Source organism: Pseudorasbora parva, chromosome 7 (assembly GCF_024679245.1).
Source record: "Pseudorasbora parva isolate DD20220531a chromosome 7, ASM2467924v1, whole genome shotgun sequence".
NCBI lineage: Eukaryota > Metazoa > Chordata > Actinopteri > Cypriniformes > Gobionidae > Pseudorasbora > Pseudorasbora parva.
This window is the reverse complement of record NC_090178.1, coordinates 49,161,579-49,300,130: the sequence shown is the minus strand read 5'-3', so window position 1 is coordinate 49,300,130 and position 138,552 is coordinate 49,161,579. Positions and strand designations below refer to the sequence as shown.

Here is a 138,552-nt window from a genome sequence, read left to right as displayed (position 1 = left end):
ATCCAAAATCCTAGTGGATTACTTTTGAAAAACTGGGCCCAGAAGGGTGGATTCGGCGTGGATTTCATGCCCAAAATTTAATGAAAACTTTAAAAATGTATCAAATAATGCTATATTTGGATCATGCAGTATCTTACAAGATATCCTATTTATTCACAAGGTTTTAATTTGATTTGTTCATCCATCAGGCTACATTGATTAGGTAGGCTTTAACGTATTCAGCCTTTCAGTATAATAATCCCCCAAACAGCTGTCAAAATTGACCAAAAACAATACATTTTATTCTGTCACTAATTGATATACCGTATATATATATTCATCACAATCAAAAATATTTTTGTTCTTAGAATATTTATTAGTGATGCATGCAATGATTACAGAATAGCCAAAAAAATGCAAAGAATGGCAATCACTGATTTTTGTTTTGTTTAGTTTTTAAAAAAAATGTGTTTATTCTCATTTCAAATAAAAATAAACGTATATTGACCCCACACTGGCTATTCTACTTGTTGCTCAATACATATCTATAGTTCTACATTGTGATTCTCTATCCTGTTTGAGCACTGGTTATCTAGATTTGGTCATCCTGAAAAGTTCCTATCCGGATCAGATTGATCCAATCCGATGTTGCTTTAAAAAACTGGCTCCAAAAGTAAGATGGATTACGTGATCACAGATTGCAAAAAAAGGATTACTAAATCCGGATCAATTTTATCCGCATTAAACTTTTTGAAAAACCGGGCCCTGGGGATCTTGTCATCTGTATGCAAAATGTAGCACAAATCGTCGTGTAAATGTACCCTGATGGCACACTCACACCAAGAACGATAACGATAATGAAAGATAACTGTATATTAGTGGATAAATCGAGCTAGGATCTCCAAGATATCCCTTTCCAAGTTTTGTGCAATAGGCTCCTGGGGTCTAGACTCTTTATCCATTGCTAACTCAGTTTTGGATCCTTGTTTGGATCATTGTTAACCTTGTTTGGATCTTCAATGCTTATCCTGGACTAGCAACAGGTCCGTGAACTCAAACCTGCTCATGATCAGTTTCTTTCATGTAAACAGGATTAGATTGCATCTTTTTAAGTGGAGGTGATGCTTAAAGTCTGTCCCAGCCACTGCTACTTTATTATAAGAGTTCATTACTGAACTAGACGGGCAATAATAATGATTTAAAAACAACTTTGAAATAATATTATATGTTTGTATAGTCTGTCATAATGTAGACACAGCCAGTTTTACTCGTTGACAGATTTATTCATGAGGGAATAATAACCTAACACACAATGTACAGTTAAGCCAGGTGCACACTGTGCGGTTTATAATAGTCCTTTATGATTGTTTCTTGTCAGACTGTATGAACATGATGTCCTCTGTAAGTATTGTCACACTGTGAGATCTCTGTCATTAATGTCAGACTGTACGATAGTTTAGGTAAGCTAAAACCGACGCATGCAAGAAAACTTTAACGGATCACTGAGAAAAGAAGCTGAGAGAGAATCCATTTGCACCCACACATTTAATTCCAAGACTCCTCAGAAAAGTACAGGGAGCCTAGAACCAGAAAACAATCACGATCCATACCAGAGAACAGTAAAAATCGGTCAGAACATCCAGACTTACAATTAACGACTTGCAAATCCTACATGAAAACCAAGACCTTAAATACACAAAACAATGAGTAGATAGACTGCAGCTGTGTACAATGAAGGTAACCATAACAACTGAAAAGATGAGGAGAGACAGAAACCAAATAGGAACCAATGGAGCAGCTACCAGTGATCCTAAAAGGTCCAGGAGGGAGGTGGAGCGGAGGCAGACCCAGGGGCGGGATGGCAGGATAGACCAGGGTGGGACGGGAGGGACAGACCAGGGAGGGACGCAGAATTCGGGAGGCCAGTGAGGGACAGACCAGGGAGGGACGCAGAATTCGGGAGGCCAGTGAGGGACACAGAATTCGGGAGGCCAGTGCGGCGTGGGCAGAGAACGGTGCCTGGGTAGCGAGTCTAGGATGGCAGCAACATCCGTGATCCCGCCAGACTCGGGACCCCTGGGATCAGAGACCGCCGGAACTCGGGACCACCGGAGCAGAGACCACCGGAGCAGGAACAACCAGACTCGGGACCCCCAGAGCAGAGATCACCGGAGCAGGAACAACCAGACTCGGGACCCCCGGAGCAGAGATCACCGGAGCAGGAACAACCAGACTCGGGACCCCCGGAGCAGAGATCACCGGAGCAGGAACAACCAGACTCGGGACCACCGGAGCAGAGACCACCGGAGCAGGAACAACCAGACTCGGGACCCCCGGAGCAGGGACCACCAGAACCAGACTTGGGACCCCTGGAGCAGGGATCACCAGACTCGGGACCGCCGGAGCAGGGACTGCCGGAGCAGAGACCACTGGACTCGGGGCCGCCGGAGCTGGTACCACCTGCTCAGGGACCGCTGGAGCAGGGACCACTGGACTCGGGACCACCAGACTCGGGACCACCGGAGCAGAGACCACTGGACTCTGGACCACCGGAGCAGGGAGCACTGGACTTGGGACCACCAGAGCAGGGACCACTGGACTTGGGACCACCAGAGCAGGGACCACTGGACTTGGGACCACCAGAGCAGGGACCACTGGGCTCGGGACCACCGTAGCAGGGACAAATGACCTCGGGACCACCAGAGCAGGGACCACTGGAATCGGGACCACCAGAGCAGGGACCACCGGAGCAGAGACCAACAGAGCAGAGACCACTGGACTCTGGACCCCCGGTGCAGAGACCAACGGAGCAGAGACCACCAGACTCGGGACCCCTAGAGCAGAGACCACTGGACTTGGTACCACCGGAGCAGAGACTGCCAGACTCGGGATCCCCAGAGCAGGGACCACTGGACTCTGGACCGCCAGAGCATGGACCACTGGATTCGGGACCACCAGAGCAGGGACCACTGGACTAGGGACCGCCAGAGCAGGGACCACCGGAGCAGAGACCACCGTAGCAGGGATCACTGGACTCGGGACCACCAGAGCAGGGACCACCGGAGCAGAGACCACCAGAGCAGGGACCACCGGAGCAGAGACCAACAGAGCAGAGACCACCAGACCAGGGACTAACGGAGCAGGGACCACCAGAGCAGGGACCACCGGAGCAGGGACCACCGGAGCAGAGACCACCAGAGCAGAGACCAACAGAGCAGAGACCACCAGACCAGGGACTAACGGAGCAGGGACCACCGGAGCAGGGACCACCGGAGCAGGGACCACCAGAGCAGGGACCATAGGAACTGGGATCTGGACAGAGGCTAGGACGGGACTAAACTCTGGACTGGCGGGTACTGTGGAAGTGCAGCACTCCTCCACAACCCCCACATATATGTAAAGACACTCAGCCACAATGCGATTCCCACATATTCCTCCAACGTCTAATTAGGTTGATGCCAGGGCATGAGCAACTTGAGTGGCTCAGATAGTCCTCCTCCTCAAAAAAAATACCATAAGGCGCTGTAAGTCCAATCCAGGTAACTGTGCCACGTCATACCACTCCCTAACGTGATCCTCTATCCTCAATTCTCCTTGACGGAGGGTGAGAACCAGTGCGACTGGATTCATGTTTGGCTAGTCGTTCTGTAACGGATCACTGAGAAAAGAAGCTGAGAGAGAATCCATTTGCACGCACAACATTTAATTACTAGACGCCTCAGAAAGGTACAGGGAGATCAGAACCAGAAAACAAACACGATCTATACCAGAGAACAGTAAACGCCGGTCAAAACATCCAGACTTACAATTAATGACTTGCAAATCCTACATGAAAACCAAAGACCTTAAATACACAAAACAATGAGTAGATAGACTGCAGCTGTGTACAATGAAGGTAACCATAACAACTGATAAGACGAGGAGAGACAGAAACCAAATAGGAAGAGAACAGAAACAACGAAAACAGAAAGCACTTCAACACAAAAGTCCATATTAAACAAAAGACCCAGAGGCAGGGATCGTGACAAAAATCCAGAGTTTTAAATCATAAATCAATGGCGTTCAGTGACAGTGAGCTGCATTACACGGGGGATTGAAATAGTGTCTACAAAGAAATTTCTAGCACTCATTTTGCTTATAGTTTATAAATTGTCATTTGTCTTGAACGGTCGTCGGAGGAGAAGTCACAATGCAGGATTGTGCGCCAAATCTTCTGTCATTAATCGGCTGTTGGTGAACATGTCAAACTAACGATCAAAGACGTCAGATTTGAGCCTAAGATCAGGGGAATCTTTTAGAATTTGAAAAATTAGCTTCAGACGGCCAAATCGTGGCCAAAATCACTGTGTGTATCCGGCTTTACTCTATGATGTGCATTAATTTGAACCGTGACAGATATCATGGGAGAGTCTTGATGCAGCGTAAGAGGTAACTTGATCTTAAAGGTGCATTATGTAGTATTTTTGCAGTAAAATATCCAAAAACCACTAGGCCAGTGTTATATATTTTGTTCAGTTGAGTACTTACAATATCCCAAATGTTTCCAACTATTTGTAAATTGTGAGAAAATTTCTATTTTAACTGAGGACCGGGACGTGTCAGCATAGCGTCTGAGCGAGTCGCCTGTCAATCGCGTCATATCTGCGCTACCCTCGGTTTTATTCTGCAGAAGCGCTTTACTCTTAGCAGTGTGAACAAGTCACAGCAGCGCCGAGCGAACGCACAGAGTAACGTCATAACATCATTTAACACACTTAAATGTATCGAATATGATAAACAGAGCTGCTTTACCTTATAATCATGACCGGTAAAAGCGGAAGTGTGCGTGCCCGGCGACTGTGTCCCGTCCCGTCATAATAAAAGTCCCGGTACTCGCGAGCCGTGTGTTTATATAACAAACGCTCCAGTGGCCGTGCTCAGCTCCACAACACTCGGTCCTGCTCTGCTTTACACTACAGTAACGCTAATAACTGCATCCATGAACGTGATTTCTGCCCGAGTCCTATTTTCCACCGGCTGTGAGGTGAAGACCACATGTCCCAAGATACTGCGCTCACACTTGGCGTCATCAAACTACGCCTTTGTTTAGAATAGGCGCCCTCCAGTGGACGGAAAGTTACATAATGGACCTTTAACCCTTAAGAAACTTTAATTAAAGGATTAGTTCACCCCAAAATGTAAATTTTGTCATTAATTACTCACCCTCATGTCGATCATCTTCAGACACAAATTAAGATATTTCTTATGAACTCCCAGAGCTCTCTGACCCCTCCATAGACAGCAATGTAATGAACACTTTCAAGGCCAGGAAAGGAAGTAAAGATATGATTAAAATAGTCCATGTGACTCCAGAGGTTCAGCTTTAATGTGATGCAGAGATGAGAATACTTTAGTGCGCCAAAAACAAACACAAATAAGCACTTTATTTAACAATTTCTTCTAGTCTGTGTCAGTCCTAGTCCTAGTTCTACGGCAGAACAACTCGGCCAAAGTGTTTTGCCTGGCAGTAACATACTGCGTTTTTAACAGCTTTTGCGGATCTGTGTAAATGGGGATGATTTTTGAGAATCATGTCGTCTGTCCGCGGAAAACACTAAGGAGTTTACGTACCCTAAGCCTTCAGTCTTCGTCAGCTCTGGGTCTTGTGTTAAACTCTATATTGTTCCTGGTGTTTATTAATATATAACAAACGGTGACAACAGACAATGAAAATAAAACACAAATACCTTTAAAACAAGTATCTGGTCCAATCAAGGCAAGGCAAGCCAATAAAAGTATGAAATAAATGTATATTTTAAGGTGTAATAAGTAAATCAAATGGATTGTGAACATCATCTGCAAATCTGAAAAACAACAAAATATCCAAACTTTTCACAATACTAAAAATAAAAATAAAAATAATAAATGGCCGTTACTTTCAGTGTCAGCAATGCTACTAATAAATTACAATTCACAGGTCATTTGAATCAAAGAAACCAAAATTCACATCCATCTCATCTATTCCAGCTCTTTGTTCCGCAGTAACATTAACTCCCGGATACATGACAGAGTCTGGAGATCTGTATTTGGGGCAGGCTTGGGAGGAGTGAAAACTGTGGCATGTCACAAAGATGCAAGATGGACTTTGAAGGTGATTTCAGCAGGTGAAATCAAGACTTTACCCGAACAATCACCTCTTTGTGGTGGCGTGTATCACAAAAATGCACAGCTCTAGCTCTGAGACACCGAAGGATTGTGGGCGCTCAGATGACAAACATGGATTTCTAGGATTTCCAAGTACTGTAACATCTTTCAGTTCAGTTTAGATGAAATCCTTTCTCTAATCCACTGGGTTTTCATGGAGATTTGGAATAGAAATGGAGGCTCGATTTAGTATACAATGTGTCTCACACAACTGATGGTGAACAGAGTCAAGTTTCGAGCTAAACACTGTGTGATTTAGGGCCTAGGAAAGCAAGATATCCATGTTGCTAAAATAAATTGTGCTGCTAGTCAAATTCTCTATGCAAAGCTGATGTTCAACTATTAAGTTACAACAACAAAAACTAGAAACTGAAAGTTTAACACAAATCTGAATGTTAGCTGCACAAAGATCAAAACCGTTTAAATTCTGACAAGTAATTAAGCCTTTGTTTATTATTTGATTAAATCAGGCACATCATTAGAACATCATTAGTTTCCTTAGAACTTTTAAAAATGATTTTTAAAAAATAGAAATCTTAGAACAGTTTTTACAATACAGATATCGGCTGTACAGTCGCTCTGGAGAAAACGGTGATGTCATCGTCCAGCTCAGTTTAATTCTCATACAATCGTGTCAATGCAGGCAGAGTTTGTTTACAAACCCAATTCAACAAAAGTTGGCACACTGTACAAAGTGTGAATGAAAAACATAATGCAATGTAGAACTTTTAAATTTCATTCACAATACAACATAAATGTAATGTTTAAACTGAGAAAATGTATCATTTTAAGGGGAAATAAGTTGATTTTAAATTTCATGGCATCAACACATCTCAAAAAAAGTTTAGCCAAGGCCATGTTTACCACTGTGTGTTATCTCCTCTTCTTTTTATATCAGTCTGCAAACGTCTGGGGACTGAGGAGACGAGTTGCTCAAGTTTAGGAATAGGAATATTTTCCCATTCTTGTCTAACACAGGCTTCTAGTTGCTCAACTGCCTTAGGTCTTCTTTGTCGCATCTTCCTCTTTATGATGCTCCAAATGTTTTCTACTATTGAAAGATCTGGACTGCAGGCTGGCCATTTCAGTGCCGGATCCTTCTTCTACGCAGCCATGATGTTGTAATTGATGCAGTGTGTGGTCTGGCATTGTCATGTTGGAAAATGCAAGGTCTTCCCTGAAAGAGACTATGTGGATGGGAGCATATGTTGTTCTAGAACTTGGATATACCTTTCAGCATTGATGGTGCCTTTCCAGATGTGTAAGCTGCCCATGCCACACACACTCATGAACCCCAGACCATCAGAGATCAGCTTCTGAACTGAGCGCTGAGAACAACTTGGGTTGTCCTTTAGTCCGAATGATATGGCGTCCCAGTTTTCCAAAAAGAACTTCACATTTTGATTTTTTTTGGACCACAGAAGAGTTTCCCACTTTGCCCCCTTCCTTTTTAAATGAGCCTTGGCCCAGAGAAAACGCCTGCGCTTCTGGATCATGTTTAGATATGGCTTCTTTTTTGACCTATAGAGGTTTAACCAGCAGTGGTGAATGGCACGGTGGATTGTGTTTACAGATAATGTTTCCTGGAAGTATTCCTGAGCCCATGTTGTGATGTCCATTACAGTATCATTCCTGTATGTGATGCAGTGCCGTCTAAGGGCCTGAAGATCACAGGCATCCAGTATGGTTTTCCAGCCTTGACCCTTACGCTCAGAGAATGTTCTAGATGATGATAACTTCAAACTCTTTCCAATATTTCTCTGAGAAACCACTTTCTGATATTGCTCCACAATTCTTTTGCCGCAGCATTGGGGGAATTGGTGATCCTCTTCCCATCTTGACATCTGAGAGACACTGCCACTCTGAGAGGCTCTTTTTATGCCCCATTCATGTTGCCAAATTACCTAATAATTTGCAATTTGGTCCTCCACCTGTTCCTTATATGTACATGTAACTTTTCCGGCCTCTTATTGCTACCTGTGCCAAATTATTTTAAATGTGTGCAGCTATCATGAAATCCAAAATGAGCCAATATTTGTCATGACATTTCCAAATGTCTCACTTTCAACATTTGATATGTTATCTACATTCTATTGTGAATAATATATAATTTTATGAGATGTGTAAATATTGCATTCCTTTTTTATTTGCAATTTGTACAGTGTCCCAACTTTTTTTGGAATTGGGTTTGTATTAACCGTGCAGGGCAACCACCCAGTAGAGCATAACACCTTGAGCTCATGAACGCATTAATTAACTGTTCTGCATTTGTCATTGAAAGCATGTGCCATGATATATTTTTAAGATGGAAGAATGTGGTTTTACAGATGCTAGAAACGTGGCTTTTAAATTAGAGCTTGGTATCTAAAAGCACACCCATGTTTCTAACTGATGACGAGGACTTGACAGAGCAGCCATCAAATGTTTGACAGTATTCTAGGTTAATACTTGTGGAGTTTTTTTCTGAATTAAGTTGCAGGAAATTACTAGTCTTCCATTTTTTTATATCAGCTATGCATTCCATTAATCTTGTGAATTGGTAAGTTTCATCAGGGTGTGAAGAAATATACAGCTGAGTATCATCAGCATAACAATGAAAACATCTCAGTTACGTATGTTAACTCTCGTTCCCTGAAGGAGGGAATGGAGACGTACGCCGGAGTGACCGACGAATGGGGGATCACTTCTGGGAGCCCCTATCAGCTTCGAGAAATAGAAAATAGGCCAATGAACATTAGCGTGCTTGCTTTGCATATAGCACCCCGCCCCGCTGCGTGGGCATAAAGCGGAATCGACCGCCACGCACTGTTCTTTTTCACTGACGAGCTGAACTAGTGGCTCGGCCTGCAGTGATAGTACAGCAACTGTGGCGACGGGACGTACGTCTCCGTTCCCTCCTTCGGGGAACGAGGGTTATCATACGTAACCGAGGCGTTCCCTTTTAGTCGGTTACTTTGACGTACGTCGGATGACCGACGAATTGGGATCCCTATGGAAAACGCCACAGTTACTACCACTTCCAGCGCCCTACCGGAGTCCCTCGGACCCCGTCTAAACGTGCGGAGAAATTCCTGCAGGGAGAGTCACACTGCCGCCCCACAAGATCCAAACAGTGGACTATTGGATAACGCTGGGAAAGCGTGCCCAGGGGGCCGCTGCGGAAGCCACACTACCCCAAAGGGGGATGCCATGTGGAGATTACACGTATGAACTGACCGTTGGCAGTACAACATACAGGAGTCCCAGGGGTGGCCTCTTGGGTGGGGGAACAACACTGCACTGAGACGGCAGGGAAAGACACGGGCTCGCTGTAGACGCTCCGCCACGTCTGACTGCCGCGGGTTACGGAGGACTCAACAGGGTTCGCCATTCTGGGGAACTCGACTGGACCATATAAGCGCATGTATCCGTTCCATGAGGAAGGGAGTGATGATAAATGAAAAAAATTAAACTTTCATATATTGTAGGTTCATTGCACACCAACTTAAATATTTCAGGTCTTTTATTGTTTTAATACTGATGATTTTGGCATACAGCTCATGAAAACCCAAAATTTCTGTCTCAAAAAATTAGCATATCATGAAAAGGTTCTCTAAATGAGCTATTAACCTAATCATCTGAATCAACTAATTAACTCTAAACACCTGCAAAAGATTCCTGAGGCTTTTAAAAACTCCCAGCCTGGTTCATTACTCAAAACTGCAATCATGGGTAAAACTGCCGACCTGACTGCTGTCCAGAAGGCCATCATTGACACCCTCAAGCGAGAGGGGAAGACACAGAAAGACATTTCTGAACAAATAGGCTGTTCCCAGAGTGCTGTATCAAGGCACCTCAGTGGGAAGTCTGTGGGAAGGAAAAAGTGTGGCAAAAAACGCTGCACAACGAGAAGAGGTGAGCGGACCCTGAGGAAGATTGTGAAGAAGGACCGATTCCAGACCTTGGGGGATCTGCGGAAGCAGTGGACTGAGTCTGGAGTAGAAACATCCAGAGCCGCCGTGCACAGGCGTGAGCAGGAAATGGGCTACAGGTGCCGCATTCCCCAGGTCAAGACACTTTTGGGCTACAGAGAAGCAGCACTGGACTGTTGCTCAGTGGGGCAAAGTACTTTTTCGGATGAAAGCAAATTTTGCATGTCATTGGGAAATCAAGGTGCCAGAGTCTGGAGGAAGACTGGGGAGAAGGAAATGCCAAAATGCCTTAAGTCCAGTGTCAAGTCCCCATGGTCAGTGATGGTCTGGGGTGCCATGTCAGCTGCTAAACATTAAAATACCTGGAATATTTCAGTTGGTGTGCAATGAATCCAAAATATATGAAAGTTTAATTTTTATCATTACATTATGGAAAATAATGAACTTTTATCACAATATGCTAATTTTTTTGAGAAGGACCTGTATATATATATATATATATATATATATATATATATATATATATATATATATATATATATATATATATAGTAGCTCAGACAGATAAATGCGAATTTAAACATCGATTCCCAGAAAATGTTTGAACCTTGAATGCAATGTAGAGTAAGTCTCTTTGGAAGTGTATGACAATTAAATCCTCATTATACATTTATATTAGTTTTTTATTAATGTATTTAATGAGCAATGTAATGATTAAAGTTAAATGGAAAGTTATTTGCCTGTCTTAGACTACACCATGTAATTTGATTGTAGTTTTACTGCAGTTGAAGAACATGCGTTTGTCTGCATTGAAGTGCAGTAATTATGAAAATAAGAGCTGCGATGCAAACATGACTCCTGCCTGCCGAATGGAAATGCAAAGCCACATATTTGAGAGCAAAATTTTACAGATGACAGAAACATATTTTATTTCCTCCTGCTCACTACAAATGAAGGGCTTGTTTCTGGTCATTTCATTTTCTTTGAACAACGTTTCCTTCTACTGGTCTTTATTTATTTCTAATGACTCCTATTAGAAAGTTATGTTGATGTTTAATAGTCTTTGCTATTTTTCTCACTATTGGGTCTAAATAACAGGGTTGGGTAAGCTGTGCCGTAATTTACTCATGCTGTCCTCTAGTCAAGGGGAAAGGATGCTAAAATAAACTTACACATAATATGATGTATGATGCCTGTGAACTAAGCAATCCCCACATTTTCCAGGAAATCTTTACAAAAGAAATCTTGTAACAAATTAATATCAATAGTTCACTTTAGACATTCCACCGACTATAAGTCACTTTGATACTACATGTCACGTCCGTCCAATCATTAACACTGACACCGCAAATATGGACGTTAACCCAGGGTTCAGGAATGTTATGGCACTCTACAAAATTTTACCCAGATCCTGGATTGAGGCTTTTGGGTCGTTTTTGGTTTTTTTTTTCAATGTCTGGGTAGTTTTTGCGTTACCCTGATCCCGGGTCAAACGTAACAACCCAGTGTTTGGGTAGTTTTTGTGTAACCCAGATCCTGGTTCAGACGTAACAACCCAGTGTTTGGGTAGTTTTTGTTACCCTGATCCTGGGTCAAACTTAACAACCCAGTGTTTGGGTAGTTTTTGTGTTACCCTGATCCCGGGTCAAACGTAACAACCCAGTGTTTGGGTAGTTTTTGTGTAACCCAGATCCTGGGTCAGACGTAACAACCCAGCGTTTTGGGTAGTTTTTGTGTTACCCTGATCCCGGGTCAAACGTAACAACCCAGTGTTTGGGTAGTTTTTGTGTAACCCAGATCCTGGGTCAGATGTAACAACCCAGTGTTTTGGGTAGTTTTTGTGTAACCCAGATGGGTAGTTTTTTTGTAACCCAGATCCTGGGTCAGATGTAACAACCCAGTGTTTGGGTAGTTTTTGTGTAACCCAGATCCTGGGTCAGATGTAACAACCCACAACCCATCTAATCGACTCGGCTTGAGCCAAGGAATCAGAGGATTTTTTTGTTGTTGTTTGTATCCCTTATGGTTTGTATCCCCCCAAAAGTTATTAGCGTAAACATGAGCAAAATTTTGGACACTCTACCAGTGTACCAAATTTCATAACTTTCCCGCAAACGGTTCTTTGGTCTGCCATAGACTTCAATGGCAGAAGAAAAAAGTATGAGAACGGATATAATTGGATCCTCCGCACCTTCGCTGCTCGGCCCCTAAATATGCTATACTGTAAAATATGAAAGAAAATAAATTATGCTGGGTAAAATTAACCCAAAATGTGTCCTATATTTACTCAGCCCTTGGGTTAAAAACAACTGATATTGGGTTGTTTTTAACCAAGTGTTCTTAGAGTGCAGCTACAGGTTTGATTTTACTATGCAAAATAATGCACAGGAAAAACGAAAAGCTGACAGGATAAAGCACACATTGACTACAACACAATCAGTTATTAATATTTGGTTGGTTCTCGCTTGTTTTTGCATGCGTTTCTTTGTATGACAGCCTGGACAAAATGATGTCGCCACAATTTGTCATGTCTCATTACCACAAATAAAGCAATCGACTCCAAGCACAACTAGGCAATATGACTAGTCCACTTTGGGCCACCACTGTACATGAATATGGGAATTATCCAGTACGATGGTTGACTGGTTTATCATATCAGTCATATAATATGTGACATAATTGCCATGACGGGGAGAAAGCACTGTACAAACAGTATAAAGTGTTTTGAATGAAAGAAATGAAAGTGCTCAGTCATATATAACAATGCAGGTAATTCATAACTGAAGTGAATGAGAGGACATGACCCTCATTAAGACGCCTGCGTATGAATTCAAAAGCTTGTATGGCCTCTTGTGTCTCTGTGGACAGGTGCTCGGAGAGCGAAATAATGAAACCCCTGAGAGTCGACAGCAAACAGCACTTTAACCTGAGACACGTCATCGGCGCACCTCCACCAGCCCAGCTCCACAGGTGAATGTGAAAGGGGAAAGATGAGGAAATGATGCCTGAATGTTTGGTTATACTTTATTTCCATAGTCAACATCAGATATTCTACTAACTATTGCAACTACACATCAGCTAACGCTCATTAGAGTATTAGTAGCAGGGCATCAATTGGGTACGGTAGGGTGTGGCGTGCCATACTGTGGCTTTCTGGTCAGGTCAATAAAAAGTTATATTTTTATTGCAAGATTAACAGTTATATTAACAACTACAGATAACACATAATTTGTAATTGTTTAATAAAAGGGAAAAATAAGTAAATTCTGGTTGTTATTCGTGTCACATGAGGTCAACAGTTGCACAAATGTGTCTATTTCCAATGTGATATTGCAGCGTTGAGTACTGTCGCCGGTCACAGGCATTTCTGTTGATAATAACGAGCAATCAGAGGAGCAACGGCTTGTCACGTAACAACAAAGGAAAACTAGTGCGAGGACTCAAGTGAATGTGAATTTATTAAACATAAAATAAACATAACTCAAAACAAAAAGGAAACCGGGAGACATAACCTGCGTCCCAATTCGCATACTATCCATACTAAATAGTATTCGAAAATAGAATTAGTATGTCCCAAATCGTAGCATGTTTACTGTAGTATTCCCGGTCAGAATCCGAAGTGCGGATCGACTCTAACGGCTGATATTACCCACAACCCATTCCGAGCTGGATGAGGATTCGATTAGAACTACAAACGCGGATAAAAAGCGTTAAAAAAACTACAAACATGGCGGATGTGCGAGTCAGACGGTTAAGTTGAGAGGTTTAGATAAAGGTTTGAGTGATCATTTATCAGTATTTAACCTGATAAAAATATATTTATTCAGTGTTGTCCACATTATATTTCACCTCCAGAAGCATTGTGAACTTTTGTAATGACACGTTTGGCCATTAACTTTTAAATGCATCATTATATTTAAACTGCAAACACACGAGGAGAGTCTCTGCATTAAAGACACACACACGAATGCAGATCAACGAGCGGCTACATTTCTCTCCGATATGGCAGGAGATTAAACTGAATGTGGAGGATTTGAACTGTGACGAATCTGACAGTGATTGACAGGGCAGTTAAACGGTTATGGGATGCTTGTAACTAAGCAACAGAGTCCGTTAAAGATGACGAAGTAGTCCCAAAGCTTGCATAGTTTTCTGCTACACACTCAAAAGCAAATACTTTTTCTTCACAAAAATAGTACTTACTTTTAGGACGCAGTATAAGTAGCCGAATTGAGACGCATCAATAGACAATACAAAGATCCGACAAAGACTGATAAACACTAGGAGCGTATAAAGGGAAGAAATCAAGAGGGAACAGGTGGGATAATTCAAACTAATCAGATAACAAGGGGGAGGGATCAGACAATGACAAAGCATATGCTCAACATCACAAAACCCACATGTGGACACAAGACAGGACAGGCATGTGACACGGGTAGTGAAAATCCGGTCAGTATCGCTCAAAATGCTGAATGAGTTTGTTTACTATGTTTTACACACATACAAATCCTCTCATTATAACAAACAAAGTGGACACGGTTCATTTCATTGTGAAAAAACAGGTGTTTGGGTAGTTTTTGTGTTTTCAACAGCTCAAAAACTCACTGACTGTGTAATATATATATATATATTCTGAATAAAACTTACGCACAGAAAGCGTAACTAATGTGGCGATGACGTTGGACATAGCGTAAGCATTTTGAACCGCGAGAGGTGTTACACTTTCTCTGTAAGTTGAATACAGAAGGCGGTCCGCCGGAAGCTAGATACGGATATTTTTCTTACACAAACACATGGCTTCGCTTCAGAAGGCCTTTATTAACCCCCGGAGCCGTGTGGCGCACTTTTATAATGGATGGATGCATTTTTTTGGGCTGACATTATAAAGCTTGGAAGAGCCAGGGCATTTTTTATATAACTTTTTTACTATTTTTAATATAATATAATATAATAATAATGATTGTATTCGTCAGAAAGAAGAATGTCATACACACCTAGGATGGCTTCAGGGAGAATAAATCATAGTTTAATTTTAATTTTTGGGTGAACTATCCCTTAAAAGTCCTTAATTCTTGGACGTTTCAGTCTAATGTACTGGGTTATGATCAAAGCTATACATGTGTTGTTCATATAATTAGAAGATCATTAAAAAGCAGATTTATTTCACTAATTCCATTTAAAAAGTGAAACTTTTATATTATATTAATTTATTACACAGACTGATATAACTCAAATGTTTATTTCTTTTAATTTTGATAATTATAACTGACAACTAAGGAAAATCCCAAATTCAGAATCTCAGAAAATGAGAATATTGTGAAAAGGTTAAATATTGAAGACACCTGGCATCACACTAATCAGCTGATTAACCCAAAACACCTGCAAAGGCCTTTAAATGGTCTCTCAGTGTAGTTCTGTCGGATACACAATCATGGGGAAGACTGCTGACGACAGTTCTCCAAAAGACGACCATTGACACCTTACACAAGGAGGGCAAGACACAAAAGATCATTACAAAAGCGGCTGGCTGTTCACAGAGCTGTGTGTCCAAGCACATTAATAGAGAGGTGAAGAGAAGGAAAAGATGTGGTAGAAAAAAGTGTACAAGCAATAGGGATAACCGCACCCTGGAGAAGATAGTGAAACAAAACCCGTTCAAAAATATAGGGGAGATTCACAAAGAGTGGACTGCAGCTGGAGTCAGCGCTTCAAGAACCACTGCGCACAGACGTATGCAGGACATGGGTTTCAGCTTCGCAGTCCTCGACTCAAACCACTCTTGAACTACAGACAGCATCGGAAACACAGTCAGTGATGGTTTGGGGAGCCATGTCATCTGCCGGTGTTGGTCCACTGTGTTTTCACTCAGGTCAAAGGTCAACACAGCCGTATACCAGGAAGTTTTAGAGCACTTCATGCTTTCTGCTGCTGACCAACTTTGTGGAGATGCAGATTTCATTTTCCAACAGGACTTGGCATTTGCGCACAGTACCAAAGCAACCAGTACCAGGTTTAAGGACCATGGTATCCCTGTTCTTAATTGGCCAGCAAACTTGCCTAACCATAACCCCATATAAAATCCATGGGTGATTGTGAAGAGGAAGATGCGATATGTCAGACCCAACACTGCAGAAGAGCTGAAGGCCACTATCAGAGCAACCTGGACTCTCATAACACCTGAGCAGAGCCACAGACTGATCGCCTCCATGCCACGCCGCATTGCTGCAGTAATTCAGGCTAAAGGAGACACAACTTAGTATTGAGTGGACATGCTCATACTTTTCATATTCAGATTTTTCAGTTGGCCAAGATTTCTAAAAATCCTTTTATAATCATCAAAATTAAAAGAAATAAACATTTGAAATCAGTCTGTGTGTCATGAATGAATATAATATACAAGTTTCACTTTTTGAATGGAATCAGTGAAATGAATCAACTTTTTGATGATATTCTAATTATATGACCATCACCTGTATGTGATTCATTATCACACACACACACACACACACTTTTCGTCACGTTGAGGGAGTAAAATTAGATGACATCATCAGAATAAGCCATAATTTGGATTTTGGTGAATTGTCGCCACTGATTATTCAGCTGTTAGGGTTCAGGTTAGTAGAATAAGTTTACATGTATCAAAGTTACTTGTTGTCAGGAGAACACATCACAATAACGTGTTGGCGGATGTTAAGCAGACAGTCTACTAACACTCTAATGACTGCTGGCTGACATGGAGTTGCAAAATTACTTACAGTTAATGTCTAACGTGGAGTATCGAAATTGGAAAGTGTTAGCGAGTGTTGATTTTAAGGTGAAGTATGACTTTAAGACAGATAAACGCTCCCCAGAGTCAGTTTTAAAGAGGCCTGTTTTGATGGTAACATTACACTGTTGTTTACACCAGGCCACAATTTTCCACCCATCCCACTTCTGACAATCCAGGAATACACAGCAGACTACTATTTACACAGAACAATCAGCCGCAGTGATTTAAAGCTCCGGTTTCGTTTGAAAGCTCAGGATCAACATCAGAATTCAAATGAGCCTTTCATTGTGACATTAAACAAGGACATGTTCAAACAGATGTCGAATTATGCTTTATATATTATAATGGACAAACACAAGTGTCTGGGCCGATTGATGAACTGCTCATAAACAAACACGCCACACTGTGGAGAAAAAACATCTGTGACTGTGAAATGCTCATCGAGTCCCCCTACTGTATATAACTCAGCCCGTCCTAAAAAAAAGTCCTAAAAATAGCTCATAACTACGGAAGAGGATTAGGGCCAAGCAAAAAAAAAAAAAAAAAAAGCATCTCGAGATTAAAGTCATTATAATGCGAGATTAAACTCGTTAAATTTCGAGAAAAAAAGTCGAGATACAATCTCGAGAATAAACTCATTAAATATTGAGAATAAAGTCGTTGTGTTTTGAGAAAAATCTCGTTATATTTTGAGAAAAAAAGTCGAAATAAAATCTTGAGAATAGCGCATTCGATCAGTGTTCATTGCATAGCATACTAATAGAGGACATTAATATAATTTTGTCATAATTAGCTAAAGTTGATAGTATTTCTTTGATACTGAAAGAAAGTCTGAAATATAGCTTGACTAAGTGATCCAACTCTGCCATGTCCTCTATCAGTATGCTATGAACACTGATCGAATGCGCTATTCTCAAGATTTTATTTAGACTTTTTTCCTCGAAATATAACGAGTTTTTTCTCGAAACAGAACGACTTTATTCTCGATATTTAATGAGTTTATTCTGGAGATTGTATCTCGACTTTTTCTCTCGAAATTTAACGAGTTTAATCTCGCATTATAATGACTTTAATCTCGAGATGCTTTTTTTTTGCTTGGCCCTAATCCTCTTCCGTACATAACAGTTCTTTATTAGGTAATCTACTATTACTGAATGAGATTAGCCTCATTAAGAACTATGGAAAACTATACAGAATCACCAATTAATTACTAATCACAACATTAATGAAATCTGAGACAATACAGCACTAATTACTGAAATCTTCGATAACCACGAGTGTCTGGACCATTATTTTAAAGTGATCAAAAATGTTTTTCACATTAAGATAATGACAGCTATTCTCGGAGAGTGTAACTCTTGACTTCTTAGTGATTAAAATGTAATTCTTTATAATTTGCCATATAGTTAATAGTTCTTAAAGAGTTAATAGTTCACCCAAAAATATCTTTTTAATGTTTATCTGCTGACCCCCAGGGAATCATAGGTGTGTGTGTTTCTTCAGGAGAACACAAATGAAGATCTTTAACTCAGCCGTTGCTCGTATAATGCATGCCGTATTTCTATGAGAGTAAAAAACACACACACATACGAATCCATATTAAACCCTGCGGCTGGTGATGATGATACATAAAAGTAAATCTGATATTAACAGAATATGGTTATTTCCATTGACATCAAAGTTGGGTTACACTTTATTTTAGGTGTCATTGTTACAGTGTAATTATATATTTAAGTACTGAATAATATTGATTATCTACATGCACTTATAGAGTTATGAATTATGGTTTGGTTTAGGGTTAGTTGCATGTAATTGTGCATCATTTACTGTTATTAATATAGTAAGTACATGTAACATATGCAGCAAGGACAGTGTAAAATAGTGTTACCCAACGTTATTATAACAAGTAAAGTTAAACCGTATGCATATTTCTGAAAGTATGCTACAATAGAAATATTCACTTACATTTCTTCTTTTAGTTATCTCTTTAAGAATAACTTCACAAATTTGGGTTGATCAAATTAAACCTGACCTAAAACGATGGGACAGCCTTGCCCTTTCTCCTGTAGGGAGAGTGGAGGCCATTAAAATCAATGTTTTGCCGCAATTTTTATTTCTCTTTCAGTCTCTCCCTTCCTTTTTTACCCAAATCTTGTTTTTTTTTTCATCTCCTCATTTATTTGGGCAGATAAGCATCCTAAGGTGAACAGAACTATCCTTCAGCGAAACAAACGTGATGGAGGTTGTTAAGTCTGACGTCACGTGGCAGCGCTTCCGGGTCCAAACCGCCTATCTCATACCACAAGAAAAACTACAAACGGTGCTGATATACACACACAATGTGGTGCAATACTACAAAAAAGTTATAATCATAATCTTTTTATCTATACCAAAATTCCAGACAGTGATTCATCTTTTATAAATCGTTAAAATATTAATGTCTGTAACGCTGTGACTATAGAGACTGTTGTGTAGATGGTAAGTATTTGAAATGTTTAACTTTTTTAAATATTTGATGTTTAATATGAAAAAAACAGCGCTCATAAACGGGGTCGATGGCATTCTCAAGTGAAACCAGTTGAGGCTTGGACCCAGAAACGGCGTTCATTACGTCGTGACTTAACGAGCGGATAGCTCCGCAAGAGTTTCTTTTTTATAACTGGTCCGCTAATATTTCTAAGACTTTCTTGTGGTTCGATGTTAATTCTCCCCTTCTTCTTCCCTTCCTGCACTAGTCTCTGATTTCTCTGCTTTACTCTAGTAATACTAAAAATCCAATTTTTTTAAATTCCCAATGCTGTCAACATTAAACATTTAGAAACAATTTCGACAACATTTTCGGTTGGAGTCACCATCTGTCTTAAAGCCCTTTTTGCAATAATCACTTGTTTTTGCCACCAGTTATTAATGACACTTTTAAAAGATGGAAAGATAAGGCGATTGCCTGTTTTTCCAACCTCTATAGGTCGTTTTTCAAACACCTTATTATAACCTATATTTACATTTTAAAGTCATGCGCCCTCTAGCTGGTGTAAAAATGTCAGGTTACGTCTGACGTCATGAAATGGTCAGACGTAACACGTTACCCATAAATGTCGTTACCCATAAATATGTGTGTTCTTTTTGTGGACATTTAACCACCATTTGTCATATTTCCATTTAGCAAAAATATTTATTTTAATTTACAACCTCACCCACCCCATCCCTAAACCTACCCAGTGATTTATAGATCATACACACTTTATGAGCACGTGTTCCCTGGGATCGAACTCACGATCACATGATCATATGTTGATGGATATTGCAATGCTTTACCAACTGAGCTACGCAAAACCTGAAATATAATTCAGATAAAAGGGAAAAATGCTTTAAAATGAAAGTGTCCGGTTGTCGATAGGAGCAGAACTTTAGTAAACGCTCCTGTGCGTCGTATTTCAAGCAAGTGACAAACGACCTATAGGCATATTGGTTGGAGGACATGTTGTGTTTTTCAGATCTTTTTAGTGATAATTCTTTTGCTACATTTACCAACATTTTGTCCAAATTTAACTTGCATACTACATGCTTATTATTTAGGTATTTTCAACTTCACCAAAACTAATTTTCCCAGTTTCCCTCTATTACCAGCAAATCTCTGCTTGAGAATGTATTGTCAGCCCCTACAGATGGTAGTCGGAGATCCCTTTATCTACGCCTTGTTACTTTCGTCCGGTACATCTTCTCTCTCCTGCTTGAAGATAACTTAAGAGAACGAGTTTTCATCAGAAGAGCTCTGAGGCCTGTGCTAGAGCTACCTCTGTATGTGCTCGGCTAAGTGTCATTTAGCTTAAAGTCTTTCATTGAATTCATTTGACTTTCAAAGCTAGACTTTAAATTGTTCCCAGAATCTGAGGACTCCTGTACCAGATGCTCCTTCTCTCCCACTCTAGGGCGGTGCTCATTTCTCTATCTCCATGTCCTATAGTTGCCATCTTCAGTGTTTATCACTCGCGTCGCCACCCATCACGCGACAGCGAGCAGAGGTTATCGCTTTGCTTCTCTTACTGCTAAAGGTTGCATTGGAAGTCTCCAACCCTAACTAGCTCTTGGTTAAAGGATCTGATGTCAATCCTTTCACTCGAAAAAGTTAAATACTCTTAAATCTTATAAACTCTTATAAATCTGATAAGACTTGGAACCCTATTCTTAATCTTTACGATTCTGTATCCTCACTAGATTCGGAATAATTATATATATTATAAGAGTCCAAGCCTGGATTTTTTTAGGTGTATGTGTGCATAAGTTAGTGGTATATGTGCGTATGCTTATGTTCATATTATTTCCAGTGACCACTTTTTCATCTACACTTACTTCTCATAAAATTGAATATACTTGTTTTTTTCTCTCTCTCTTCAATTTATTATATGCTTTTTTTGTAGTATAATTGCTCAGAGAGTGCTGATATTTAGGAGAATATTGGACATCCTGTAGATAGTCTAACTCTATTCTTTCTAGTTTATCATCAGGAATGTGAAAGGAATACTTCTGCCATCTAGTGGCAGGATTAAAGCACTTAGTGTCCCCAAAAATGTCTGTCACTGCATCGGCTGCAAATAAAAACCCAAAAAAGTATTTTAGTTTTTAAGTGATAAACCAGTATATATTACACAAAAGCCCACTTTATCTTAAAATTAAAGAAATTCATCAAAATAAAAATACTTACAAAGTTACATCTAAAGGAAATCTGGACACTCAGGACATTCATTGCTTTTATTTTTAAATAATTTCTCAAGTATTATTTTAAATACAGGCTCTATGCTTGGAAAATTCACAACAAAAAACTGCCAAACAAAGTGTTTAAAGAGCAACACATGTACATTTAAATTGAAAGGCATAGATCTGTTATATATCAAACAATACAAAACATAAATTTTGAATTATATTTTCAATTAAAAAAGGCCGATTAAAGTTGTGTCCTAATTTTGCCTCAATTCTAAATAAATCAGGCAATGTTTTGGTCATCTTTAACTCTGAGGACCCCTTTCCTATATCCTGCTCATTGTGGATCTCACACAAAATCATGAAAGTTTTATCTTCTTTTAATATATATATATATATATATATGAACAGTGTTAAAGTGTTAAAGTCAGTGTTAAAGTTTAACATGTCATCCCTGTGTAATAGTTTCTGTGTTATATTTACTAGTGAAAGTGTCTTGTAGTTTGTTAATTTTGCGTGTTCTTTTAAAGGGGATGTACATATTCATGTATTGAAACAGATGATAATATTCAGGCCTGTGCCGCCGTTCTGTGGATGTTTTTCCCTCCATGACACTCGATACGTCAGGGTTTTAAAGCTTACTTCAATCCAGCTTCTGCTCCTCCAGTAGGTTCTCTAAGGGGTCCCCACACTGCAAAAAGAAAATTGTTGGTTTTTGTTGGTTTAACTTAAAAAAGTAAGTAATCTGGTTGCCTTAAAATGTTGAGTTTATTGAAATTAAAAACGTGAGTTGATACAATGAAGGAAATTTGTTTAATAAATAGAAACTCAAAATATTATTGTATCTGAACCACATAAAAAATTTGATAAATCATGAAAATAGCACAATTTGGCTGCGTCATCACAAATAAAACACACAATTACCCAATATGCTTATTAAATCTTTTAATAATCTTTTAAAGGTGAACTATGTAGTATTTTTGCAGTAAAATATCCAAAAACCACTAGGCCAGTGTTATATATTTTGTTCAGTTGAGTACCTACAATATCCCAGAAGTTTCCAACTATTTGTAAATTGTGAGAAAATTGCTATTTTAACTGAGGACAGGGACGTTTCAGCATAGTGTCTGAGGGAGTCGCCTGTCAATTGCGTCATATCTGCGCTACCCTCGGTTTCGGCTTTTATTTGGCAGGAGCGCTTTACTCTTAGCAGTGTGAACAACTGAACGCACGGAGTAACGTCATAACATCATTTTAAACACACTTAAATGTATCTAATATGATAAACAGAGCTGCATTACCTCATTATCATAACCGGAAGAGCGGATCAGTGCAGGCGCCCGGCAAATGAGTCCCGTCCCGTCATAATAAAAGTCCCTGTATTCGCGAGGCGGGTATTTGTTCAACAATCGCTCCAGCGGCCGTGCTCAGCTCCACAACACTCGGTCCTGCTCTGCTTTACACTACAGTAACGTTAATAACCGCATGCATGAACGTGATTTCTGCCCGAGTCCTATTTTTCACCGGCTGTGATGAGAAGACCACATCTCCCAAGATGCTGCGCTCACACTTTGCGTCATCAAACTACACATTTGTTTTGCATAGGCGCCCTCCAGTGGACAAAAGCTGCATAGTGCACCTTTAATAAAGGTTGTCGAATCTCAAAAAATGTTCATTGTATTAACTCAAAATTTTAAGGCAACCAGGGAACTTTTTTTCTAAATAATTTTTTACAGTGCAGAAAAAATTCTGATAATTAAAAGACAAAGCAAAAATGGATACCGAACAATTTAACTGTTTAATATCTGAACATTTTGCTCCTTGTTTGCCATATACATACTTTTCAGATTTTTGCTTGTAAAAACACCTTGCAAGTGAGTTTCGCTCACTATAGTCATCTTAAAAAAAAGTTAAAAAATGAGTTGCATCTTGTATAACAGAAAAAAAAGTTTAACATTTCTTAACTTATTTTGATGAGTTAAAACAATGTAAAAACACATGTTGACTTACTGAACTTATTGAACATATATTTTTTAAGGTGTGGTTTGTAGAGCAGTATTCTTAATGCGGTACATAGGCTGCGATTCAGGCCCTTCATAGATAAGACACATTTAAGTTATGCTTACTTTACTTAATCAAATTAAGTTGTGTCGAAATTAGATATGTTTGTGTTCAATCAGCCTAATATATTTAAAACTGAAGTTTACTTAATTAATTTGCATTAAAACTACATGAAATATTTGTGCTGACATAACGAACAGGGCAGTGGATCTGTAGTTCCCAGCATGCTTTGCAAGGGAACTGCGCTAGGAGAGATAATGTCTGGATTAAAGTGTCATTTTATGTGTTTTTCTGTAAAGGGAAAGATGTTATTAGTTTATGTTAGTGTTTAATGTTCAGTTATGTTGGACATTGAGGAGTTTCTGTAATTTTGTGGTTACCATTATGTAGAAGAGTGTGTGTGTGTGTGTGTGTGTGTGTGTGTGTGTGTGTGTGTGTGTGTGTGTGTGTGTGTGTGTGTGTGTGTGTGTGTGTGTGTGTGTACACTATATATACAAATTCATTGGATTTAATTCCTGCTCTCAATTAAATATTTTTAGTTTGTCCAATGAGTTAATTTTGCATTTTTTTTTTTTTTAAATATGCTTGTTGTTATTTAAACTTTTTAAAGGCAAATTCAATTGATAACAGTGTTCACCTTACATAATAAACTTTTATAAATGTAACATAACATCATTAAGTAAATGGCACATATAAATATTATGTAACTAATTATGTATTTACTCTAAGAAATTGTGCCAGTTTTACTTGATTTTGTTGTTGTTCATATAACTAAATTGTTATTTGTAAAAATTGCTTAATATAGTTGTGTGCAGCCACTTGACACACATTTTGTAAGTAAATACATTTACTTAGTGTACATACATTTATTGTAAAAGTTGCTTATACAAGTAATTTTTAATTGAACATGTTTTTCTTCAGTTTTATATGTCCAACATTAAGGGTAGCCAAAAGTTAATCTTATTTGGGGGTCCTTGGCATCATAAAGTTTGAAAACCCCTGCTTCCCTTACGAAAGGAAAATATATTTACCAATATATTTTCTTGAAATATATTTTAATATATGGAATAATATATTGATGGTATTATAAAATATATTATATATTCATGCAATATATTGCAAAATATACAAATGATTGCCGCTTTCAATATATTGCAATATATTGGAAAAATATAAATATTAAATCCCATGTATGTGAATATATTGCATGATATTTTCAAATATATTGCAATATATTTTTGTTTCGTAAGGGTTTACTCCACTGCATCCCACGCTCTGCATTGCTCTTGGTGATGTAAGGCTTGGATGAGCTGCTCGGCCGTGGAAACCCATTCCATGAAGCTCTCTCCGCTGTTCTTGAGCTCATCTGAAGGCCACAGAAGTCTGGAGGTCTGGAGCTGTTGACTCTGCAGAAAGTTGGTGACTTCTGCTCACTGTGACCCTCAGCATGCGCTGACCCCGCTCTGGGATTGAACACTTCGTGGCTGAGTTGCTGTTGTTCCCAATGGCTTCCACTTTGTTATAATCCCACTAACAGTTGAGCGTGGAATATTTAGTAGTGAGGAAATGTCAGGAATGGCCTTATTGCACAGGTGTCAGCCTATCACGGCCCCACGCTTGAGTTCACTGAGCTCCTGAGAGCGACCCATCCTCTCACTAATGTGTGTAGAAGCGTCTGCAGGCCGAGAGCTGGAGTTATACACCTGTGGCCATGAAGAGACTGAACACCTGAACTCAGAGATCTGGAGGAGCGGCACAATACTTTTGCCAATGTAGTGTATGTGGACTTAAAATAGGATCAGGTACCAAAATTAGTATGATGGGACGCAAGAGGAGCATGTAACCTCGTCACTAATCAGATTAGACAGGATTATGTCTCTAGGCTCGATGCGTCTCAGAAGTCTTGGTCTGTTAACATGCCATCGGACGACCAGCTGAAGAGAAACAAACCAACACACGCATTTATATCCACTGACGTTCGACAGGGATCTTCATACATTGTGTCAAGGTATTGACCTGCTTCAGTGTTTTTATAATAGTAGAAAGTCTTAAAGCCAGAATCAGAATTTAAGGACTTAATACACAGAATTATGCTTGAATGATATTTTCATGTGTGCTCCGCAGGCAATAGAGCACCATGTGAAATCTCCATAAAATGGCTGCTTATGTACTGTGGTCAGCAGTCGTCTGGACTCTCAAGGGCCTGTTGTGCACATGGAGGTTTTTCTGGGTGATTATGTGCTCTTCAGTTTAAGAGGACCTATTATGCCTTTCTCAGAGTCTTGCTGTTGTTTTCTGGCTCTACTAGAGCAGGTTTTCCTGCTTGAATGTTGATTATTCCTCATATTCTCCATTATTGCAGCTCCTCTCTTCCCAGTCTGTCAGTAACTCTGTTTAGTTCCTGTTTCTATGAAGCCCCGCCTTCTGTAAATCACACTGTGCTCTGATTGGTCGGCAATTCTAGTCAGAATATGAGTCTGATGCTCCATTGGGCTGTGATTATGAGGCGTGTTTCAACCCAACCAGGAAAGATTTTGAATGGACAGACCTACAACCAATCAGAGCAATGGAGCGACGCATTGTCAAATGTCAACAGAGCTCAACTGCACTGTGTTGCCAAGTCCGCGCTTTTTTCCGCGGGTTGTTTTTTATGTCCGCGGGTTGAAGCGACTATTATGTGATATATAGACCCATGAGTGCAAATTTTAGCAGCACCCTTGCCAAAATAACACACATTTTACCCCCGAAATGTCATTTTTTTCCCGGAGAACCCCCCGAGAAGCTATTGTTTAGGGCTAGTAGTTGGCGGGTTTGGTTGTAAAAACTTGGCAACCCTGTCTGCACCCGAGCTGGAATAAACGATCTTTGCCGGTGTTGTAAAAAAGAAAATAATTTAATGATACACAGAGTACTTACCCAACATGATCATCATTTCTGAGAGAAATAGTGAAGGTGAAGCAGATACGAACAAGCTCTCCGTTTAGAATTTGAACAAATATAACCCAAGCCCCTTTGATGAAGTGATGATTACGTTACTGTTGATCATCTGTCCGTCATCGGCTAAAGCCCGCCCTGATGATCTCATTGGTCAGTTTCTGCTCGGAGATAATTACTCCTCTATGGAGCAAGGCCAGACCGAACCGCCCGACCAAAAATTTTTGTGGGTAGGGCTAAGTTCGGCTGGCATCCAGGCTAATAACCGCCAGTTTTAACACTAACTCAACCAAACTTCGCCCCTTTATTCTGCATATGAATTATTATAATGAGGAATATTGTGATGTGTTTGTTCCTGAAAGAAAACTCAAACTCAAGACGACAATGGAGGCGTTTCAGGAGTTCAGGACCACTGGCACTGATATAAAGAAGAACTGGAGCTTTGCAGAGCAGAGGCAAACGAAAGCATGAAAAAAATGCATTATAGGTCCTCTTTAATGTCAATGTTAATATATTGTATAAATATAGCCTATTCCAGTTATTACTGTAATAAATTGTAATTTGTTTGTGCTGTAGGTCAGCCCATACTGTGCTCTAAAATCTGCACCACGGGCCGAGCTTGCATCTGATACAGACCATAAACTGACCACAGGTAAATCCAAACATCACAAGGACAATTGCTTCATGATCAGGATTTTATTATGCAAAATCTGCTGATTGTTTTACAATTGTGAGGTATTTTTTTCTCTCATTAACTCTAATGAGACATCATAATTTCCTCCAGGGATTTGTGGTATCTGTAAAATGTAATATACTGTTAAATTATTTATATGCAAGACACATGTTATGTCCATACCTGTCCAATAGATGGCAGGCTAGTTTTGCATGAAAAATAGTCTGACAAAATCCCATTGCAGAACTCATTAATAACAGATAAAGAGGCCTTTTGTTCTAAAGCAGGATTTATATCTTATTGTTCAATTCTGTCATGGATTAACTTAACCCCTCATGTCCTCTTTGAGCGTCTTTCTTCTGTGGAACATTATATTGTAAACGTGAAGAATGTTTTTTTTCCACCCAGAACAACACTGACTTTCATTGTAGAGACATTAAAAAAAAAAAAAAAAAAAAAAAAAAAAAAAAAAATATATATATATATATATATATATATATATATATATATATATATATATATATATATATATATATATTTGCTTTTGTGTTCCACAAGATATCCAAAGAGGTTCTATTACAACATTTTCTTAGGCAAACAATCCTATGCGTTTGTCAAAATATTAAGACTTTCATAAATCTGTAGTTGTCCAAGAGGTCAAGCATCTGGCAGGGACAGCTGTGAACGAAGACTCGGAGAAGAAGGCCAGAGCAGAAAACCGTGTTCAGCGTGAACGCCTATTCAAGAGACTGCTAAGGGCTGAAGGGGAGATTCAGGAACTGAAGATTGAGATCGCAAATCAGAGAGCATCATGGGAGATGCGGTTTGTGGAGCTGCAAAAGAGACAGCATGATCTTAGAGACCAGGTATGTGGTTCAAATAGTACTTTAGGAATTAATCTATGGTAACTCACAAATGTGTCGCGTTTGCTTCGTCTGCATTGCTGTTTGATCACCTGGCCCTTCGTTTAAAAGCTAAATGTAATATGCATACTTTTGATTTGGTAACTGATGGGGTTGGCAACTGGAAATAGGTTGCAGTAAATACTCTCCTGACATAAACTTCTACAAATGCACAGTTCCCACGTTTTATTATTTAACGTCTTAACATTTCAATGAATAATTCCATACAATGCACTTTTTGTGTATGCATGTTTTAAAATATATAAATGCATGTTTAAAAAAAATACATAAAAAAAATGCATGCATGCAATTGCATCTATAATTACACTGTTAACCCCTTAACCACCAAACCCGTCCCTAAGCTTAGAACACAATAACTACATTGTACTTATTTTTTGATGCAACTACATAGTATTTAAAGACACCTCTATATAAAGTGTGAGCCATACACATGCAAAAAAGTCTCATCAATAACTACAGCCAAGCCTTCTCTCTGCGTGTCTTTAGTAAATCCTGACTGTAGTTGTTAATCGCAAAAGAGAGTTTGTGCTGGAGTAAGCAGTTGGTAAATCTGGCCATTAATATCTGAAGTAATTTAGCAAATGTATCCTGATTTAAAATGTTTAGATATTTGTTCTGGAAAACAAATTTATTTAATTCTTTATTCCATGATAACGATGCAGTTGATGTACACATTTATGTTATTAAAAATAAGGAAAAGAAGCAAAGTATAGATATACAATATAACAAAAACATGAATTAAACAAATTAAATTTTTCAGGTACAAAAGGTTTATTTTACATCTTACAAACCTGATTCCAAAAAAGTTGGGACACTGTACAAATTGTGAATAAAAAGGGAGGCACTAATTTACAAATATCATACATTTATATTTTATTCACAATAGAATGTAGATAAAATATCAAATGCTGAAAATGAGACATTGTGAAATGTCATGACAAATATCGGCTCATTTTGGATTTCATGAGAGCTACACATTTAAAAAAAGTTGGGACAGGTAGCCGGAAATAAGAGGCCGGAAAAGTTCAAATTTACACATAAGGAACAGCTGGAGGACCAATTTACATCTTATTAGGTCATTTGGCAACATGATTGGGTATAAAAAGAGCCGCTCAGAGTGGCAATGTCTCTCAGATGCCAAGATGGGCAGAGGATCACCAATTCCCCCAATGCTGCGGCGGACAATAGTGGCACGATATCAGAAAGTAGTTTCTCAGAGAAATATTGGAAAGAGTTTGAAGTTATCATCATCTGGAACATTCTCTGTGCGTAAGGGTCAAGGCTGGAAAACCATACTGGATGCCCGTGATCTTCAGGCCCTTAGACGGCACTGCATCACATACAGGAATGATACTGTAATGGAAATCACAACATGGGCTCAGGAATACTTCCAGGAAACATTATCTGTGAACACAATCCACCGTGCCATTCGCTGTTGCCGGCTAAAACTCTATAGATAAAAAAAGAAGCCATATCTAAACATGATCCAAAAGCGCAGGCGTTTTCTCTGGGCCAAGGCTCATTTAAAATGGACTGTGGCAAAGTGGGAAACTTTTCTGTAGTCAGACAAATCAATATATGAAGTTATTTTTGGAAAAATGGGACGCCACATCATTCGGACTAAAGGACAACCCAAGTTGTTCTCAGCGCTCAGTTCAGAAGCTGCATCTCTGATGGTATGGGGTTGCATGAGTGTGTGTGGCATGGGCAGTTTACACATCTGGCAAGGCACCATCAATGCTGAAAGGTATATCCAAGATCTAGAACAACATCTGCTCCATCCAGACGTCGTCTCTTTTAGGGAAGACCTTGCATTCTCCAACATGGCAATGCCAGACCACACACTGCATCAATTACAACATCATGGCTGTGTAGAAGAAGGATCCGGCACTGAAATGGCCAGCCTGCAGTCCAGATCTTTCAACAGTAGAAAACATTTGGCACATCATAAAGAGGAAGATGAGACAAAGAAGACCTAAGACTGTTCAGCAACTAGAAGCCTGTATTAGACAAGAATGGGAAAATATTCCTATTCCTAAACTTGAGCAACCAAATACTGTGTAGGTCCCCCTTTTGCTTCCAAAACACCTCTGATCCGTTGAGGACATGGACTCCACTAGGAATTAGCATTAACAGCATTAACTTCTTGAGCAATTTGAGCTACAGTAGCTTGTCAGTTTGACCAGACCACATGGGTCACCACTGTTCCTTCCTTGGAGCACTTTTGATAGATACTGACCACTGCAGACCGGGAACAGCCCACAAGAGCTGCAGTTTTGGAGATGCTCTGACCCAGTTGTCTAGCCGTCACAATCTAACTCGCTCAAATCCTTACATTTGCCCTTTTTACTGCTTCTAAAACAACGTTGAGGACAGAATGTTAACTTGCTGCCTAATATACAGTCTTGTTCAAAATAATAGCAGTACAATGTGACTAACCAGAATAATCAAGGTTTTTAGTATATTTTTTATTGCTACGTGGCAAACAAGTTACCAGTAGGTTCAGTAGATTGTCAGAAAACAAACAAGAGCCAGCATTCATGATATGCACGCTCTTAAGGATGTGCAATTGGGCAATTAGTTGAAAGGGGTGTGTTCAAAAAAATAGCAGTGTCTACCTTTGACTGTACAAACTCAAAACTATTTTGTACAAACATTTTTTTTTCTGGGATTTAGCAATCCTGTGAATCACTAAACTAATATTTAGTTGTATGACCACAGTTTTTTAAAACTGCTTGACATCTGTGTGGCATGGAGTCAACCAACTTGTGGCACCTCTCAGCTGTTATTCCACTCCATGATTCTTTAACAACATTCCACAATTCATTCACATTTCTTGGTTTTGCTTCAGAAACAGCATTTTTGATATCACCCCACAAGTTCTCAATTGGATTAAGGTCTGGAGATTGGGCTGGCCACTCCATAACATTAATTTTGTTGGTTTGGAACCAAGACTTTGCCCGTTTACTAGTGTGTTTTGGGTCATTGTCTTGTTGAAACAACTGTTTCAAGGGCATGTCCTCTTCAGCATAGGGCAACATGACCTCTTCAAGTATTTTAACATATGCAAACTGATCCATGATCCCTGGTATGCGATAAATAGGCCCAACACCATAGTAGGAGAAACATGCCCATATCATGATGCTTGCACCTCCATGCTTCACTGTCTTCACTGTGTACTGTGGCTTGAATTCAGAGTTTGGGGGTCGTCTCACAAACTGCCTGTGGCCCTTGGACCCAAAAAGAACAATTTTACTCTCACCAGTCCACAAAATGTTCCTCCATTTCTCTTTAGGCCAGTTGATGTGTTCTTTGGCAAATTGTAACCTCTTCTGCACATGCCTTTTTTTTAACAGAGGGACTTTGCGGGGGATTCTTGAAAATAGATTAGCTTCACACAGACGTCTTCTAACTGTCACAGTACTTACAGGTAACTCCAGACTGTCTTTGATCATCCTGGAGGTGATCATTGGCTGAGCCTTTGCCATTCTGGTTATTCTTCTATCCATTTTGATGGTTGTCTTCCGTTTTCTTCCACGTCTCTCTGGTTTTGCTCTCCATTTTAAGGCATTGGAGATCATTTTAGCTGAACAGCCTATCATTTTTTGCACCTCTTTATAGGTTTTCCCCTCTCTAATCAACTTTTTAATCAAAGTACGCTGTTCTTCTGAACAATGTCTTGAACGACCCATTTTCCTCAGCTTTCAAATGCATGTTCAACAAGTGTTGGCTTCATCCTTAAATAGGGGCCACCTGATTCACACCTGTTTCTTCACAAAATTGATGACCTCAGTGATTGAATGCCACACTGCTATTTTTTTGAACACACCCCTTTCAACTAATTCAACTAATTGCCCAATTGCACAGCCTTAAGAGCGTGCATATCATGAATGCTGGGTCTCATTTGTTTTCTGAGAATCTACTGAACCTACTGGTAACTTGTTTGCCACGTAGCAATAAAAAAATATACGAAAAACCTTGATTATTCTGGTTAGTCACATTGTACTGCTATTATTTTGAACAAGACTGTATATATCCGCCCACTAACAGGAGCCAAAAAGGTTCCATATAAGACATCCATAAAACTTTTCCATGATTGGAACCCCTAATAGGTTTGGCTGTATAAAGAACCTGACAGGACCCTAACCTTTTAAACTTTTAAGCATTTCAAACATGTTATTTGATCTTTTCAGTTGACCTCTGAGATCATGGTAAGGTCTGGACTGCTGTACAGAGACAATGATTCTGAAGAAACAAATGAGGTCTTTGCAGAGTCTGTGTTGGAGAATGGACTTGATTCTGAGGAGAAGGAACATGGATGTTCTAGTAAGAATTTCATATTCCTTTGGTGGACTAGATGTCAAAACGTCACTGGTAGGGATGGCAAAAACTAAATTTTCTTGACCGACCACAGAGCCTCATTAGCCGGTTGAAACTGGTTAACCGATTAGTTTAAAATATGCTGCGCTATTTGAAAAGAAATCTGTGAGCCGCGCCTGCAATTTGGCATCTCTCTATGATCTCTCTGCTGCTCGCTCTCACACAAACACAGTCCTGGCGCCGCCGCCTCCCTTCCACTTACGTCACTTTTTAAAAATCCACTACAGCGCGAAACATGAATCCCGCAAACGCGGCGCCGAGGAGCTTGTTTGTAATCGGAGGACAAATGGCTCCTTAGTTTCGAAAAGGTTTGGGTACAAGGTGATCGCGTTGAAAATAAAGCCGTTTGTCTAGCGTAAGAAGTTCATTTGAAACATTGTCGCGGGTCATTTAAGAAAATGACAGCTCCGAAGAGACGCCGCTTTAGTTCGAGGTAGAGCTAACAATAATAAAGAAAGATGATGTGCTACTACTGTATTTAAGCACTGTATCACACAAGTTGCAACTTACATCTGTGTCGTTCTTTTTGGTGAAATGGTCCCACACTACTTCTCTTTGCACGCTTCATACTGTCGTCTGCTCTGGCTCTAACCTCGAGTGTTAAAGCCGGTTTACTTTTTGCAAACCTTGTGAGCGCGCAAACCCAAACGCTGTAACCTCGCGCCAAATGTTTTTATTGGTTTATTAAGTAAAAACAGGCGAGTTATGAAAAATTGAGTGTGAGGGATTTGTTCACTTCACACAAAAAGATTTTGGAAAGAGATGGCTAACTGTAGTAGCGTTTAGTCCACTGTCTATAATAGCTTAATTTAGAGATCACTTTTTTTTTTTTTTTTTTACCGACAATTTTGATCGGTTAATGTTGATACGGTCAACCATCGGTCAAACGGTCATCGGTTAACATCCCTAGTCCCTGGTGTTACGGCGTGTCCTAACCAGACGCTATGGGATAAGATTCCAGCGAAAAGCAATTTAGTCTGTCCACACTAAACGTGACATGACAACCAATCAGAAGAACGTGTGAGCGGAGCTTCTCTAAAAGCACTCTGCATAATCAAATTCATTCATATTATACAAGTTTTACATTATTTAAAGTTAGGGCTGTCAAAATGAACGTGTTAATAACACATTAAAGGCTTACTACACTGATTAGCATATGGCTTTGTATCAGTAGAAACCCTGGAGTATATTTAAATGATTGTGCTTTAAATGATCGTGCTCTTGTGCTCACGAGAGCTCATTCATCACAGTGAATGTAATCTGACTCCTGCAGCGTTTGTGCTGTGAGACTCCCTCAGCGGCTAAATTACATTATATTGAACACACACTTTCAGTTTTTAAAGGGATCCCCTGGTGTTGAGACTTGTATGGCTTAATATAACATAAATGATGTCTCTTACTGAATTATGTAGTAGAAAACCCATGAAAGATCTACATTATTTAAAAAATCGATTTTATATTTCGACCATGGGCGGCGCCATTTTGTTTGCGTTCTAGGTTGATGACGTAGAGTGGTTGCACTCCTCAATCAGCTGGCGCTACCCATAGCTATTTTTACCACAACGCAACTCGAAAATTGTTTCAGAGTTAAACAAAACCAATGAATTGCTTTGTAATTGTACTTAAAACACACTCAAACATACATGTGCAAACAAACTCACCTACACAAGTCACAAACAGATCGGCGGGCGCGCACACACACCTGACAGACTGCGCTGTCTCAATCGAGATGTTGGGCTGCTCAGTCTCCACGACAGGGGCTGAATCCGAAATCGACCCCTATACCCTGAAATAGGGCATTATTTGAAGGGACGGCCATTTGTAGTGTTGTCCGACATCATAGTGGACATGTTCGAGTGCAGTCATTCAGTCTCACGTTCACCGCAATAACGAGTGTACAGCCGATTTACACACAACAGCTGTCCGACTTCACGCACCCAAACATACATGTGCACACAAACTCTCTCGCTCACACAGACTCACACACACCCCAACAGATCGGCGCGAACACACACACACACACCCCAACAGATCGGCGCGAACACACACGCACTGCGTGCGCGCATACATAACCCTCAATCACTATTCCCTGTGTTGATATCATAGATAGACTGTTGATATGCAGTAGATTAACTGTAATGCCTAATGTATCCAGCAGAGGGAAATATCTAGGTAGGATGATGGGATAGGGTAATGTGAGGAAGAGCGGCAGGATGTTTTGGTGATGATGCATGGGATTGTTTGTGCATTAAAGTTTGAGCACAAGCTCAGTGAATTAACCTCAATCTTTAAACTTTCACTTTTAAGACACAAATTACTTTCGCTACTTTTGTTCACTAATACAACTTGAAGGAGTTAATGAAGACGATCGAGTGCGTGAAGTCGGACAGCTGTTGTGTGTAAATCGGCTGTACACTCGTTATTGCGGTGAACGTGAGACTGAATGACTGCACTCGAACATGTCCACTATGGTGTCGGACAACACTACAAATGGCCGTCCCTTCAAATAATGCCCTATTTCAAGGTATAGGGGGTCGATTTCAGATTCAGCCCCTGTCGTGGAGACTGAGCAGCCCAACATCTCGATTGAGACAGAGCAGTCTCTCAGGTGTGTGTGCCCGCCCGCCGATCTGTTTGTGACTTGTGTAGGTGAGTTTGTGTGCACATGTATGTTTGAGTGTGTTTTAAGTACAATTACAAAGCAATTCATTGGTTTTGTTTAACTCTGAAACAATTTTCGAGTTGCGTTGTGGTAGAAATAGCTACGGGTAGCGCCAGCTGATTGAGGAGTTCAACCACTCTACGTCATCAACCTAGAACGCAAACAAAATGGCGCCGCCCATGGTCCAAATACAAAATCGATTTTTAAAATAACGTAGGTCTTTCATGGTTTTTCTACTACATAATTCAGTAAGAGACATCATTTATGTTATATTAAGCCATACAAGTCTCAACACCAGGGGATCCCTTTAAGAGACATGAACAAGTTCTTTAAAAACATCTATGACCTTTTATACATGTCTAGTCTTCATGCTCTGAGTATGGTTTCACTAATAATAAACGTACATTGCATAATGCATGCATATTTGTCCATACCCAGGGCCATGTTGATTAGAGTATTATAGAGTATTAACATATTATTTTAAGATATATTTACAACTGATACAATTGTGCGATTAAGTTAAGTAATTATTTTAAGCGATTGACAGCCCTATTAAAAATACTTATCAATTTTTGTCAAAGAATACACTTGTTAGCTCACACTGAGTTTCAACATTCTTGTTTCGTTTAATTAATTTTTAACACAAGTGTTGCTTTCCATATGGCTATAAGCCATGCAAAATGATATTCAAAATCACATTAGCGTCAAACAAAGCACATCATACTTTGAATGTTGTTGTTCCAGCCAGTTGTTTATAACAAAAACTCTTATTAACATGGAAAAGTCACCTTTTATCATGTGTCACTGCATCATGTCTGGTTAGGACATGGGGTTACGAAAAATTAGACCATCTCCTCCAACTTTCCATAGGTGGTCTCAGACCAATTCACCAGCACAAAGGACCAGAAATGGAATCACTTAGTTATGGTCAAAGCTCCTGCCCATCAGAATCCAGAGCCACTTCTGTCATGTCTAACATCAGGTAACGTTTACAGTGTCTTAATCTTGGCTTGTTCATTCTTGCCTGTCATTGTCACAATAAAGTGTTCCAGAGAACCGTGTAATAAACAGAAATATTTGACTGTGGAATGCATTGATTGGCCAATCAGAATCAAGTATTCCAAACAGCTGTGTAACAATCAGTTTCACATTCATGTAAAGTCCATTGGATTAAAGTACATATTCACTTTCTTCAGTCTAAGGTCTTGGAGGAGTGAAGTGGGACCTCATCGAGTGTTTGTACCCCACTCTCCCCTGGATCTGAAGATCGGGCACAGGGTCCGAATCATGTTACCCTCCGGACGGATTAGCAGCGGTACCTTACGCTACCTGGGCAACATGCAAAACTCTCCCGACTACTATCTTGGCGTAGAACTGGAGTTGGCTGATAATGGACACCATGATGGCACGTATGGAGGGCAGAGCTACTTTGACTGGTATGAAACTGTTTCTGGCATTCAGCCATTCAGATAATGGGGAACTGAAAAGACTAGCTAATTCTGTGATCACGGCATAATGTGATTAACAAGAGCGTTCTACTGAGAGCTGTTCATGTCCTCGAAATTATGCGTTTATATGCAACAATATAAACGGCAAAATGAATCTTCTCAGGAAATTCAGAGTTTACAAGTTGTAATTATGAGTTCTCAAAATAACGGTAATTACAACATGGCGACAACATTATTCTTATATTATCCTTTAAATATTGTCATTGAGGAGACTCAAATTAATGAGGGAATTTTACCATATTGAAGATTTCTGATAATATATTTACCTTTTAAACACCGTTATTTTAGTATTATATAGATACTATTATAGTTTTTTCATAATATTTATTTTTTATTTTTGAATTTACCATTTCTATGGAAGCTTTTTTCCACTTAAGAATACAAAAATGTAAAAGATAATTGCGACTTTTTATCTCACAATTTTGTTTACTTCTCTCAATTCAGAATTTTGTTTCGTAGAAATTCGAGATATAATGTCAGAATTGTGAGATATAAAGTGAGAATCGCATGATATGAAGTCAGAAATGTGAGATATAAAGTCAGGATTGCAAGATATAAAGTCAAAATTGCGAGACATATAGTCAAAATTGCATGATATAATGTCAGAAATTGCATGATATGAAATCAGAATTATGAGATATAAAGTCAAAACTGCGAGACGAAGTCAGACTCGTGAGAGGTCAAAAAGGGAGGAGGTTCTGGAGGTGGACGAGGGACTGGAAACCCACAGCAGGCTAAATGGGGGGGAACCAGGGCGTTGCAGATGGCGGGAGAAGCCATGGAGGAGGTGATGGTGGATGGATCCAGGGTGGTGCAGACAGCCAACGAGATTTCAGAGCAACCCAGGCGACAGCCATGATAGAGGTAATCTGGGCAGCAGTGATGAAGAGAGGAGCCCGACTGAGAAAGTAGAGAGATGGTGAGAATCAGGTGGCCTCCAATGGACAGAGATCCGGTGACACTGACCAACAGGGAGACCAAGGTGGAGTCCAGATGACGGTTTGGAACCATGGGGTCAAAGGACCAATGTAATGCCGGTGTGAGTGAGAACTGATGGAGGTGGAGGGATGGAGGATCCCAATGGAGCTGTAGGGGTGGAGGGATGGAGAAGTCTGATGGAGCTGTAGGGGTGGAGGGATGGAGCAGCCCGATGGAGCTGTAGGGGTGGAGGGATGGAGGAGCCCGATGGAGCTGTAGGGGTTGAGGGATGGAGAAGTCTGATGGAGCTGTAGGGGTGGAGGGATGGAGGAGCCCGATGGAGCTGTAGGGGTTGAGGGATGGAGGAGCCCGGTGGAGCTGTAGGGGTTGAGGGATGGAGGAGCCCGGTGGAGCTGTAGGGGTGGAGGGATGGAGGACCCCGATGGAGCTGTAGGGGTGGAGGAAGGCGGATCAGGGCAACATGGCAGGGATGGCACGGGAGCCACCGTACGCAGAGGAATGGATAAGACTGGGTGTGGATGAAGGCTCTGTGAAAGACTGGACTGGTGGTGATGACAAACTAGGGCTGGACGGGACCAGCGTTGACGATGAAGACAGAGGTGATGAACCTACAATGAGAATGGACCAGGAAAGTTCGTGGGTGGGCAGGATGGGAAGCACTACATCCAAATTGATCAGCATTTCCATCTCATCTATCACAACCTATATTCCTGACGGTACGGATTTAGCGGCAGGCTCATAAACCTGATCGAGCTTATGATTTACAAAACAAACTCAAATAATTCAGTATGAGAAGCAAGTGACGTGAAGCAACACACAAACTGGAAAGGAGCACAAAAGCAGCGATTCCACCGTGGGAACTTTCCCCAGGAAATAGGGACTCTGGTATGGTACTCGGCGTGTTTCGACCGCAGGATCCGGGGTCTAAATAAAGTTCTGGGGAAAAATACCCCCCTCAAAATGGCCCTGCTTGCGAGGTTCAGAAAGTTCAGAAACTTTCGGGGGTGGGACTTGGGTGCAGAACATGCTGATTGGTTGAGCTCACACAGCATTTTATTTCAATCAGTTGCGGTGCGTGGAGTAAGAGTCGCTTATCATTCGAATTAACAATGGAGTTTAATAATATGACTGATTATCTGATGACTTGGTTCAGGCTTTATTAGGCTTATATGTGAAAAACGGAATCCAGTGGGAACTGGAAAGTCGCGCACAGTCAGGCGCGCTGGAAACCGTTTCATTCCGGGGGGGTTGAAAGTTGGGTCAGAAAATGTGTGACGTCATTATGTTGTCGGTGGCGGCCAGACAGGTGTTGTAGTAGAACCACCCTTTACCGTCAAAGAGCACAGACGGACCCACCGCCCCAGATTATTGATGTTTAAAATAAATTACTTGTTAAAACTTGATCATACCATGGGCGTCGGAAGCAAAACTGTGGGTGGTCTCAGAATTTGTTTTTGCTGGAGTAACGTTAGATACAAATATACCGCCGTTTACTAAACGATTGATTGCGCCAGACAAACTTAAAGAAATCACTGAGTTATTTGCCCTGACTATAGAGTAGGGGTTAGAGACGCATGACCAGGGCCGTACCCACCATTGAGGTCCCCGAGGTCCGGACCTCGGTAATTCTCCGAGGTGTACATAATAGAAGTTGCAAAATAATAGCCTATTAAGGCGGCGTGTACAAACAGGTGTTCTCACCTTGTCCGGCGTATGTTTTCAATTGTTTCTAATGGATGCGCCGCACTTTTCAATAGCGCCAACATCTGGCAGGTTTTGTCCATTTTTACGCGTTGAGCGTCCACAGTTCAACTTTGGGTGAACATCAATGTCCAATCAGAGTGGAGGAGAGGCAGGACAAATGCCACAACCACCAACCGGCGCTTCGAACAACGACTGATGTTTGACATCACAACACCGCGAGAGCGCTTAATAATCAGGGATGCAAACTAATAACGGTTTCTTGACCTGGCTTTCTTGGAAGCCTTCAGTAAATTTACATTTACAACTTTGTTTTTACCGATTCAGACGAAAATGAAAAGACTGCTTCAAACAAAGCTCAGCTCTGAAAAGAGAAAAGATACAGGGCAAGAGAAGGAGACTGGGGAAAAAAGAAAGAGAGAAGATGATGGCGATGAGACAGAAAGAGCAGGTAGCCCACTGTGCTCAGAATAGAAAAAGCATTCACCTACAATATATTCCTGATTGCTACACATAATGTGACTCTTGTCTGTGAAATCCAGGATAAAGTCTCATAATCTAATATTGAGATTAGGAGCATCACATTTTGATTTCACTCATTGGTTATATTTTCACATTAATTTCTATCTTTGACATGATCTTACTCATTCAACATTAAATATATCAAGATTGTATGTTCAAATAATGTTCTTTACATAATGTAAATCACAAAAATTAACTTTAGCTAGGTTTTCAAAGACAGAATCACACATATGTCGTCTTTGGCTCAATTTAACAACCAAACTGATTTTCTGTTTTTCTAATTTGTTGTCTAATTTTTTTGCAACATTTAACCAGATTCTCATTTATAAAATCTGTTGTCTTCTTAAAATAATTTATCCTGCACACTGACATGGTTTTAAAGCTACAGTTAGCTGATTCTTTGATTTTCTTATGTCTTAAAATGCATATGTAAAGGAGGAAAATGTTTTTTTCTTTCAAACCCTCCAAAATTCATATTTGGACCTCGGCCCTGCGCATGACATCAAGTTTTGACGCAAATCGATCATAGGTTCGAATCCGCCTTTTGTCGAACTCGCTCTACTCCCTTTTCACATCACATATCAGATCGGAAAGGCATTTATTTTCAATAAAAATTGAGAAAATATTAGAAAAGTGGAAAAAAGAGTCAAACACCTAATAAGTTTTTCTCGGTTTGGGGTAGGTAAACAGTGTTGAATTAGAGACGATGTGAGTGGTCCAATATCATTGGTCCTAAAGGCATCCCTTGGTGTTGAGACTTGTATGGCTTAATATAACATAAACGATGTCTCTTACTGAATTATGTGGTAGAAAACCCATGAAAGATCTACGTTATTTCAAAAATCAATTTTTTATATTTGGACCATGGGCGGCGCCATTTTGTTTGCGTTCTAGGTTGATGACGTAGAATGGTTGCACTCCTCAATCAGCTGATATTACCCGTAGCTATTTCTACCACAACGCAACTCGACAATTGTTTCAGAGTTAAACAAAACCAAATAATTGCTTTGTAATTGTACTTAAAACACACTCAAACATACATGGGTTTTCTACTACATATTTTAGTAAGAGACATCATTTATGTTATATTAAGCCATACAAGTCTCAACACCAGGGGATCCCTTTAAAAAGTGGGTGGCTCTTGTCCTCACGACACTCAATGGTTCCGACGCCCATGGATCATACACAGACACATTCATCACTCATTAAGCATTCTTTTTATTTGTGTTCATAGGCTACACACAATATCCAGCATCTGGAGGGCTCTTAGTCCATCATGTGCACATATTTGTAGAAATAATGATTCATAATCACGTTTGTAAAATATCATGTGTCCCGACCTCAGCAGACTGGTGAGAGTACATGTTAACGCCCAGCTCACGAACCTCGCGGATGTCTGAACAGAGTTTGTGTCGGTGTCAAGGTCAGCGTCGTTGTTGTTTACATAATTTATTTGAGAAGATTTCCCAATTTTACTTTTCTTAACCGTGTTAGTAGTAGTAACGTTACTCAAAAAAGTCTAAAAATGTGTTTCTGCTTCTTATTGCTAGCCATGACCAAACGAGAGTGAGCGAGCTGACGTGACGGTGACGAAAGCACTTCCTGAGGAATTATTAAAATAAATAATCATTAGTTTATAACTTTTTTTAATCCCATTTCAAACACAGTATGTTGTGTCAGCCTGTTTTAATTAATTTTATTTCATTTAATGTTTTAAATACAATATAATTTTAGACCACAGCCCCCACCAGGGGGGCTGATGCTATAACGAGGGGGGCTACTGCTCACAGTCCTACATCTCCGGACTAATCTTCACGGTGCTTTAGACCGCAATGGAAACGCAGACAGCAGCAGCTCTGAGGGAAAAAGAGTTCCTGGGAGACTTTGTTCTGGGTAATTTTGGTGGAAACGGGGCTAAAGAATAACTTAAATACACAGCGATGATGACAATATAACGAACAGGTGTGAAGATTTGAGGAGTCCATGACAAATGATGACTGGTGGGAAACAGGTAACTGATACACAGAATGTGACAATAATAATCCATCTTTTAACACCACAGTTCTCATTTTTCAGGCCAACATTAATTATTTATATCCCTTACCGCTCACATCAAATAAAATGTAGGCCAATGTCTTCCCTGAATATTAATGTTGATTATTTTTCTGTTTGTCATTATTATTATATTACTAAAAAAGAATGCCACTGAATGCAAAACAGCAAATTTGCTTTGATGGACAGTTGGAATATCATTATGATTAGTTTCACAGTTCGTGAGAATATTTAACACTGAAACTGTACATCGGTAGCTTATCACGGACAGCAGTCAGTCAGCAAGCAGGAAACTCTCTTATTATTATTCCAACGGAAAACAAGAAAACAAAAGATGAAGGGATTTATCTGGCATGTCTGGTTTGTTTAGTGGTATCAGTTTGATATTGTGTCTGGGTGTCATGTTTTGTGAAGGCTCTCGTCTGCTGCACTGGTCGTGTTTTACACCGTCTACACCAGCGGAGTCGTCTCAAAAGCAAATATAACCCATTATCATTAGCGACGCTGTCTATTCAAGTTACTGACAGTAAATAGAAGTCTTTTTCTATTTATGATTTATGATCTGTGCAAAAAACTCCAAAAAATAAACCCACCATAAAGTCATTTTAACATTTCCTACTAACATAAAAATATAAATGCTATTTATACAGAAATATAAATAGTATAAATTGTTTTATTTATTAAAATGCTTATCATTAACATTAATGAAAGACATACATTATAATAGAAATGTACATTATAATTCCTGGTGCACATGGCAAATAATCAATAAATGTGAAACATTTTGACAGATCTCTTTTCCATACAGGGGAGTTTAATATCAGTAAAGTTTAATAACTACCATAAATCAGTAAATATAACACAATGCTCTAGTATGTTAGAAGACTTGAAGAATAGCCCTTTCTGTGCTTGTAGTGCTTGTAGTATTTTAACTTTTTTGGGGCTTGAAATATCCTGTCATTGTATGGAAGGGAGCTCCAGTTGTGGAAAAGACTTACAAATTCGTATGTTTATTGAAAATACAGCATATGAGAATGATTTGTGAAGGATCATGGGACACTGAAGACTGGATCACAGGAATAAATTACATTATACAGTTAGTAGGGTTGTACAGTTACAGTTAGTTAGTTAGTTAGTAAAAAAAATTGTTCTACTATATTTCTCATCAAATAAATTCAGCCTTCTTTTTTTTAAACATATAAAAAAGTAAATTATTTCACATTTGAACTAATTAGCAAATATATAGAAATATTTATTTTAGTAGCTATGGCACTTTCAAAACATGGGACATAGGCTACTTGAAAATGAAAGTTTGACCATGTTTTAGAGTCAGTTTGAGAAGGCCATTTTAAGTTTTATGAATCATTTTTAAATGATTGTAAAGATAGCCTGAAAACAGACACAAACATTCACTCTTATCTGATATGCTGAAGACGGCTATGTTAATGTTTCTTTATCCATCGTGTGACGAATAACATAAATGGCATTAAAATCTGAGGAATTCGAAAAGGTGAGTAGTAGTTTACATCACTGGAAATGAATGTCCGACTTTTAATTTTTTTCTCGTAAACAGTTGGCAAATATTGCTGTATTCGTCATGTTGCTTATCTCACCTTGGGTCTCATTCTTCAAGCATTAGCAAATGCTGCTGCTCAGTTTCTGTGGACAGTAAATTCTGCCTCCTTAAACTTGATTAGATATCTCAAACATTTTAAAATTGATGAGTGCTTTTAAACCGCTGAGACACTCAGACCATTAGTCTCGCGAGACAAAGGTGAGACACAGGCCATTCGTCTGGGCTGACAGAAGGATATAAGCAGTGTTGGTTAAAGTAACTTTGAAAAGTAATGCATTTCTATTGTGTTACTCCCTTAAAAAGTAACTAATTGCGTTACTTAGTTACTTTTCAAGAAAAGTAATGCGTTAAAGGGATACTTCACCGCTTTGTCATATTAAACTGTTATTCCCTTAACTAAAACGAGTTGATACACACCTCTCTCGTCTGAGTGTGTGCTCTTAATCTCGGTGACGATCTGATAGCATTTAGAAAAATCCTCCCTCATGTCTCCCCCTCCCTCTCTCTTTTCTGTCAATAGTGGCTTATTGATTCATTGTTTTCCTTGTCTTATCATCAGACGTCTGTGTATTTAGGCCCTCATATTTGCTATGTGTCTTTTTCTAGCTTTGTAAATGTAAAACAACACTTTTGTTGGTGTTGCAACAACTACTTGGTGTGTGTTCAATGTCATGTTCTAGTCATTGTTTGTTTTGTACTGGTTCATGTTTATCATTAAATTGCACTTGGGTTCATCTTTAAGCTTGCCTCCAGTGAATTTCCTTTTTACAGAAAGCTAGACCATAACATGAACCCAGCAGTTTGCTTACTTCGCCTCCATTAAAAGGATCGATGCATTGAGGATTATGAAAAAAACTCTCTCACCTGGTGGCCTTCAATGATGTGGCACTAAAGGATATTTATAGTTTACCAGGGAAAAACAAAATCACTTTTCCCTGCCCCAATATATTGACCATGCCTTTTTACTGAGTGGTTCCTCGTTTACTGAACGAAGGACTCCACAATCCCACAGTACCCACTCCAGTCCATGACCAGAGTCCAGAGAGGGCTCCAACTTGTGACCAGAGTCCAGAGAGGGCACCAGCTCATGACCAGAGTCCAGAGAGGGCTCCAGCTCGTGACCAGAGTCCAGAGAGGGCTTCAGCCCGTGACCAGAGTCCAGAGAGGGCTCTAGCTCATGACGAGAGTCCAGAGAGGGCTTAAGCCCTTGACCAGAGTCCAGAGAGGGCTCCAACTTGTGACCAGAGTCCAGAGAGGGCACCAGCTCATGACCAGAGTCCAGAGAGGGCTCCAACTCGTGACCAGAGTTCAGAGAGGGCTCCAACTCGTGACCAGAGCTCAGAGAGGGCTCCAGCCCGTGACCAGAGTCCAGAGAGGGCTCTAGCTCATGACCAGAGTCTAGAGAGGGCTCCAGTCCATGACCAGAGTCCAGAGAGGGCTCCAACTCATGACCAGAGTCCAAAGAGGGCACCAGCTCATGACCAGAGTCCAGAGAGGGCTCCAACTCTTGACCAGAGCTCAGAGAGGGCTCCAGCCCGTGACCAGAGTCCAGAGAGGGCTCTAGCTCATGACCAGAGTCCAGAGAGGGCTTCAGCCCTTGACCAGAGTCCAGAGAGGGCTCCAACTCGTGACCAGAGTCCAGAGAGGGCACCAGCTCATGACCAAAGTCCAGAGAGGGCTCCAGCTTGTGACCAGAGTCCAGAGAGGGCTTCAACCCTTGACCAGAGTCCAGAGAGAGCTCCAGCCCGTGACCAGAGTTCAGAGAGGTCTCCAGCCCGTGACCAGAGTCTAGAGAGGGCTCCACCCCATGACCTGAGTCCAGAGAGGGCTCCAGCTTGTGACCAGAGTCCAGAGAGGGCTCCAGCTTGTGACCAGAGTCCAGAGAGGGCAACAGCCCGTGACCAGAGTCCAGAGAGGGCACCAGTTCATGACCAGAGTCCAGAGAGGGCTTCAGCCCTTGACCAGAGTGGGCTCCAGCCCGTGACCAGAGTCCAGAGAGGGCTCCAGCCAGTGACCAGAGTCCAGAGAGGGCTCCAACCCGTGGCCAGAGTCCAGAGAGGGCTCCAACCCGTGGCCAGAGTGGGCTCCAGCCCGTGACCAGAGTCCAGAGAGGGCTTCAGCCCGTGACCAGAGTGGGCTCCAGTCAGTGACCAGAGTCCAGAGAGGGCTCCAGCTTGTGACCAGAGTCCAGAGAGGGCTTCAGCCCGTGACCAGAGTGTAGAGAGGGCTCCAGCCCATGACCTGAGTCCAAAGAGGGCTTCAGCCCATGACCAGAGTGGGCTCCAGCCCATGACCTGAGTCCAGAGAGGGCTTCAGCCCATGACCAGAGTGGGCTCCAGTCCGTGACCAGAGTCCAGAGAGGGCTCCAGCTTGTGACCAGACTCCAGAGTGGGCTCCAGCCCATGACCTGAGTCCAGAGAGGGCTTCAGCCCATGACCAGAGTGGGCTCCAGTCCGTGACCAGAGTCCAGAGAGGGCTCCAGCTTGTGACCAGAGTCCAGAGAGGGCTTCAGCCCGTGACCAGAGTGGGCTCCAGCTCGTGACCAGAGTCCAGAGAGGGCTCCAGCCTGTGACCAGAGTCCAGAGAGGGCTTCAGCCCGTGACCAGAGTGGGCTCCAGCCCGTGACCAGAGTCCAGAGAGGGCTCCAGCCTGTGACCAGAGTCCAGAGAGGGCACCAGCTCATGACCTGAGTCCAGAGAGGGCACCAGCTCATGACCAGAGTCCAGAGAGGGCTCCAGCCTGTGACCAGAGTCCAGAGAGGGCTCCAGCCTGTGATCAGAGTCCAGAGAGGGCACCAGCCTATGACCAGAGTCCAGAGAGGGCTCCAGCCTGTGACCAGAGTCCAGAGAGGGCACCAGCCTATGACCAGAGTCCAGAAAGGGCACCAGCCCATGACCAGTGTCCAGAGAGGGCTCCAGCCTGTGACCAGAGTCCAGAGAGGGCACCAGCCTATGACCAGAGTCCAGAAAGGGCACCAGCCCATGACCAGAGTCCAGAGAGGGCACCAGCCTATGACCAGAGTCCAGAAAGGGCACCAGCCCATGACCAGAGTCCAGAGAGGGCTCCAGCCTATGACCAGAGTCCAGAAAGGGCACCAGCCCATGACCAGAGTCCAGAGAGGGCTCCAGCCTGTGACCAGAGTCCAGAGAGGGCTCCGGCCTGGACTCTAATGAATTTGTTCATTAAGTGCTCTTCTACCGATCCCAATGTTCCAATTATACATCTAAAATTATCTGTATTTAATTTTTTTCCAGAGAGGAATACTTTTCCTTTGTCCATGAAATCGATTTCACTCACACTGACGGACAGATTTGACACGCACACAAAGACTCTTAGACAGCGCGATCCTGATTTACACACATACACAGAATGAAAGTTCTTCAAAATACCTGACTTGGCGAGTATTCACAGAAACATTATCTGTTTTTGTCTTATGTGAATGTTTGGTTAACTGTTGAGGAAAAACATCTGATGTTTAACATTTTATTAGATATAGTAGGCCCTAATATATAGGCTGCTGTTTCATTCAATATAATCAAACAATTTTGGTATCATGGGAAAAAAGTTGAATATATATATATTTTCTATAGATATTTGGTTTTGCCTTGGTGTGTGTGCCAAATTTGGTGTTATTACCTGGGATTTTAAGGTGTGGTTGCTGGTGATTTTTGTTTTGGAACCTTCAGAAAACTTTAGCTCGAGTTTTCTCAAAACTGACTTTGCTGATATTATCGACACTAACCAGTTCAGTTATTTTTTATCTGATACATAATTTTTTAAGTTTTTTAAAAAAAGACAATGTGAAAATAACAATAACAAATTTTTGCTCATTGCGACTCATTTTGCCAGCACGGGTCACTTATATATTTACGTAGCAAAGGGCCAGCCCTCATTGTCCAGCAGCCCATCAGGAAAACTTTCGGTCCTCCAGGTGGCCAGTTCGCCCTGCACATGTTGTCGGAATGTTCGCTTTGAAGCTTCCAGTATAGACAGCCGGCGTTACAATGTTGCAGAGCATTCTCCTCTGCAAGTACTTACAAGTTTCTTCTAATCTCGCTGTGAATCTTCGGCGTAAACGTGACCCACAAGAACACCTCAATGCCCCCTTTCAAAATATTTCTTACAGCACCCCCTGATGTTCCCTGAATGCCTCCTGTTTTAAAAACAATACATGTCTTTATTGCTGTTCTGTTCTTCTGATACTTCTTTTAAATTTCCTCTTTCTCTTCAGTGACCCTGGACATGGTGCATTTGTAGCATTCAGTAAGTTGTTGATGGCTTGGGAGTAGATCCGAGAAACTGCAGCTGCCCAAGGGTGCAACGCTTCGCTGTACGGATCCACTGCAATGATGAGCTGTTTCTGTAGCATCACCCTGGACCCCTCGACAAAAACCCCAAAAGGATCTTTCCATTGGTTTTTGGATTATTGACAAAAATAATCTCTGTGACTAACAAAAGTTTGTGATACTTACATGTTTTGTTCATCATTAATAAAAACAAATGGTATGGACTTTTAAGCATAAATACAACTGGCAGAAGTCAAAAGCTAAAACTACCACAGTCACATGACTTCAATGTCCCCATCATTAACTCTTTCAGCCTTTGTTTAAATAATTTTCCATGGAAATTTGTTAGAATAGCTTGCAAGAGTGTGATTATAAACATAAAGCGGTGAAATTTTATGTCAGAGAAAAAACATACATCTTCAGCTTGTGTTTACCACATATCTTATGAACCAAAAACCCATTGACTTCAGAATGCGGGAACCAGAAGTGCTGAAATACAAACTCGTTTGTGGGTTTTACGAGAATACATAATCCCTTGCAGCACTGTATTCACTTGTGTAGTGTAACTAGTACATTAACTTCTTACTGGCAAACTAGTGACCTTTACCTTGAAGGTAAAGTGTGTGATTCTGTGCCTCTAGTGTCATCAAGTGAAATAGCAAACATTTACCCAAACCCTCTCAAAAACAGTCCCAGTCCAGAATTGTGCTGTTGGTTGCACGATTTTTCCAGGGTTTTATACAAAAGGTGCTTAAAATGCTTGAAATTGGCTCCATTTAGGGCTCCATTCCAAGTCCTGCATGGAAAACCCATGAAAACAGCCATATTTATGAACAGGTACGTGAAAAGGGCTTGAATTACTGAAAGGCAATATCCCAGACAGCAACATAGTGTCTGCCCAGATCCGGCCCACATCTGGTACGTGTTAAATCCACATCTACCAAATGGGGCCTGACACTATGTTGCTTCAGGGTATTCTCACAAAAATGCGTATATTTTACTCTGGCGGTTTTTCGCGTGCATATGAGACGCATTTTATGGCGTATTATACATACGAACCCCCCACCCCACCACCCTAAACTTACCCAAGCGCGTGTCATATATACGCCATAAAATGCGTGTCATATGGACGCGAAAAACAGCGTATCATATGCACGCCAAAATGAGTTTTGGCGTATACATTCCACGACATTGCACACTCGTACTATTTATACGCATTTATGTGTGATCGGGTTGGTTGCTTTCTGGGATTTGTGAAATTTCTGTTGAATTTTATTGATAAATCAACCTTTTCAAACAATGAACGCTGCAGCCCATTTGATAGACCCAGAGCCATTGAGCGTGATATTGCTCATGTAAATATCCAAGTACATGACATAGCTTTCCTTCTTCAGGTCAATTCATAAGAAAAAAATAGGTTTGAATAAGGAAAGCAATATCTTTGTCAGAGTAACCTTTCAATGGTTAAAGTCACCACAGTCAATCTATTTATCTTTTTTAGAATGATAATAAAGATATTGTTTGATATGTGAAATCTCCGGCTGTAGTCCTTGAACGCCAAAAATGTAGTGTTTGAAAAGTCCTCGAATTTCAGTATCTTTATGAACCCTGCGATTGTCACGGAAGTGAGAAATCACAGACGGCAGGCAGAGATGAGGGATCCATATGCAGGGAGAATTTAATAAAAAAAAATCGTAACATAAATCAGAAACAAAATAACATCGAGGAAACACAGGGAACAAGAGACACCTGCATGACACCAAACAACGAGCGACAGAGAAGCAGAGAACACAAGGGCTATTTAAACAGAGGGGTTAACAACTGACACACCTGGAGCAGACAAATGAAAATGGAGAAAACTACAACCTGGCCACAGAAAAGAGAACAGACCACATAAACTAGGCACAGATAAACTTCAACATAAAAGCCACACAGAGCCCAAGGCACAGATCTGACAGATATAAGTTAACCTGTCTTTGCCCATTAAAGGGATGGTTCATCCCAAAAATTAAAATTACTCCATGATTTACTCATCCTCAAGCTATATGACCTTCTTCTTTCATTATATATATTTAATATATATATAACTTATATATATAAAACAATAATATTTAAACAATTTAATTATATTAATATGACTTAATTATATTAAGTCCTGGGCCCAGTTGCATGAAACCTCTTGTATTCCTAAGGGGAAAAAAGTCCCTGAGGTAAGGGATTTCTTTAAGAGCGTGGCAACAAACGTCTTAACCGTCACCCTTACCTAAGCGTTGATAATAATGCCGCATTCCAGGCAACCCATAACCCGTGTTTTTCCAACCTTCCAATGCACTGGAATGGCCATCAAACCCGTGACTTCCCACCCGTGAACTCGTACGAGATCGATGTACTCCCAGTTACTTGTTCTGACATCCCATAGCCCGCGAAACAAACTTTGGTGATAGAAATGATTGTAAATAAGCATAAGCCCTGTAAGGTCCGCCATTCTTTGTTTACATCAAGATACCGTGATTCCTGGCGCTCAGGCAGTTTGGCGGGACTTTGCCTGGAACGCTACAAAGTCGTGATTCGTAGTGTGAAGTCGTAACTTATGTGCTGAAAAACCTGGCCGGAACGCAGCATAACCATTTTGCGATAGGTTCAGGCAAAACACGGCAATGGAGAAGCGGTTGCTTCAGTTACGAAATCTCACACAATAACTGTAACATAACCGACCACTGACATTTGAACAAGTAAGACATTTGTGACCCGTCACGGAAACCAGGGACACAAGTCGGCAGCTCTACTATTGAGAAAATGAGAAAGAAGCTTTTTTTTTTTTAATTATGTGATTTATTCTCCTGTTTGCAGAATCTGTTAGTTGAAATCACGAAGAAGATTCTCCGTGTTTGAGATGGCATTAATTGTATATTTAAAAGCGTATATTTTGAGGTTGAAATCGCCTTGTTTTGTCTGTGTGTATTTCCATACTGGCCTTTGTTATTGCCCCGCCCTCTAAGAGACGCGTGGCTCATTATTTATGCAGCGCTCTGGCCGGCTGTAGAGATGATCTAAGCGACGATGAAAGCGACATAATAAGACTGGATAGGCGTCAGACGAGTTGGACCGTAAGAAATCAGAGGTTATATCGATAGTAACATTTGACAGGGATAAACAGAGAAATGGGTTAGAGTGTGTGGCAAAAGGCGGATTTGAACCACTGATCGATATGCGTCAAAACTTAATGACATTGATAACGCCTTACCCCTACACTATATCCCCTTCGAACAGAAAGTGTGCCCGAACTACTCATTTCATTGGAGGCAACAAGATTTGCAAGAATACTTTTCTGTTTCTTATGGAGTGTGTTTCCATAAACACCAAAGTTTGTCGTTTTGTGTTCATTCTAAGAACACACACACACACGTTATCTCATGTTTAGACCTTCCCATACCTACCTATTGTTCTTAACTGTCGTTTTAATTGTAAGCTTTAGCATCGTATCACTTGCCAAAAAAAAAACATTACTATAATGGGCTTTTAGATGGTAATGTTAGCATTTAATATAATAATAAAGCTACCCTTTATTATTAATAGTATGCGGTCCGATTTTTCCCGTTGCGTCTGTCGTTACTAGCAACCATGCAGCTTTACAGGGGGTGTGGCTTATCTAAATGAGATGTAAATGAGCCCTATTGTCACTCCCAGCAGGTGAGAACAGGTGAGAACTGCAAAACTTAAGAGGTTGTTTTCTCTAAAGGCCTACATTCAGATGGCCACAACTTCTCCAAATATGATCAGATTTCCATGTGTTACACATTTTGGAAAGCTTGGAGACTACACTTTCAGAATCTGTGAATAACTCAAAATGCCCCAGAACCGACTTGTGTCCTTACTTTCTGTGACTGGTCACATTTACTAATCAACTGTACTGAGTTATAGAGAATATTGAATGCTGTCTGACGGAGGACACAGAGCATCCTCGAGCACATTGTTTTTATGATTCCAGCTAAATAATGAAAACAAAAATATCTAAACCAAACTGGACCAAGGGCAAACAGCATTTTTTTTAAAGCTGGGAAAAACACTCAAGCCTGCCACTATAATCAGTCACTCTTGCACACAAGATGAAAGCCAAAATGAATTCAAGTGCACAGCAAAAAGTAATGAAAAAAATATGAAACCTTTGGTGTTGATTGTTTATTTAATCAATATACACCATGCCACGTCATACTCCATCAGGCTTATTTTAATTGATTGGTAAAAATGCACATCGACACTTTCTTTCTCAATGAACATGAAATCATCCATTGTGTTGGAGTTCAGCAGATGACTTAAGGGACCTATTTTGATCCATTCCTTTTTTTTAAGGGCTAAATGGTTACTAAGGACTTTGTTGCAATGCATAACAGACCTGAAGGTAAACCTTAAGCATGTAAGGGAAATACTCAGTGACAGCCTTAAGATTCCTTAAGTGGACCCTTAGGGTTTTTTCTTGCAACCAATGTTTCACTGAGTGTACCCTTAATCTTATAACGAAGGGTTTTCTTAACTTAAGGGCTTTTCATGTAACTGCGCCCAGCCCAATAATGGCAGTGAGGCGCTTGTACATAGCCACCAGTTCTGCAGAATGTATTGTGTTGGTGACTGTGGAGGAAATTCCCTGAAATTCTGTATTTGAACAACACCACATTCACAACAGTAGCTCAGAGAATGATCAAGTCAGCCAAAATATTTACATACAAGAAGCAGGCATGTGTAAAACTGTGATGAGTGATGAAAGGCTTCATATTCTGTGGAATTACACACACATTACAGGCAGATCAACTTATTGCCAATATCCGCTAATGCAAAACAGCCCATTGAACAAGGAGAAAGTTGACTTTAAACAGAGACGAGGCAAATATCAACCACCTCTCATTTGCATTCTACTATTTCAGGTTCAGGTTCAAAATTCCCTATGGCCTATTTACTGTACACCACAAGAGGCCAACTGGGAACTGCAGGATCCGTATGCTGACTGACGTGTTCTGATGTTTCAGGACAGAGATCACTGCTTCATGGAAATTGAAAGGACTTTAACTCTTTCCCGGCCACTGACAAGTTCATACGGTAGGCATATGCAGAGGGTGAGCCAACTCTAGGGTAGGGCTAGATGTGATTCCTCCTTAAAAACACATTTAAATACAATGTCATGAAATAGTTACATGTCGCCTATCAACAACCAACACATCCCAGTGTAAACGCACTTGTTATTTAAGTGGTTCAAATTCTGAATTGAATATCGCCTAAAAAAGCGTGAATAAAAGCACTCCCTCATGGGTGTCGGAACCATTGTGTGTGTGTGGGACAAGACCCATCCACTTTTAACGACCAATGATATTAGACCCACTCACTTTTATCGTCTCTAATTCAGCACATAACTGATAAAACTTATTATTACACACGTTAGATGCATTATTTCCACTTTTTTTATTTAAAATACTTCTTAAATTTTATTTGAAAATAAATGCCTTTCCAATCTGATATGTGATGGGAAAAGGGAGTAGAGCGAGTGTGGCAAAAGGCGGATTCAAACCTCAGATCGATTTGCATCAAAACTTCATGACGTGTCTTACCCCTACACTATTGCCACATTAAATAACTCAGTGATTTCCGTAATCTTGTCTGGCCTAATCAATCATTTAGTAAACGGCGGAATATTTGTATTTAATGTAAATGGCAAATGAAAATACTCCAGTAAAAAAAAATTTGAGAGAAAGGACCCACCCACATTTTATTTGCTTACGATGCCCATGCACTTCCTTATAGTGCTGTGAAAAGTACAGACCACAATACCAAATCGGTATACTGAAATGTAAAAACGCTTTGAGCGCTGTTGAGCAAAATCGTAAACACCTCTGACTGGCCATTGTGCTTACATGCTCATCAAATATGTCTGTGATTGGCTACAATGTTTAGCTTCACAAACATGTTGTGACTATACATCAAGACACTTTTCATAGATCGCTTACACAGATAAACACGGCGCGTTTAAATGCAGCCGTCTATCAGCCTACCTGGTCGATGCCTGCTTGTCAAACGCTTCCGCTTTCAAAACACTTCCATGTGCTTTCAAACACTCCCGCTACCGCTAATGCTCTTCTGCATTGTTGGGTCTGGCCTATCACATCTTCTTCTTCACAATGCCCCATAGATTTTATATAGGGTTATGGTCAGGCGAGTTTGCTGGCCAATTAAGAACAGGGATACCATGGTCCTTAAACCAGTTACTGGTTGCTTTGGCACTGTGTGCAGCTGCCAAGTCCTGTTTGAAAATTAAATCTGCATCTCCATAAAGTTGGTCAGCAGCAGGAAGCATGAAGTTCTCTAAAACCTCCTGGTATACGTCTGTGTTGACCTTTGACCTCAGAAAACACAGTGGACCAACACCAGCAGATGACATGGCTCCCCAAACCATCACTGACTGTGGAAACTTTACACTCGACCTCAAGCATCGTGGATTGTGTGCCTCTCCTCTCTTCCTCCAGACTCTGATTTCCAAAAGAAATGCAAAATGTACTTTCATCAGAGAACATAACTTTGGACCACTCAGCAGTCCTTTTTTGTCTTTAGCCCAGGCGAGACGTTTCCGATGCTGTCTGTTGTTGAAGAGTGTCTTGACACGAGGAATGCGAATCTGAAACCCATGTCCTGCAGACGTCTGTGCGCAGTGGTTCTTGAAGCGCTGACTCCAGCTGCAGTCCACTCTTTGTGAATCTCCCCTATATTTTTGAACGGGTTTTGTTTCACAATCCTCTCCAGGGTGCGGTTATCCCTATTGCTTGTACACTTTTTTCTACCACATCTTTTCCTTCCCTTCGCCTCTCTATTAATGTGCTTGGACACAGAGCTCTGTGAACAGCCAGCCGCTTTTGTAATGATCTTTTGTGTCTTGCCCTCCTTGTGTAAGGTGTCAATGGTCGTCTTTTGGAGAACTGTCGTCAGCAGTCTTCCCCATGATTGTGTATCCGACAGAACTACACTGAGAGACCATTTAAAGGCCTTTGCAGGTGTTTTGAGTTAATCAGCTGATTAGTGTGGCCCCAGGTGTCTTCAATATTAAACCTTTTCACAATATTCTCATTTTCTGAGAAACTGAATTTGGAAATTTTCCTTAGTTGTCAGTTATAATGATTAAAATATAAATAAATAAACATTTTAAATATATCAGTCTGTGTGTAATGAACGAATATAACATACAAGTTACATTTTTTGAATGAAATCAGTGAAATAAATCCACTTTTTGATGATATTCTTATTAAATGACCAGCAACTGTAAATCAAAACCTAATGAAGGAAATGAAATGTGGACCCAGGACGAGCTCCAGGACTGTGAATCTTTGGGTGTTGATGGACTCGAGCTGGGTTTGGTCATCGTTCTGAATCTCATCTTAACGTTATTTCATTATCTTCTTGCTCAGAATGTATCTTTTTTATGAAACTTACCCACATTTAAGTAAAAAAAAAAGAATGCATAACGCTAGAATAAACCATTTTTTTTAAAGCAGAGGGTCTGCTCTTTCATTTGATATATCACATGTTCAGATGTTCATACAATATTGCGTGAGCCATAACATTTTTGTGAAAATGATCAAAAACACTGGCAGTTGCTGGCAACTCTCCCTTCCTCTTTTTTTTTACGCTGGCAGGAAAAGAGTTAAAGATTTAATCGTGTATCAAACATGTTTACCCTAGATAAACTCTAATACTCATGTTGTCAAATGTTTGTTAAAGATGCAATAATGTCACACACGTCTTGTGCAAAGGTGGTTGCTTTGGCGTCTGCCTTCTTTGGTTATTTTAGGCACCTAACTTCCTCTTACTAGAAAGGAAATCACATTCCTATGGAATGAGATAAAGAAATAAACGAGGATCACATGGTTTACAAGGAGCTGATTTGCATATTCATAATGCACGTTTTGTTGCTTGTGAATTTCCTTCTTCCTTGTAGAGGTAGGTTAATAAAGATATAGTCAGAAAGGGAGGACAGACAAACAAAAGCCACGTTTGTCAATGAATGATGACACACATAGACTCACCATTCAGATCAAACTAATTGTTTTGCTCAATATCTTTAATTATAAATAAGTCATTCTTTATAAGCTGCAGCCTTCAGCAGTAAAGGCAAATGATCGAAGGTTTTACACCAGCTATATGCAGATGTGTTGTTTAACATCAGACAGAAGCAAACAGCACAACAGGCGTGTCTAAGTAAAGGACTACATTTATCTCTCCAGTACATACTTTAGATGCCAGTCTAAACTTTGCCATCAGTCACAATTCAAATTAAAACAGAAACTATTTTGACTGAAACATTTGATTTCGTGACAGCAACAGTGTTTCCCAGCATGTAAATAAATAGCTAACATGAAATACTTGTGTCTGTGGTAATACTTGTTCATCTCCAACTACAACTGTTAAAACATATTTTGATAATTGTTTTTAAATTGTAGAGCAGCTTTTTTTAGAGCTAGCACCTGTTCATGGTATTTGTATTTAAATATTTTAAAACGTCATTTGTCATTGCATGATTATATAAACGCAAGTCATAGTGAAACCAAAAAAGTGAACGTCAACAAAACATCACAAGCATCCTGATTTCCATTGAGGTTTTTTGGTTTAAATTACACAGAATACTTTACATTAGACTATATATTAAAATGTCACACCTTTAGCTACTACATGTTTCAATACACCTTCGTACATTTTGTCATATTGCAAGAAAAAATAATAAAAACGTTACATGGAAACGGCAAGATGTGCATAAAAAAACTTTTTTATCCAATGAGAATACATAAACTTAAACAAACACATTTAATGATTAAATCCCTCAGAACCTCAGATGAAGCTGTGATTGGATAACTGGCATAACCACCATCGACCAATGGCATCGCAGCAACTCAAATGTTTGTTTGGTGGCTCAGAAACGCCTGAGTCAAAGTCTGCGTTCAGACTCGACAAAACGTTGCAAAATGTTTTTTTGTGTGTGTGTTGAACATCCTGTTAATAACGCAGGAGTTGCAACTATGGCAGCTGAGAAGGCCATTCTCTGTTCTTTTTGAATAATTTTCAGAGCCTGATTAAATCTGTATAAATGCATGTTTAATACTGGTAATTCAATTGTTGCGTATACCGAGCTGCAGCGGGACACATTTCTAAAGGACTTTACTTGGACCCATTGCTTTCTCTTTAACACTGGATGGTTTATATATGTTGCTGCTGATTGGGCTGAACATTTTTGACACAACCACCAAACAAGGAAATGCATCTCAAACCCAAGCGGCTTAGTAAGCTAGCCGCATAAAAGTAAGCTAGCATAAAATCCCACAGCTTTTTGTATTCTGAAAAACTGACTCAATGCATAACATTAGAATTTGAACATTTAAACAAAACAAAAAAAGTAATTTTAAATAATAAAATTATACGTTTTAAAGCAGCACTAGGTAACTTTTCAACCTTCATAATATATTTTTTAAGACTCTTGTGATGATAAATCGACTTACAATAGGTTGAATGACACGTCTGCCATAGCCTGATGGGGTCTGTATCTTTTTTAATCGTACTTTTAAACTTCGGGTTTCGGGTAGTAACCCGAGAACAAAAAGAACTACAAAAATCGACTGCTTTACGGCATATACGTCACTTCCACCAACACACACACTTCCTTACATTCAGACGTGCGAGCCCAACTTTGTTCTTCGGATAATATAGTCATGTCCGAAGCAGCACAGACAAATAAGAAAGAAAAGGTTTTGTTGGAGGAAAGCAATAAGAGGAAATGAAAAAGTGCTGTGATTAAAGGCAGGACGAGGATCAGCATGTGACCAGCGTTTGCTCGTCGGCGTGAGCTGAAGGAGGCGTGCCCGACCGATGCTGTCCTGCTTGTTACAGTGAGCTACCACTCAAACATTGAACTGAAGTATCAGATAGATTCTGTAAAACGGTAACCAATAGACTACTATAATGACGCTGGCTTGTAAACGTGAGCATCGCGATTATTTGGCGTTTGAAAAAAATAAAACCCATGAAATTATATTCATATGACATGCTGGAGCATCTGCCACTGACTGTAACGTTACCTGGGATGAAGACATTTCACACGCGACGCCAGAAGAACTCGAAATCCTCTTGCAGTGTTCAGGGGAACTGTTAGTGCTACACCGACCCGCGGGACGCTTTTATGAAGTTATTTGGCCCGCCCCGCACCACTGGATATATTTTTACAACCCGCCGCGCACCCGCGACCATTAAATAGACATACGGGGTCCGCGGGTTATGAGACGAGCCACGCATCACTAGTTCAGGGCTATCAGGGTTGTCATGTCAACAAATGCACGCGTGATGGCGTCCCCTGTTGTAGGATTACAGAGCTTACGACAGTAGTTGAGGACATTATTTTTTCCAAACTGTAGGGGGACCCCGAGAGCAAAAGTAGCCAAGTGGGGCTTTAACCACTTGGTGGAATTGGCAGACGTTCCCTTAGGCATCAAGCGCCGTGATCGCGAGTAAAAACGGTTTTGAGTATAAATATGCAGCTATAATGCATATGTAGGTAATTTTAAGTTGATATTTCATGTCGATATACAATTGTTACACACTTAAAACTGATCGTAGTGTTTATATCTTTGTAAGACTGGCCAATCTATAGAGAAATGGCAAGGGAAACTAACTTTATTGCACTCCGAGAGTCCCCTCGACGGGAGCATTTCCCTTGTGTTGTGGCGATGCCGTTGTGCTGTGGTGATTTTCGTTGTGTTGTGGTTTAATTTGCACTACTGGGCCACCGTAATTAAAAACATAAAAGATTAAAACTCACATGTGGATTCTTAGTTTTTCATTTTCTATTAGCAGACCTTGCTATATTTTCACGAAATTCATTAAAAGAAGGTACACCGCCATCTCCACTTGAACGCACATGATGTCCTACAATACAAGCATACAAGGAAGACTTGAATGCACCATATGCTCCCGTTTCCGTTTCCAGGAAACATTACGTTCAACCCGGAAACCATACCAAAATGATGCACCGGTTTAAGCTTGACACAAAGTCTGTGATGATCAGAATGATTCGGTTTAATTCCCTCCAGAAGCTTCATAAACGAATGCATTCCCAAACACCGGCATCCCAAAGCAAGAGAACAGGACGCCGTTTATTGGGTTTCTGACCAAACTCATTTATGATGGAAGGAAAAAGAGCCCGGTTGATTTTCAAAATACACTGTTTTTTTCACCGATAATATCCTAAGAAGTGATGATTTTGTCGAGTGACAAGTTAAATTTCGCAACTTTTTTCTTTCACAGATTATATTTTTCTCTACTTACTGCATTTCTGTGTTTTTAATTATTGGTCATCGTTATTATTGATAATTTCCCCTTTAAATATAGCATTTTAATTTGTGAGAGCAATGAGCACCAAAAAAAAAGAGCCACATACACATTTATCATTTTATTTTAATGAATGTTTCAGGGACAAGAAGCAGGAAGTACATCTTTTTTCATTGCATCTACAAATACAACTCTGAGAACTTATTTCCTGTTCACATTAATGATTATAAGGCACTGGCTGGTAATAAACATGTTGCTGCTTGGACACCTTGAACTACATGTGACAAGTAAAGTTTGACATTTTTAGAACTGAAACACACAACAACAAAATGAACACAAGCTCACGTTAATGGAACATCTTTGCAAACAGATGCTATAATTAAAGTCTCCTCTGAAGAGAAAACATGAAACTGGACTAACACACACGGACTGACAGTCAAAACAAATATTACTCAATCAAAGACACAAGTGTGATACAATTACACAAATAACCATATGCTCTTATGAAAACAGTGGCTAAAACATTAGTATAATTATTATAATAATAATAATGATGTCAACATTATGTTGAATTGACACATCTAAACCCTACATTTTTGTAATGACAATATAATATTAATTTCTATGTTAAGGATTTAACATCTTTCGACACACATAAGATTGTAAATCATGATTAATTAGAGCAGAGAATACACTATTGTCTTGCCTGGGAGTGGACGATTGAACATTAGGATGAGTAATGTCAATTTTGCATAGCAGGAAAGATGAAAGATGTCCTTTGTACATTCAAATTGCACAGTATAACAAAACAACATGTAACATTAAAGCACAATGAAATATAATGTCCAGTACCGTGGCAAGATTCAGAAATTGCAATGCGTCAGAGTCCAATTGTAGTGCTCGACATGAGTCCTATAGTAAAAACGTATCAGGGGATTCCCATCCCTAATAACTGAAACAGAAATACAATGAAAAGTCTGCAGAAAACACATCTATTCCTATTTAAAGTCATTCTGTTGTAGAGTACAACTGAATGAACAATTATCAGCAGACTTACTAACTACACAATTACTTTGAACATTGAAAACAGGGCTGGCCCTTAATGACTTAGTTTTACATAAAACTACATTCAGCTTCTGTCCAAACCAAATCTGGAGCCCTTGAGAAAAGGTACAGTTGGCTACACGTTACGAGCAACAATTGATGCAATGTGCATCAACCTCTTTAAAAAGACACACATTTGACTTTGTAGCCATACACAGTTACCACATGTACTATGTGATAAGTCCTTTAGGTTTCTGAGACTTTAAAGAGCCCCAATCCGAAACCTCCAAAACACAGAAAAGATGAAAACACTACAGTTATACTAGAAGAAAAAAATGGGCAAAAACAGTAAATTAGCTTTTCACTGGGGCAGTACCACCTGCACCTAAATGACGCATGTTAAGGTAGTAACATGTAGTCTTAAAATAACGCAGATAACTTTTTAGGGGTAACGCGGTACACACGGTAAAGCTTGGTACATACTCCACAAGATCAAAGAAATGTGTTTGTTTTCTCGAAGTGGCAAGAACAAAGTTAGTTCTGGCCAGGACATTCCATACTTTCCGAGAAAAGCAGGTGCCAAACATCTGCGTTTACCCGCATTAACCATGTCCACTTTAAATTTCTGACCAATCACACAATAGTTATCGGATGGCAACAAGAAAAATGTTCTGTGCAGATGATGTCGAGAACAAGCTGTAAGAACTCCCAGACCATGATGACATTTAGTTTTGTTTTTGAGTATGTAACGACCTGAACACTTCCAGTCCTGGATGGCTACGGTCATGCAGAGTTTAGCTCCAACCCTGATAAAATTCAACTGCGTGTAGTCTTCTACTAATCCTGAAGACATTGATGAGCTGGTTCCGGTGCGTTTGCTTTGGAGCTAAACTCTGCTGGACAGTGGCCCTCGAGGACCAGGGTTGAGGATGCCTACTTTAAGGCATTGGTTAGGTACCTCAGTCATTTCCTGCCAGTATCGAGAATCAAATCCACAGCCTTAGGGTTACCAGACACTCCAACCATTAGGTCACGACTGCCACCTAGACATCTGCTTTAAGGGTATTTTCCCCAGAGTTAAGCTGTTGAAACCCTAAAGGTACAATTTTTTTTATTTTATTTTCTGAGAGTGAGACCTTCTTATGGGTAAGGTGTTCATTAGATTTTTGAGAAGTTGTCCTTTTAAGGCAGAGGTCTTCAACCCTGCTCCTGGGGACCCGCTGTCCTGCAGAGTTTAGCTCGAACCCTAATTAAACTGGCTAATCACAGTCTTACTAGGCATACAAGAAACGTTCAGGAAGGCGTGTTTGGAGCCATTTGGAGCTAAACTCTGCAGGACAGTGCTAGGAACAGGGTTGAGAATGCCTACTTTAAGGCATAGGTTAGGTGGCTTACTCAAGAGCACCTCAGTCCTTACCCACCAATATTGAGAATCAAACCTGCAACCTCTGGGTTACCAGACTCTCTAACCACCTAGACATTTGCTTTAAGGGTATTTCCCCAGAGATGAGCTGTTGTAACCCTAAAGGTACAATTTTTGGAAATTTTCTTCTGAGGATTAGCTCCAACCCTAATTAAACAGACCTGAACTGGCTAATCACAGTCTTACTGGGCATACAAGAAACGTTCAGGTAGGTGTGTTTGAGCCATTTGGAGCTAAACTCTGCAGGAAAGTGGCCCTACAGGACCGAGTCTGGACACCCTTGGTATAGAGCAGTGGGAGACATGTAAATTGTCCACAGTTTGAGAATAACTGGTATAGAGAACTGACAGGAAGTAAAGTGGGAGAGAAAGGGAGGCAGGATTGGGAATGGTGAAAGACAGTCTGGTGTCAAATCTCATGTTTTAGCACTGCCCAAGAGGTTATCAGCTGAGAGACTATTCCTATCCCGATATGAGTCCTATTCATGGTCCAAACGTTTCTCTAACTACCTGCCGGACTTGAGTTTGAGAATCTCTGCAGCAAGCTGTTGTGGATCTTTCAGGTGTGGAAACCTTTCCATAACTTTGTTTACGTGATGCGGGTTAAAAATCGCATAAAGATTCTGCCTGACCACATCTCTTTCTTCCTGGAAAGGACTGGACTGTGGCATGGCTGTGCGCCTTTGGCTTCTGTAGGCATCGGGAGACCTGTGCGAGCTAGGGCAGGTTAAAGGTTCGGGTAAACTACTTGTCTGTTGTAAGTAGTGAGGGTAAGGCCAGACATCATTACCAGGAAGACTGTAACTCTGGACAGGGTTGGACAGAGGTAGGGAACTGTAGGCACTATGGATGGGCTGAAAGTTGGAGTAAGGGCTCATGTTGTCATAGTAGTGTTGGCCACCTGCATGTGCGGCAGGGATACCGGACAATGGCGGATGAGTTGATCTTATCATATGCAAGTCGTCAATGCTCTGGGATGGCTCTGAAAACTGGCTTTCATAGGATCCAAGCCCAGAGTCGGAACTGTAAATGGACGAAGGGTTTGTTGAGTATGGTGCTTGCAGACTGGTTCTGTCAACCAAAGCACTGTGCTGTCCCACTGTGGCTCTATTTGAGGGCTTTTTCATGGACAAAATGTCCTCCCAGTAATTGAGCATGACACCCCTGCTGTCAGAGCTCTCAGTCTCCAATTTGAGCTTCTGTTCAAGTTCTTGCTCCAAGGAGGGGGAGCTGGAACCAAACCCGGGGTCATTCCTTGGGTACATGCATCTCCCAGTTATTCTGCCGTCCTCTTTAGATCCAGACAGTTTGGCATTCTCTCGAAGCTCATCCGCTAGTGCGCGCTGTGACTGGTTAGTACGCTCTGGGTGGTAGAACTTACACTTGATCCCATATGTGCACTTTTTTCCTGAAGAGTAAAAAGAAAAATGTGTTTTAAGCAGAGGTGGACAAAGCACAAAGCTTCATTACTTGAGGAGAAGTAAAAGCACTGCTGGTCAAATATTACTCCGTTAAAAGTTAGTGAAAGTTGTTAAAAGCAGATTTTGACTTAAATAAAAGTAGAAGTATTATTTGTTGTCAAAAGTACTTAAAAAATTATATTTACTTTTGATACTTATGTCAACACATTATTTTATTGTTGTATAAATGCACATTATGCCATCATGGTTTAAGCCAGTCAGTGACGCTCCATCTGACACACTAGCATACGACTAACTTAAACTCATTTAAATACTTGTAGAAAAGTTACAAAGCTCTTTATAAAGCTGCTGTCACTTTAAGGCCGAACGCACGGATCCAATACACTGATACACATCTGATATTCTCACACTGTTCACCTTCACTGAAGACAGAATCAACTTTGTTTATGTGAATACTCCACAAAATGAGCATTTGGACATCCGTCTTCTTCCATTTTGCTCTAAACTATAAATCAGTGTTTAATAAATGCTGTGAAATCATTGAACTTCACGAGACTCTACAAGAGTGATTCCTGAAAGGCTTTCTGCAAAATCCCAAACACCTTTTAAAGAAGAAAAAAATCATCACTGACTTTCAAAGCTGCGACAGAAACGACTTTCCACTTCGAGGACCTTGATAGAAATGTAGTGGAGTAAAAAGTACGATATTTGTCTTTCAATTGTAGTGAAGAAAGTCGTAAGAATCCAGAAAAAATAATACTAAAGTAAAGTACAGATACTCAAAAAGTGTACTTAAGTACAGTACTCGAGTAAATGTACCAAGTTACTATCCACCTCTGGTTGTAAGGTCTATTTCAGAGCTGTTAAAATCCAACCCTGGATCAGATCAAACCCTGAAGGGCCACCGACCTATAGAGTTTAGCTTCAACCCTATTTAAAAATACTCAAGCAAGCTACTCAGGGTCTTCAGAGTTACTAGAACATTACAGGTAGGCGAGTTTGATCAGGGTTTGAGCTAAAACCTGCAGAGCGTTTGTCCTCTTCACTTTGTATGTTCACATAGAGGGCAGAGGTCTTCCATCTTGCTCCTGGAGATAAACTCTCCAGCAAAGCTAAGCTAACCTGGTCCAGCACACCTGCTTGTGGTTTTCAAGCAAGCTGGAAGACTTTGATTCAGGTGTGTTTGATTACAGTTGGAGCTAAACTCTGCAGGACAGTAGGTATCCAGGAGCTGGGCTGAAGACCTCTGATATAAGGTTAGGTCAAATAATTGGGCTGTAATTTGATTCAAAATGTAATAAATTACTACATTTTTTAGAGATTACAGAGTCTGTGATGGCAGTATAATCCTTTTATATGAAATGTATGAGATGAGTTATTGGGAATGATCAATATTTTTATTGGGCTATATTTTATAATTATTTGCACACAACTGTCAGCCCTAGAAATGTATTTCAATTGGTGGTTGTTGTTAAAAATGGGATTCTTAAGCCCTATTCAGACGGGAATTGCTTCTCGTGGGGTTGTAAAGTATTTTCATCATTTACAGCGGCTAGTCTGTGACTTTATTGCCGTGCGAATCCAGAATGTCAGTGTTTTTCTCCCACCACCCATGTAAAAATCCCCGGTCGAATTACAGACTGTTTTTAGACAAACACCAACGTCGGTGATTTAACTGCCGAATCCACATCTGAGTTTTAAGAAGAGATCGCTTCTAAATTAACTGTTTATATCCTTTTTGACCACTGCAGAGCACCGTATCGCTGCGCTTCGCTGTAATTTGAATGCATTTTAAAATTCTAGTCTACACTTTTATTAGTGAAATGCTGGAAAGTATTTACAAGAATAATCTTTCATCACCTCTCAGAAGAGAAAGAGAAGAAAAACACGTAAACATTTGAAATGAGCCATTACGACAGCAATTAACATTATATAGGTTCAATTTGCAGCATTGTATCAACTTATTTCCGCTCATTTTCACATTTGAGATTTGCATAAGTGATAATTCCCTTTTATTAAATTAAATATGATTTTATTCTTATTATCCAAGCATGACATTTTTACAGCAGACAATCATTCGGCTGACCATATGAGCAGTTCAAAACTCGCTCCTCCACCGTGAATAAATCACCATCTGAATGCATGAGTTTTATTACTAAGGTGGCATACAAATTTTTTTTTTTTACAGATGACCACATGAGAAACAATTACCGTCCGAATAGGGCTTTAGTGATAGATAGTGTTAAATATTTACCATATGGACAGAGTTGGCGCTTGTGGTCAGGCAACAGTGCTTTTTTCCGAAGAAAATTATCCAAGTTGGGTCCATTACGGCCGAGTGGATCATCAGGTAGCATAAACCTGTGCAAGATGGAGTGATGATGGTTAGACTGATGGATAGGAATGAGATGCGGTATTGCCAAAAGCTTGACGTAATAACATACTTGTCATTTACAAAGGAGTACATAAGCAATCTCTCCTCAATGCAACGCTTCCACTCCGGACGTTCACTCTGCAGGTCACGGTAGGTGTCGTTGGACACTATAATCCCATCCATGTCATGAGCCAACTTGACAATAAAGCGATCGTCATAGCAGACCACACGCTTCCCGTTAATCCTCCGTGAAGGCGTGAACACGAGAAACTTCTTCCTTTCCAGCGCTTCCAAAATATGCTGATCTGGAAATACAGACAAACACGTTTTTTATTGTCTTGTTAGACAATTTTAGGAATGTCTTTCTCAACACCCGTCATGTCAAAACAATCTTATGAAAGCTTCTGTCTAAAAATGCACAACTCAAACTCTTAAAAGTTAAATAACTTTGGTATTGCTTGTCTTGAAACCCATGTCCTGTTTCATTGTGTTATGTTGTGTACTTGGTCAACGTGAATTAACTGAATTGATGACATAAATGCTCAATTAAAGAAGTGGTTGATTAGAATTTGACTTGTTTAGCTTTAGTGAGTGTGTAGTGTCGCTGTTAGAGCATAAACAACATATGCAAAGTTACAATGCTCAAAGCTCAAAGCAAAGTGAGATATTTTCTCTTACAGAAATCTCTTTTTAAGGACTACAACAAATGGCTGGTAGGGACTACAACGAGCTAGTGACATCACTGACCCTTACATTTGCATAACCCCGCCCCCAGAAACATGCTGAGAAGAGGAAGAGTTGCTGTAGTCGAGCACATTTGGGAGTCACTCAAGCTGTTGCCTTGTTACAAGTTATAACCGTAATTAAACGAAACTATCCCTGTTCTCTCTTCATCAGCAGATATTTTCTGGCTCATCTCACAACAGTTCCCACACTAATGGTTTAGAGATTATATGACAGAATATGCTAATCAATGAATGAAGATCGTTGACTCAAACTCATCCTCTATCCCTTCAGAAACGTCCTGTCTCTTCTTCTGGAGTCTCTCCATCAATGGCCGCCTCCGGTTTGATCATTAAAGGCTCAACAGTTTCTGATATTTTCAGTGTGTTTGCGTGAGGTAATCGGAGCTGCTAACACAAGCTCTAGAAGCTCCGCCCTCTTCCTGAAAGGGGGTGGGGAGCAGCAGCTCATTTGCATTTAAAGGGAAACAAACATGCTTTTGCTCACCCTCACAAAGTGACAATTTTAACATGCGATACAAATGATCTGTGGGGTATTTTGAGCTGAAACTTCACATACACACTCTGGGGACATCAGAGACTTATTTTATATCATTTAAAAAGGGGCATTATAGGACTCATTTAAGCAAGGGATGCTGTGTTTTAATACTATAGTCCATTCAAGACCAGACACAGACTTAAGTCTGTCTCAATACCATATTATCAATAAGCTTGTTCAGGTCAAGGCCAAGTGGAAATGCTGAACATATATGTATTGTATTATATAGTCCCTATAGATAGACTTGAGTCAGAGTCCAGTCTTGGCTGTCTTAATGATTCTCTACATTACAGATGAAAAACAAATGGTTATTTCCTCATATCACCAATTAATATCCACCAAAAGTGACCATATCAAATGCTGCTATGGGGAAGTGGTAAATTATAGATCCCAAATAACCGGCCATCAGTTGTGAAACAGGAAAGAGGGACGCAGCACTAGACTCGATTAAAGATTCACAGTCAAACTGTGGGTAATAAGGAAAGCTCTTGAACTTCCTGGTGGGGAATTCCCAGTGAGACCTGCAGGAAACATAACTCTTCCTTATTATTCTACTTTTGTTATTATGGTTCCTGCACAAATTGACTTGAGGAATCTGAGCAGGGGCGTTCACAAGAAAAGGGAGACCGTCCTGGGACATAAACAAGTGAGATTATCATCGCTACATCAACACCTCAGGCCTGTTGTTTCTAAAGTCTTGAAACAAAGGTCATTATGTTATAGTAGCACCAGATGTATGGTTTTGCAACAAACCAATGAACAAACAACAGATAGTTTAAAATACAACCAGCTGAGAGGACTGTTGAGAGTCAATCAGTAATCATGTTTTGATGAACAGAAAGTTAAAAAAACAGAATTTATTAGAAATAAAAATCTTTTGTTACATTATAAAAGTCTTTACTGGTCCATTTAAAGCGTTCTTTATGAGTAGAAGTGTTAATTTCTTTAGAAAAACGCACTGACCGCTCTTAGTCTATAGTCAGATGGGTGTTCTCCCTTTTCTGAGAAACCAGTCTGTGATGACTCATTTTTACCATAAGCGCTGAGGGAGTGTCTCTACCTGAAATAGGTACAGCAGGCCTGGGCTGCTCTTTTCTCCAGGAAGGCACAAACACAGTGATATTTCTGTGTCCTCGGTCAAGGAAGTAGTTGACTGCCAGCTCAATCCCTCTGCATGAAAACATTTCCTTGTTCCCATGACTGAAAGAGAACAAGAGACAGTAAAAGAAAGACAGAGAGAGAGAGAGAGAGAGAGAGAGAGAGAGAGAGAGAGAGAGAGAGAGAGAGAGAGAGAGAGAGAGAGAGAGAGAGAGAGAGAGAGAGAATTAGTCTGGCAAATTAGAATTAAATTCAGTAAAAGGAATCAGTAACCAATACATATGCATGTCAAAACTGCTGGTCTGTGCACATGCTCGAGGCCCTCGTGGGGTTTGGTCACATACTGCTGCCTCTTCAGAATCTTGTACAATGAATGTCACGTTTCTCAGACGCCTTAAAGGATTTATTCACTTCAAAATGTCTTGATATTTTACTCATCCCCACATCATCCAAGATGTTCATGTCTTTCTTTCTTTAGTTGAAAAGAAGTTTTTGAGGAAAACATTCCAGGATTTTCCTCCTCATAATGGACTTCAATGAGAACCAATGGTTGAAGGTCCAAGTCAATAGCTAAGCCAGACCCACATCAAGATGTTTGGTCTGGAAACTCTCCATTGACGGCTCAATCCGAGGGGCGGATAAACGGCTGTCTTTCAAACTCCCTCTGCACACGATAGGATAGCGCTACAACCAACCAGAGCAACGAAGGTGAAGCAGAGCTCGCTGACTGATTAAACATTCACCGTATCCGGTCGGCTAAACTCTGAACACATCTTCCCTTTTTAAGAATGACTTCAGTGCCGTTCTTTGTTCTTTTCTCAGAGAAAAGCTTAACTCCAAGTCTTCCAGAGTCGCGGTCAAAGCTGATTCGAAAGACCGCCGCCGCTCGCCAGTTTCTGTATTTACTAGAAGCACGCAAACGCAACTCGGCCGTCGTCATTATGGCCCCGCCCACCGACTCTATACACGACGTGATTGGCCCGGCAAGAGTTTGGCGATTACAGCTCAGAAGGGTATTGAGAGTTGCTAGACGACACTTGCGGGCAGATTAAATTTGCTGCCGCTAGGGTGCGTCTAAATTTCTAGGCCAGATCAATGCAGTTTCAGAGAAAGAGCTTCAGAGGCGCTGACCGATCCCAGAGGAATAGAGTCTGATCCACAAAACCACAAACCAACCCTTTTTATATTACACATAGCCCGCAAGATGGGATGATATAAACGCGAACCGCGCACAAGTGACAACAGCACAGATCCAGAACAGAATATAATGAGATTGAGCCGCCTGCCGGGCTTTCCGAGCCCTGGCCCATACGGGTCTGAGTCCGGCGTGCTAAAGGTATGCTCTGTTAGACTCGCACACATAAGCAACACGATCTATAACAATGCAGTACTATTACATATAAAAACACATTTCTCACACAGACATGTGCTGCACCATTCCTGTCGGATCCAAATCCAGCATCGACCGGAGATTAGTTTACAAACAATCCTGCAGTGAAATGAAGTGAACACACGTATAATGTCTTCCCCACGTGAGCTGGAACTTCATTAAAAATAAAGTTCAGGGGACTTCCGGTTTGGGTAACATGTGAAAGCAGCGTTGTCTCAGGCTCCCGCAGCAGTAACTTTAAAACGTATATTTTTTCCTCAAAACCCCAAAAACTGAGAGTGGAAGTATTAACATTAGAATCTTGAACATCCTAGAGAATTGTCAAAAGCATCTAAAAAGACTGAAGCAGATGTCTGTCCTACGGAAAGCAGCACAACGCTAGCTACCATAGCTAATAAGCTAGAAGATCACAGAGCTAGTATTGCAGCCGACTTCAAAGCAACATTCACTGCTCGAATTGAGACTCGACAAAATGCAAACAACGATAACAGAACACGGTCAGCGAATGGACTCGTTGGAATCCCACGCTGAGCTACAAGCCCAACGAATTCAAGCACTGGAAGAGAGGTGTCTCGCATTAGCAGATAACAACGCTAAGCTAACAGCGAAGACTATCGATCTTGAGAGCCACAGCCGCAGAAATAATATTAGAGTAATCGGCCTCCCAGAATCAATCGAGGGACCCAGGCCCACAAGCTTTTTCGCCGAGCTCTTGACTGAAGTACTGGGTGACCAGATCCTTCAGTCTCCCCATGAACTGGACCGAGCACATAGAACGCTCAACCCGGCTCGCGGCCCAGACCGGTTATACTTCGCCTCCATCGCTATCAGACCAAGGATCTGATCATTCGGGAGGCTCGTAAGAGACGTGGGAAAAATAAAGTTCAGTGATCTCTACAGCAATTGTAGAGACTCTACAGTACTCTACTGCTCTACAGTAATTAGAAAGTGATTGCAGCACCAGTTTTGGCCACAATCTTGCATACACTTCCTCTAAAAAACAATTTTCACAAAAGTCTCCTGTGTGCTGGGAACCTGATGTTAATGGATTTGGTCTTGGCGGATTGGATCTGCTAAGTTATAAATCACCACGTACTAAACCTCATGTTGATTTGTTTAACGTTCAAGCTCAAATGAAGATATTCTTTATGAAAAGAGATTGTCCATCCATTTAAAATTCATTCCTCTCAAAGTTAAAATATACAATAAATCTCATGAAGGCATCGTAAAAATAACGAATCGAGTGGTCTAATCCAAATCCAAGTCTTCTGAAGAGACACGATATAGGCTTTATATGATGAGCAGATTTACTGTAGTAAACACGGATGTTCAAATGCTTGCGTGAATGCAGAATAAATTTTTTTGGATGAGCTAAACATTAAAGTTTAGTAATAGTCATTTTGATGCTTTCTTACGATTAGAACTGTGACGGATTGATCGTCTAAAGCGCACATACACTCCTCAAAGTCAAACTGCAAACATCATTTAAATCAGTAGCTCATTTCGTTTTAGCATTACGATTATTCAGAGCATTTGAGATTGTTTATTCTTATATGTAGAGTGCATTAATAGTGGGAGAGGTGTGAGCACCGGGAAAGTGTGTGTGTGTGTGTGTGTGTGTGCGCGTGGAAGAGATCCATATAATGCTGAATATAAAGTATAATGATGCAATGGGTGAATATTTGTGGTTAGTGATAACAATACAATATTATTTTAATAATAAAAAATAAAAAGTTTTTGGCCTACAATATCGTATCACGATTACAGTATCGCATTTGTATCGAATTGTGATAAGTGTACTGTTAATCCCCTAGTGCAGGGGTCTCAAACTCCCGGCCGTTGCTCTGAAAACCATTTTTGGCGGAGTCGTTGCGTGTGCCGTGCTTTATGCCTCACTTTGTGTGTGTTTGAGAGAGTTAGCTCGGCCCTCTCCCATGCAGTATAATTGGTTGACACCGCGTGATTGACATGTTCAGACAGTCGAAATGAATGTGGTTTAACGGCGCTCAAATGGCCAATCAAATCAAAATAGGCGGGATTTACATTCTCTTTTGGCTTGCGCACATGCTCCCGCAGTCTACACACACACACACACACACACACACACACACACACACACACACACACAAGCGTGTCAATCTATCGCGCAATGGCGTTGCGGAGAGAGGCTATTCTTTCCGGTAAAATCACAAAACTAAATTGCACACACACAAATGCACACAAAATGCAACGTTTCCATGCTCTTAATATACAACCATTGATGAACATTTAATGAAGAAAACTATATGAGCGGATTAAAACTCTGAACATTTGAGACGATTTACTAAAAGTCTACTATTAGACCACTGAGGAACTCAAATATAAGCAGCGGATGTACGTATTCATTCACTCATGCGAAAAACCTCGGGACTAATAATATATTTGAAGACAATTAATGCAAATATTGTTTGCAAATGGTCCCAAATTGATTATTTCCCAACTAGAAGTAGATCTAGAATTTCGTTCACTGTTCTGTTTGACCTGATTATGGCCTTGCTTTGAAATAGTCTATTATTTTAAATAAAAATAAACATTTATTATTTCAGTATTACATAATGATTCAGTTTCTATTGGCCATATTTATTAGTACACAATTACCATCACACACCTGTTGGGAAATAGATAGGTACGAAGGACGAAGGATAACCAGATCCAAAAATCTCAAAAATATATTGGCAATATAAAAAAAAACATGAGTAAGCAAGAGAAGCCATGTTCATGTTCAGAAGAAACACTAATGTTGAAGAACTGTTAATAATAAAGATTGAGAAGATTGGATCAGTTGTACTTTTTTTGGGGGGGGGATTTGATGCGGCCCAGCCTGACCCAGAGTCTACCTCCAGCGGCCCCCAGGTAATTTGAGTTTGAGACCCCTGCCCTAGTGAGCATGTAAGATCTGCTGCATAACTAGATATACATAACCCCTGTTTTGCATCTAGGCAGGTGGAGCTGGAGAGGTGGAGGAGTTCATTCAGAGAAACACTCATAGAGCTGCAGGGCCAGTTTACAGCAAACACTCATCCAGACTATTCCAAGCATTTAAAGCATCTCATTGGCCGCAGGGTCAGCAGAGGCCAATCAGATTGTGCCGTGTGATAATGTGATTCCATGCAAAGGACCGATCAGCCTTTGAATTCAGAAGGCAATAATAATTAATTTCACAACGTCATCTCTGGAAATTAGAATTGCTTATGGCGATAATGCAAGTAGAAGCAAGCCAAAACACCAGCTGATTTGCATAACCACAAAACTGAATACCACAAGACAACTGGAAGGTGCGCTGCAGTTGCTGAAAGACGCCTGTCAGAAATCTTTATGTTACAAGTGATAGAGACAACAAGATAACAGAACTGTTTGTTTTAACTGCAACCCAACATCTGACCATACACGATGCTCATACCATACACGATGCTATCTCAAAAACCAATGCATCCGTAACCTCTCACACAGTAATTGTAAAGGTGTTGCAATTGACTACGAAATCTCTTTCACTTCAGTGAAAAACTGTCTTTCACAGAATTCCCTACGGTGACCTGTGCAAAAAGCATGACCAAAAATATTGCCAGGAATGCTGAGCATACTGGAAGTGGAAAGGTTAAATATTATTTGCATAAAGGAGAACAGAGAGGCATGGACAAAGGGGAAGTACAAATCTTTTCTAAAGAAGCAGGTTTAAGGTTAATGCCCAAAGGCAATGTGAGCAATTCAGTATGGGAAGTGGTAACTAATATTATAATCAACAAACTACAGACTAACTTTGAACTGAATTATTAGACAATTACATATAAAGAGCTATCAATAAATCTGCATTTATGCCATTATTTGGATGTGATATTGTTAAACGCTTTTTAAACCATTTGAGATTATTTGACATAAAAAGTAGCAATGCAACTTAGGGAGAACACAAAATTGCATGAACTTTTTTCCATTGTGGGTGACAACGCTCTGAGGACACATTCGAAAAAATGTCAAATCCTTGCATAATTTGGAAAAAGATCTCACTACCGCACAGCAATCCCAAATTTCCCTTTGTGATGGCAACTTGTTGATGCATGTTAAACTGGCAAAGACAGGCTGAGCTCTCAGGCTCCATAAAGGGTTAGTTCACCTGAAAAAGAAAGTTCTGTCCTTTATTCCTCCTGTGGTTGGACAGCCGTCAGTCCTCCGTTCATCTTCACACACAGATGAAGATATTAGTGTTGAAATCCGATGGCTCAGAAAGGCCTTCATTGACACCAATGTCATTTCCTCTCTCAAGACCCATAAAGGCACTAAAGACGTCGTTACAAAGCCCATCTCACTACAGCGGCTCTACAATCATTTTATAAAGAGATGAGAATAGTTTTGTACACACACACACAAAAAACAAAAAACGACTTATATAGTGATGGCCGATTTCAAAACAAAGTTTTGCACCGTTATGAGTCAGTGAATCGATTCATGATTCGGATCGCGTGTCAAACTGCTGAAATCACGTGACTCTGGCGATCCGAATCATGAGTCGATTCACTGACTCATAACCATTATTTTGAAATGCCAATATTTTGACATTGGTGTCAATGAAGGCCTTTCTGAGCCATCGGATTTCAACACTAATATCTTCATCTGTGTGTGAAGATGAACGGAGGTCTGATGGCTGTCCAACGATATGAGGGTAAGTAATTAATGACAGTTTTCATTTTTGGGTGAACTAACCCTTTAAGAGAACTATTTCCATTGAAAGGCTATTGAAAGCAGTGACCTCACCTCATCGCCACATTGCTGCCATCAATGACAATATGTTTCAGGTCACTTTCGGGTTCACCGCTGTCCTCCAGCGTCGAGCCCTGTCCCCTAGATGAGCTTCCTCCCGAATGGGGCAAACTGAAGCTGCCTTCATCATTGTCTAAACAGGAAGAAGGCACAGCCTTCGCCCCGGACCGCACCAGCTCCCCCAGGACAGCGTTGGTGTCCGTCCCCAGGCCCAGCTTCCTCAGGGCGGCCTTCACCTCTTCTGGAGAGTAGCCCAATTTACGGAAAAAGTCGACCTTCATCTGCAGGTCGCGTCCGTCTCGACCCAGGCCCGGGGCTTGATGGTAACAGCTCGACTGCATCCTGCCTCGCTGGGGTTTTCAGTGAAAAAGCTCCTGCGCCGTCCACATGCTGCTCTGACATGTTTCTCTTGCATCTGAATGAGGCTGAAATATCCATAAATGGTATTTAAAACGCAAGCTATGATGATATAGATACATACATACATACACTGCAAAATGACATACTACAAGACAAAACTACTAAAAGTTCTTAAAACAAGAAGTATTTACTAGACAAGCAAAAGCTAATCTCTTGTTTTGGGGGAAAATAACTCAAAATGAAGAGTTTTTGCTTAAAATAAGATAAATAATCTGCCAATGAGGGTAGCAAACTAGTCTTCTGTTTGAATTAAGATTATTTTTCTCCCCCCATTGTAGGGCTGGGCGATAAATCGATTTTATGAATTAATTCGAGTTTTTAGTTTACGACGATTTTTGTGAATGAAAATCGGTTTTCTCTTTCAAATCCGCCGACGCTCCCCTCTGGGCTCCCGTAATGGCTCAGCCCTCCCCGCGCGCGTTTGCCACAGAGGTACACAAACAACAAGGATCGCGTCTAACAACATACCGTGTCATTCGTAATTGGTTCAGTTTTTCACAGAACAATTAACAATACCCCGCTGCAAAGTGTGTTTGAAGTCTGAACGGAACCGCGGTAGGCGCTATACTCATTTAAAGCTGCGCTGACACGAACGCAGCGCGAGCTCACACACGGGCCAATCTCGTGACAGACACGATACACAGCGCTGGTGATCCAGTGAGAGACCGTTTAACTCAACACACCATTGCTACTGTGATCTAGTGGAAGCGGTCGGCGCAGAATTCTGTTATAAACCACAGATATCAGATCAAACAGAGCTGAGCGAAGGTCAGGGGTTTCAGTCACAAAACACCAACATTTACCACGATTGTACTGTAGTAAAACCAGATGGATTTAATGTTGTTGTTGTCATTATTTATCTCAGGATTCGTACAACCTTTTGAGATTGAAATTCAAGCACTTTCCAATGGTTTTCAAGAGCTTCACACTTATTTCCAGCACTTCAAAGCTCTAGATATCCGATTGTAATGTTATTTTTAATGTGATGGTTTGTAAAACTAAAAGTTTAAAGGGGTCTTGTGAAAGAAATAGTCGAATGTTTTTTTTAGTTTATTTTTTTAAAATGTGTAATCCATTTTGTAGCATTTTTATTTTAAAAAAAGATATGAAATGCCCACCACTATAACCAGCAGAAGAGCACTTATTGATTTATTAGCGATTTTCACTCCCTAATGTATGGAAAGTACGAAGTCACAGTCTCAGGAAAAACTAAACTTTTCTTCAAATTGTGACTAAATTACAGTAAAGCAAAGAGCTCCTTTAATAATCACTGAAGCTGTCGATCAGTTCAGTGTGAGACTATTGAAGAACAATGCTAATCTATATTTAATAAGAGCATTAGGCTACATTTAAATTTTCCCTATACTTTTTTTGCACATTACTGTTGTTAATAAAAGTTAATTTTATCTGCATATCAATTCATAAACCTTTGATATGTATACTGTATATTGCAAAAGATATGGTACCCATTTATACTGTGGAATAGTCGGGGGTTATTCACATGCTGAAAGTTTTGCACCCCAGGTGGCACTTCTACCAAGCTGCAAATATTTAATTTTACCTAAACAAAATAAAGTTAAAACTTGTTTTGAACAATTTCTTTGTCATCTGCAGACTGATTTTAAGTAGGAGGGGAAAAAAATCGTTTTAAATCGTAAATCGAATTTTTGGTGAAAAAATCGGGGATTTTTTTTTTGGGCCATATCGCCCAGCCCTACCCCATTGGCAGATTATTTATCTTATTTTAAGCAAAAACTCTCTTCATTTTGAGTTATTTTTTCCCAAAACAAGACCATAATTTCTTAATGTAAATTTTTTTAAATATTTTTACTAGAAACAAGACAAAACTACTACGTAAGAAAAGCATTTTTTGCAGAGATAAATATGTATATATAGCCCTACACTAGATATGAGCCATAAACTCATTCATCCATTCTTTCAAGTCATCAATTTTCTAAGTAAAATAAAGATAGATCGATTGCTTTAAAATCACAATGGTCCAGAACATGCAAAACACCCACTAACAAATGATATAAATGATAAGTCATGACAACATCATAACATAACTACTTAGAATACGTTAATTTTAAATTACACAAGAATCAACTCAGTTTAATCTACTAGGTTGAGAGCAACATGGGATTGACTTGCTTTTGTGCACATTTTTTATATACTTTGCCAGTCAAAAGTTTGGACACTACTGTTTTGATTGTTTAAAGTTTGTTTCGGTTATATGCTTTATGTTATATATCTGTAATATTGTGAAATATTATTAAAATGTTAAATAACTGTTCTCTGTGTGAATATATAGTAAAGTATAATTTATTCCCGTGATCAAAGCTGAATTTATCATCATTACTCCAGTCTTCAGAGTCACATGAGCCTTCACTAATCACTCTGAGGATTTGATGATCGACATTTATGATTATTATCAGTGTTGAAAACTGTTGTGTATTTTTGTTTTGGATACTTTGATAAATAAAAAGTTCAAAAGAACAGTATTTACCTTAATGTATTAATTTCTTTAAGTCCTTAAGTTCTTTATGTGGATGCATGTAATGGATCATGTGACAGTAAATACACTTACCCTCAGATAAACGCTGTTCTTTTGAACTTCATATTCATTAAATAATCCTGAAAACAAACTGTTTTCAACATTGATAATCATAAATGTTTCTTGAGCATCAAATCATCATATTAGAATGATTTCTGAAGTGTGACACTGAATCAAAGTAGTACAGTTTCCAAACTTTTGGCTGGTAATGTACATTTATTGTTTTTATTATAATAACAATGTTCTAATAATTTGCATTTAATTTCAGTAGTTGGAGCAAAATTAAAATGTTAAGCATTTGATGCATTGATAATGAAGGAGTGAACTTATACACACAAGCAGTGAACATCAGGCCAGCTAGTTATATAGTGCTAAAATATAGTGCATTGAACAAAACCATACATTTATCAAACTGCTCAACTCTTCACTGATAGGCGGCCGTGAACAGCGAGGATTGAACTCTCGCGCACTCTCCGGTAAAAAGACCGGCTACATTTTAGTGTAGTGAAATACTAGAAGAAGCTATAAACCGTTTGTCGTTTTAAAATAAGAATAATTAATCGTCGCTGTCATGTAGAAAGATGACAGCGCTTACCTAAGCTGTCATTAAACACCATTAATATAGCAGAGTACATAAGCCAGACATACCATATTCTCCCAGCGATGAGTCCAGTGATCGATACCGCGCGCCTGTGAGGATTATTCAACTCTGGTTTAGTGTTTAATGACGTGTTTTAATGCAACACTTTAGTACACACCTCTACTTCCTGCTTTCAGGTGACCCGACCTGTTGTTCTGAGAGAGGGAGAGAGCGCCTCTGCTGGCCTCATTATACACCGACAAAGCGCATAAACCTAAAAACATTTAACTTTTATACTCTTATTTTCTAAACGTCATTTATTTTCTCTTAGATTTTTATTGTATTTTGTATTTATTTTCATTTCCTGTATTACTGTTTTAGCACCTTATTCACTTCCTATATTGCCCTATTTTGTGCTACTCAAGCTTTGGTAATACTGTAAATGTTGATAATCTTTATGTTGTCTCCAGGAGAGAGCAGACCGACATTTATATTATTTAAATTTATAATTTTATTTTAATGACAAGCACATTTCCTTCATTGCTGCAAACTGCTGTAATGTGGGCTAGTTAGCCTACTTGTATTATTATTATTATTATTATTATTATTATTATTATTATTATTATTAGGCCTGTTGTTGTTGTTGTATATAATTCACACTAATTTAAATGCAAATTCTTATATTCTTGTTACTTTATCATTGTATTTTAAGCATAATTTAAAGTGTGTGTGTGTGTGTGTGTGTGTGTGTGTGTGTGTCTGCAGTGGTCAGTATAGATCAAAAGTGCTCCAAGGAAGGACCAGTGGAGAACCGGCCACAGGGTCATGGGCGGCCAAGGCTCATTGATGCACGTGGGGAGCGAAGGCTGGGGCGGCATAGCCGCTGACCAGTCAGGGTGACCTCTGACCCCTGACCCCGCCGAAAGCACCAACAGTGGCACGTGAGCATCAGAACTGGACCACGGAGCAATGGAAGAAAGTGGCCTGGTCTGAGGAATCACATGTTCTTTTACATCACGTGGATGGCCGGGTGTGTGTGTGTGTGTGTGGCATTCCTGGGGAACACATGGCCCCAGGATGCACTATGGGAAGAAGGCGAGCCGGCGGAGGCAGTGTGATGCTTTGGCCAATGTTCTGCTGGGAAACCTTGGGTCCTCCATCCATGTGGATGTTACTTTGACACGCTCCACCTACCTAAGCATTGCTGAGACCATGTTCAGCCTTTGATGGAAACGGTATTCTGGTGGCTGTGGCTCTTCCAGCAGGATAATGCTCCTGACACAAAGAACAAATGCTTCAGGAACGGTTTGAGGAGCACAACAACCAGTTTGAGGCGTCGACTCGGCCTCCAGATTCCCCAGATCTCAATCCAATCGAGCATCTGTGGGATGAGCCGAACAAACAAGTCCGATCCGATCCCCACCTCGCAACTTACAGGGCTTAAATGATCTGCTGCTAACAACTTGGTGCCAGATACCACAGCACACCTTCAGGGGTCTAGTGGAGTCCATGCCTTGACAGGTCAGCAAAAGGGGGACCAACACAATATTAGGACACACTGTTATGCCTGATTGGTGTATATAGATATATCTGTACAAACTGCATATTCACATCAAAGATAAACATCTGGAAATACTGATAGCATTAAAGAAACAATACAATAGAGAAAAAAATAAAACAAAATCATCACCAATACATATCTAACCACAATACATAATTGCAAGAGTGGTAAAAAAACCTTTTTCAATAAATCATTCCTTTTAACTGAAGATCTTGAAATAAGCTTAGCTGAGAGGTGTTTTCCAGATTCAATTGTCAATTAATTTATGAAACTTAAACAAAAGAAATATGATCAGATAGGATTTGTTTTTATGTCATATTTTATGATCATGACATAATGCTTTTTTATGAAAGCACCTGTGTGTAATATTACACTTATGAGAAAGAGAGAGAGAGAGAGAGAGAGAGAGAGAGAGAGAGAGAGAGAGAAAGACAGAGAGAGAGAGAGAGAGACAGAGAGAGTGTGTGTATCAAAGTACATCGATGACAGGATTTTATAAAATGATTTATGTCTCCAGGAATAAAGACGAGGAAACCATATTACTGTCATCATCACTTTAGATTGTTTTATTTCCTCCTTTCCCTGTAAGAGAATATCGTAGTGTTTATTGGTATGCATGTTATATCACTGACACCGATAACAAACACTAATGTGTGCCAATGCCAATAAACATGTCAACTTTTTTAACACACGATTATAGGAGAATTTTAATAGTACACTTACTGGATATGATAGTACCTCATATTTACAAAAGCAATCATAACTTTCTGTTTTTTTTTCTTTTCCCAGGAGCATCAATTTCATAAAATGGCCATTTATTAACCTTGGACATCACTGCATATAAGAGTGGTAATAAAAACCAACAGTATAATTCATTTTGGGTGGTATGATCAAAAATCTGTCAGTATTTTAACGTTTTGGCGTTTTGTTAAATGGGACGGTCTGGCCTACAGAGGATTGTTCTAGTTGCCTAGCAACTGTGACAGCTGCCACTGATGAGTGACAGTAACGTTTGAACTATAGACTTTTTTGAAAGTTTTATTAAACTATCTGAAAACAAAACAGGGTTCACAAACAAAATATGTTCACCATGATCAATTTCTATTTATGATAAATTATATATAATCGCAGCTTAGTAAGATATGTCAACATTTAAAACCACTTTAAACTAAAAATATTTTTACATTTGAGTCATTAGATATGGTAATTGAGTAAACTGAAACCCATAACTTAGGTTTAAAAGTGTAATTCGGCAATTTCTCTCAAAACAATCCTGTCGTATCTGGTGCTCAGTGAAGTCTGGGAAGGCAAGGCCGTGAAGGATCAATCTGTTATATTATTAAGTTCATGAGAAACAAAGCTAGCCTTCGTTGTGCCACAGTGACACAATCGGCCTTCGAAGGACGCAGCCTCTGAATTGGGACGCACAAGTGTGCCACACACACGTACTAAAAAGTGCCATTCGATGTAATCAAATGGGACGTGAGGCAAACGAAACAATCCAAATACACTTCAAATAAAAAAAAAAAAAGTAATTTTAGGTAGTTTTCATCATGCTGATGTATGCTCAAGTGTTCGTTTTTCCACTTTACGTTTGGTATTAGTTCTTAGGTGCTATAAAATGGGGTGTGATGTCATGATTGACAGCTGTGCTGGCGAATGAGACTGCAGGAGTGAGGGCGGGACCTTGATGCCACGGCTCCACTACTGCGCAGGTCATCAACAACGACCGTTTATGGGATATTTTGGCTTAATTTTTCTTCAGGGGAAGGATGTGGAGACGCTGTCCAGTTGTGGCCTTTTGCTATGTTTTACCCGTTTCATTTTAAATGGATCTCACAACAGAAGGGGCCTCCAAAATGAATAAAAAATCCCCCAAAAGACATATGGGTCAAAATGTCCTTGTATGAGCTTTTGTTTTTAATATTTATAACAGGCCATATGTGTTGTTTCCACATATCATATATCAGCAGATATATATCAGCATAATACAGTTCATTAAAAAGAAAGTGTTATGTGACTTTCATTTTAGACTTAGAGCATCTAAGTCTATTTTGTATTATATTTCGCCTACGAAAATTTAAACAAATCGTCACAAATCGTTGTGCGTCACATGCAACATTTATTTAGTTTTGTGTTTTAAATGAATCACTCGCCTGAATGATGGGGGCTAATTATACCAGCATAAATAATGTTCAGATTAATTTAAAGCTACACTGTGTAACTTTTTTTATTTATTCTTAGCTATAAACACTTAGTTCTTTCAAAAATATATGCGCTCATTAATGTATATTTACTTCTTTCAAGTAATAAAGTATTCTCGTAAGTTTATAATATGCCGTTGAAAACACATACGGGTGAGGGGTTCGAATGCCGGTCACCATGTTGCTCCTCCATCTTGAAAGTACAGTAGCCAAAGAGGGACATACCCGTAAATTCGAGCTTCGCCTTTCGTGTTTTAACACTCGATGGCAACATGTCGAATGTGAAGAGGGGGATTGCCGTGTTAATCTTGGACTAAATTGGCCACCGTAGGAGTTAAAACGAAATCAGAATTAAGAGGAACAGAAACTAATATTCTCTGGATGGTCATATACCTTTACACCGCTAGATGGGGGAAAATATCACACAGTGTAGCGTTAATAATAATATAAATTTTTATAAAAAAATTTAACAAAGCCCATTTGTTTAAAGCAGCTGATTCCTTTAATAACGAAACACATTGCAAAAACGTAGTCACTTTATTTATGTGACGTGGCGTGTCAATTCTGGCCAAAGTATATTCATAATATTAAAAATAAATACATTTTGACATTACATTAAATGACTCAACCTCAACTTCCCCCTCTTAATTACTCATGTGAGTATTAATTATAAATTAATCTTTACCAAGTTCAAAAGTCCCAAAATGTAGTTCTGGGTTGAATCTGAATGCAAAAATATGACAAAAATGTATAATACTGAGCTTATATACATTTTAATGACAGAAAGACTTTTGTCTCCAAACTGTGGTTTCTCTAATGTCATTTCTGGAGAACAGACATCACTGACCATTTTGGACCATAATGCATTTTGGTGTTTCATGTGACATAATATTGTACCAAAAAGAAGACCCCGGAGGACCAAAGGTCATTAAGCATCTCTTAAAATGCTGATATTTGTACCTTTTCGGTCACTGGTGGACTTTAGCAATATCACATGTCCTTCTAAAAACACTAATAAAACATTTATAATGCATTAATATTAATAAATAATCAATTTGATCTAAAAGATGCACTTAAAATGCTAATATTTTGAGTTTTTCGATCACTGGTGCACTCTAGCAATATCGCATATCCTTCTGATAACACCAATTAAACATTTATATTGTATTAATATAACCATCTATTTAATCTAAAAGATGACATTGAATTGCTAATATTTTAAGCTTTTTAGTCACTGGTGCACTTTAGCAACATCACATGTCCTTCACTAGTTAAACATTTATTATATATTAATAATATTAATAGATAATCTATTTGATCTAAAAGATGACCTTAAAGTGCTGATGCTGAGTTTTTCAGTCACTGGTGCAATTTAGCAATATCATGATAACACCAATTAAACATTTAAATATTGTATTACTATTTAACAATCTATTTGATCTAAAAGATGACTTTAAAATGCTGATATTTTAAGTTTTTCAGTCACTGGTGCACTTAAGTAACTTAATCACGAGTCCTTCTGGCAACACTAATAAAACATTTGTTATATTAAAAACGATCTATTTGTTTATTAGCCATTGTTTATTCATAGAAAGGCTCATTTTGATTCGTGTAGTTATTTATTCCAACAAAGGAATAATCTACACAGAATAAACTATTGTTTAGTTACAGTAATACTGACGACTTTCATAAGAATAACAGGTTTTAATGGGGAAAGGTGTTGAAGTCATCATCAGATTTTGAACTAGGCCTCGAGAGAGTATCAAACGCATTACGGTCTCGAGAGCTGAGCTGTTGTTTCAGCGCGGGGGTTCGGAGAGCTCGCGTGACGGGCGCGCCTCGGCGCTTCCGCCGGTACTCACGGTAGCCCTACCGATCATCAACACCGAGCTCCGCGATTCACATCGAGACGATCCGTGAGGCTTTTAACCGGAGAAATGTTTGAAAATACACAAGTTTATGAAGATCGCGATCTGCGCTGTGTACTCTCACGAAAATAAACATTCGCAAATATCCATGGCAACGCAAATCACTGATTGTGACGTCACAGTGCGATATATAATCTCGAAGTGAAGTTCAGTCATTTCTTGCAGCTCAATCCGTGTTTGCTTTATCTCCGTGAATAACTGCTCAAAGTGCTTTATATCTCTCGACCTGCGTCACATCACCTGATTTGCAGAATTGAATTCGACCCGTGCTATTGAATTCAGTCAGATTGTGATTAAAGTTCGTAGCAGATCATCAGAGATCACCTGGAGCAATGGGCCAGAGCAGATCTAAGAGTCATGTGTCAGAGCATGACGTGTGTATGGCTGCAAGACCTGCCCAAAAGACCACGGAGAAGAAGAAGAAAGGCGGGTTCTTTAGATGGGCTCGGAAATCAAAGAAAACATCCGTTGATGCCCAAGAGAGTCAGTGCACCGTTGATAAAAACCAACAGCCTGAGACCATTGATGGCCAAGAGAGTCAATGCGGAGATGATGCCACCCCACAGCGTGAGACCGTCAATGTCCATCAGAGTCAGTGTGGAGAAGATGCCACCCCACAGCCTGAGAGATGCTCTGATCATGTTAGCGACACCGAGAGCACTTCAGAGTCCAGCTGTGGGTCGTTCCACACGGCTAATGAAGACTTCGACACACTCAGCATTGACCTCTCATTGGACGAGGCTGAGATGGACAGCTGCTCTGACAGCTGGGTCAGCTGTGTGTCCTCCTTCACACCTGAGCCGGAGATGGAGGAACACCATCTAGAGCACGAGCAAGCATCCACCAGCAGTGAGGAGAGCAGCTCCAGCTCGTCAGAACAGGACACTGCTTGGACCCATGAGGACGAACTTATCAATTTGAGTCTGAAGGGAAAGACAGGTCAGTTTACTATCACATTTTAGTACACGGCTCTGGGAAATACTTTATTCTGATTGGTCAATCACGCATTCCAGCGGTATGTTTCGGAATTATCATAAATACAAGTTTCCAAGTTAAAAATTGCACATGAACGCCCTCTGATGCGGTGTTTAACACTGGGAGTTTCGGGAAAAATTTTGATACCCAAGTTCCCGAGATGGGCGTGGCATAACCGTTAAAAATGGCGGATGGGAGACGCATTACTGCTGTGGCAGGTGTTTTATTCGTTTTTTTTCTGCAACAATTTTCTTGTCTTGTCGTTAAAGTAGTACATATTTACATACATTAATAATCATTTGAAGCATATTGTGTATTTTAAACACATCAAAAATCGCATGTAGTTGACCATCATTCTAGAATAGTGAGCAAGCTGACTATCTAGTGTGGTAAAACTAGTTATACAAGGATGTATGGCTGAAAACTATTGCCATTTTAGTCTGTAAGCAGCCTTTATTGTCTACATCAGGGATTCCCAAAGTGTGGTGCGCGCACCCCCAGGGGTACGCGAGCTGCCACCAGGGGGTGCGCGAGAGGAAAAATGTAATGGCGGTCTTTTAAAAAAAAAAAGGGATTTCCATACATTAAAAAAAAGACAAGATGATCGCGGAAGATTTGGTTTCAAAGTAAAATGTAAAAGGCCTATTTAAGTGAATTTGTCGTTGTGTGTTGTTGCGTTTTTCTTCAAGAATAATAGGCTAATGAACCCACAGTTCAAGCAACCCGCCCCCGAATCGGCGCTAATTCTAAACAGAAACTAACATCTGCTAGGCCTCACAGAGTGCGCATTAACTGACGAGCTGAAATTCAAGGTGTGCGCGCACTGGCATGGTTTCAGTTCATGCATATGGAAGCTTAACTTTCATAGGAATTAATTGAAAGTACTCGCTTTGCTCCGCTCCGTTATTAATACCGGAGCAGCCGTGTGCATCTGTTCCTTTCGGTTAGATAGAATTTGTGATTTAAAAGCCCAGTCGGTGATACCGGTGTTAACACACATTGATTAACCGGTGCATGGGAAAATTTCCATAAGTCACATATCTATGTGTGCCAACTCGTTTCATTCATTCCAAACGTATATATATATGCTTAACTGGCTGAAATCAGGGAAACTGTCAATTGGGACAGTTAGTGACGAAGGAGGAGAGGGACCAAGAGAAAGTGAGGATTTGGAGGCTAAAGAGACGGAGAGAATAGTGAAACATTTTATGTTTGATGTTGCACTTGAAAAGTTTCAGATTGATCCTCATGTTTATTTATTTTATCTATATCGGACCTTATTCTCTTTAATGTTGTGGATCGTTTTGGTTTGTAACTTCATTGCAATTTAATTCAATGTACTGTCGTTCTAATTTCCATAACCGTTGTGTTATGATGATGATGACGCTAGCTCCACAGTCATTGAACAGGCGGCCTATTGCTGCAATGTTTCTTTTATGCGGCTGAAAATAACCGTGCTTTCTGTTACTGAGCCTGTGTCTGTCACATCCTCTTAAAAGTGGAAGCTTGTGCGTAGCTTTGTTGCATTATATAGAAACTTTTCTATATATTCTCTATATGGCGATAAAACAAAGCGTTGTTTTTTTTTTTTTTGGAGTAGGTATTCGGGGTGCGCAAACCCGTTCGGCACATAGAAGGGGGTGCGCAGATAAAAAAGTTTGGGAACCGCTGGTCTACATTATGCCTTTATTGTGAATGTGATTATAAACGATATGCTTTCGTGTTGTGCTGCTAGTGTTTGCCAGTGATTCTTTGATTTTCTGGGACCGGAAAATTACTGAAATAGTGTTAAAATAACATTTTCCCAAGACGCACAAAAGTATGAACCTGGCGTCCTCCATTCTTTCCGACAACAAAGCACCTGAACACATCAAGCTCGTAATCACGACTTCTGAAGTGGGAAGTGGGAAACTTCCGATAGCACGTCAAGGCGGCATTATTCCCAGATAACAACCGGCAAAGTTGAATAACACACAGCTCATCCGGCTACCACGAGTTATCTTGACTGGCTCTTCTTATTATGCTTAGCACTGTCGTTGACTCTCTGCCGCCATCTCGCGGCTGTAATACACTTAACCGCCATGGGATACAATGGAAGACTTCAAGGGTTTACTTTATAACATTTTTAATATGGATATTTTTCTTACACAAACGCATCGATTCGAATCAGAAGGCCTCTATTAACCCATCGGAGCCGTGTGGAGCACTTTATTTGACGGACAGCTGCATTTTTTATGGACTTCAAAAACAAGCATGAATTATCATAATGCAGGACTTTTTAAATATAACTCTGATTGTATTCGTCTGAAAGAATAATGTCATACACTTATGATGACTTGAGGGTGAGTAAATCATGGCCTTAGTTTCATTTTTGGGTGAACTAACCCTTTCAGCATTCATTTCAACATAACTAACGTAATGGTAAAAACAAATCTTCAGCAGTAGGTAAAGGCTTAAAGCAGTTTGGAACTGTTTTTCTTCGCGGAAGCTAAAATATAAAATATTTAATCTCAAGACAATATTTCGTGTCTAATTTACATGAGACTAGTAGCTGTGTAATAAGCGGGATAATGTCCACCCAGCCGGTTATTATCGCAGAATAAACCCCTTCAGAGTGACACAAGACCGCTCCGCTGATCTCTGTCGGGTTTATTCTGCGATAATAACCGGCTGGGTGGACATTATCCCTTACCCAGCAATCTGTACTCAGCATCAGTGTGTGTGTGTAAATTGATCATGTCTTTGTTTTGTAACAGGTGACATCTTGCAGCATTATGAATGTTTGGGACTGCTGGGCCGCGGATCACACGGAAAAGTCTTTGCGGGAATCAGACGGTCCGATTCACAAAAGGTTTGATCTTGTACTCTCTTAAACTCATTAACAGCTCCATCATGGCTGATTTCTGGAGTCATGTGACCTCTGCAAAGATCATTCATTCATTTTAACCCATTCTAACCAAAACACTCTTTCTTTCCTCTCTTTTTCCTCGGAGAACAGGTGGCCCTCAAATATGTAGAGAAGAGTGAATTCCTGAGAGTCTTCCGTACTGTAAGTAGGCTGGTCCTCTCAGAGTATACGCTCACATTAGCTTTGGGATTTCTAAAGTATATTTTGCAGACAAAAAACAGGCCCATTGTTAACAGCTTTCTGTTGGATTTTCCCATAACCCTCATTCTTCCCTCGCCCTAAAAGTATACTTGTCCAGAAAGTTTATTTCATTTAGATAATGATTTTTTTCTTCCTAATTTTAATTAAATGTTCTGGGAGTTTTTTCTTTATTTTCTATTTTATTTACCTTTAAATTACTAGATTCTTTCAATCTAGCACATTCTTTCAAATTAAATTTGATATAAATGATAATCATAATATCTCACATTGGTTGTCTTTGCCAATGATATATTAATATTATCAGATGATATTTCATAACTCTAGATGGCCTTATCACTTTATATGGAGCGGGTGAGCTGTTCCGCTGGGTCCTAAAGTCATTTATCTTCAAAATGCATTCAGATATGTAATTTTTTGCTGAAGTCTTAGCGTTTTCAGTTTGAGTTTAGAGCATCTTTAGTTTTTTCTGTGTGTACTGACGCATCCATTCATTCATAACGGGGTCAGATTAAGCCGAGAGGGAAGGATTTGATCATTTTTTTAATTTCAACCACATAAACTTCTCAAATCCAGTCGATGTTTTGTGCATTTGTGGATCAAGTGCGACAAAAGTCCTAGGTCTGATGACCTGTCCATCTTTGCTTATTAACATGATGAAGTGGGATATAAATTAGAGTAGTGTTTCTGTATTATTTAAAATGGTTTGTTTGCTTTTTCTTGTTAATTGTGATTTGGTTTTTGGTTAATAATGGGGCAGGTCCTGATAAGCCTATGTCAGGGTTTGTTGAAGGGAAAAAAAGCAAGCACTCAATTGCAGGAGGACTGGGATTTATTTAGTAAAATAAAACAAGATAAACAAAAACTACCCCAAGGGGAAAAACAAGACTCTTGGCTTGACTCTTGGCTTGACTCTTGGCTTGACTCTTGGCTTGACTCTTGACTTGACTCTTGGCTTGACTCTTGGCTTGACTCTTGACTTGACTCTTGGCTTGACTCTTGGCTTGACTCTTGGCTTGACTCTTGGCTTGACTCTTGACTTGACTCTTGGCTTGACTCTTGGCTTGACTCTTGACTTGACTCTTGGCTTTACTCTTGGCTCGACTCTTGGCTCGACTCTTGGCTCGACTCTTGGCTTGACTCTTGACTTTACTCTTGGCTCGACTCTTGGCTTGACTCTTGACTTGACTCTTGACTTGACTCTTGGCTTGACTCTTGACTTGACTCTTGGCTTGACTCTTGGCTTGACTCTTGGCTTGACTCTTGGCTTGACTCTTGACTTGACTCTTGACTTGACTCTTGACTTTACTCTTGGCTTGACTCTTGACTTGACTCTTGACTTTACTCTTGGCTTGACTCTTGGCTCGACTCTTGGCTTGACTCTTGACTTTACTCTTGGCTTGACTCTTGACTTGACTCTTGACTTGACTCTTGACTTTACTCTTGGCTTGACTCTTGACTTGACTCTTGACTTGACTCTTGACTTTACTCTTGGCTTGACTCTTGACTTGACTCTTGACTTTACTCTTGGCTTGACTCTTGGCTCGACTCTTGGCTCGACTCTTGGCTCGACTCTTGGCTCGACTCTTGGCTCGACTCTTGGCTTGACTCTTGACTTGACTCTTGGCTTGACTCTTGGCTTGACTCTTGGCTTGACTCTTGACTTGACTCTTGACTTGACAGTGCAGACAGGCAGGGAAACATGAGGTAAGTTCGACGATCCAGCACAGGACTGCAAACACAAGGAGACTATGGCCCTGTCCCAAATGGCACACTTCATGTGCACTTTCGGTCTTGTGGACTTACAATGGCCATTGCGTGCGTGTGTCCGTTAAGTCCACAAGACTGTAGGGTGTCCCATTCATCATTTAAGCTTAAAGAAGGGTGCTCGTGAGGAAGACTGTGAGGGTTTAGGGTGCCATTTGGGACAGGGCCTAAATAGGGAGCAAACAAAAGAGGGTAACAATAGAAGACAGGTGGGCCAAATGAACCAATAATCAGGAAACAAGGTGGGCGGCGTTAGACAATCGACATGAGAGCACATGGGATAAAAAAAACACACGAACACATGCTTACACCAAACGTGACATGAACATGCAGCGAATGAAAACTCATAAGCTGAATGTTCACACAAAACATGACAAAGATAACACAGATGGACAGAAGAGCGCACACTTACATGACAGGACAGAGCGCACAAGAACGAGCGAATGCTCATACCCTGCACTCACAACAGAGAACAAAACACGAGGAGCATGAATGTCTGAATACCAGCACAAAACCGAAACCCAACTAGACCGAAGTGCTGGGATCCGAACACCACGCCCCACACAGAAAACTACAAGGACAGAAGAGCACACAGCTCGAGCGTCCTTAAAGCTGCGCGCTCACACAAGACGAGACGAACAATACAGGACTGCCAGGGCTCTGTCACAAAACCAAGAGAAAGCTAGACCGAAGGAGCAGAACCCTGACAGTCTAGGGCTTCTACCTTTTATAAATTTTTATTTTATTTCTCTTTACAACTAATTTAATTGTCCCTGTTTTTATTTTTTTTCTTACACATGGCACTCTTATTTCTGACGCATGTGTTATCACTATTCTAATTCATTTCTATATAAAGCACTTTGAATTGCCATTGTGTATGAAATGTGCTATACAAATAAATATATTCGTCTCTTCTTTGTATAGTTTAAAATAAATTTTCATTCATTCAACTCTCAGTTAAATAAAAAAAGAGTTTTGGGTCAAAATGACCCGAGGGAAGGATGAGACACTGGATTTTACCCTGAAAAAATGTGCAGCTCAACAGTAAATGTGTCCGTAACTTTAGTGTCCGTAACTTTAGTGTCCGTAACTTTAGTGTCTGTGACTTTAGTGTCCGTAACTTTAGTGTCCGTAACTTTAGTGTCTGTAACTTTAGTGTCTGTAACTTTAGTGTCTGTAACTTTAGTGTCTGTAACTTTAGTGTCTGTAACTTTAGTGTCCGTAACTTTAGTGTCTGTGACTTTAGTGTCCGTAACTTTAGTGTCTGTGACTTCAGTATTTCAATTGCAAGTCTTTGGCATAACTCTGTTGCAGTAATTTTAATTAAAGTTAAGCCACGTCCCCTAACGTTCTGACTTTGGTGTAACTTATCTCTCCTCTAGGGTCCGTTTGGAAAAACCTTACCAAATGAGGTCGCCATGATGGCTCTTTTGAGCAAAGGCCCTGGCGTTCCTCAAATTATCAAGCTCCTGGACTGGTACGAAACGCCTGATGAGTACATACTGGTCCTCGAGCGGCCCACGCCGTGTGTGAACATGCAGGTGTTCTTGCTCCAGCGCGGCGGAAGGATCGTTGAGTCGGTGGCACGAGCTGTAATGCGGCAGGTCGTCACTGCAGCAAGAATATGCTGCGAGCGGGGAATCTTCCACGGCGATATAAAGCTGGAGAACCTGCTCATCAACGAGAACACGCTGCAGGTCAAGCTCATAGACTTCCGCTCTAGTTTGCGCATGAGAAAGTCTGAATACTACACGTTTTGCGGCACAAGCGTGTACAGGCCCCCTGAGAGTCTCAACCATGGGAAGTTCCACTGCAAGCCTGCGACGGTCTATTCCCTCGGCGTGGTGTTGTTCAAGATCCTGTCTGGGAGATATCCTCGCTCGCCGAAGCAGCTCGAAGAGATCCTAACTGAACCCTGGTACACGGAGGAGATCTCCAAAGGTGAGAGCGGGTCACACAGCTTCAAATAATGGGTAACATTTTACAATACGGGTTCACTAATATACATTAATAAATGCTTAACTAATGCACAGATAATCATGAGTTAATGTATTACTAATGAAGAACTAACCCATTTATTAATGATTACTGCATCAGACACTAATGAACATCCATCATCATTAATAGATGAAGTTATCATTAAGTTGTTATTCGTTAAATGTGTCATATTGTATTAATTCCTTAATAACATATTATATTAACTAATAATGTTAATTAACGCGGTTATTACCCCAACGGTTGAGACACATGACTATTAACTAATTAAAATTAATTAAAAACCCATAGCCACGATTACATATTACTAAACAATTAGTCAATAGTCATGAGCCCCAACATAACATAAGTCATAACATAATGATACCTTTATAAATCATCAGCTAATGATTAATTAAAGCAGACGACTGGGAGTTGAAATGCACGGCTTTGACCCGTTGGGGAAATTAACTCATTAACTTACATTATTAGTTAATATCATATGTTATTAAGGAATTAATACAATATGACACATTTAACTAATAACCATTTAATGATCACTTCATCTATTAATCATGTATAATCTTCATTAGTTGCTGATGCAGTAATCATTAATCAATGGGTTAGTTCAGCATTAGTAATACATTAACTCATGATTATCTGTGCATTAGTTAAGCATGAATTAATGTATATTAGTGAACCCGTATTGTAAAGTGTTACCAAACAATGTGTTCAAGTGCACACAGTATAAAACTTACAGTGCTAATCCGACATCTCCGCTCTCTTTCTCCACAGAGTGCCAAGATCTGATCTCCGCTTGCCTGGAAAGCGATCCGGCCCAGAGGATCAGTCTGGAAAAGATCCTCCTGCACGACTGGTTTCAAGCACTGATCCTGGACTAAACGTGTTAAGAAGTTAGACAACGCCATGAGGCAGAGCGAGAGACGGAAGCAAACCTGAGGATAGATACACAAAAAACCTTCAAAAGTTCAACCGATGGATTCATACGTGATGAGAAGAGAAAGAAAAGATGCATCGATGCAATTACAGATCAAGCACACAGCACACGCATGCACAAGAAGAAGCATTTACATAATTATTTGTGTGAATGAGTGTGTGTGTGTGTGTGTGTGTGTTTGTGTGTGTGTGTGTGTGTGTGTGGCTGCGTTCCATTCGAAAGACTCCCTACGCAGTGAGGGACAGCTCAGGGTATCCGAAGGGAGCGAACACATCCAGTTCGAAGGGCGCAGGGGATAAGGGAACATCGATACATCACTTCACAGGAAGTGGAGCGCACAATACACACAACTTTCATTGTGCGTTGCGTCACCAGTGTAACCTAAATCAAATGTAGTGTATTTTATATAAAAAATATATTTTACAAAATAGTAAATTTTATAATAATTTTAGTTTTTAATCTAAAATGACTCTAAAATCAAAGCCATATGCATTTTTTTGTTTTACTAGCAGTCGTGCATCAAGAACACATTTATACATAGATACTCACATTATATTGAATGATAGTTACAGTACAGCGTCATATCTGTTAATCGTCCATTAAACTGCACGACCCCGGCGTCGCTCTTCTTTGATGATCGTGCTTAGGGGGAGAGAGCAGCGACACTGAGAGGGAGCCTGTCGAACGGAACACAGCTTGAGTGTGTGTGCGCGCATACGTGTGTGTGTGTAGATAGATAGACAGACAGACAGACAGACAGACAATAGATAGACAGACAGACAGACAGACAGACAGACAATAGACAGACTATAGATAGATAGACAGACAGACGATAGGTAGGTGTGTAGGTAGATAGATAGATAGACAGACAGACAGACAGACAGACAGACAGACAGACAGACAGACAGACAGACAGACAGAGACAGACAGACAGACTATAGATAAATAGACAGACAGACGATAGGTAGGTGTGTAGGTAGATAGATAGATAGATAGATAGATAGACAGACAGACAGACAGACAGACAGACTATAGATAGATAGACAGACAGACTATAGGTAGGTAGGCAGGCAGATAGATAGATAGATAGATAGATAGATAGATAGATAGATAGATAGATAAATAGACAGATAGATAGATTCATGCACACGTGTACGTGTGAGTGAGTGTGCGTGTGTGTTAATGTGACTGTGTGTGTGTGTGTGTGTGTGTGTGTGTGTGTGTGTGTGTGTGTGTGTGTGTGTGTGTGTGAATGTGACTGTGTGTGCGTGCGTGCGTGCATGCGCGTTGTGCTTGATAATTTACATAAAAAAAATGAAATTACTATAAAATGAAATATGTCATTTTTTCCCATTTGACTTCACCTCAGGAATGTTCACTGTGCGGCTGCGTGTGGGATAGAAAGCACACGAGTCGAGACTACAATTATTAAGAGCACCAACACCAAATCAAAATTACAAAACACTTATTTTGGTGGCACTGGCCCATTTACTGACACAATAACTGGTTTAGAAGCATGAGTAAATGTTTGGGGTGAGTAACTACACCGTGCAGAGCATTCAGCAGTTACAGTGGAACTACAGTTCAGAGAGTGTTAAGACTGTTTAGAAAAATGAATTGAGAAAAACTAATCATTACTCGTGTATTTATGCTTAATTCTGCATAATATGCATAATTCTGGATCCTTAATCTAAAGTGTTACCAAAAACACTAACAACAGGTAGAATTATAAGGTTTATATACAAAACCAGAACGACTATCCATCCGTCCAGTAGTAACCCAGAATACTGTCCAACAGTTAAGGCGGAGCAGCGATTCTTCCATCTTAAAAATATATCTTAATGATGACATATGCTCTCAATGCCAAATGCTGAGCAGTTAGTTCATGCGTTCAGGAGCTCAAGGCTAGATTATTGTAATGCTCTACTGGGTGGTTGCCCTGCTCGCTTAATAAACAAACTCCAGCTGGTCCAAAACGCAGCAGCTCGAGTTCTTACTAGAATTAGGAAGTATATACATTTTTTTTTACTAAAAATGACTTCAATGACTTCAGTTCAATGATTGTTAGGCTGCATTAACTAGGTCAGCTGGAATTGGGAATATCTCCTATAACACCCGATGGACTGATTTACATCATAATAAGAATGGCATCTACGCTAATGTTAGTCTCTCTGTTTATGCCGAGGTTTACTGTAGTCTGCCGGATCCGGGCCGTATCCAGATCAGATGGAGGACCTGCTCAAAAAAACGACCACAACAAGAGAACGTGTCAACTAGACTCTCCTCTGTGAATCATCGACACAACAGTCAGTGGCTCAGATCCTCAACAAGCCCGTCTCCGGAGTGATGACTGATCTTCAACCAGATGCAACTGGACAAATATTCTGAATTTTCCAAAAAGATATCAACCGTCACCTCTGTCGCCTTTGGCTTTTGGCTTGCACAGCTGGGGACACTAAATATTATAACGATGTTAATGATCGGACTGCATTGACACCATTGTATGAGAACTGAACTGAGCTGGATGATAACATCAGTGTTTTCTTCAGAGCGACTGCCCAGTTGAAACTAATTTTGTTGCATTATTTTTTGCGCTATTAAAAAGAACTATATAAATAAAGGACACTTGACTCGACTTTTGGTGATGAAACTGAAGGAATAAGACTTGTGTAGTTGTTCAGCTGCATCTGATTGTGCATTTCAGTTTTTAGAGTCAGAATATATTTCAAATACTTTAGAAATGTTGCAGATTTCTGATTTATTCAGAATTATATTGTGTTCAGTTTTGAACTGAAGTTTAACAATTTTAAGAAGAGAATGTAGATAGATAGATAGATAGATAGATAGATAGATAGATAGATAGATAGATAGATAGATAGATAGATAGATTGCAACAGACACTATTGCTTCTCTCTTTTCAGCACTTTAGACACAGTTAAAATAGTCCAATGCTGTGGTACAACGAGCCCACTTGGGCACATTTTCCGTACCACAGCCCGATCCACTAGCCTAGAAATCTAGACGCACCCTAGCGGCAGCAAATTTAAATTTGCCTGCAAGTGTCGTCTAGGCACTCTCAATACCATTCTGAGCTGTGTTCCTCAAAATCTGGACGGCCCAATCACATCATGTATAGAGTCGGCGGGCGGGGCAATAATGACGATGGCCAAGTTGCGTTTGCTGCTTCTAGTAAACACAGAAACTGGCGAACGGTGGCGGTCTTTCGAATCAGCTCTGGAAGACTTGGGAATACACTTAATAAGCCAAAGTCCCAAAAAGTTGGAGTGTTCCTTTAAGCTTTTCTCTGAGAAAAGAACAAAGAGCGGCACTGAAGTCATTCTTAAAAAGGGAAGATGTGTTCGGAGTTTAGCCGACCGGATACGGCGAATGTTTAATCTGTCAGCGAGCTCTGCTTCACCTTCGTTGCTCTGGTTGGTGTAGCGCTATCCTATCGCGTGCAGAGGGAGTTTGAAAGACAACCGTTTATCCGCCGCTCAGATTGAGCCCCGTCTATGGTGAGTTTCCAGACCAAACATCTTGATGTGGGTCTGGCTTGTCAGGCTACCGATCCACAGTAAGGCAAGGCAAGTTTATTTGAATAGCACATTTCATACCCAATGGCAATTCAAAGTGCTTTACATAGAAATTAATTAAAACAGTGGTAACAAATGCATGAGAAAAAAGAATACCATATGGACGAATAAAACATTTAAAACAAGCATAGTTAAAACAGTTGTAGTGATAATGATAATAAAATAAAAAATAATAATAATAATAAAAAATAAGATAAAATAAAATAAAATGGTCAGATCCACAATAATGGTCTGATATTAAAAAAACATTCTTCAGTTTACAGCCTACATACATGTACCATCTTTATTAGAGCACCTCTCATTCATTTCTTTCTCAAACACGTTCATAACATCCATTTTGATCACTATTCCCTGATTTTTACTCAGAAACCTTCTTGTTAAACCCATTCTCACTCATCATACCCTCCACAGATTTACACATACTCAAACCTTATTGTCAAACTTACTATTTCCATCAAACCCAGTTTTCACTCGTCATATTTAACTCAAAAGAACATATAAAATAAACAATAACCAGAGATAAGAACAAATGTAAACTAAAACAATTATGAAAAGAATAAAGAGATAAGATAGGGTGCAATCAGTCGGACATACAGTGCTCAGAGCTCATTCAGTAAATGCTCAGCTGAACAGATGTGTTTTGAGTCTGGATTTGAATGTGGCTACTGTTGGAGCACATTGCATATCTGCAATGTATTGAGGTCCTAGGTCATTGAGTGATTTATAAACAAGTAGGAGTACTTTAAAATCGATCCTAGATGTAACTGGAAGCCAGTGTAAAGACCTGAGGACTGGTGTGATATGGTCATATTTTCTGGTTCTGCTCACAATTCTGGCAGCAGCATTCTGTTTGAGCTGCAGCTGTCTAATGTCTAACTCTTCCTTTCTGCAACACATTTTTTTTCTGTATGAAAATATGAAAACGACAGGTTAGATCAGCGGCACTCTCCGTAGCGTGTACACTCAACTCATTACAAACTGAGCGGTCTTTCACTCTACTAACATCAGTTTCCTTAACCAAGTATCAAAGATAATGTCTCAAAGTGCAAGCATTTATGCATATTCATGACACTGACTGGACACACTATCCACGAGCCTTCAAAAGTTACCTTCTCTAAACCCATGAACACTGTAACACAAACCTAAACATGTTCAATGTTTACACTATGCAGAGGTAAGTATTGAGAATGAGGACATACGTCATGGTAGCTTGCTGTCACGTGACAAATTGGGCAGTGTTTGCGCCTGTCCACCATTTTGGGATCCGACTATCGGTTGCCAGGGGCAACACTGTAAGAGCGATACAGAGATTGGAGCAGGAAATAAGGCTCGAAGAATTATTACGTCGTTTAAACTGAGAAATTTTAAAATGGAAAATAAAAAGAAATGGAGGTTAACTACAGGGAGAATTTGCTACCAGCACCAGGCAGAGGTATTTAGAGGAGCTGGATGATGTCAAAAACGTCAATCCATACGAGCTGCCTGCAGCAGAATGGAACAGAGACCCAACGTTAGACGCTTTAAAGGGGGGGTGAAACACTCAGTTTCAGTCAATCTCATGTCAATCTTGAGTACCTATAGAGTAGTATTGCATCCTTCATATCTCCGAAAAGTCTTTCGTTTTATTATATTTGTAAAAGAAATATGGGCTGTACCGAGTCTTCCCGGAAAAAAACGAGCGCCTGGAGGCGTATCGTGTGGGCGGAGCTAAAGAATGACATATGCGCAAAGCAGTGACTTCCTCAAGCGTGGAGAAACTCATCGCTATCTCAGCTAATAGATATGATCCAGAATCTAATTCGGAGGCTGAAATAGAAACAGCAACAGCAGGACGTCCGTCTCTGTGGTATGTACTGTATTTAGAGGCCTGTCAACATGACATGATTCGGTTTATGGACTATTGTATGCGACCAAACCTTAGTAGCAAGCAAAACGGTTTTGCACGTCGAGTACGTTGTAAGTTACATAGAACAGCAATGAAGTCCGTTAGTGCATTTGACTGACGAAGCACGCGATCGTGTCGTTTACTGATGTTTACTCATGCGACGGTAACCGACAGCACAGACATCTGAAGCAGTTTAACTCACCGGCTGCTTCCAAAGCAGGACCGAACCTTTATCGCTGGGACGGCTCCGTCAAAAACACACTTCTTGGAGTGTGGAGATCCACTTTGCGATGCGACTGAAGCATTTCTGCGTTCAAATCGGTTCAAATGCAGCGCTGCCTTCCCGGAATGCTGTGCTGAAGCGTTGAAGTCGCTTAATGTCAAAGTGGAGGAATGAAGTGGAGCGCGGCGCGGACTATAACCGACAGAAGTGTTCACGGACGACTGGATCTGCAGCTGAGAGCAGTTTACTGTTTACGGCCGTGCATTTCCTCTCTCGCGCTAGTGACGCGCGGGCGCACCCTACCGGGAGAAGAGCCTGTACGGCCCATACAAGGACCTTCCGATCTATTAACGTCAAGCCGACCCATACTCGAAAAAAACTCTCCGAAACTTGTGAGAAACTGGAAGGAGTATTTTTGACACAGAAATACTCCATCAAACGTGCAACATTAGTTTTTGAAACTTTGACTATGTTTAGGATGGGAATCCAAGTCTTTAGCAGTGTAAAAAGCTCAGTATGCAGGAAACAGCATTTCACCGCCCCTTTAACTTACTACCTTGCACGTTCCTGAAATGTTTCTATATATTTTTTGTGCATTCTGAATAATAAATAAATATATCTCCCCACTATCCTGCAGCAGTCTAGTGCTCGTCCTCTCATTAACAGTGTTTTTCTCATACTGACCATATTTTATACCTGATGAGTTTACATTTCTGTAGCAAAGTTCGTATAGAAGGAAGGAAGAGGACACGGGGGTCGGCTGGACTGTTGATGCTCTCTTTATTATAGCACAGTAAATAACACACTCAGGCGTGTGCCTTCAGTCAAACTCATGAACAATAATCACTTCCGGTTCACAGCACTTCCGGCTTCCGGGTCAAACTCAGTCTCTTGTGTGTCGCATCAACAGTCCGACTCTCTCTCTCCCTGTTCTCTGGTTCCGCTGGCGTTTTATCCCCTCTCCGCGCTCATTACTGGAACAAGAGACAGGTTTTATTAATCTGCGTCCAACCCACTCACTTACCGCTCGTCCCGCGGCTCTCTCTCCCGCTGCAGACCTCGCTGAACCACGCCCCCCTTGCCACATACCCCCACTGCCCGACTCAGGCCGGGGAGCCGTCCGGCCTGCAGCCCCCCCCCCCCCCCCCCCCCCCCATTTCTGGAGAGGAAATCGGCCACAGCCATCTGAGCACCCGGCCTGTGGACCACCTTGAATTTAAACGGCTGAAGAGCTAGATACCAACGGGTGATCCGCGCGTTGGTATCCTTCATGCGGTGGAGCCATTGGAGAGGAGCGTGGTCCGAACAGAGGGTGAACTCCCGCCCCAGGAGGTAGTAGCGGAGGGTGAGAACGGCCCACCTGATGGCCAGACACTCCTTCTCTATGGTGCTGTACTTAGCTTCCCTCTTGGAGAGCTTACGGCTAATGTACAGCACCGGCCGCTCTCCCCCCTCCACCTCCTGGGCCAGGACTGCGCCCAGCCCCCTTTCCGACGCGTCAGTCTGCAACAAGAAAGGGAGAGAAAAGTCAGGGGAGTGTAAAAGCGGCCCGCCACATAGAGCAGCCTTAACTCGGGTAAAAGCCTGTTGACACGGCTCCGTCCACTGGACCGTATCTGGTAGCCCCTTTCTAGTAAGATCAGTCAAAGGGCTGGTGAGGTCCGAATAATTTGGTATAAACCGTCTGTAATATCCCGCCAGCCCCAAGAACTGTCTTACCTCCTTTTTGGTCTTGGGCCTCGGACAGGTTGCAATTGCGGCAGTCTTATCAATTTGGGGACGCACCTGTCCATGACCCAAGTGGAAGCCCAGATACCTTACTTCCACCCGCCCAATCGCACACTTCTTTGGGTTGGCCGTGAGCCCCGCTCCCCTCAGCGACCTCAGGACCGCCCTCACATGCTGCATATGCCGCTGCCAATCGTGACTACAAATCACTATGTCATCCAAAAACGCAGCAGCATATGCGGCATGGGGACGCAAAATCCTATCCATGAGTCGCTGGAAGGTCGCGGGCGCCCCGAACAAGCCGAAAGGAAGCGTGACAAATTGGTGTAATCCAAGCGGCGTGGTGAAAGCTGTCTTTTCTTTGGACAATGGAGACAAGGGGATCTGCCAATAGCCCTTTGTTAAGTCCAGTGTCGAATAAAATCGAGCCGTGGCCAACCGATCAAGCAACTCGTCAACCCGCGGCATTGGATACGCGTCGAATTTCGACACAGCGTTCACCTTGCGGTAGTCCACACAGAACCTGACCGAGGCGTCGGTTTTGGGGACCAAAACTATCGGGCTCGTCCAGTCACTGTTGGACTCCTCGATTACTCCCATGACGAGCATTGCCCCTAATTCTTCCTGAACTACCTTTTTCTTGTGTTCAGGCAAACGATACGGCCGGCTGCAAACTACCACGCCCGGCTCGGTCTCGATATGGTGCTGAATCAAGTCGGTACGTCCCGGTAGGGGCGAGAACACGTCAGCGAACTCCGCCTGCAATTTTGATAAATCATTGAGTTGGAACGGTGAGAGGTGATCTCCACCAAGGGCCAGCGCGACCGATTGTGCTTTAATGCTCGCCTCTGGCCCGAGATCATCCTCTCCCCCGATCACCGTTGCCAACAACACTGATTCCACCTCATTCCATTTCTTGAGCAGGTTGAGGTGGTATATTTGACGTGCCCCGTTCCTATCGGATCGTATCACTTCATAATCGAGCTCTCCTACCTGTCGTGCGACCTCAAACGGCCCCTGCCACTTTGACATTAATTTCGAGCTCGACGTAGGGAGTAGAACGAGCACTTTCTCTCCCGGTGTGAATTTGCGTAGCTTCGTACCCCTGTTATATGACCGGCTTTGGCGGTCCTGGGCTTGCAACAAATTCTCCCTCGATAGCCGCCCCAAGGTGTGGAGTTTTGTTCGTAAGTCCAGCACGTACTGAATTTCGTTCTTGGCCAAAGAAGGTCCCTCCTCCCAAGTTTCTCGTAGGACGTCCAGCACCCCCCGGGGCTGCCGTCCGTAGAGAAGCTCGAAGGGGGAAAACCCCGTGGAGGCTTGCGGAACCTCCCGCACGGCAAATAAGAGGGGTTCTAACCACCGATCCCAATTTTTGGCGTCTTCCTGTACGAATTTACGGATCATGTATTTAAGAGTGCGATTAAATCGTTCGACCTGTTTGTCTGTTTGTGGGTGATAAACGCTTGTTCGAATAGATTTAATGCCCAATAATCCGTAGAGTTCGCTTAACGTGCGTGACATAAACGCCGTGCCTTGATCAGTGAGGATTTCCTTCGGAATCCCCACTCGGGAGATTAAACGAAACAGTGCGTCCGCAACACTCTTCGCGGAGATGTTGCGGAGAGCCACTGCTTCCGGATATCGTGTTGCGTAGTCCACGATAACTAACGCAAAACGATGCCCGCATGCGGATCGCTCTAATGGCCCGATGAGGTCCATCGCAATTCTCTCGAAGGGGACCTGCATTAATGGAAGGGGGCGCAATGGCGCTTTTGGGGCGGCCAGTGGATTCACCAACTGAAATTCAGGACAAGACGCGCACCACCTGCGCACATTGTCATGAATGCCTGGCCAAAAAAATCGGGTCATGAGGCGATTCAGCGTGGCCGCCTGTCCCAGGTGGCCCGCCATTGGATTAGAGTGAGCCGCCTGGAAAAGCATTTCCCGGCGGCTCTTTGGTACTAACAACTGGGTTGTATCTACCTTTGTCTGAGTGTCTTGGGTCACTCGATACAACCGATCCTTTATTATGGCAAAATATGGATACGAGACAGGCAAGGCAGGTTGGAGAGACTGACCGTCAATCGATCGGACCTGCTGGAAGGCATTTTTGAGGGTCTCATCTTGTGACTGCTCCAGAGGAAAGTCATCGCGGTCCGAGAGAATCAGTCTCTCGATCCCGCTCGGTTCCTCTGAAGCTGTCCCCAAGGGTCCCATCTCAGTCTCCCCAAGCCGCACTCGCGCCGCCCCCCTCCTCGCCTTTTTCTCCCAAGCGGCATCCGCGCATAACGACCCCAATAAAGCCGGAAAGGCGGGCCAATTCGTCCCCAGAATTAGCGGATGCCGGAGGTGTGGACTAACCGCGACCTCTATACTATGCTTTTTCCCCCGAAACTGTATCGTGACTGGGACAACCGGATATTCCACCACATCCCCGTGCACACACCGCACCTTAACCATGCGGCTTGTATCCAATGCCCCAGGCTGCATCAGGCTTTGATGGATCGAGGTTTGGTTACATCCTGAATCCACCAAGGCCTGATATGTACCCCCCTTGATACTTACAGGAATTTGGTACTCTCCTGCTTGATCGGGGGTGGTCCGCTGGACGTTCGGGATCCGGATCATTGTTCCGATGTCCATCATCGGACATCGGTCCACAAAATGATCCGGATCACCGCACCGCCAGCAGGCCAGCCCAGGCCTACCCGCCGCCCCTGCGGCGGGGAGTGGGTTGGAGAATGAGCGCGGGGAGGGGGGGGAACCAGAGCCATTGTCACTACCAGCCCCCAGCGGCCCCGCCCCCCTGGGCGGAGCCCGCGAACTCCCGGACGGTCCTAGGCCCATCCCACCCCGGCCTCTGGGGGGGACGCGAGGAGGGCCTGGAGGGCGGGACCTGGGGAGAGGGACAGGGCGAGAGAGAGAGAGAGAGAGAGAGAGGGGCGAGAGAGAGGGGGAGAGGTTAACGGGGGCTCGCCGACCCCCGGGCACGCCACCAGGTGGTCCTCCGCCAAGTTGATGGCCGTCTCCAGCGACGTGGGCCGGTGGCACTGGACCCACTCGGCGGTCTTCCTTGGGAGCCGAGCGATAAACTGCTCCAGCACCACCAGATCGACAATATGGTCCACGTCACTTCCGCCGGCCAAGAGCCATCTGCGGCACGCGTCCCGGAGCTGTTGGGCCATTGCGAAGGGTCGGCCGGCCTCACCCCACTCCATGGAACGGAACCGCTGCCTGTGTTGTTCCGGGGTCCGGCCGACCCGCTGAAGGATGGCCCTCTTTAGATCGTCATACTTCAGGAGGTTCGCGACCGGTAGTTGTTGCGCGGCCGCCTGGGCTTCTCCTGATAGTAGCGGTATGAGGCGCACCGGCCACTGTGCCCGAGGCCACCCGCAGGCCTCCGCGGCCTTCTGAAATAGATCTATGAAGGCCTCCGGGTCGTCTTCCGGCCCCATTTTATGGAGGGGCACGTGAACCGGTGCGTTGGCCAGCCCGGCGGCCTCGGCGCGAACCTCCCGATCCATCCAGCTCCGGAACCGCTCGCGGTCCTCTTGCTGGCCTTGGACTATCGCCGCAAAGCGGCGCTCCTGGTCCGCCCGAAGGTCCAGCATTGCCTGATGTTGGTCTTGGTGGAGGACCGCGAGGGAGTTGATAATGTCCGCAAATGGCGTGGCGGAGGGTGTCTGCATGGCGGCGGCTCGGTCCTACTTCCTTCCCGGGTTTCGGCTCCAGTGTAGCAAAGTTCGTATAGAAGGAAGAAAGAGGACACGGGGGTCGGCTGGACTGTTGATGCTCTCTTTATTATAGCAAAGTAAATAACACACTCAGGCGTGTGCCTTCAGTCAAACTCATGAACAATAATCACTTCCGGTTCACAGCACTTCCGGCTTCCGGGTCAAACTCAGTCTCTTGTGTGTCGCATCAACAGTCCGACTCTCTCTCTCCCTGTTCTCTGGTTCCGCTGGCGTTTTATCCCCTCTCCGCGCTCATTACTGGAACAAGAGACAGGTTTTATTAATCTGCGTCCAACCCACTCACTTACCGCTCGTCCCGCGGCTCTCTCTCCCGCTGCAGACCTCGCTGAACCACGCCCCCCTTGCCACAATTTCTAAATGAATTTAACTAATAAAAAGGAACGCTTGTGTGCGCTGGTGCTTTAAGTCCAGCCTTAAGTAGACTAAATGCTCAGTACGTACATGTAACGTTAGAGGAAAATGACAGTCAACTAGCTATAGAGTCTGGGATCGTGACGTAAGCAACGCAATGCATTTTGGGACTTTAGGTCACGGAGGCCGCTGTCGATACTGTGTTGTATAGGAAATTGACGCTTTTAGTTCTAAAAGTAGAACTAGTTTAGCTAAAAAAAAGTTACAATGGTGAACGCGTGTTGTGTCATTAACTGCCATAATTGGGTCTCATTCGTGGACTTTAGGACACAGACACTACATAGCGAATGTGTAGTAGTGGAGGTAGACGTAAAAACTTGTGTTAGATAGTTAAAAACACATTCTAATGGTGTACGCTTGCTGTGTTATGGACTGCTATAGCCGCTCTCGTGAACTGCGTGGGGGGGGGGGGGGGGACCCTCAATGACGCGCATTTTTTCAGTTTACCAGCTTGGAAACAACAGGTGAAGGTGAAAATAAACCTCAATGAAAATAAACAGCTTACCCAAAATGTGTCTTTATAATTTGTGTTTATTTATTATTCATAACCGATATATTACAGATTTATGATTTCTGAACCGCATATGCGTAACGTTACGTCATAAATAATGTAAACACATCTGGAAATTCTTCATTGCTTCTCTCAGTAGAAGGACTCTTGTACTAGCACCTTTTAAAGGTGCACTATGTAGTATTTTTGCAGTAAAATATCCAAAAACCACTAGGCCGGTGTTATATATTTTGTTCAGTTGAGTACCTACAATATCCCAGAAGTTTCCAACTATTTGTAAATTGTGAGAAAATTGCTATTTTAACTGAGGACAGGGACGTTTCAGCATTGCGTTTGAGCGAGTCGCCTGTCAATTGCGTCATATCTGCGCTACCCTCGGTTTCGGCTTTTATTTGGCAGGAGCGCTTTACTCTTAGCAGTGTGAACAACTGAACGCACGGAGTAACGTCATAACCTCGTTTTGAACACACTTAAATGTATCTAATATGATAAACAGAGCTGCATTACCTCATAATCATAACCGGAAGAGCGGATCTGTGCAGGCGCCCGGCGAATGTGTCCCGTCCCTTCATAATAAAAGTCCCTGTATTCGCGAGGCGGGTATTTGTTCAACAATCGCTCCAGCAGCTGTGCTCAGGTCCATAACACTCGGTCCTGCTCTGCTTTAGTGGCCGAGTCCTATTTTCCACCGGCTGTGATGAGAAGACCACATCTCCCAAGATGCTGCGCTCACACTTTGCGTCATCAAACTACGATTTGTTTTGAATAGGCGCCCTCTAGTGGACGGAAAGCTCCATAGTGCACCTTTAAGTCCAGTAAAACTGTTTAGTACTGTAACTTAGGCTAAAGTTGCGTTCACAATTCAAATCATTTCAAAGCTGCATTACAGGCCATACTCTCATGTTATCCCTTATGATTACGTTACGCTATGGAATTGCGATATGATATATGTTAATTAAACAAATGACCCAATGGCTGAGATCAAGGGATATTATTTTAAATATCAGATACAGACCTTTTCGTAAGGCTATATAAAAAAAACTGCGAAAGAGAAATCAATGTGTAGTCCTGTGTGTGGTGCGATAGACGGCCATATGATTTCTGATTGTATGAAATGAGATGAATATGTGCAATGTCCTGGCATTATGACTGAGTGGAGATTCAAATATTAGTACATTCATACCAAGTGAGTGCAAGCAGTTCTTAAAAAACGCGAATACAGTCATTTTTCTCTAGTGATTCGTATTTGTTATCATTGTACGCTCCTGAGCGTGACCTAAATCATGGCGGCGACTGCCCAGAATGCAACGCGCAGTAACGTTGATTCCCAGACTCTTAGAGTCTTATATCTTTATTCTCTTTATTCTCTTTTATTAATTAAATCACGGTTTTAAGCCAATATCAGTTTCTATATTTTAACATTACATCATCAACAAATGGATAATACAATCATTTTAACACGAAGTCTGATTCCTGAGTCTGATTTCTTATTAATAGTGCACCATGATATGTTCTTTTTACCGTTAATGGCTGACGGGATGACACTAAATTAAGTAAACACGTGAGCGGGGTGAGGCCTGTTCACGCGTTTTAGCTTCACTTCTTTTAACACTGCACATGACCATTTCAGGCTCTTAAACATCAATCCATTACATAATCTCTCACTTGTCTCAGATTTTAGTGTGGATCATGGTATTTTTAAACTCTTACTACTCATTTTTACTCATGCTGAAAGTTACAAATACGAGTTGTAAATACGATCGTCCGCCATTATAGGTGCAAAAACTCATAACCACCATAACATTTCTCATCTCAATATTTCTTTCACGAACTACAGTTTTATAAGCACACAATACTGTTGTGTATTACTAGAAGGTTAATTTTCGGCAGCTTACCTGTATGAAAATATGAAAACGACAGGTTAGATCAGCAGCCCTCTCCGTAGCGTGCATGAGACGTGAAACGTGCATGAGAACATCATGAAAGCTTGCCTGTCACCAGCGCGTGCATGAGACGCTTCAAGCTTTCATGGCGTTCTCATGCATGTTTCATCTGAAACACGCGAGAACGCACATCTCTTGTATGTTATTCTTGTTTGTTTCTAATTGCTATTATTATACATCATGTTATTGTTTACACTGTTGTGAGCATTAGAAAAACGACAGCATCAGACATCCACATGACCAGAGTTTTTCGGTGCGCACACGTCACACAACTAGAGGATGGATACCCGACCCGAGCCCGACGGGTTCCGACGGGTCGGGCCGGGTTCGGACAGATATTTAGAAATGACGTTCGGGTTCGGGTTCGGGCTCGATCACGTCAGCTCGATAAGGCATTGAACCTTTTAAATTTAAAACTGCTTATTATGCAAGTAGCCAATGGGCCTGTTTAACTTGATGCAATGGTTTGTTTTTGTGATTAAAATAAAAGTAAAATATTACCCAACATCCGTCTTCCTGCATGCGGAAATTTGTTTATGTCGCCGTGACAACAACGCGCAACACGTGCATATTGAGAATGAGATGTCGTCAAGACACTGCGCCCCGCCCGCGATATTTTTTTCCCCAGGATGGTAGGGGAAGGTACCGCCTTTTTCGTCTATAGAGGGAATGCACGTGACGTCATCGTCAGCTGGAGTGACTGTGATTACGCCCCGCTGAGTGGCAGAAAGACTGAGAGGTAGCACTGGTTTACAGCGCGAATGCAGCGAAAAAACACACAAAACCAGGCCCGGGGCCAGAAGGGGGGTAGGGGGAGGCTTGTCCACGGACCGCATAGACATCGCTGTTCTGAGCTCGAGACGGACTTGATAATAGCGTAGGGTGACCACCTGCTAATAAGCTCAAGGGGGGACAAAGGGTATGTTTCTGAGGGACAATGTGGGACACTGCCACCCCACGGGCAGACGGGCAGATAGTGGTTTACCCATTTCTAGCACATAGCACATATATATTATAGGTATATTAATAATTCCCTATTCCCCTAAACATGTGTAGACTAATTGCTGATGTATGCTCATGAATAGGCCAACCAATGTGTATTTTTGACATAATATTTTGAACATTCAATGAATTGACAGATGCACTTCCACTTACGATTTACTTTAACTATTTTACTTTACTTATTTTTCATTACAATGTATTCACTTTAAATAAATTATACAGTTTTTCTCGATTGCTTAAACACATTTCTTGAAACTATGCCTCATATTCTCAAAACTATAAACACAAATCCATAACGTCTCACCCAGTTTCCCAAACAACCTATTTTCAGGTCAAAATGAAGCTCTACACTCAAAACCATTCACTCTTGCTGAAAAACCAAACTTTGCCCTCAGACAAGACACACAAGCCCTCAAAATCACACACACTACAACATAGTCTAACACACTGGTGCAATAAATTCAAAACAACATTTCCAAAACTGGTAAGTTATGTTACTTGTGGTTCCCCTCCTCACAAACCTTTTCACATGATGAACAAAAGACACAACCAATGGATACATTGGCACATTTTATTCATTCATTCATACTACACAGTACAAAAAAAAACAAAAACAAATAAAAACAAAAATTGGATTCCGCCTCAGCCTCCCGTCTTTGGTCTGGGTCAGGCCAGAGAATCTCATCCACATCACAGGCTATATTAGCCCTAGCCTGGCAGCGGGGGTAAAATCCTCTTGCATGCCTGATCCACCCCTGGCACGCATCTACTGACACATGGCTTGGACGAGGTGAACAAGCATATAAGGTTCTCGATCATACACTTTCCACTAGTGTTGTAGTCAAGACCACCTAAACCGAGACCAAGACAAGACCAAGACTTTGAAGGGCCGAGACCGAGTCAAGACCAAGACCAGTGCATGTCCCCACACTTATGATAAAATGTGGAATATGCATATGATTGGCACTTCTCTCGTATGATCAACTAAACTGGCTCTAATTTCATCCGAGACTGCTTGTCTTCCTCCTCCTCCTCCTCCTCCTCCTCCTCCTCCTCCTCCTCCTCCTCCTCCTCCTCCTCCTCCTCCTCCTCCTCCTCCACCACCACATCCTCTTCCTCTTCCTCCTCCTTCACCACGTCCTCTTCCTCTCCCTCCTCCTTCACCATGTCCTTTTCCTCCTCCTTCACCACCCACGTCCTCTTCCTCTCCCTCCTCGACCTCTTCCTTCATTTCTTTGTGGATCCATTGTTCCAAAGCTCAAATGAACTGACTCTGGCACTTTTATGTATCTTGAAAGTTCTGATTGATGTGTGTTAAATTTTGACTCTTAGTGTTTTCACCTGGGTAATTGTGTGCTAATTGAGCTGAAACTATGCTGACTTGAGTGAACAATATTGAATGCTAGTGCTTTCTAAATGACCACATGGTCTAGGCAATGAGAAATTAAGGGATTTGTGTGTAGAGTTTTGCAGTGACAGTTCAACAAATCTGACTCATGTGTCAAAACAGGGAATAGTGTTTATAGTTTAGTGAAATGGGTGTGCTTTTTGATAAATGACGTTATGGTTTTGAAATTTTAGTTCAAAAGCCTGGTTATAGTGTTTAAGCAATCGAGAAAAACTGTAATATCAAATTATAGGATTAGCACAATTTGTTGTTGCTCAACACCACAGGAACAGAAAAATAAATAAATAGTTAAGTTAAAGTTAAACTAAAAGTAAAGTGAACTCTAGAGGTTCACGGAATGAGAAGGAGGGGAAGGATGGTGAACTTCCATGTTAGTATAAAGTCTGCACTGCAAAAAAAAAAAAAAAAAATATATATATATATATATATATATTTCTTATTTAGTATTTTTGTCTTGTTTTAAGTCTAAATATCTAACAATTCTTAAATTAAGAAACATTTACTAGACATGTAAAAAATATTGTCTTGTTTTGGGGGGAAAAAATCACTCAAAATTAAGCAAAATAATCTGTCAATGGTGAGAAAAATAATCTTGTTTTCTGCTTGAATTAATATTATTTTTCTCACCCCATTGGCAGATTATTTGTCCTATTTTAAGCAAAAAATCTTTAAATAGAGGTATTTGTTCTCAAAACAAGACAATTACTTTTGTTTGATATTTTTTATTTATATTTTGGCTAGAAACAAGCGTAATACGAAAATACTAAGAAAAACATTTTTTTGCAGTTTGAGTCTGTGTCGTTTGACATCGTATTTTACTATGTCCGATTGAGAGAGACGTTTTGCGTCAAAGGTCAAAAAAAGCTCTCTCGTATACCAACGTCACTGCGGAACTTTGTGAGATTGCGTTTATTGAATGAGTGGCAGCTTTTAGTGATTATAAAGTATATTACCACCACTACACGCTTCAAAACACGGACCCATCCACATATACATGCGGGATTCACTTGAAAAATGTGATGAATGACAGTTATAAATGTTCTTGTCGCAAGGAGGCTCCTAAAAATGTCAGGAAAACACGATTCCTGGCTGCATATCATTATCCATGGATCACTGACTCTTTGGTAAGTTGTAAGGATGGTTTGCTCTACTCGTGTTGTCCTCCATTAACTCCAGTCACGCAGCAGCTCTTCTGCCTCTCAGCCCCGGCTGAGGGGGCGTGTTACGGCGGGAAAGTGACGTCGATGCATTCCCTCTATTGATTGGCTATACACAAATCCAGCGAAACACGGAAGTAAAGCATCGCCACCATTACTGCGTGCCTTGCTGCTAAGGACTTACAGCAGTGCGTACACTAAAACACTTCTCAAATGAGGTTAATAGCTTAACAATGACTGATTCTCCCCTCATGTCATGTTATAATAGCCTACCTTTTTTCCCTTATCAATTATTTTTATTTTTGTTACGAATGCATACTATTATTTTTTCCCGTTTGTATTAAGAGCTGCTCCCTCAGGCTATATCTTTTCTGTATCCTATTTCGAAGAAGTTGATTTTATGCAACGATATTTGTTTGTAAATCTTGATACTTTCAATAATAATAAAATTAATTAATTAATAAAGAAAGAAACAGCAGCGCGCGGCAGTACTGCACGGCGCGCTGTGATGAACGTAAAGAAAACCACTTAAAGACAGAGAATAATTAAAACATACCTGTCCATTACAAAGGGACTTAGTCAAAATTAGACAAATATGAAACGATCAGTTACAAAAAATATGGCCTTATTAAATCAGCACGTAAACTTGCGTGACCTACCGATGTGCTCGTGCATATATTAGCTGCAGTAAATAGCCACGACCAGTTGTAGCAATGTTCCTACAGGCATAAGATTATTTTATTAATCATCTGGCATGCGATGAGCGTCAGAACCTAAGGGCATGAGTTCGGGATGGATTGGCCAGATACTGCATCCTACATCACGGATCAGCCGCTGCGTATGAATCACAGTGTCGTGAGGTTTTCAGGCAGTGGACTCCTACCATAATATGTCAGTAACAATAGAGAAAACTACAAAGTTACATTTGTGTAATTGTGACTTAAAGTCCCTTTGTAACAGGCACGTATGTTTTATTTATTTTCTGTTTTTAAGTGGTTTTCTTTACGTTCATTTGATCCTTTATCATTTACAGCGCGTCGTGCATTACTGCCGCGCGCTGCTCTAAGTGCAGCATGAGTCCTCATGACTGTTCGTTATTTCATGTTCTTAAAACGTGTTTGTGTAAAACAATTCCGTGATCACGGAAAGCAGGGCCCTAATATTAGCAACACAGCTCACAATGACAGTGTTCAGTTTTATTGCTGTCTTAATTACATTACATTTGGCAGACACATTTATACATTAATACATCCTGTTGTCAATAAATTACCTTTCTGTAAGATTTGGCCAATGCCTGACATCATCTACCCAATGTTCCCTTTCACCAGACATTTTATTTAATGTGCAGGATCCGCTTTTATTGAAATGTCATTAGAGGACACCGGCAAGTGTCGCACCGTCACGCACTTCGCGGGCACGCAGTAATGGCGGCAGGCAAGATGGCGTCGCCCATAAAGTTTGCGGCGGATTTGTGTATAAGGGCTCTCCTCCGATTGGTTATATATCTCACGTTCATGGCAGAATGGTGAGTTTCACTATTTATGAGAATAGAGCTTGTCCATTACTCACCTGTATTTATGTTAACAGTGCAATGTGAGACTTTATAGTTATCTAATACTTACCTCTGCAAAGTGTAAAGTGAGTATTGAACATGTTTAGGTTTGTGTTACAGTGTTCATGGGTTTAGAGAAGGTAACTTTTGAAGGATCGTGGATAGTGTTTTCAGTCAGTGTCATGAATATGCATAAATGCTTGCACTTTGAGACATTATCTTTGATACTTGGTTAAGGAAACTGATGTTAGTAGAGTGAAAGACCGCTCAGTTTGTAATGAGTTGAGTGTACACGCTACGGAGAGTGCCGCTGATCTAACCTGTCGTTTTCATATTTTCATACAGAAAATAAATGTGTTGCAGAAAGGAAGAGCACCGCCTCATTCTTAAGAAGTGTAACATGTACAGACCTAGGTAAGTAGAATATAAAAAGTAGAAATTTAACCTATTTAGCTGGCGTCACAATGACAATCGTTCGCATTGGGCTTTACTTTAAACGTATTGAATGATATTGGAGATATCATGATTCTGATTCTGACAGAAATCTGACTCTTTCCATGTTTAAGAGTTATAATCAGGTCCTGGTGCTTCTATCAACCCAGAAAACATGAAAAGGATGACCCATTATTGTTTTGGTCCTTCTCTGGAGGCATGGGAAAAAACGAGCTGCTCAGATTTTTTTTCTCGACGTAGGAGCTAAAACTCTATAGGTCAAAAATAAGCCATATCTAAACATGATCCAGAAGCGCAGGTGTTTTCTCTGGGCCAGGGCTAATTTAAAATGGACTGTGGAAAAGTGGAAAACTGTTCTGTTGTTCAGAGAACTTCGGACCCCACGTCATCCGGACTAAAGAGGACAAGGACAACCCAAGATGTTATCAGCGCTCAGTTGCATCTCTGATGGTATGGGGTTCATGAGTGTGTGTGGCATGGCCAGCTTTTATACATCTGGAAAGGCGCCATCAGTGCTGAAAGGTATATCCAAGTTCTAGAACAACATATGCTCCATCCAGTCTCTTTCAGGGAAGACTTTTCATTTTCCAACATGATAATGCCAGACCACACACTGCATCAGTTACAACATCTGTGCTGCGTAGAAGAAGGATCCGGCACTGAAATGACCAGCCTGCAGTCCAGATCTTTCACCAGTAGAAAACATTTGGTGCATCATAAAGAGTAAGATGAGACAAAGAAGACCTAAGACTGTTCAGCAACTAGAAGCCTGTATTAGACAAGAATGGGACAACATTCCTCCAATATTTTGAAGTTGTACTGCAGTACCAAACCAATGACTGCCGTTTTGAATTTTCTGCATTACGAGCCGCCATCAAAATGAGAAGTTTAATGATTCCAGCTGCTGTAAGTAAAGGCCATAAAAGATCCCCAGACTCCTTTATGTATATGGACGTGACGTATATCCTTAAATCCTTAAAGCTAAACAAAGCTATAAGGAAAAATTAGAAAATAAGATGGCATCCAAAAATCCTGGCATGGGCAATATGAAAACAATAGTAGGCCTTCAGAACTCAACCTGCAGCAATCAGGTTACTTTAAATGGTTTTAATTCTGATTTTGAACTGGCAAATGCACTAAACTACTTTTACTGTCGTTTTGACAATTTGGACTTCAGTAAAGAAATCCAGGAGTGGAATTTTAAATTAATGGATGATCAGCATTTTAACATCGACCTTCAGGAGGTTGAAAAAGCCTTTAGACTTGTAAAGGCAAATAAAAGCCCAGGTCCTGATAGCATCTGTGGCAGACTATTAAATTAATGTGCAAAAGAACTGAGCCCTGTATTTCATGAGATTTATAATAAGTCTCTGAAGATACAACATGTACCGATCCTCTGGAAGGATGCGGTGGTCATCCCAGTCCCTAAATGCAGTGGTCCTAAGATGATTAATGATTTCAGGCCGGTTGCTTTGACTTCCGTTTGATTGAAAATCTTTGAGAAATTAGTGCGGTCTGAGATCCAAAGGGTGACCGAACATAAATTGGACCAGTTTGCATCTAGACCTCACAGAGGAGTACATGACGCTACAGTCACAATGCTAAATTTGCTATTAGGACATTTGGATGGCCAGAGGACACATGCTAGACTTTTATTTGTTGATTTTTCTTCAGCTTTTAATACAATTCAACCACAGATTTTAATCAAGAGGCTTTTAGATCAGTTTGTGTTAAGCAAAAATTTGATGGGTTGGATTTTGGATTTCTTAATTAACAGAACTCAGAGAGTCAGTGTCTTATCTGAACAGAGGAGTTCCTCTACAGGGTCTCCTCAAGGATGTGTGCTGTCTCCACTTATTTATCTTATATACAAATATGTGTCAAAGCATGTATGATAACAGAATTATCATAAAGGATGCGGATGACTCAGTTATTCTGAGTTCACTTAAGGAGAATGAGACCTCACATGGCCCAATTTTTGAGGACTTTGTCAACTGGTGTGAGGAATCTTACTTACAGCTTAATATATCAAAGACCAAGGATATGATCATTGATTTTAGGAAAAGTACTCATCCAACTGAACCTACCTCAATTAAAGGCCAAACAATAGAGTATGTACAATCATACAAATACCTTGGAACTATTATTGATGAGAAACTAAATTTTGAAAAGAACTCTGAGGCTCTTTGCAAAAAGGGGCACCAGCGTTTGTATTGCCTAAGGAAATTATCCGTGTTTAATCTTGACCGAACAATAATGAAAATGTTTTATCATGCTTTTATTGAATCTGTGTTGTCCTTCTCCACTGTAGTATGGTATGGTCATATATCTTTAAAGGCAAAAAATCAGTTAGACATGATAGTAAAATGGTCTGGCCATTTGATAGGTGAGTCTAAACCAGGAGTGGCATCCCTGTATACCAAACGGTTATAAAGGATGGCCTTCTCAGTCTTAGATGACGACTCTCACCCCCTGCACAGTGAGCTTCAGTTATTGCCGTCTGCGAGGAGGTATAAAGGTGTAGAACGAAAAGATATAAGAGCAGCTTCATACCAAATGCGATTAGCATGATTAACAAAGTGTAGAGGTGGTTCTTAGAAATGTTGTACTAGGGTTTTATGAATCTTATCCATTTTAGGGTTTTATTTACTTTTTTTTTTTTAAGTTGTTTGTTTTTGGGTTCTTCATCAGGCCCTTTTATGAAGATCACATGTAATGTTTTGAGAGCACTTACTTTCTTTCTTTTTTATTCTTTCTTTTTGATCTATCTATCTATCTATCTATCTATCTATCTATCTATCTATCTATCTATCTATCTATCTATCTATCTATCTATCTATCTATCTATCTATCTATCTATCTATCTACATTCTCTTCTTAAAATTGTTAAACTTCAGTTCAAAACTGAACACAATACAATCCTGAATAAATCAGAAATCTGCAACATTTCTAAAGTATTTGAAATATATTCTGATTCTAAAAACTGAAATGCACAATCAGATGCAGCTGAACAACTACACAAGTCTTATTCCTTCAGTTTCATCACCAAAAGTCGAGTCAAGTGTCCTTTATTTATATAGTTCTTTTTAATAGCGCAAAAAATAATGCAACAAAATTAGATTAAACTGGGCAGTCGCTCTGAAGAAAACACTGATGTTATCATCCAGCTCAGTTCAATTCTCATACAATGGTGTCAATGCAGTCCGATCAATAACATCGTTATAATATTTAGTGTCCCCAGCTGTGCAAGCCAAAAGCCAAAGGCGACAGAGGCGACGGTTGATATCTTTTTGGAAAATTCAGAATATTTGTCCAGTTGCATCTGGTTGAAGATCAGTCATCACTCCGGAGACGGGCTTGATGAGGATCTGAGCCACTGACTGTTGTGTCGATGATTCACAGAGGAGAGTCTAGTTGACACGTTCTCTTGTTGTGGTCGTTTTTTTGAGCAGGTCCTCCATCTGATCTGGATACGGCCCGGATCCGGCAGACTACAGTAAACCTCGGCATAAACAGAGAGACTAACATTAGCGTAGATGCCATTCTTATTATGATGTAAATCAGTCCATCGGGTGTTATAGGAGATATTCCCAATTCCGGCTGACCTAGTTAATGCAGCCTAACAATCATTGAACTGAAGTCATTGAAGTCATTTTTAGTAAAAAAAAATGTATATACTTCCTAATTCTAGTAAGAACTTGAGCTGCTGCGTTTTGGACCAGCTGGAGTTTGTTTATTAAGCGAGCAGGGCAACCACCCAGTAGAGCATTACAATAATCTAGCCTTGAGCTCATGAACGCATGAACTAACTGCTCAGCATTTGGCATTGCGAGCATATGTCATCATTAAGATATATTTTTAAGATGGAAGAATCACTGCTCCGCCTTAAGTGTTGGACAGTATTCTGGGTTACTACTGGACGGATGGATAGTCGTTCTGGTTTTGTATATAAACCTTATAATTCTACCTGTTGTTAGTGTTTTTGGTAACACTTTAGTTTAAGGGTCCAGAATAATGCATTAGTTAATCATAAATACACGAGTAATGATTAGTTTTTCTCAATTCATTTTTCTAAACAGTCTTAACACTCTCTGAACTGTAGTTCCACTGTAACTGCTGAATGCTCTGCACGGTGTAGTTACTCACCCCAAACATTTACTCATGCTTCTAAACCAGTTATTGTGTCAGTAAATGGGCCAGTGCCACCAAAATAAGTGTTTTGTAATTTTGATTTGGTGTTGGTGCTCTTAATAATTGTAGTCTCGACTCGTGTGCTTTCTATCCCACACGCAGCCGCACAGAAACATTCCTGAGGTGAAGTCAAATGGAAAAAAATGACATATTTCATTTTATAGTAATTTCCTTTTTTTATATAAATTATCAAGCACAACGCGCACGCACACACAGTCACATTTACACACACACACACACACACACACACACACACACACACACACACACACACACACACACACACACACACACACACACACACACACACACACACACACAAACACACACACAGTCACATTAACACACGCACACTCACTCACACGTACACGTGTGCATGAATCTATCTATCTGTCTATCTATCTATCTATCTATCTATCTATCTATCTATCTATCTATCTATCTATCTATCTATCTATCTATCTATCTATCTATCTATCTATCTATCTATCTATCTATCTGCCTACCTACCTACCTACCTACCTATCGTCTGTCTGTCTATCTATCTATTGTCTGTCTGTCTGTCTGTCTGTCTGTCTGTCTGTCTGTCTGTCTGTCTGTCTGTCTGTCTATCTATCTATCTATCTATCTACCTACACACCTACCTATCGTCTGTCTGTCTATCTATCTATAGTCTGTCTATTGTCTGTCTGTCTGTCTGTCTATCTATTGTCTGTCTGTCTATCTATCTATAGTCTGTCTGTCTGTCTGTCTGTCTGTCTGTCTATCTACACACACACACGTATGCGCGCACACACACTCAAGCTGTGTTCCGTTCGACAGGCTCCCTCTCAGTGTCGCTGCTCTCTCCCCCTAAGCACGATCATCAAAGAAGAGCGACGCGGGGTCGTGCAGTTTAATGGACGATTAACAGATATGACGCTGTGATGTAACTATCATTCAATATAATGTGAGTATCTATGTATAAATGTGTTCTTGATGCACGACTGCTAGTAAAACAAAAAAATGCATATGGCTTTGATTTTAGAGTCATTTTAGATTAAAAACTAAAATTATTATAAAATTTACTATTTTGTAAAATATATTTTTTATATAAAATACACTACATTTGATTTAGGTTACACTGGTGACGCAACGCACAATGAAAGTTGTGTGTATTGTGCGCTCCACTTCCTGTGAAGTGATGTATCGATGTTCCCTTATCCCCTGCACCCTTCGAACTGGATGTGTTCGCTCCCTTCAGATACCCTGAGCTGTCCCTCACTGCGTAGGGAGCCTGTCGAATGGAACGCAGCCACACACACACAAACACACACACACACACACACACACACACACACACACACACACACACACACACACACACACACACACACACACACACACACACACACACACACTCATTCACACAAATAATTATGTAAATGCTTCTTCTTGTGCATGCGTGTGCTGTGTGCTTGATCTGTAATTGCATCGATGCATCTTTTCTTTCTCTTCTCATCACGTATGAATCCATCGGTTGAACTTTTGAAGGTTTTTTGTGTATCTATCCTCAGGTTTGCTTCCGTCTCTCGCTCTGCCTCATGGTGTTGTCTAACTTCTTAACACGTTTAGTCCAGGATCAGTGCTTGAAACCAGTCGTGCAGGAGGATCTTTTCCAGACTGATCCTCTGGGCCGGATCGCTTTCCAGGCAAGCGGAGATCAGATCTTGGCACTCTGTGGAGAAAGAGAGCGGAGATGTCGGATTAGCACTGTAAGTTTTATACTGTGTGCACCTGAACATATTGTTTGATAACACTTTACAATACGGGTTCACTAATATACATTAATTCATGCTTAACTAATGCACAGATAATCATGAGTTAATGTATTACTAATGCTGAACTAACCCATTGATTAATGATTACTGCATCAGCAACTAATGAAGATTATACATGATTAATAGATGAAGTGATCATTAAATGGTTATTAGTTAAATATGTCCTAATGTATTAATTCCTTAATAACATATTATATTAACTAATAATGTAAGTTAATGAGTTAATTTCCCCAACGGGTCAAAGCCGTGCATTTCAACTCCCAGTCGTCTGCTTTAATTAATCATTAGCTGATGATTTATAAAGGTATCATTATGTTATGACTTATGTTATGTTGGGGCTCATGACTATTGACTAATTGTTTAGTAATATGTAATCGTGGCTATGGGTTTTTAATTAATTTTAATTAGTTAATAGTCATGTGTCTCAACCGTTGGGGTAATAACCGCGTTAATTAACATTATTAGTTAATATAATATGTTATTAAGGAATTAATACATTATGACACATTTAACGAATAACAACTTAATGATCACTTCATCTATTAATGATGATGGATGTTCATTAGTGTCTGATGCAGTAATCATTAATAAATGGGTTAGTTCTTCATGAGTCATACATTAACTCATGATTATCTGTGCATTAGTTAAGCATTTATTAATGTATATTAGTGAACCCGTATTGTAAAATGCTACCCATTATTTGAAGCTGTGTGACCCGCTCTCACCTTTGGAGATCTCCTCCGTGTACCAGGGTTCAGTTAGGATCTCTTCGAGCTGCTTCGGCGAGCGAGGATATCTCCCAGACAGGATCTTGAACAACACCACGCCGAGGGAATAGACCGTCGCAGGCTTGCAGTGGAACTTCCCATGGTTGAGACTCTCAGGGGGCCTGTACACGCTTGTGCCGCAAAACGTGTAGTATTCAGACTTTCTCAAGCGCAAACTAGAGCGGAAGTCTATGAGCTTGACCTGCAGCGTGTTCTCGTTGATGAGCAGGTTCTCCAGCTTTATATCGCCGTGGAAGATTCCCCGCTCGCAGCATATTCTTGCTGCAGTGACGACCTGCCTCATTACAGCTCGTGCCACCGACTCAACGATCCTTCCGCCGCGCTGGAGCAAGAACACCTGCATGTTCACACACGGCGTGGGCCGCTCGAGGACCAGTATGTACTCATCAGGCGTTTCGTACCAGTCCAGGAGCTTGATAATTTGAGGAACGCCAGGGCCTTTGGTCAAAAGAGCCATCATGGCGACCTCATTTGGTAAGGTTTTTCCAAACGGACCCTAGAGGAGAGATAAGTTACACAAAAGTCAGAACGTTAGGGGACGTGGCTTAACTTAAATGAATTACTGCAACAGAGTTATGCCAAAGACTTGCAATTGAAATACTGAAGTGACAGACACTAAAGTTACAGACACTAAAGTTACAGACACTAAAGTTACGGACACTAAAGTTACAGACACTAAAGTTACGGACACTAAAGTTACGGACACTAAAGTTACGGACACTAAAGTTACGGACACTAAAGTTACGGACACTAAAGTTACGGACACTAAAGTTACGGACACTAAAGTTACGGACACTAAAGTTACAGACACTAAAGTTACGGACACTAAAGTTACGGACACTAAAGTTACAGACACTAAAGTTACGGACACTAAAGTTACAGACACTAAAGTTACGGACACTAAAGTTACAGACACTAAAGTTACAGACACTAAAGTTACGGACACTAAAGTTACGGACACTAAAGTTACGGACACTAAAGTTACGGACACTAAAGTTACGGACACTAAAGTTACGGACACTAAAGTTACGGACACTAAAGTTACGGACACTAAAGTTACGGACACTAAAGTTACAGACACTAAAGTTACGGACACTAAAGTTACAGACACTAAAGTTACGGACACTAAAGTTACGGACACTAAAGTTACGGACACTAAAGTTACAGACACTAAAGTTACGGACACTAAAGTTACGGACACTAAAGTTACGGACACTAAAGTTACGGACACTAAAGTTACGGACACTAAAGTTACGGACACTAAAGTTACGGACACTAAAGTTACGGACACTAAAGTTACGGACACTAAAGTCACGGACACTAAAGTCACGGACACTAAAGTCACGGACACTAAAGTCACGGACACTAAAGTTACGGACACTAAAGTTACGGACACTAAAGTTACGGACACTAAAGTTACGGACACTAAAGTTACGGACACTAAAGTTACAGACACTAAAGTTACGGACACTAAAGTTACGGACACTAAAGTTACGGACACTAAAGTTACGGACACTAAAGTTACGGACACTAAAGTTACGGACACTAAAGTTACGGACACTAAAGTTACGGACACTAAAGTTACAGACACTAAAGTTACGGACACTAAAGTTACGGACACTAAAGTTACGGACACTAAAGTTACGGACACTAAAGTTACGGACACTAAAGTTACAGACACTAAAGTTACGGACACTAAAGTTACGGACACTAAAGTTACGGACACTAAAGTTACGGACACATTTACTGTTGAGCTGCACATTTTTTCAGGGTAAAATCCAGTGTCTCATCCTTCCCTCGGGTCATTTTTTACCCAAAACTCTTTTTTTATTTAACTGAGAGTTGAATGAATGACAATCTATTTTAAACTATACAAAGAAGAGACGAATATATTTATTTGTATAACACATTTCATACACAATGGCAATTCAAAGTGCTTTATATAGAAATGAATTAGAATAGTGATAACACATGCGTCAGAAATAAGAGTGCCATGTGTAAGAAATAAAATAAAAACAGGGACAATTAAATTAGATGTAAAGAGAAATAAAATAAAAATATATAAAAGGTAGAAGCCCTAGACTGTCAGGGTTCTGCTCCTTCGGTCTAGCTTTCTCTTGGTTTTGTGACAGAGCCCTGGCAGTCCTGTATTGTTCGTCTCGTCTTGTGTGAGCGCGCAGCTTTAAGGACGCTCGAGCTGTGTGCTCTTCTGTCCTTGTAGTTTTCTGTGTGGGGCGTGGTGTTCGGATCCCAGCACTTCGGTCTAGTTGGGTTTCGGTTTTGTGTTGGTATTCAGACATTCATGCTCCTCGTGTTTTGTTCTCTGTTGTGAGTGCAGGGTATGAGCATTCGCTCGTTCTTGTGCGCTCTGTCCTGTCATGTGAGTGTGCGCTCTTCTGTCCATCTGTGTTATCTTTGTCTTGTGTTGTGTGAACATGCAGCTTATGAGTTTTCATTCGCTGCAAGTTCATGTCACGTTTGGTGTAAGCATGTGTTTGTGTGGTTTTTTTTTTTAATCCCATGTGCTCTCATGTCGATTGTCTAACGCCGCCCACCTTGTTTCTTGATTATTGGTTCATTTGGCCCACCTGTCTTCTATTGTTACCCTCTTTTGTTTGCTCCCTATTTAGGCCCTGTCCCAAATGGCACCCTAAACCCTCACAGTCTTCCTCACGAGCACCCTTCTTTAAGCTTAAATGATGAATGGGACACCCTACAGTCTTGTGGACTTAACGGACACACGCACACAATGGCCATTGTAAGTCCACAAGACCGAAACTGCACATGAAGTGTGCCATTTGGGACAGGACCATAGTCTCCTTGTGTTTGCAATCCTGTGCTGGATCGTCGAACTTACCTCATGTTTCCCTGCCTGTCTGCACTGTCAAGTCAAGAGTCAAGCCAAGAGTCAAGTCAAGAGTCAAGTCAACAGTCAAGCTGTTTTTCCCCCTTGGGGTGGTTTTGGTTTATCTTGTTTTATTTTACTAAATAAATCCCAGTCCTCCTGCAATTGAGTGCTTGCTTTTTTCCCTTCAACAAACCCTGACATAGGCTTATCAGGACCTGCCCCATTATTAACCAAAAACCAAATCACAATTAACAAGAAAAAGCAAACAAATCATTTTAAATAATACAGAAACACTACTCTAATTTATATCCTACTTCATCATGTTAATAAGCAAAGATGGACAGGTCATCAGACCTAGGACTTTTGTCGCACTTGAACCACGAATGCACAAAACATCGACTGGATTTGAGAAGTTTATGTGGTTGAAATTAAAAAAATGATCAAATCCTTCCCTCTCGGCTTAATCTGACCCCGTTAGGAATGAATGGATGCGTCAGTACACACAGAAAAAACTAAAGATGCTCTAAACTCAAACTGAAAACGCTGAGACTTCAGCAAAAAATTACATATCTGAATGCATTTTGAAGATAAATGACTTTAGGACCCAGCGGAACAGCTCACCCGCTCCATATAAAGTGATAAGGCCATCTAGAGTTATGAAATATCATCTGATAATATTAATATATCATTGGCAAAGACACCCAATGTGAGATATTATGATTATCATTTATATCAAATTTAAGTTTAAAGAATGTGCTAGATTGAAAGAATCTAGTAATTTAAAGGTAAATAAAATAGAAAATAAAGAAAAAACTCCCAGAACATTTAATTAAAAATAGGAAGAAAAAAATCATTATCTAAATGAAATAAGCTTTCTGGACAAGTATAATTTTAGGGCGAGGGAAGAATGAGGATTATGGGAAAATCCAACAGAAAGCTGTTAACAATGGGCCTGTTTTTTGTCTGCAAAATATACTTTAGAAATCCCAAAGCTAATGTGAGCGTATACTCTGAGAGGACCAGCCTACTTACAGTACGGAAGACTCTCAGGAATTCACTCTTCTCTACATATTTGAGGGCCACCTGTTCTCCGAGGAAAAAGGAAAGAAAGAGTGTTTTGGTTAGAATGGGTTAAAATGAATGAATGATCTTTGCAGAGGTCACATGACTCCAGAAATCAGCCATGATGGAGCTGTTAATGAGTTTAAGAGAGTACAAGAACCAACCTGTTGTGAATCGGACCGTCTGATTCCCGCAAAGACATTTCCGTGTGATCCGCGGCCCAGCAGTCCCAAACATTCATAATGCTGCAAGATGTCACCTGTTACAAAACAAAGACATGATCAATTTACACACACACACACTGATGCTGAGTACAGATTGCTGGGTAAGGGATAATGTCCACCCAGCCGGTTGTTATCGCAGAATAAACCCCGACAGAGATCAGCGGAGCGGTCTTGTGTCACTCTGAAGGGGTTTATTCTGCGATAATAACCGGCTGGGTGGACATTATCCCGCTTATTACACGGCTACTAGTCTCAAGTAAATTAGACACGAAATATTGTCTTGAGATTAAATATTTTATATTTTAGCTTCCGCGAAGAAAAACAGTTCCAAACTGCTTTAAGCCTTTACCTATTGCTGAAGATTTGTTTTTACCATTACGTTAGTTATGTTGAAATGAATGCTGAAAGGGTTAGTTCACCCAAAAATGAAACTAAGGCCATGATTTACTCACCCTCAAGTCATCATAAGTGTATGACATTATTCTTTCAGACGAATACAAACGGAGTTATATTTAAAAAGTCCTGGCTAACGATAATTCATGCTTGTTTTTGAAGTCCATAAAAAATGCAGCTGTCCTTCAAATAAAGTGCTCCACACGGCTCTGATGGGTTAATAGAGGCCTTCTGATTCGAATCGATGCGTTTGTGTAAGAAAAATATACATATTAAAAACGTTATAAAGGAAACCCTTGAAGTCTTCCATTGTATCCCATGGCGGTTAAGTGTATTACAGCCGCGAGATGGCGGCAGAGAGTCAACGACAGTGCTAAGCATAATAAGTAGTGCCAGTCAAGATAACTCGTGGTAGCCGGATGAGCTGTGTGTTATTCAACTTTGCCGGTTGTTATCTGGGAATAATGCCGCCTTCACGTGCTATCGGAAGTTTCCCACTTCCCACTTCAGAAGTCGTGATTACGAGCTTGTTGTGTTCTGGTGCTTTGTTGTCGGAAAGAATGGAGGACGCCAGGTTCATACTTTTGTGCGTCTTGGGAAAATGTTATTTTAACACTATAACCATTTCAGTAATTTCTCGGTCCCAGAAAATCATAGAATCACTGGCACACACTAGCAGCACAACACGAAAGCATTTCGTTTATAATCACATTCACAATAAAGGCATAATGTCGACAATAAAGGCTGCTTACAGACTAAAAGGTTAATAGTTTTCAGCCATACATCCTTATATAACTAGTTTTACCACACTAGATAGTCAGCTTCTAGAATGATGGTCAACTACATGCGATTTTTGATGTGTTTAAAATACACAATATGCTTCAAAATGATTATTAATGTATGTAAATATGTACTACTTTAGCGACAAGACAATACAATTGTTGCAGAAAAAAACTGAATAAAACACCTGCCACAGCAGTAATGCGTCTCCCGTTCGCCATTTTTAACGGTTATGCCACGCCAGTGGCGTAACTTTGTTTTAGAAAGTGTGTGGGTGTGTGTGTGTGTGTGGGGGGGGGGGGGGGGGGGATGTGTATTAAGATGTCCGGAAATCAACTAAATAGTTAATTTACTGATATAGATATCGTTTAATTATTGAAATTATAATTATTTAAATATTAAACACAATATAGCGTTGTGCCAAGATTTTTCACGTGAATAAAGGCAAATAGATTTACACACTTTGCTTATAATCCCTGGTCTAGTCTGTTAATCTTGTCAGAAGGTCTCGTTTCTAATCTGCCCTCGTAGCCTATTTTTTCTCTCATCAAAGCCGAATATCATCAGTACATCAAGAGCAGGGACAGTTTTTGTGCATTTTGTCTCGTGATCTGACCGGAACAAATAGAAAGTCTCTGCAGCGGCGTTAAGCGTTAGATTAAAGCGCTCGTCTGTGTGAAGACTGCAGGAGCCGCGAGAGAAATCTGCTCCACTGATAACAGCGGCAACGAGCGCCAGATCGCCTCTTATTTAATAAACGAATGAAATGATACTCTTCTAGTTAACCAGAGGTGTTTTGTTTGTATTAGTTAGGTTCATCCGTGAAGGAAGATGTTTTTAAAAAGTGGTGGGGACATGTCCCACCCGTCCCACCCGCAAAATGTGCCACGCCCATCTCGGGAACTTGGGTATCAAAATTAATTCCGAAACTCCCAGTGGTGAACATCGCATCAGAGGGCGTTCATGTGCAATTTTTAGCTTGGAAACTCTTGGAAACTAAACTGACCAATCAGAATAAAGTATTTACTAAAATGTGATAGTAAACTGACCTGTCTTTCCCTTCAGACTCAAATTGATAAGTTCGTCCTCATGGGTCCAAGCCGTGTCCTGTTCTGACGAGCTGGAGCTGCTCTCCTCACTGCTGGTGGATGCTTGCTCGTGCTCTAGATGGTGTTCCTCCATCTCCGGCTCAGGTGTGAAGGAGGACACACAGCTGACCCAGCTGTCAGAGCAGCTGTCCATCTCAGCCTCGTCCAATGAGAGGTCAACGCTGAGCGTGTCGAAGTCTTCATTAGCCGTGTGGAACGACCCACAGCTGGACTCTGAAGTGCTCTCGGTGTCACTAACATGATCAGAGCATCTCTCAGGCTGTGGGGTGGCATCTTCTCCACACTGACTCTGATGGACATTGACGGTCTCACGCTGTGGGGTGGCATCATCTCCGCATTGACTCTCTTGGCCATCAATGGTCTCAGGCTGTTGGTTTTTATCAACGGTGCACTGACTCTCTTGGGCATCAACGGATGTTTTCTTTGATTTCCGAGCCCATCTAAAGAACCCGCCTTTCTTCTTCTTCTCCGTTGTCTTTTGGGCAGGTCTTGCAGCCATACACACGTCATGCTCTGACACATGACTCTTAGATCTGCTCTGGCCCATTGCTCCAGGTGATCTCTGATGATCTGCTACGAACTTTAATCACAATCTGACTGAATTCAATAGCACGGGTCGAATTCAATTCTGCAAATCAGGTGATGTGACGCAGGTCGAGAGATATAAAGCACTTTGAGCAGTTATTCACGGAGATAAAGCAAACACGGATTGAGCTGCAAGAAATGACTGAACTTCACTTCGAGATTATATATCGCACTGTGACGTCACAATCAGTGATTTGCGTTGCCATGGATATTAGCGAATGTTTATTTTCGTGAGAGTACACAGCGCAGATCGCGATCTTCATAAACTTGTGTAACCCTAACCCTAACCGCTGAAACAACAGCTCAGCTCTCGAGACCGTAATGCATTTGATACTCTCTCGAGGCCTAGTTCAAAATCTGATGATGACTTCAACACCTTTCCCCATTAAAACCTGTTATTCTTATGAAAGTCGTCAGTATTACTGTAACTAAACAATAGTTTATTCTGTGTAGATTATTCCTTTGTTGGAATAAATAACTACAAGAATCAAAATGAGCCTTTCTATGAATAAACAATGGTTAATAAACAAATAGATCGTTTTTAATATAACAAATGTTTTATAAGTGTTACCAGAAGGACTCGTGATATGTGCTCCAGTGACTGAAAAACTCAAAACATCAGCACTTTAAGGTCATCTTTTAGATCAATATTGTTTATTAATATTAATACCTTATGTTTAATGTTATCAGAAGGACATATTGCTAGAGTGCACCAGTGATCGAAAATCTCAAAATATCAGCATTTTAAGCGCATCTTTTAGATCAAATTGATTATTTATTAATATTAATACATTAAACATTTTTGATTAGTGTTATCAGAAGGACAAGTGATATTGCTGAAGTGCACCAGTGATCGAAAATCTCAAAATATCAGCATTTCAAGGTCATCTTTTAGGTCAAATTGATCATTTATTAATATTAAAACATTATAAATGTTTTATCAGTGTTATCAGAAGGACATGTGATATTGCTAAAGTCCAACAGTGACCGAAAATCTCAAAATATCAGCATTTTAAGAGATGCTTAATGACCTTTGTTCCTGTAGGGTCTTCTTTTTGGTACAATACATCCACTGAATTATCCCCCTCTCTCCTCACCTATTGCTGGTGTGTGGTGAGCGCACTGGCGCCGTTGTACTGTGGCTGCCGTCGCATCATCCAAGCGGATGCGGCACACTGGCGGTGGTTGAGGAGAGACCCCTGACATAAGTGTGGAGCGCTTTGGGTGTACAGTAGTACATATGAAAGCGCTATATAAATGCCTCATTCATTCATTCATTCATTCATTCATTCATTCAATATTATGTCACATGACACACCAAAATGCATTATGGTCCAAAATGGTCACCCAGCTAGAAATGTTTTATTAGAATGTTCTGAGAAGATTACCATGCATTGTTCTATAAATGTTCTCAGCGGTAGTTTTGTTTTTGTTCTTAGAATGTTCTTTTGAAAGTTAGGATAACATTCTATAAAAAAATGATAAATGTTTTTAATATTCCTTAAATGTTTAAACAACATTTTCAGAACATTATTGTCAGAATTTCTGAAATGGAGGCTTGATGTCCTCAGAATCAGCGCTAGTATTGGCTGTCAGGCAGTAGGAGACAGTGGCCAGGGAAACAGGGCAGGAACCAACACAAGACAAGACTCTAGACAAGACAACAAGAAATAGACAAACTACACCGTATTCCCCAACAGTGTTCTAAACACTGATGTTTTACACAGATTAAATAAACTTACATTGACATAACATAAACTTACACAAATCCTCGTTTCACCCGTGCTCATATTATCAGCATTAGTTGACCGAAACAGCTGTCCGAAACAACTTGGTTCAAGAAACAGTTATAATGCCGAAATAATTTGTCTGCGAGTTTCCCAAAACCTGTCGGCAACTCAAAATTGGGGCAGTGTGAACTAGGCTTAAAACTAATGTTAGACCTACATAAAGCATTGTTTATATTATTACTATCTTTGCTCAATAGTATTTATTAGTGCTGCTGCTTGTATTTAAGTTATTTTTCTTATTTTTTATTAATCCTTTTCCCCCTGAACATAGCAAATACTGAACTACTGAAACCGTGAACCTAAAACTGTGATACAAACCGAACCGTGAGCAGTCTGTACCGTGACACCCCTGGCGTAATGTATTTAGAAAATTTTCAAAGGGTGCCATGACTGAAAAAGGTTGGGAAACACTGCTTTAGTGGGATAACTGGACGTATGGCTTTAGCACTACCAAAGATCCTTTATCAACCGTTACTTGGGATAGGCCTACTTTGGCCGCACAGGTTAGTTTATAGCCAGACGCTGAAGATATGGGATGATTTTAGACTAAAAACGATTAATATGCCCAGGTCGAAAAGAAATATATTTAAATTGTGCTTTTTTGGACATATTTAGTATATTTAAATTACACTATACTAAATGCATATTAAATGTATTGTTTTGAAACAACTTTAAGTATATTAAGTGTATTTTAAGATATGCTTAAGTTCAATTTTAAGCTATTTGCAATATATTTTAATATATTAAATTGTGCTAAAATGGAACAACTTTAAGTACATTTAGTGCAATTTAAATGTATTTCTTTAAAAATGTATTTAAAATATTAATGGACTTCAAGAACATTAATAGCATTTCAGTATATTAGAAATACATTAATTTTACACTACTAGAATATTATAATGCTGTTTTTTTCAGTATTCAAAATGGTATAAAAAGTGCAAAATTATTAAATATAAATGTTAAGACACGGACACACTTTGAAATATAGAAAACTTTAATGTACTATATCAGTGGTTCCCAAACCTGTCCTGGAGGACCCCCAGCACTGCACATTTTGCATGTTTCCCTCATCAGACACACCTGATCCAACTCATCAGCTCAGTAGTAGAGATAGCAAGACCTGAAGTAGGTGTGTCTGAGTAGGGAGACATACAAAATGTGCAGTGCTGGGGGTCCTCCAGGACAGGTTTGGGAACCACTGGGCTATATCATATACATTATATCATATACATTACAAAATAAATTCCTTGAGTACATTAAAAAAGTACAGCAGCATACATAATCTCTTGACAAATACATTATAATAAATGAAAGATCAATGAAGTGCTATTGCAGAGCTATTTTCATACACCTTGTAGAACATTTCAGTTTACCTGTATTACTAAAAAGCACTAGCCTGGATGCCAGCCGAACTTAGCTCCGCCCACAACATTTTTAGGTCGGGCAGTTCGGTCTGGCCTCGCTCCATAGAGGAGTAATTATCTCCAAACAGTAACTGACCAATGAGATCATCAGGGCGGGCTTTAGACGATGACGGACAGATGATCAACAGTAACGTAATCATCACGCCTAAATGGAGAGCTTGTTTGTATCTGCATCACCTTCACTATTTCTCTCAGAAATGATGATCATGTTGGGTAAGTACTCTGTGTATCATTAAATTATTTTATTTTTTTACAACACCGGCAAGGATCGTTTATTCCAGCGCATGTGCAGACAGGGTTGCCAAGTTTTTACAACCAAACCCAACTACTAGCCCTAAACAAGCTTCTCGGGGGGTTCTCTGGTGAAAAAATGGCGTTTGGGGGGTAAAATGTGTGTTATTTTGGCAAGGTTGCTGCTAAAATTAGCACTCATGGGTCTATATATCACATAATAGTCGCTTCAACCCGTGAACATAGAAAACAACCCGCGGGGAAAAAAACGCGGACTTGGCAACACAGTGCAGTTGAGCTCTGTTGACGGCGCTTCGTTGCTTTGATTGGGTGTTGGTCTGTCCAATTGATGTCTTTCCTGGTTGGGTTGAAACGCGCCCCATAATCACAGCCCAATGGAGCATCAGACTCATATTCTGACTAGAGATGAGTATGACCACGTCAGGCTAAAAAAGCACACTCTCACAAAAATGCGTATAAATAATACGAGTGTGCAATGTTTTGGAATGTATACACCAAAATTAGTTTTTGCATGCATATGGTACCTAGCCTGACAAGCCAGACCCACATCAAGATGTTTGGTCTGGAAACTCACCATAGACAGCTCAGTCCGAGGGGCGGGATAAACGGTTGTCTTTCAAACTCCCTCTGCACGCGATAGGATAGCGCTACACCAACCAGAGCAACGAAGGTGAAACTGAACTAGTTGATAGATTAAACATTCGCCGTATCCGGTCGGCTAAACTCCGAACACATCTTCCCTTTTTAAGAATGACTTCAGTGCCGTTCTTTGTTCTTTTCTCAGAGGAAAGCTTAACTCCAAGTCTACCGGAGGCGCGGGCAGAGCTGATTCGAAAGACCGCCGCCGTTCGCTAGTTTCTGTGTTGACTAGAAGACTGTGTTACTAGAAGCACACAAACGCAACTCGGCCGTCGTCATTATGGCCCCGCCCGTCGACTCTATAGCCTACACGATGTGATTGGGTCGTCCAGATTCTGAGGAATACAGCTCAGATAGGAATTGAGAGTTGCTAGACGACACTTGCGGGCAAATTAAATTTGCTGCCGCTAGGGTGCGTCTAGATTTCTAGGCTATATGGTACCCAGTTTTCGTGTGAATATGATACGCACTTTATGGCGTATTATGCTCAAACCCCGCCCCCATCCTACCCAAGGGCATTATATACACGCCATTGTGTATGTATCATATGCACGCGAAAAACTGCATAGTGTATGCACACCAAAACTCATTTTGGCGTACATTCCACGATTGCACTCATACTATTGATACACAGTCTCATGTGATTGTGTTGGAATATGACATCATTGAATAAAAGTTACTGGAGAACAAAGCCCAGGTTGAAAAGGATGAACTTTTAAATGTGTTAAAAATTCACTTGAAATTCAAGTAGTATGTTTATATTATATTTGAATTGTACTAAAATAATACTTAAGTACACTTTTCATACATTTAATAGTATGTCTTTTTCACCTGGGAGTGCAGAAGTAAGAATGCATTTTTTCTTTACAATCAAGCCTGCAAATGTCTTAAGGGGGGGGGGGGGTGAAACACTCAGTTTCAGTCAATCTCATGTCAATCTTGAGTACCTATAGAGTAGTATTGCATCCTTCATATCTCCGAAAAGTCTTTAGTTTTCTTAAATTTATAAAAGAAATATGGGCGATACCGAGTCTTTCCGGAAAAAAACGAGCGCCTGGAGGCGTATCGAGTGGGCGGAGCTAAAGAATGACGAATGCGCAAAGCGGTGACGTCCTCAAGCGTGGAGAAACCCTTGCTATCAATCTCAGCTAATAGATATGATTCATTGATCCAGAATCTAATTCGGAGGCTGAAATAGAAACAGCAACAGCAGGATATCCGTCTCTGTGGTATGTAACGTTACTGTATGTAGTGGCCTTACAACATTTGTGTGTATTTACTCTGAGTTTATGAGGACATGATTCGGTTTATGGACTATTGTATGCGACCAAACCTTAGTAGCAAGCAAAACGGTTTTGCACGTCAGACTAGTGTAACGTTATAACGTTACATAGAACAGCAATGGAGTCCGTTAGCGCATTTGAATGACGAAGCACGCGATCGTGTCGTTTACTGATGTTTACTCACGCGACGATAGCCGACAGCACAGACATTTGAAGCAGTTTTACTCACCGGCTGCTTCCAAAGCAGGACCGAACCTTTATCGCTGGGACCGCTCCGTCAAAAACACACTTCTTTGGAGTGTGGAGATCCACTTTGCGATGCAACTGAAGCGATGTTGTGAAGCTTCTCGTCATTTCTGCGTTCTGCGTTCAAATCGGTTCAGATGCAGCGCTGCCTTCCCGGAATGCTGTGCTGAAGCGTTGAAGTCGCTCGACGTCACCCATAGGAATAAAGTGGAGCGCGGCGCGGACTATAACCGACATTAGTGTTCACGGACGACTGGATCTGCAGCTGATAGTGTTTATGGGCGTGCATTTCCTCTCTCGCTCTAGTCACGCGCGCGCACCCTACCGGGAGAAGAGCCGTACGGCCCATACAAGGACCTTCCGCTCTGTTCACGTCAAGCCGACCCATACTCGAAAAAAACTCTCCGAAACTTGTGAGAAACCGGAAGGAGTATTTTTGACACAGAAATACTCCATCAAACGTCCAACATTAGTTTTTGAAACTTTGTCTATGTTTAGGATGGGAATCCAAGTCTTTAACAGTGTAAAAAGCTCAGTGTGCATGAAACAGAATTTCACCCCCCCTTTAAACCAAACCGAGAAACAGAAGAGTTTAAATGCCACCCCACATCATCTTAAAGTGGACGATCACTTCTTTGAGCACGACTTGCATTTTCTGCAACTGAGGACTTGCGATTCAGACACTGTAATGTTTGAAGACTTCTTTATCACAGGATCTGTGAAAGTGAAAAAATAATTTAATAAATAAAACTAGCCAATAACTAAAGGGATAGCTCACCCAAAAATGAAAATGTGATGTTTATCTGCTTACCTCCAGGGCATCCAAGATGTAGGTGTGTTTGTTTCTTCAGGAGAACACAAATGAAGATTTTTAACTCAACCGTTGCTCGCATAATGCGTGTCAATGGGGTGTATTTCTATGAGAGTAAAAAACACGCACACATACGAATCCATATTAAACACAGCGGCTCGTGGAGACACACTGATGTCTTAAGACACAAACGATCGGTTTCTGTGAGAAACCCAACAGAATTTAAAGAATTTTTAACCTCAAAAATAACACTATGTACAAACGCCAGTTTCATTTATTTGACCTCACTTTGCAGCCAGTGATGGCGCGGTCGCTGTAATGAACATAAGATTAGAAGACCAACAACACCCCTTACCCCTTACAGTGAGCAGAGAGTCACCAGTCACTGATATTGGTATTTGAAGCAATAATGCAACCTGTGTATATCAGGGTATGTTGTACGGTAATAATAGAGTGGTGCAGGTGTGACATCACTTAAGACATCACTTACTGTAAGCCAAAACATGGAAACCAATTAGCATTTTGCACTTCCGGTTGTCTCGCAGCGAAGTCAATGTGTTTTTTGAATGCTATTGTTTAAATGGCTGAAATAAGGTCTGTGGTGAACACAAGCTCAAGACACTTTCTTGTTTCATTCTACAAAATAAAACATCAGTATTACCCCTGCGCCACTTTATGTAGCTAATGTAAGCTAAAAACAAAAAAGAAGGGCTGTTACAATTACATGTTGTGTCAGAAATACAACTGGCACAAAAAGTAACGTTAAGTAAATACAAATCTCCTGAAGTCGAAAAAATAATGAGAGATGTACGTTACTCTCCGATGAAAGACAACTTGCCTGAAGAAAACTTTCAAAAAGCTTGTTGCAAAAATCAACAACAACTAAAAAACATCCCCAAAGTAATCCGTATGAATCACATGGTGTCCTCCAAATCCTCTGAAGAGACTTCACCTTTAAATTTAGATTTTTTTTTATCGCATTCACGCAACACGCACAGCATCTGATAAACAGAATCTCTGAGGAGAGCTCATTATTATGAGAACCAATCAGAGTCATTCAACGGCTCTGGAACCAATCAGGTTTAATCATGTGTGGTTTGAATTTAAACACAAGTAAAAACAGGGATTTTTATTAAAGATATATAATTTATGATCTCTGTTCTCTGTATAGATGATCGGTGCTTATCGGTGGTTAAAATCCGTGTGGGAATTTCAGTAGTCTATTAAACGTATCATGTAATGGACAACAGCCTTTAAGTAAAAGTGAACAACATATTAATAAGTATGCATATTGCAATGCTTGATAATAGTTGACAAATGTTTGTTTATATATATATTTGTCAACTTTGAAAACATTAATGTTGAAAACATTAAAATTATAAATGCAATGCATACGCTACATATTTAATATATTACATGATAAGTATTATTAAGAAAAAATTAAGAGGAATCCATGTTAATGTATGCTTGTGTTTAGCATTTTTCTAAAAAAGTGTTGTTAAGCATATATTTATTACCAATGTATTTCTAGTATACTTTTTAGAATTATAATAAAAGTGCACTTGTGTTTAGCATATTTTCTTAAAAGTATAATTAAGCATATTTTAATTACCAGTGTACTTTTAATGTACTTTTTAAAAATATATTAAAATGCAATTCAGTATATTTTTAATGCATTTAAATAAGCATGTTGGAAATTCAAATGTATTATAAGCATACTATCTGCATTTCAAGTATTTTTTAATACATTAAATACCGCGCCTTTTCCACCTGGGAATGCATGGACTCCAAAGTAAGAAAGAAAATCAACTTAGTAATAAGTTATTGATTGTATTTGAAGCAGTAAGTTTTACATCAAATCACATTAAACACATAATCAATGCACCGGCAATTCAGTGTTCATTCAGTCCTGATATAAAATCCAGATTCCTCCAAGTCTGAGATCAAGACAACACAAGTGCGGTCGAGAACGAGACCGGTCTTGAGTACGACCATTTGTTGAAGGTCTTGAGCTTGTCTGGATCTCGGAGGACTCAAGATTTTACTTCAAGGCCGGTCTAGTGTCAGTAAACAGCTGTAGCGACTGTCTGTGTTGTGTGTGTGTGTGTCTTGAGGAAGTTCTCATGAGTGAGGTTACTAACATGAGCCACAGGTTAATGGTGTGTGCTGAGTGAAGGTCCGGCCGCTGGAGAAAGCAATCACTGGGGTTTGCCAGTCCACTGCTCTCTCTGAGGTCCTGTGTCAGCGGGCACAGGTGTCTCCTGTGCTGATATTACAGCGGGGCAATGAGCTACAGCAAACAGAGATGAGTTTCCACCGGCACACAGAGAGATCAGACCTCTAGCATTTGCCTCGAAGGATAAACTCAATGTCACCTTCAAGCAATTAGCCAATCTGGATGGCACTACTCTGAATGTCAAATCACTGCAAACCAAAGGATCTCACACACATCTAACTCTTCAGAGTAAATCACAGTCCATCTAATACCATTACAGTGATATAGTTTTAAATGTGGCATTGATTGCATATGATATACAAAAAGATTATTAAGACATTATGGAATTAAAATGTTATGTGAATCCACTAATATTTACTGCACTCAAAGATTATGAATTATAAACCGGATGATTATAAACATTAGTCATTTGTAATCTATCTTCATACAGAATAATTGTATAATGAACACAAGAGGGCAGTAAAAGCATATGATACTGAATCATAAACGGCTGATGTTAAAGTGAGCAGATTTCTGAAATGGAAACTGGAGACATTTTCTAGTGCACTGGTCAAAATATCACTGAAATCTCACTTGTTATTGTCTTTGAATGGAAAAATGGGTACAAAATGTTTTATATGCGTGTGTTTTAATTGTTGCAGGCATATATTATGTGTATTATAATTAATAATGATTATACTATTTTGTGGGTTTAACAGACCTTATATGGGTTTAATAAACTGAAATAACAAAAGAGGAACACTTTCCAAAAAATAAAGCAAAAGTAAAATACGATAAATAAAACAGTATTTAACAAGTATTGGTAACACTTTATTTTACAGTGTCCTTGTTACATGTTACATACTCACCATAGTAATAACAGTAAATAATGAATTATTACGTGCAACTAACCCTCAACCAAACCCTAATCCTATAGTACTGCAAGTACATGTAGTTACAAAATATTACTCAGTGCTTAAATATATAATTACACTGCAATAATGACACAGAGTTATGGTAGGATTAGGGTTGGTTTAGGGTTAGTTGCATATAATAATAAATAATTTACTGTTATTACTATGGAAATTATGTAACAAGGAAACTATACAATACAGTGTTACTGTATAAAGTGCAACCAAATATACAGTAATTACAGTAATACATTTGTGCTTTTGGAAATTGACCTTAACTGTGCCTAATACGCTTTTTATTTAGCATTTTTAGGCTCATTTTGATGAAAAATAATATTTTTCCTTTCTTAAAATGCAATTGTTGATTATTTATTTATTTATCCATATCGTTGTACATGTTCACACATGTGATATAGCTGGGATGTGTGAATTACTGCAGTGTATTGGTGGAAAAATTCGGGAATGTTTCAAAACTCTGTGCAAGAAACAGTTGCGCTAGTCTTCTCTATTGTTTTGTATATCCGAATGAAACTCTTCTGGAACAAGAACAAATGTACACTGTAAAAAATATCGCCTTGGTTTTACTCAAAAAATGTGAGGCAACTATGTGCATCAAACCTCTAAGTATTTTGAACTCATCTAATTTGTGTTTGACCAAATAGACTTGAAATGTCTTCAACATGCACCCTTAAGTAATTTCAACTCAATATTCCTCATTAACACAACTCAAATTCTTTGTGTAGCAGAAACATAATTCAACTAAGCGTCAATAAAATTAGCTGTAAAAATAACTCAAGTGAATAGACTTATATGACATGCATTAGTTCTATTTCACTATATACCATCACCTAAAGGATTATTAGGAGCACACACTAATACTGTATTTGACCCCCTTTCGCCTTCAGAACTGCCTTAATTCTCCGTGGCATTGATTCAACAAGCTGCTGAAAGCATTCTTTAGAAATGTTGGCCCATATTGATAGGAGAGCATCTTGCAGTTGATGGAGATTTGTGGGATGCACATCCAGGGCACGAAGCTCCCGTTCCACCACATCCCAAAGATGCTCTATTGGGTTGAGATCTGGGGACTGTGGCGGCCATTTTAGTACAGTCAACTCATTGTCATGTTCAAGAAACCAGTTTGAAATGATTCGAGCTTTGTGACATGGTGCATTATCCTGCTGGAAGTAGCCATCAGAGGATGGGGACATGGTGGTCATAAAGGGATGGACATGGTCAGAAACAATGCTCAGGTAGGCCGTGGCATTTAAACGATGCCCAATTGGCACTAAGGGGCCTAAAGTGTGCCAAGAAAACATCCCCCACACCATTACACCACCACCACCAGCCTGCACAGGGGGAACAAGGCATGATGGATCCATGTTCTCATTCTGTTTACGCCAAATTCTGACTCTACCATCTGAATGTCTCAGCAGAAATCGAGACTCATCAGACCAGGCAACATTTCTCCAGTCTTCAACGGTCCAATTTTGATGAGCTTGTGCAAATTGTAGCCTCTTTTTCCTATTTGTAGTGGAGATGAGTGGTACCCGGTGGGGTCTTCTGCTGTTGTAGCCCATCCGCCTCAAGGTTGTGTGTGTTGTGGCTTCACAAATGCTTTGCTGCATACCTCGGTTGTAACGAGTGGTTATTTCAGTCAAAGTTGCTCTTCTATCAGCTTGAATCAGTCGGCCCATTCTCCTCTGACCTCGAGCATCAACAAGGCATTTTCTCCCACAGGACTGCTGCATACTGGATGCTCTTCCCTTTTCACACCATTCTTTGTAAACCCTAGAACTGCTTAATTCGCCTTTCCCATTCTGACATTCAGTTTGGAGTTCAGGAGATTGTCTTGACCAGGACCACACCCCTAAATGCATTGAAGCAACTGCCAGGTGATTGCTTGATTAGATAATTGCATTAATGACAAATTGAATAGATGTCCCTTATAGTCCTTTAGGTGAGTGTATAACAAAGCATGTATACAGTAGAGATGAGCCACAATTCTGCTATAAACGGCTGCTCATTGAGCAAAGCATTTCTGATGCACTGCCTAACATCAGGCTCCTCGTCACCTCGGTAACCCCTCAAAACATTAATAGAACATTAAACAATAATAACAAGCCTTCTACTTCATTTCTCTTCTTAAAAACACATGACGATAAATAAATTCAACATGTTCTCTTCCAATTAAATCTCATGCAAAGCATTTTGGGAACTAGAAACTTTAAATATAATATTGATCAAGTAGCAAACATCCTCGAAACATCATCACACCTGATGAAATATGAGAAAAATACATCGTCACAATGTGAAAAGGGTTCATTGCATCAGCCAAACCCAGCAGTAAATGTTTTAAGTAAATGTAACTAGTATGTTGGAAATGCACGTCTACACAGCCTTGTCTAGAGTACTTAAGAATATACAGTATAATTATATAATTATACTGTATCTTATCTGTATCTGAACAGAAACTGTTCGGAACAATGAGATCATCAGGGCGGGCTTTAGCCGATGACGGACAGATGATCAACAGTAACGTAATCATCACGTCATCAAAGGGGCTTGGGTTATATTTGTTCAAATCCTAAACGGAGAGCTTGTTTGTATCTGCATCACCTTCACTATTTCTCTCAGAAATGATGATCATGTTTGGTAAGTACTCTGTGTATCATTAAATTATTTTTTTACAACACCGGCAAAGATCGTTTATTCCAGCCTGGTTTCAGCACGCGTGCTGACAGGGTTGCCAAGTTTTTACGACAAAACCCGCCAACTACTAGCCCTAAACAAGCTTCTCGGGGGGTTCTCCGGGGGAAAAATGGTGTTTGAGGGTAAAATGTGTGTTATTTTGGCAAGGTTGTTGCTAAAAATTGCACTCATGGGTCTATATATCCCATAATAGTCGCCTGCGGCTATTAAATAAAAAATAAAAAATGTATTAGCCACCCGCGGCTAATGGAGCATCAGACTAGATATTCTGACTAGAATTGAGTATGACCACGTCAGGTTAGGGTTATAGGGGAATAGTTTATAATGTTTATCGAGTAAAACGCTTCTCAAACAAGAGCAAATGTTGATCGTGTCTGTGAGGAATTAATTAGATGGCTGTGGTTTTCTATTGGCTGATCTCATGTCAGGCTCGTCATCAGAAAAGAGATGACGTTATTCTGATTCAAGATTATTAAAGCTGTGGTTCCGTGTTTTTTTTTCTCTAGGCTTGGTTGTGTTTATAGTCCGCAGTATAACATGTCTTAATATGTCGCCGTATTTTTCTTCTATTCTCCCTTTATTCCACACCGCTGTCTCCACTGTCCTTTGAGCGGCTCGTTTGCTTCCTGCTTCTATGAAGCCCATCCCTCTGGAAAAAAACAAACAATGGTCTTAGATTGGTTGGATGGCCAAATGTAGTTTCCTGTATTTTTATTGGCTGAAGTGCCAAACACAGGTTGTCCGGAAGCCACGCCCCTTCCCATTACGGGCCGAAGTCAGATCTGGAGACTAGCAAGGGTTTATGATGTCACCAACCCAGGAAGAAGCTCGTTGTAGTCCAAGCAGGCCATTTTTGTAGTCAATAAACTACCATAACTTTAAAAGACAATATCT

At 40.6% G+C, this 138,552-nt stretch overlaps 4 protein-coding genes across 4 annotated transcripts; 2 read left to right on the top strand and 2 right to left on the bottom strand.

Annotated features, from left to right (window-relative positions):
• Positions 1-25,483: 25,483 nt before the first annotated feature.
• LOC137083901 (uncharacterized) lies at positions 25,484-48,169 on the top strand. The gene is made up of 8 exons (XM_067449843.1): positions 25,484-25,609; positions 25,726-25,831; positions 27,112-27,187; positions 27,854-28,074; positions 32,325-32,457; positions 36,044-36,155; positions 36,370-36,609; positions 47,703-48,169. The coding sequence occupies exons 2-8, from the start codon at positions 25,757-25,759 to the stop codon at positions 47,758-47,760; spliced, it is 915 nt and encodes a 304-aa protein (XP_067305944.1). The 5' UTR covers positions 25,484-25,609; positions 25,726-25,756; the 3' UTR covers positions 47,761-48,169.
• An 11,054-nt stretch (positions 48,170-59,223) lies between these two features.
• Positions 59,224-77,680, bottom strand: LOC137083438 (endoribonuclease ZC3H12A). The gene is made up of 6 exons (XM_067449380.1): positions 77,547-77,680; positions 73,919-74,349; positions 67,706-67,845; positions 65,435-65,669; positions 65,245-65,351; positions 59,224-62,977 (listed from the first exon to the last, which is right to left on the bottom strand). The coding sequence occupies exons 2-6, from the start codon at positions 74,263-74,265 to the stop codon at positions 62,076-62,078; spliced, it is 1,731 nt and encodes a 576-aa protein (XP_067305481.1). The 5' UTR covers positions 74,266-74,349; positions 77,547-77,680; the 3' UTR covers positions 59,224-62,075.
• A 5,823-nt stretch (positions 77,681-83,503) lies between these two features.
• LOC137083953 (serine/threonine-protein kinase pim-2-like) lies at positions 83,504-92,111 on the top strand. The gene is made up of 5 exons (XM_067449886.1): positions 83,504-84,110; positions 86,903-86,997; positions 87,145-87,195; positions 90,402-90,960; positions 91,789-92,111. The coding sequence occupies exons 1-5, from the start codon at positions 83,504-83,506 to the stop codon at positions 91,893-91,895; spliced, it is 1,419 nt and encodes a 472-aa protein (XP_067305987.1). The 3' UTR covers positions 91,896-92,111.
• A 25,265-nt stretch (positions 92,112-117,376) lies between these two features.
• LOC137083952 (serine/threonine-protein kinase pim-2-like) lies at positions 117,377-125,576 on the bottom strand. Its single transcript, XM_067449885.1, has 5 exons — positions 124,731-125,576; positions 122,449-122,543; positions 122,255-122,305; positions 118,312-118,870; positions 117,377-117,483 (listed from the first exon to the last, which is right to left on the bottom strand). The coding sequence occupies exons 1-5, from the start codon at positions 125,335-125,337 to the stop codon at positions 117,377-117,379; spliced, it is 1,419 nt and encodes a 472-aa protein (XP_067305986.1). The 5' UTR covers positions 125,338-125,576.
• Positions 125,577-138,552: the final 12,976 nt, after the last annotated feature.

What these genes read in the sequence shown, in the direction of transcription:
- LOC137083952 (XM_067449885.1), bottom strand. Translation starts at nt 125,337, where the DNA reads ATGGGCCAGAGCAGATCTAAGAGTCATGTGTCAGAGCATGACGTGTGT. An exon ending in GAGTCTGAAGGGAAAGACAG is followed by an intron (nt 122,544 to 124,730) that starts GTCAGTTTACTA and finishes GTTTTGTAACAG; the next exon opens with GTGACATCTTGCAGCATTAT. An exon ending in CACGGAGGAGATCTCCAAAG is followed by an intron (nt 117,484 to 118,311) that starts GTGAGAGCGGGT and finishes CTTTCTCCACAG; the next exon opens with AGTGCCAAGATCTGATCTCC.
- LOC137083901 (XM_067449843.1), top strand. Translation starts at nt 25,757, where the DNA reads ATGGCTGCTTATGTACTGTGGTCAGCAGTCGTCTGGACTCTCAAGGGC. An exon ending in AGACCATAAACTGACCACAG is followed by an intron (nt 27,188 to 27,853) that starts GTAAATCCAAAC and finishes ATAAATCTGTAG; the next exon opens with TTGTCCAAGAGGTCAAGCAT. An exon ending in AGCATGATCTTAGAGACCAG is followed by an intron (nt 28,075 to 32,324) that starts GTATGTGGTTCA and finishes TGATCTTTTCAG; the next exon opens with TTGACCTCTGAGATCATGGT.
- LOC137083953 (XM_067449886.1), top strand. Translation starts at nt 83,504, where the DNA reads ATGGGCCAGAGCAGATCTAAGAGTCATGTGTCAGAGCATGACGTGTGT. An exon ending in GACGGTCCGATTCACAAAAG is followed by an intron (nt 86,998 to 87,144) that starts GTTTGATCTTGT and finishes CTCGGAGAACAG; the next exon opens with GTGGCCCTCAAATATGTAGA. An exon ending in CACGGAGGAGATCTCCAAAG is followed by an intron (nt 90,961 to 91,788) that starts GTGAGAGCGGGT and finishes CTTTCTCCACAG; the next exon opens with AGTGCCAAGATCTGATCTCC.
- LOC137083438 (XM_067449380.1), bottom strand. Translation starts at nt 74,265, where the DNA reads ATGCAGTCGAGCTGTTACCATCAAGCCCCGGGCCTGGGTCGAGACGGA. An exon ending in GGCAGCAATGTGGCGATGAG is followed by an intron (nt 67,846 to 73,918) that starts GTGAGGTCACTG and finishes GTTCTCTTTCAG; the next exon opens with TCATGGGAACAAGGAAATGT. An exon ending in GCGCCAACTCTGTCCATATG is followed by an intron (nt 62,978 to 65,244) that starts GTAAATATTTAA and finishes TTTACTCTTCAG; the next exon opens with GAAAAAAGTGCACATATGGG.